This window comes from Watersipora subatra, chromosome 5, assembly GCF_963576615.1.
Source record: "Watersipora subatra chromosome 5, tzWatSuba1.1, whole genome shotgun sequence".
NCBI classification, from domain to species: Eukaryota; Metazoa; Bryozoa; class Gymnolaemata; order Cheilostomatida; family Watersiporidae; genus Watersipora; species Watersipora subatra.
In genome coordinates this window covers 8,210,947-8,355,125 of record NC_088712.1, presented here as the reverse complement: position 1 = coordinate 8,355,125, position 144,179 = coordinate 8,210,947, and the positions used below count along the sequence as shown (strand labels likewise).

At 35.3% G+C, this 144,179-nt stretch overlaps 2 protein-coding genes across 3 annotated transcripts; one reads left to right on the top strand and one right to left on the bottom strand.

The window, feature by feature from the left end:
• Positions 1–45,921: 45,921 nt before the first annotated feature.
• LOC137396602 (leucine-rich repeat-containing protein 73-like) lies at positions 45,922–67,369 on the bottom strand. The gene is made up of 8 exons (XM_068082916.1): positions 67,045–67,369; positions 63,841–64,001; positions 59,755–59,978; positions 58,441–58,598; positions 54,113–54,224; positions 52,384–52,471; positions 49,995–50,128; positions 45,922–46,326 (listed from the first exon to the last, which is right to left on the bottom strand). The coding sequence occupies exons 1-8, from the start codon at positions 67,314–67,316 to the stop codon at positions 45,985–45,987; spliced, it is 1,491 nt and encodes a 496-aa protein (XP_067939017.1). The 5' UTR covers positions 67,317–67,369; the 3' UTR covers positions 45,922–45,984.
• A 300-nt stretch (positions 67,370–67,669) lies between these two features.
• LOC137396191 (G protein-coupled receptor 137Ba-like) lies at positions 67,670–102,269 on the top strand. Of its 2 annotated transcripts, none has more exons than XM_068082352.1 (8): positions 67,670–68,122; positions 70,951–70,997; positions 74,348–74,471; positions 82,514–82,624; positions 96,720–96,863; positions 97,563–97,694; positions 99,029–99,147; positions 101,565–102,269. In XM_068082352.1, the coding sequence occupies exons 1-8, from the start codon at positions 68,018–68,020 to the stop codon at positions 101,710–101,712; spliced, it is 930 nt and encodes a 309-aa protein (XP_067938453.1). In that variant the 5' UTR covers positions 67,670–68,017; the 3' UTR covers positions 101,713–102,269. The 2 variants fall into 2 exon arrangements, with proteins under 2 accessions (XP_067938453.1, XP_067938452.1); XM_068082351.1 differs by having other exon boundaries at positions 67,670–68,485.
• The last annotated feature ends 41,910 nt before the right edge of the window (positions 102,270–144,179 follow it).

Below are 144,179 nucleotides of genomic sequence, written 5' to 3'. Positions count from 1 at the left end.
TGGTCTCAGTAAATTAAATGCTTGCATTAGTAAAACTAAAATTTATTTTTGAAGAAAACTTGATAACTTGTAAAGCTACACAAAACACAGTGATAAAACTTTCCCGTAAGCGTATTACATTTGTAATAATATTTGGATATAATAACCACTAATGGGTGAATGTCAAACATGGCCTTGAGAGCAAGAGCAAGGCTGTACTGATCCATTTGTCACATTAATTTGTCTCTGTGAAGCTCTTCTTCAATCGCTCATGAGAGAACAGAACCTTGGCACGTTTATCACTTGATAATACAAAAAAAATTGTCCTTGGTTAAGAGGCAAATTGTTATATCATCACTAATAGAACAATTATTATATTGGTAATTTAGTAATAATTATTATAACAATTATTATTAGTGTCTATTACATTAATCATTGAAAACATCGTAACTTATTATATTCTCATTTATAAAAGGACAATCTATGTCTTGTCTTTCCGCACTTCAAATTTCAGTAGTTGTTTAAACAACTGCTTAAACCCTTGTAACGTTTTTCGTTTAGTTTTTTTATTTTTATTTTATTATCAAGATTTGTTCCCTCTCCGCCGCGTGTACAACACTTTAATCTGAACAAGATTCGTTTCCTCTCTTCTGCATGTACGACGCTTTATTCTGAACAAGATTTGTTCTCTCTCTGCCGCGTGTACAACACTTTATTCTGAACAAGATTCGTTTCCTCTCTGCTGCATGTACGACACTTTATTCTGAACAAGTTTTGTTCTCTCTCTGCCGCGTGTACAACACTTTATTCTGAACAAGATTTGTTCCCTCTCTGCTACATGTACAGCACTTTTTTCTGAACAAGATTTGTTTCCTCTCTGCTGCATGTGCGGCACTTAATTCTGAACAAAATTTGTTCCCTCTCTGTTCTGCGTGTACAACACTTTATTCTGAATGAGATTTGTACCCTCTCTGCTGCGTGTACAACACTTTATTCTGAACTAGATTTGTTCCCTCTCTGCTGCATGTACAGAATTTTGTTCTGAACAAGATTTGTTCCCTCTCTGCTGCATGTACGGCACTTTATTCTGAACAAGATTTGTTCCCTCTCTGCTGCATGTACGGCACTTTAATCTGAACAAGATTTGTTCCTTTTCTGCTGCATGTACGGCACTTTAATCTGAACAAGATTTGTTCCCTTTCTGCTGCATGTACAGCACTTTAGTCAGAACAAGATTTGTTCCCTTTCTGCTGCATGTACAGCACTTTAGTCAGAACAAGACGTGTTCCCTCTCTGCTGCACGTACGGCACTTTATTCTTAACAATATTTTTTCCCTCTCTGCTGCATGTACGGCACTTTATTCTGAACAAAATATGTTCTATCTCTGCTGTACGTACGGCACTTTATTCTTAACAAGATTTGTTCCCTCTCTGCTGCATGTACAACACTTTATTCTAAACAAGAATTGTTCCCTCTCTGCTGCATGTACGGTACATTAGTTTGCACAAGATTTGCTTTGGAACTAAATATAAAACTGTAACAGTCTACGCATGAGATTTGGGAAAAGAGCAAATGCGGCTGGATGCCCTTCCTAACACCACCAATGGTCTTTCTATGATTCGAACCACATACCTAATGATTATATACCAGCGTACTAACCTCTGAGCCACGGCTGACCCTTGTGTATGCAGAGTTGTATGATGAGTAAAGATGTGTTTCATGTAGTACAACTCATACTCAAGTAGTAATTTGCGCAATTATTATAAAGAACAGAGCATTTTCTAGTTCAAGCCATTTTTGTTAAACATTCAAAACAGTGAATGAGATCTTTCACCCAGATTGCTAGTACGTTATTTGCTTTCTGTGATAACAAAATATATTCTTAAATATGTAGAAAAGTGCTCTACATCTTTTAACTGCCTTACATCAGCAATTTTCTCACTTAAGTAAATAAAACTATAAAGCAAACCAAAGACAAACTTAAAAGACTTACTTAAAGACAAGCTTGCACAAACTTTCAGTAAATTTTCTCACAAAGCATCTGTATTTTTCTATCATTTGTTATTGCTTTTGACGCTTCAGATGACCTGACTGCCAGGATGTTTATAGATTAAATCATCAAACCTTGATTGGGGTTAAAACGCTCAGATAAAGTAAAAGTGCGATTTTGGCATGTATAGTTGCAAAGAAACTGACAGAATATCTAATATCAATTTTAACAAACATAACCACTGGCGATGCCATTGTGCTCGTATTTTTCTGGCCACTTTGTCTGGTTGATCTGAGCCAATCAAGTTTTATCAATTTCAACTTTAAAACACCCTGGCACTCAAATCACCTCAAACATAAAAAACAGTCGCAAATGACACAGAAAAAAAAACAATACTTTCTGAGAAAATCTACTAAAATTTTGTGCAAGCTCCTCTAGAAACCATAAGCACGAAAACTTTCTTAGTAACATGGCTGAAGGTTAGGCCAACAGCCAGGCAGTAACAGGTTTACATAATACATACAACTAGCAAAGACTGACGACCTTCCTAATCAACAAGGGCAGGCTCAACGTGATGAGAAGTGCAGTTGCATCTTGTAGCAGCAAAATAGTCTAGATAGATCTAGATACTGTACTTATGAAGTTAAAACGTGACAATCAGTTGTTATTTTTTTAATTTATAAGTTTTTTACTTTAATCTTTCGCTGCCGCATTAAATTCTGCCCGAGTGATGATTCTCACCGAATTAATTCAAACGGATTTTTGAAAAATCGATATACTGCTAGTATTTAAACAATATCCCGAGGATCATAAAGTATATTGTTTTACTGTAAAATGCATCTTATTCGGGACAAATTTCTCTACAAGTTAAATATAAAATTATTTAGTGAATCACAGTTTCGGAAAATTGGGAATGCTTTCTTTGCGCTGAACAAGCGCTGTGTGTTTCTTTTTGCAATGACGATAGTGATCTGGTTTTCCCGTTTTGAAGAATAATTAGAAATGAAATTGCTGAGCCAAAAGATTTTATATTGGTAGCACCTGATTGGCAACAAGGTTGTTTTTTGCGAACACAATTTGATTGGTTTAGCTAATGGGTGGGCTTCGTAATGAAAAAAAAGTGAAACTCTTTTGACAAGCCGATACACCGGCTTACAGTATGTACTAATATTACCACGAAGGCCGATACATTGGCTGGTAGCGAAAAAGTTAATAGCACTGATAGTCAAGAATTTAAGGAAAATAATTTCTAAATTACTTTTGGAGCAACCAATATTATATTTTGAAGTAGCATTGTCCAAAACAATACACAAGTTTTGATAGAATTTATTTGTTTTAAAACCTAAACAATATCAAATAGAAGTAATTGATTATACATAACACTAAAATTTATTATATAAAACTGCACATCTGAAAATGCTTTGTTATATTTTCTTTATCGAGCATTTTCTTTTCTTATAATCATTTGCTAGTTTTAAATGTGTGATTTATTCATCACAGCAATTTAGCTTTTCATTGAGCTAGCAAACTTGAGACTGGCTTGTTTTTAAACTAACAAATGCAAAGCAAACATGCAATTTTAGTTTTCCAGTGTTGGTACTATTTTTGTAAGCAAAAACCTAATTGTAAGAAACCAATTTAAAAAAAATTTTATTATCATTTTCTGTATTATGTTATATATAACAAGTTAAAAGTTGCGGGCAAAAAGTTAGATGTAGAAAATTTAATTTAAAAAACAAAATAATTCTCTATTAAATTTTAAAACTGTATGTTATTTGTAAACTGCTCTAGGTATCACCACACTCTTAACTTTTGCATCTTTTTTACTAAACTGCAATTTATTGGTGAACCTATCAAAGTTCAATATGTTAAATGCATAAATTAATTGGCATTAGTGTCCAATATTCCTGAAATCTCACTTCAAGCACTGAGATGATAAAAAAATTAATTGTATGATGCCAATACAATATGAAAGACAACCATTATTTCTATTTTGATGTTTTATTTGAAAACAAAGAGAGTTCCAAAATGACAACACTTAAAATTTTTAACATTGAAGCTTTTACACCAGCACGAGCTTACAAGGACTGGATATCTTTATTGCAGTGCAAAGGAGAAATAGTGGAATCTTTTCTAGATGTCTCTGTCAGCAGAGCATCCTCGTACCTTCAGATTAAGCTGGAGATGGGCTAAAACATAGCAGTGCGAAGATACTTAATGAGAAAACATGCCTGCAGGCTTAAACACCTGGACTAAAACCCTAAGTGTGATGATAAACGTGCAGGATTGTCAGATGAAAAAAGATATATGCTTCCTTAAACGTTAACTTAAACCTAGCATTGAACCTTGCTGATCAGTCAAAAAGGAGTTTGAGGCTGCAAGCATCCAAATCTATTGAAAGCCTAATGCTCCAGGATTACCTTGAGTCAAAGCGATCGTAACAGACAATAATAATTTGCATAAGGTTAGCAAATGACAAGGATTATTTTATGTAACTTGTATAAATGGCCGGTGTTGCAGGAGTAATAAAACAATAACCCAATTAATTTGAGTAATTTTAGCTAGTAACTTAAGCTAGTCTAAATTTTTACTATAATAAGAGTCATGTCCATCCATCTGAAACCAGCTCGTACCTATGAGTGTACTTATAGTTTTTACATTGCGTGTCACGATCACTCACACAATCATGATCTTCAAGAGTGCTAGCACTAACCAATTGTTTTGTTTTCAAGCACACATATTTTAACTGGCTTAATAAGTATTTACAATGTTATCCAATATATAATTAGTATAGTAGTATAGTACAGTATACAGCCTGTCTGCAGGGCTGGAGGTTCAGAGTTCAACTCCAATGCAAAACAGATTTTTCATTCCTATAATAACTGTATTGCTATGAGTAAATGCACAAACAACAGAAAAATGTTTAGATATATATATAACATATATATTTATATATAAATATAGATATTTATATATATATATATATATATATATATATATATATATATATATATACATACCTATTATAAAATTGATATACGGTTGTATAAATGTGGATGCCTAAAGCGCTAAACCACCTACATGTAAAGAGACAACTAAAGTTGAAATAAAAATGAAAATGTTGAAATGTTGTTAGCATACTACAAACAAAGTAATCAAAGACGCAAAGCTGTAAAAATATTTAAAAAAGACAGCTGAATCTGGTGATTCAGAAAAATTTGCAGATTTCTAACAAGAGTATCTAGCAATATTTAGACCGTGCTTGTTATTTAAGGTCAAACTCAAAAAAAAAACTTTTGGTACCTACGCAAAATTGTCATAACAAGACACTAACAAATGATCTTTACTCTAAAAATGAATTGCCATTGATTAAAGCTGTCAGGATCTCTCACTTACATTCTTACAAATAATTGCAAGCAATCTATATATATATATTTCTCAAAGTTTGTTTCTCAAATCTGTTTTCTGTTCTCGGTATGTTCAGCTATAGCTATTAAAATTTTGGTTTTCAAATTCCACGTTATGCTGAACTTGAAGTCACAAAGATGGTGAACGCAGATTGATAATTCAACCACGAGACCTTCAGAAGCTCATACTAACCGCTCACTATTTATAAATGACGTATACAAACATCGTTTTCCTTTTCACGCCAGAATAAAGTAATAATTACAACTCTATGACTCTCTTTTAACTCTGTGAAATGTGATGCTTTTCTGTCTTCGCCGTATTAAAGCTAATAGGCTTTCTGCAAAACAATATCAACAATAGAATCTCTCGATATTAGAATTTGGTAATTAAATTTTATTAACTCTATGAAACACGATGCTGTTTTTGCGTTTTTTGAACCTCTATTTCCAGCTTTTCGTAAAGTTCAATTGCTAAATCGCTGTTAAGGTCACTACTTAAGGTTAATACTTAATACTGGACATATGTATTATCTCGAGTAGGAAGGCCTCTATATTCTCTCACTTTCGATCGGACAAATACACTACAATATCTCATTTTTACATATCGTCGTACCAGTATTGTCGTATTCAGAGTTTTGATGGATAGCTGCTGGTGGCACAGTCACCTTTTTTATATATACACACACACACGCATGCACGCACGCACACACACTTCTTACCAAAAATTGTTATTATTAATTCAACATATTCATAATTTTTATTCTATTTTATCAGTTCGTATTATTTGTATCAATATCGAATCATCTCTTATTGTAAAACACACCCAATTTAGCTATTACTTGCTAATTATTTCACTTTTACATCTAAACCCTTCTATAATCGTTTTATCTTATTTTAACTTATTTGACCTGCACTAAACATTTTCCTCATGATATGAAGTTTAAAAGTTGTTTGACAAAGTTTAAAAACCTTTCCAGTTGTATTTAGGTAGAATGGCAAATGTTGTTATATGTTAAATACAAATCAATTTTTTGTCCGAGGAATTTGAAAACTCTGTAAATTGTAATACCTAGGAAAGATTTGCAGAATGAAGTTTCCTAGAATGAAAAGAATTGTGGGAATCTTTGTGATGATCCAAGTTTTTCTTGCTCAAAAACTGGACTGTTGGGCTTGAAGATGGAGTCTGACTTAAATAAGGCGGCCGATCAGTCGAGACAGACCTTTTGTCTGCTTTAGAGACAATTGATCTCCTGGCGCTCGATAATGCTGCCAGTACCTGTCAGTAAGATATAAATGTTGGCTAGACTAAAGTAATTTTCAACCAAAGAACTGTTAAATTCTGGATTGCAAAATGTATGCCCATGGATATATTTTCTCCAGTAGAGCACCTTTGTTTGTTGAAATCCTAACAACAACTGACTGCAATGGTCACACAAAAAGGGCAGGCAATGAGTACATAACAAGCACAAAAAGAAAGGCCTACAAGGTAAGCTAGAGACCAGAAGTCATGACTAAATAAACAACAACTAACTTACTAACATATTGAGTAATTCAACATTTTGCACACATTTTACAGGTATGGGACAATAATGATGTGAGGTCATAGAAAGGTTACAGTACTGTTTTAACACTGGCTAGCAAGAAAGCAAAGCACAACCAAAATCTTAAAACAGAAATAATGCCTTTTGAACAAAGTTGTAATTGCAAACCTTTAATTTACATCATTATGTTCAATATTTCAATATAATCAATGTTTAATGAATGTATTCATACCAACTAACTTTACAACACCCAATGCAGTCACTTTCAGTGGAAACACCAGTTGGTAATCAATTCAAAATTTTAGATCACATAAACCGAGCTTTATTATTTAAATAAAAAACTAATATTCAAGTAAAAAAGTAACAGACCATTATTCAGATCAACCAACCATGTCAAAGCTTTGATTTTAAGAAAAAATTACCTGATTGTTTAATTACAGCTGAGAACTAACGCAGATCATTGAACAGTGACCAGCATTTAACAAGGTTCCAAGCATGTCAATGGTTTGAAGTAATAAAGAGGAGCATAAAAAAACAAAATCTAGAGGGACTGTTACACATTTTTAACATCAGCATTATCAAATGAAAACTTATTGCAAACAGAATTCACTGAGTTTTCGTGCATTGAAACAAAAAATTATATATGAACAATGAAAAAATATTTTGTCGCTGGGTTCTCATAAAGCAACAAAGTACATAGATTTAGTAGATTTCAGTCATGACAGAAGTACTATCTCTCCCGCTAATAAACTTAGTGTATAGTTTCCATAATTTTTTATGTGTTCTGAAGGAGTTGACCCTTGTGCTAGTTCCAAGTCACTGTTAACGGTTTACCTAAATCTACGTTCAACGTAAATACAAACTCTAGAATACAAGTGAACATTTAGCTAGTTAAAATAGTATAAGTTATTTTTAACTTTTCACAAAAATTCAGTTTATAGGCTAGATGAAAGGAGTTGCATAAAAAGCCTGTCTACTATTAGAACATGCTATTTTTGTACCATCACATTCTATTTTTAATTTAGCATTTAAAGTGGTGTCTTGCTTTTTAGAGGCTAATAATTTTGAACTAATATAAACCAAAAAACCTCCTAAAAAACACATTATTCTGCTCCGAGAAATGCTAATCTCTACTGAACACTCAGACTTCACAAGCCCAAAACTGTTAAAGAAAAAAAAATAGAGAGCTCACCATGCTTGATCTGTTTTCTCCTGATAGCGATGCCACTATTTGGGCATTGCTGATTGCTGCTAGCTCACCATCGCTGCCAGACAACGCCGTGTCATCTATTTCCACGTAAGAATATTTTCTTGACTTATGCAGTTGCTCAGCAGACGGCTTAGGTTTGTGATTATGCTCAACCGATTTCGTCGAACTATTTCCAAGTTCACTGGGTAGTTGAGAAAAACTAGAAAGGTGTTCTGGCTTGGTCAGGACAATTGGATTTTCATCAGATTTTTGTAGGTTATTTGTAGTGCTAACAGAATTTACAGCATCATAAGAAAAATTAATAAAATTGTCCAAAGTTTGAGAAGGCTCCGTGAAACTACTCAGCTGTTTGCTTGAATTTTTGAAAACACTTGAAGGCTCTGGAAAATTTTCAGGCTCATCTTGATGTGTGACAAAGTCTAAACCACTAACAGGCTCCTCAGAAGAATAGGAGAAGTTATCATCTAGTTTCGCATTAGAGTTTTCGTTATTTGATACATCTTTGTCGGAAACTTGAAAATCTGCTAGTGATGTGACATCCTCATTAGGAACATCTAAATTTGTAGCAGATCTTGCGATAGAACTCACTTGTTCAGACGTTCTTCTAGGCTCACTTAGATCACCCGTCAAATTCATACTATCCATCAGCAACTCGGAGTTACCTGTGATACTGTCTGCATGTTGTTCAGACGTCAAGTCTTCTTCATGGAGATTATCATTTTCAGAAATTGAGCCAGCATTTTCAGTTGACTCAGTAAGGATAGAAAGATGATTGAAGAGTCTAGGAGAACGTTCAAAAGAAGAGTCAAGGGTTGAGCTGTTCAACGGTGAATGAAGAATTGAAAGGCTGTCACATCTCTTACATCCTGCAATGTATATAATACAGCTACTAGCTTTCTAAAAATATTCAAATCAAGTTACTCCATCTTTGGGAAATGTAATCAAAATGCAAGAATACTCAGATAAAAATATTTTTGGTGAAGTTTTAACAGCTGCATAAAATTTTGATAGAAATTTACCACTACACACTCCATCTAGATAATGGCAAGAGATGTGTGTGTATCAAGCCTGTCATTATAAACTGTGTTTATAAAGGAAGCTTCTGTAACTCCACAAGCGTGACTTTATCAAAGGAGAAAAACTAAAGTTAAGCTTAACCAGCGCTTCGGAAATTCTCTTTGCTCATTCACAAAGAATTGTCTGATTAAACACTAGTTAATACATTTGTTTTAAAAATAAATTGCAAAATACAGAAGTATGTGAGAATAAGTAAACAAAGATAATACTTGTGTGTTTATCAAAAGTGAAAAGAAACGGTGTGTTTGGACAAACCTACAGGACAAGAAAGACGATAAGCATAACTAATTTTTCGGCAAAATGAAATATGCTAATGCAAAAGTAGTCATTTCAGTAAATAAATACATGCATGACATTATTTCTGGATTATGCTGAATCTGATTTCCAAGGGTCCAGAAAGGCAGTGCTATATAGATCAGGTATGTAGTCAAAAAAACCTGAGAGTAAAAAGAAAGATGTTTAACTTTTTCTATGAATATTAATGGTTGGGTGTTACCTCTTTTGCTACCACATTAAATTCTGACCAAATGATTATTCTGCCCAAATCAATTCAAACGGATTTTTGAAAAACCGATATAGCGCTAGCAATAAAGCAATATTCCAAGAAAAAAAAACTGATATTCTTTTATTGTAAAATGCATCTTATTAAAAAATGCTCTACAAGATGAGTATAAGATTGTTTAGTGAATCTTAATATCACAATTTTTCTGATCCTTTCTTTGCTTCGAACGAACGCTGTGTGTTATTTATTGGCATGACAACCATTATCTGGTTTTGCCATTTTGAAAAATAATTGAAAATGGAATTGTTTTCTATTGGTTGCGCGTGATTGGCAACAAGGTTACTTTGTTGGAGAAAAAATTGGATTAGTCTAGCTAATGTGCAAGCTTCATAATAAAAACAAAAGTGAAACCCTCTTGAAAAGCCAATACTTTAGTTTACGGTCTGTAATTATATTACCAAAAATTTACCAAATATTACCAAAAATGTTACGATTGGCTGCACGTACTTGGCAACAAGATTGTTACATTGGAGACAAAATTTGATTAGTTTAGTTAATGTGTGGGCTTCATAATAAAAATAACAGTGAAACCCTATTGACAAGCCAATATGGTCTATACTTTATGATCGCAAAAGCCGATACATCGTTGTTCTTGTAGTAGCGAAAGAGTTAATAGTAACCCATATATGCCCTGTAGTAGTATAGTAAAGTGTTGACGCTAATCCCCTATCAGGTTGCATTACATAAATATTTTGATGCTATCTCCTTAACCTGTTGTACTACGGTAAGGGATTGATGATAACTCATAAACCGGTCATATTATGGAACGTGTTGATGCTAATTTCCTAACCTGTAGTATTATGGTAAAGCGTTGATACTAATCCCTAACCTGTAGTATTATGGTAAAGCGTTGATACTAATCCCTAACCTGTAGTATTATGGTAAAGCGTTGATACTAATCCCTAACCTGTAGTATTATGGTAAAGCGTTGATACTAATCCCTAACCTGTAGTATTATGGTAAAGCGTTGATACTGATTCCTAACCTGTAGTATTATGGTAAAGCGTTGATACTAATCCCTAACCTGTAGTATTATGGTAAAGCGTTGATACTGATTCCTAACCTGTAGTATTATGGTAAAGCGTTGATACTAATCCCTAACCTGTAGTATTATGGTAAAGCGTTGATACTAATCCCTAACCTGTAGTATTATGGTAAAGCGTTGATACTGATTCCTAATCTGTAGTATTATGGTAAAGTGTTGATACTAATCCCTAACCTGTAGTATTATGGTAAAGTGTTGATACTAATCCCTAACCTGTAGTATTATGGTAAAGCGTTGATACTAATCCCTAACCTGTAGTATTATGGTAAAGCGTTGATACTAATCCTTAACCTGTAGTATTATGGTAAAGTGTTGATACTAATCCCTAACCTGTAGTATTATGGTAAAGCGTTGATACTAATCCTTAACCTGTAGTATTATGGTAAAGCGTTGATACTAATCCTTAACCTGTAGTATTATGGTAAAGCGTTGATACTAATCCCTAACATGTAGTATTATGGTAAAGTGTTGATACTAATCCCTAACCTGTAGTATTATGGTAAAGCGTTGATACTAATCCCTAACCTGTAGTATTATGGTAAAGTGTTGATACTAATCCCTAACCTGTAGTAATATGGTAAAGCGTTGATACTAATCCCTAACCTGTAGTATTATGGTAAAGCGTTGATACTGATTCCTAACCTGTAGTATTATGGTAAAGTGTTGATACTAATCCCTAACCTGTAGTATTATGGTAAAGCGTTGATACTGATTCCTAACCTGTAGTATTATGGTAAAGTGTTGATACTAATCCTTAACCTGTAGTATTATGGTAAAGCGTTGATACTAATCCCTAACCTGTAGTATTATGGTAAAGTGTTGATACTAATCCCTAACCTGTAGTATTATGGTAAAGCGTTGATACTAATCCCTAACCTGTAGTATTATGGTAAAGCGTTGATACTAATCCCTAACCTGTAGTATTATGGTAAAGCGTTGATACTAATCCCTAACCTGTAGTATTATGGTAAAGCGTTGATACTGATTCCTAACCTGTAGTATTATGGTAAAGCGTTGATACTAATCCCTAACCTGTAGTATTATGGTAAAGCGTTGATACTAATCCCTAACCTGTAGTATTATGGTAAAGCGTTGATACTGATTCCTAACCTGTAGTATTATGGTAAAGCGTTGATACTAATCCCTAACCTGTAGTATTATGGTAAAGCGTTGATACTGATTCCTAACCTGTAGTATTATGGTAAAGCGTTGATACTAATCCCTAACCTGTAGTATTATGGTAAAGCGTTGATACTGATTCCTAACCTGTAGTATTATGGTAAAGCGTTGATACTAATCCCTAACCTGTAGTATTATGGTAAAGCGTTGATACTAATCCCTAACCTGTAGTATTATGGTAAAGCGTTGATACTAATCCCTAACCTGTAGTATTATGGTAAAGCGTTGATACTGATTCCTAACCTGTAGTATTATGGTAAAGCGTTGATACTAATCCCTAACCTGTAGTATTATGGTAAAGCGTTGATACTGATTCCTAACCTGTAGTATTATGGTAAAGCGTTGATACTAATCCCTAACCTGTAGTATTATGGTAAAGCGTTGATACTAATCCCTAACCTGTAGTATTATGGTAAAGCGTTGATACTGATTCCTAACCTGTAGTATTATGGTAAAGCGTTGATACTAATCCCTAACCTGTAGTATTATGGTAAAGCGTTGATACTGATTCCTAACCTGTAGTATTATGGTAAAGCGTTGATACTGATTCCTAACCTGTAGTATTATGGTAAAGTGTTGATACTGATTCCTAACCTGTAGTATTATGGTAAAGCGTTGATACTAATCCCTAACCTGTAGTATTATAGTAAAGCGTTGATACTAATCCCTAACCTGTAGTATTATGGTAAAGTGTTGATACTAATCCCTAACCTGTAGTATTATGGTAAAGTGTTGATACTGATTCCTAACCTGTAGTATTATGGTAAAGTGTTGATACTAATCCCTAACCTGTAGTATTATGGTAAAGCGTTGATACTAATCCCTAACCTGTAGTATTATGGTAAAGTGTTGATACTGATTCCTAACCTGTAGTATTATGGTAAAGCGTTGATACTGATTCCTAACCTGTAGTATTATGGTAAAGCGTTGATACTAATCCCTAACCTGTAGTATTATGGTAAAGCGTTGATACTAATCCCTAACCTGTAGTATTATGGTAAAGCGTTGATACTAATCCCTAACCTGTAGTATTATGGTAAAGCGTTGATACTGATTCCTAACCTGTAGTATTATGGTAAAGTGTTGATACTAATCCCTAACCTGTAGTATTATGGTAAAGCGTTGATACTAATCCCTAACCTGTAGTATTATGGTAAAGCGTTGATACTAATCCTTAACCTGTAGTATTATGGTAAAGTGTTGATACTAATCCCTAACCTGTAGTATTATGGTAAAGTGTTGATACTAATCCCTAACCTGTAGTATTATGGTAAAGCGTTGATACTAATCCCTAACCTGTAGTATTATGGTAAAGCGTTGATACTAATCCTTAACCTGTAGTATTATGGTAAAGCGTTGATACTAATCCCTAACCTGTAGTATTATGGTAAAGTGTTGATACTAATCCCTAACCTGTAGTAATATGGTAAAGCGTTGATACTAATCCCTAACCTGTAGTATTATGGTAAAGCGTTGATACTGATTCCTAACCTGTAGTATTATGGTAAAGTGTTGATACTAATCCCTAACCTGTAGTATTATGGTAAAGCGTTGATACTGATTCCTAACCTGTAGTATTATGGTAAAGTGTTGATACTAATCCTTAACCTGTAGTATTATGGTAAAGCGTTGATACTAATCCCTAACCTGTAGTATTATGGTAAAGTGTTGATACTAATCCCTAACCTGTAGTATTATGGTAAAGCGTTGATACTAATCCCTAACCTGTAGTATTATGGTAAAGTGTTGATACTAATCCCTAACCTGTAGTATTATGGTAAAGCGTTGATACTATTCTCTAACCTGCTGTACTATGGTAAGGTGTTGATACTAATCCCTAACCTGTAGTATTATGGTAAAGCGTTGATACTAATCCCTAACCTGTAGTATTATGGTAAAGCGTTGATTCTGATTCCTAACCTGTAGTATTATGGTAAAGCGTTGATACTATTCTCTAACCTGCTGTACTATGGTAAGGTGTTGATACTAATCCCTAACCTGTAGTATTATGGTAAAGCGTTGATACTAATCCCTAACCTGTAGTATTATGGTAAAGCGTTGATTCTGATTCCTAACCTGTAGTATTATGGTAAAGTGTTGATACTAATCCCTAACCTGTAGTATTATGGTAAAGCGTTGATACTGATTCCTAACCTGTAGTATTATGGTAAAGTGTTGATACTAATCCTTAACCTGTAGTATTATGGTAAAGCGTTGATACTAATCCCTAACCTGTAGTATTATGGTAAAGTGTTGATACTGATTCCTAACCTGTAGTATTATGGTAAAGCGTTGATACTGATTCCTAACCTGTAGTATTATGGTAAAGCGTTGATACTAATCCCTAACCTGTAGTATTATGGTAAAGTGTTGATACTAATCCCTAACCTGTAGTATTATGGTAAAGCGTTGATACTAATCCCTAACCTGTAGTATTATGGTAAAGCGTTGATACTAATCCCTAACCTGTAGTATTATGGTAAAGCGTTGATACTATTCTCTAACCTGCTGTACTATGGTAAGGTGTTGATACTAATCCCTAACCTGTAGTATTATGGTAAAGCGTTGATACTAATCCCTAACCTGTAGTATTATGGTAAAGCGTTGATTCTGATTCCTAACCTGTAGTATTATGGTAAAGCGTTGATACTATTCTCTAACCTGCTGTACTATGGTAAGGTGTTGATACTAATCCCTAACCTGTAGTATTATGGTAAAGCGTTGATACTAATCCCTAACCTGTAGTATTATGGTAAAGCGTTGATTCTGATTCCTAACCTGTAGTATTATGGTAAAGTGTTGATACTAATCCCTAACCTGTAGTATTATGGTAAAGTGTTGATACTAATCCCTAACCTGTAGTATTATGGTAAAGCGTTGATACTAATCCCTAACCTGTAGTATTATGGTAAAGCGTTGATACTATTCTCTAACCTGCTGTACTATGGTAAGGTGTTGATACTAATCCCTAACCTGTAGTATTATGGTAAAGCGTTGATACTAATCCCTAACCTGTAGTATTATGGTAAAGCGTTGATTCTGATTCCTAACCTGTAGTATTATGGTAAAGCGTTGATACTATTCTCTAACCTGCTGTACTATGGTAAGGTGTTGATACTAATCCCTAACCTGTAGTATTATGGTAAAGCGTTGATACTAATCCCTAACCTGTAGTATTATGGTAAAGCGTTGATTCTGATTCCTAACCTGTAGTATTATGGTAAAGTGTTGATACTAATCCCTAACCTGTAGTATTATGGTAAAGCGTTGATACTGATTCCTAACCTGTAGTATTATGGTAAAGCGTTGATACTAATCCCTAACCTGTAGTATTATGGTAAAGTGTTGATACTAATCCTTAACCTGTAGTATTATGGTAAAGCGTTGATACTAATCCCTAACCTGTAGTATTATGGTAAAGTGTTGATACTGATTCCTAACCTGTAGTATTATGGTAAAGCGTTGATACTGATTCCTAACCTGTAGTATTATGGTAAAGCGTTGATACTAATCCCTAACCTGTAGTATTATGGTAAAGCGTTGATACTAATCCCTAACCTGTAGTATTATGGTAAAGCGTTGATACTGATTCCTAACCTGTAGTATTATGGTAAAGCGTTGATACTAATCCCTAACCTGTAGTATTATGGTAAAGTGTTGATACTAATCCCTAACCTGTAGTATTATGGTAAAGCGTTGATTCTGATTCCTAACCTGTAGTATTATGGTCAAGCGTTGATACTGAATCCTAACCTGTAGTATTATGGTAAAGTGTTGATACTATTCTCTAACCTGCTGTACTATGGTAAGGTGTTGAATTTATTCCACAAATTTGTGGTATTATGGTAATGTAGTAACACTAGTCCCCATTGAATTTTACCTCTAAAGCATATATAAACTTCAACACAGCCCTTTTTTGTAAAACATGCCTTTTTACCATAAAACCAAAACATTTATTAAACGGTTTATTCTTAACTAGAACAAATACTGCATAGCTTTGGTCTATGGCAATGTGTGTAAGTGCTTGCTGTTTGTTTCATGTGCTAAAAAATATTTTACAAACCTATTTTTTCAATTCAACTGAAAAGAAACAAGTTGTACCTGAGGGATCTGTGCGTTTAAAGGTTTTTTTTGTTGCCTTAATATGAGTAGAGGTTGTAAGACCGGAGACATCTTGGTGAGCAGAAGGTGAGGCATTCCACAACGATGTATCACTAGACGTCGGAGAAGGCGTAACCATGTAAACAGTAACTTCAGAGGGAGGAGAGACGAATTTGTGTGGTGGAGACAGATCAACTTTATCAATGAAGAGGTTTGTGTTGTTACGTTTTTTGATGTAAAGATCGATACAGGTAGTAGAAAGCAAAGGTTGAAAATGAAGGTCGATAGGAGAACTATTTGTATAAATCTCCATGTTTAGTCCGTCTCTGCATCTGACTAAAACAGATACAAATAGTAATCCATAGGAAACATTGCAACATCATTCCTAGACGAGTAGGTTGGAGCATATGCTTAGAAGACTTCTTGAACTTGTTGACAGAAAGTAGAGCATGAAAACTAAAAGCATGATAGTAGTCTTAAGACCCATTCAATCCATCAACATCCAGCGTTTAGTTTGTTATCAAAACTTGGTGGGAATTAAACAAAAAGCTAAAGGAAGCCAGCAACCAATTAAGATTAAAGGCTTGTATCTTTTTGGGGTCCCTACATGCATTTCTCTGGACGTTTTTATACCATGTGTGGCAAATAAAAGCTATGCCCATAGCCATAAAGGGGCATAACAACCAGTCACCAGTACAAGGTCAAACGAACACCTTGGCCCCTCCAAGCTGCTCAAGACTTGGATAGGTCTCGCCAAATTGAGGCAAAAAAACTGAGCTGTCGACCCAGCCAGAAGTGCAGGCGGCCGTGAGCCAGTCAAGACAGCCTGCTAGACTGTTTAGACAGCAAAGATAAAAGACCATTAATAAGGCCCACTGAACCGGCAGAGATGAGACAGAGCTGCCACCAAACTACAGATTAAATATTAACCTGCTACTGAGCTGGCAGATAAAAAACTGACCTGCTATAGAGATGTTTTGCAATTCGCTAAGCAACTCTACTTTGAAATGGTAGTTATGGTCACCCTAACTCCCAGATTGACCAATGCAGTCTATGCTCGTGTTAAGTTCCTCCAGACCAGGTCTGGAAAACACCAGAAGACTGCAGCCTAGTCCATAGAAAAGAAGTCAGCTGATAAAGGTGGCAGTAGTCCTGGATCTGACCGTACGACAGCTTGCACTTTTGGTACAGCAGCTGACAAAATACATTAGGTTCGGCAACTGCAGGAGGAGCAACACGACCCAATGAAGTCATGTCAGACAAACGCTTTTACTGTTGAAGCTTTAGGGGGTCAGGAGCACGTCTGGAAGAACTGCCCAAATAAAAAGCAGCCGGACTGAACAAACCATCAAGGGCCACAACAGTAGTGCCAATTATTGATTGCACTGATTGGCCCCAACCATTAAAGCTTTGGCAAAGTGTTCCTGCTAGGCACGCAGAGCTAGGCTGAACGCCAGTGAGGAGTGCTCTAAGAAATGATAAAAAGGTGACGCAGAGATTCTTTGCAATATCAATCAGAATGGGAAGGTGAAACAATGACCATATCTGCCATAGCCACCCACAATGGAAAGGTGACGTAAAGTTCCTTTGCCTTATCTATTGAGAACGAGTAGGTGGCATAGAATCTGCTGTCATAACCACCTAGAAATACTATAGGTCATGGAAATACTAGAGTTTGACTGTATAGACCCTGGCCAGTCCAACCTGCCACCGGATGGGCCTTCCCGACAAGAGGGCAGAGCCTGCTAAGGCTACCACATAACAGGAGCCTCTCAAGTAGAGATTGGCAGAGCACGGGAAAGGCTCATTTCTTGCAATTGTCGGTTCACTCCTTCCTGGCTATCAGGTGTTTCGGCAAAGAGTATATCCTTCCTGGCCTACAGCGATAAGTTCCCAACCTCAGTTGCCGTGACCGACCTGTCAATCTACCCAGGGCCACACTTTTGACCAAGTCGATGCTCGACTGACAGCAGTCTCTTTAGTGGCGTCAATTGTTGTTGGAGGTCGCTTTTGGTCCTTTCTCTCTCAACCATGGGCCTATTGATTGACCACCTCAAAGTGACAGGCGGTATGAGGAGAAAATTGGATATATATTCACCTCTATACATGTACAAACATATTTATACAAATACCTATATATATATATATATATATATATATATATATATATATATATATATATATACATATATACATATATACATATATATATATATATATCTATATATATATATATATATATATATATATATATATATATATATATATATATATATATATATATATATATATATATATATGTATTTATATATGCATATATATATTTTAAAGATAATTATTTAAGTGAAGCTAATAAAGCGGGTTATCACCAGTTTGATGAAAGATTTCATGTCAGGCATTTAAAAATATTTATAAATAGAATGCGACATTAAGGTATTTGAATAGGTTTGCAATGAGTTATTTGATTAATAATTCCAAAATTAACTAGATAAATATGTCAGCAACAACTGCTGAACAATAAAAGGTTTTAAGAAAGTTACTGGTTTAGCATTGTCAATATCCTGAAATATTTAGTAAGCATAGCCTGACTAGAATTGACTTTCAACAGGACGTTTTGTAGCAAATATGCGACCAACTATTTGCTTGCCTCAGAAATGGAAGTTTTTGGAAAGCAAAAAACTTTGCAATGATTTAAAAAATCAGTATCCAGTATGAGGCTGGCAAGCCCACTATGGTAATAATAGATCACCTTCTATGACCTTTTTAATCAGCCTGTCAACTCATTGAACTATGAATGAAACAGAAATGTGGTTTACTATACTAGTCTACAAAAAAACTAAAATAAATGCTACCCTCTTGTCATGCTATGTCGCTTCTTTCCTTGGCGGGTAGCCCCGTCTCCAGATTGACTTTTAATTGCATCCTCTCCAACGAAGAACTTTTTAACCTAAAAAACATGGAAACAACTTTAAAGAATAAAAATCAAGAATCATAAGATGGTTGTGTTGGTGGCATGTCAGTAACATAGATTGGAACACAATACTCACACTACAGTAAGTACACTATGGCTATATGAAACTTCTCGTTTAGTTTAACATATTGTTTTCTACGTGGGCATTTATAAACTACAGTACTGTTGGTATGATAAACCGCGGCTACAAAAATATTTCCGAAAAGTATAGCACAGTTATGACAGTATAACAATGCTTCAAACTAATTTGCTAAACTAATCATGAAACTTTTGTAAGCACCCTGTGAGCACTAGTGTCCTTGTGAGCTGAGCCTTAATTTCCCGTTTCAATTACACTTTTACAATTACTTCTGCAGAAGTGGTTTCAGTAATTTGGAAGTTTTGCACTTGGTTTCATTTGATTCTTCTTAAAAAGGAGATATCTAGACAGTCACACCTAGACAAACGAGCATACTGCATTCTGGAACTAAGCATATATGTCAATTTACTTGTGTCTTAAAGCACTCTTTTTTATATTTAACAATCAAATACAAGTTGATCCGTTACCATACAATAAAAAATGACATAAAACAAGATATTATGGTGGAGAAACATGTTTTTAATTGATATATTCAAGTACCTGTGCTAGCAAAGTGACAAAGATTTATGTAATAGGTAAAATCTGCAATAAAATTTAGCATTGCTATGTACACTACTGTATGTTTTACCGTTAAGACATACATTACACTAGACTAAAATAAAATTTTGGTACACTAGACATTTGTGTTCGGTACACCAAATTTTGGTGATGCGACATAACAGAAACGTTAAATTTGACTTGAACCAAGTGAGCTTACTGAACACACACTTAAAGCAAAGTTTTAATTTTTTACTAAACCTACTTTAATTTTGTAGTCTCTGTTTTGTTATGTTTCGGGTTTGGTATTTTTTTCAACTCACATTTCCTATAACTTTTAGCCAACCTTTTTAAAAAAGATTTTGGAACTGATTTGGAGAGAACCGTTAAGCTGTTTTCAAAACAGCTCTCTTGCATACTCGAACATATGGTAAAAATTGATCACCGGCTTGTATGTTTTTATCCCAAAGATTACTCGTAGCTCAAGGAATAACCTTGCAGGAAATTCTGCTTCAATCTCAATTTTCTCGTATGTTGAGGCACTCGGATGTCGAGGTACGACTGTATTAGTAAATTCTACATTTTCATTGTGTGTGTGCCTGTCTGTTTTTTTATGTTTAACTCTCCATGTTTCTACATGTTTTGGCCTATTTCACCTCAACTTTCCACGCATAAGCTCCACATCTTCCGCCATACTTCTATAACACTTGATCTCATAGGTTTGTGTGAATCCAGAAAACCAACCATCTGATTAATTGCCTACTGACTATTTATAAAGAATGAATCCAGTCATCATCAGACTTACTGTTCTTACAGCTAACCTAGATTTGTCTAGAGCCAAAGTGCAGATGTTCAGAAATAGAGTTTAGGTGTTCAGTACTAGAGGGCAAACATGTAGTAGTACACTGTTCAATGGTACAAGTATAACTGTGATATTGAATTACAGAGTTGCAAAGACATTGAACGAAACAATGCACACAACACGCATTAATTGTAACACAAAGATACGAGTTATTTTTGAGATACAAGCATACGAGCGTACAAGCTGGATATCGATTGCCACTATGTGGTCAAGTATGCAAGGCTGCTTTCAAAAACAGCATCACTCAGTTGCGTAACAAATGTAACTTTTCCATTGTCCTAATCATAGCATTCCAGCAACTGCGAAAAGTGTGGTTAAGCCTAGGAATCACAGTGATCTCTTCTCAGTAACTTTTCATTGCATGGTAACCCATGGAAGCTCAGTAGCAAAGGCAGAAGCATTAGTGATTAAACACGCTCCGGAGTTCTGCTTGCACTTACTCATCACAAGTTTTGTTTTGAGTAACTATTGATAGTGTGCACGCATTCACCAAGGTGCAGAATATCATCGTAAATCTCGTAAGAATTCTGGTATAATGCATACTTGACCGCTATCGCAGATCATTTGGTAACTGTAACTTTGATGAACTGCGATCAACAACAAAACAAATCTGAGCCGGTATAAACGCTGATTTGAAGGTCGATTACTTGATACATGTCTAGACCATTGAAATCCTACACATATCAATAGCAAAGTTTGTTGTCGTCTGTCCTCATTCGGTGGCTGTTCAGCTGAAACAATTAAAATCTACCAATGGAAAAATCCGCACCGTATTGGTTTAGAACTCATAAAGATTGCACCACAAGATTTTAAACACTCCCACCTAACCACAAGGCTAAGCCGTTCTAATAATTATCATCGTTCTTACAATATATTATGCATCCTTTTTTGCGATTGCACATAATAAATGTGCAGTTTTTATTATTAATGAATATTACCATATGCATTTATTATTTTTTGAAAACTTTAACTTTTTGAACCGTAACAGCTGCTAATCTGGTAGGCATTCATATGGTTCTGTTTACAAATGCTGATTCTAAGGTACAGTGAAAACCAATCAAATTAGTTCTTGCACAGGGCGTTAGTACAGAAAATTCACTTCCATTTTTAACAGTTTTCAAATGTCTTTATCGACTTCCTTCGTTACAATAACAAACTTTATTGGCACAATATCACGAAAAATAATTACGACTCATTCGTTGGTAGCACATGGGTTATTGTGATGCAAATGAAAAGTTCTATGATACTAACTATAATTTTCTAGTTTATTTGAAGCCATGAAATGATGATGAACGTTTGCTGGCTGGATATGATGCTACTTTAAATATTTTACAAGTTTTTAAAATTGTACATATTTTTATGGTTTTAGCTCGAATATCTATGAAATACTGTTTTTTTCTGTTGGATGGCATTTGCTGTGGGTTACCAGACTTTTTTACTAGTGTTTTACCAAATATCATTCTATTATGAACAAATTTTGATATATAGTTAATAAAAGTTTAAAACTTTGAATCATTGGACAAATTGTCCAGGGTTACTGACACACATTGACAAGAACAGCCAGAGTTCAAAGGGTTAAAAGCTAATATTTTCAAATCTGCCATTCAACTTTCAAATCTTACTTCCGGTTTTTACCCAAGGTTCAATTGCTAAATCTGTAGAGGCTAAATACTCTTCGTGTGGACATTGTTTTATCTCAAGTAAGAAAAGCTTCTACATTCTCTCTCCGTTCGATCAGACAACGGCTGTTTAATATATCATTTTTACGCTTTTACCAGCATTGAGAGGTACCAGTATCTCATATTCAAAGTTTTGATAGATAGCTTCTACTGCAACAGTAACCTATTTCATACACACACTTCTATGTATTAATCGCTATCATCAACCAAACATACTAGACATTTTATTTTATTTTTTCAGTTTGTATTTTTCTACCATTACCAAATCATTTTTTATTATGATCATAGCAAAGCAGAAATAATTCTATTATTAATCACTAATTATTCTACATTTACAATTAAACACTTTTACAGTTGTTTTATTTTTCCCTAATTTATTTGACTTGCACAAAACATTTTTCTTATGATATGAAGTTGGAAAGTTAGAATGCTAACTGTTTTTTATACGTACATGTAAAATAAAAATAAATTTTCTGTACAAAAACTTCTTTAGTACCCAGGCAACGCCGGACATTCATCTAAACTTGAAACAAACATGGAATACCTTACACTAGTCAGAAATCCCCGATTCTTAGAACTGGAACGATCCGAAGCATCGCGCTTTCTCCGGCTGGCTTCTCTGCTACTACGCTCTTTGCGATCTCTCGACATTGATCTTCCACTCCGACTTGTTGACCTCGCTGTGCTGTTGTTCAGCGTTGCGTTGCGAGTGCTTCTGCAGAAGTCATTGCTTGTTTTACATGGATACACTTATAGAAAGATATGCAAGAGTGTGAGTAGGTTGGAGATAAACAACCTTCATTAAAATTGTGCATTTTTCTCCTAAAATGCAAAGCTTATATGATAAGTTCAGAGCAGTTTATGTTGATGTTTTTCAATGTAGTTTTATCGAACTTGTGCAACCTGTCCTCCAATAAAAATTAGCTGAATTCACAAAGTTAGGAAGGTTAAAAAAGCTAGCACATTTCCTTTTGCACTGAATATCTTTTTGAAGCTGTGCACTTAACTTAATGCATAAAAATTAGAAACTAAATAGAGTGAGCAGTTTTAATATTCCACTTTATAACCCTACAGTACCCCAAGTGATATATTCGTAACAACAGTTTTGTAAAGATCCCTTACTATAAACATCCATTTAGGTCGATTTCATTTGAATTTAAAGTAACTGGTTAAGCACACCAGAACTATCAGCTTGGAAATATGTCAATAAAAAACTAGTGTAATGATATAAAAATACAATATTTATTTTTATATGATAAAATATGAAACGAAACATTGAATGTCCTACTTAGTTTTTACAGTCTGGGCACAAGGGGTTAAAAGAAGTGATGTTTTAAAGGCAGTAAAAAAAAGAAATATTGTCATCATTATAACTGGCAGGTTCGAAATGTTCGTTTAACCTCTATACTCAAACACGTCACAGGGTACTTATTTAGTGAGCATAATTTGGGACATAATGCCCGTCTCAAGTGTACTTAGTGTTATTATAGAAGTAAATGCTGTACATAAATATGTGCAATTGAAAAAAGGTAAGTTGTACCTCATCATCGAAATTATTGCCTACACCCTTTGCTGCGAAGTCACACAGAAATATTGGCCTCCTTGTATTAAGTCTTCAAATTGATTGAAATACAAATCAATTTATTTTTTATCAATCAAATAATATATTTTCTTGGTTAACAGCATCAGTAGGCGCGATGTGAATGTTGTGCGATTGTTGTGTGCTTGTGTGAATGTTGGCTGCAAAAGCACATGGCTAGATCAATGTCTCAGTCTATTTCTGAGCATATCACAAAAATCCCAGTGTCTATTTAAAAACTAATTTCTTGTCAGTAGTTACTTTTCATCTTTGTACCGATTCGAAACTTTCTAAATATTTTGGTGATATCTCATGAACTAGTACTGTAATCAACATAAAACGCTGGATGAGGTATCAACGAAATGACGAATAGAATGTCACAATCCTACTTAACACGAGACTTATCGCAAATAAAGCAAAACTATGTGGCAGTAGCAAAATCAGATTGGAAAATGTCTTCCTAAATCATTTTGGGCCAAGGCTTCCAAATGTTAACATTCCAAGCAAAACTAAACATAGATACCATGAAATTTATGTTTACCTAGGTGTCTTTGGCTGGTTTTCTTTATTCACATTGACCTCTTCATCAAGTCTCACACTCCTACAAAAAATCTACAACAAATAGTATTTTAACAATGCTAAAAAATAACTAGTTTTAAATGACCCTCGGTTTCTTCAGTGAACACAAGAAAAAGAAAACGTCTGCAATTTCTGAATTGGTCACCCTGACAATAGAGCTAGTTAATTATAACTATTTCCGCTATTTCAGTTGTAGTTACACATGAAAAGTGAAGGGTCAGTACACTAATAAAACATGATGCAGTGTAACTCTGTAATACAAATCTTTAATATAAATCTGTAAAACAATTCTTTAATATAATTCTGTAATATAATTCTTTAATACAATTCTGTAATATAATCCTTTAATATTATTATGTTATATAATTCTTTAATATAGTTATGTAATCTAATTCTTTAATATTATTATGTTATATAATTCTTTAATATAGTTATGTAATCTAATTCTTTAATATTATTATGTTATATATTTCTTTAATATAGTTAGGTAATCTAATTCTTAAATTCAATTCTGTAATAAAATAATTTAATACAAATCTGTAATATAATTCTGTAATACAATTCTTTAATATAATTCTGCAATAAGACTCTTTAATACAATTCTGTAATATAATTCTTTAATACAATTCTGTAATATAATTCTTTAATATAATTATGTTATATAATTCTTTAATATAGTTATGTAATCTAATTCTTAAATTCAATTCTGTAATATAATTCTTTAATATAATTCTGTAATATAATACATTAGCTCAAACACCATTAGCTTTTCTAAACTCACTTCTTCCTCTCAAGTGATTCAGTTTTCTCTTTCTCAGTGACAGTCTGTGCAGCCTCTCCACCCGCTTCTTCATCAAATGCCACATTAGCCTCTTTGAGTTGCACACTGGTTCTCGGGGAGCCTACATGATACAAGGTACTGATGTGAGCAGATAATATGACTAGTCTTTTTGAGAACCAAAAAGTGAGACAAGAAATACAACTACACCTTTCCCCAATGCTCTCCATAGAGCTTGCATACTAGCGCTGCATGGTAAAGTGATATAATTCGATGTGACAATATATTTCAGTGGATGATTTTATATTGGGTCAGTTTTCAAATTGATATGAATATCGAAGCCGATATTTTATCGAAATATCGGCTTATTTTATTTGGCAAAACTGGAGTTGTCCATTCTCCTTATTGTAAAAGAGGGGACAATTCCTATTTTCTACCAATATTAACCAATATCTCATATCATTCATGTTAAAGCCTAACATTATATATCGCAAGAAGACAACCCCAATGTTCGATATTTTTCGATATTCGATATATTTAGGGACCAAATAATCAAATGTACATGCAAAGATATCGTGCAGCACTATTGCATACTACTATTTAGAATGAAAAGCTTATTGTGGGATGCAACACCCATGGAGTAGATAATGGGAGATGTACCACTTCAACCCTCAACCTAAATTAAATTGTATAACTGAAGATTTTGCTTTCAGATACGAGACCAATTGTAGATACGAGCATACGAAACGATTCTCGATGTGATTACTATTGGAGGCACATATACAAGAAGTCGCTTTTGAAAACAGCGACTTTGCTCGGCTTTTATCGTTGAAAAAGTTTAAAGTTTTAAAAAGGCAAACTATAAGTAGCTGACCTTTTACGAAAAAAATAATAAAATACTACAAAAGATGCCAAAATTAGTATTAAGGGTGTATTAATGTGATTAAAACCTATTTTCAAGTGTGTGCTTTGTAAGCTAACTTAATTTAAGTTAAATTCAATGTTCATGTTGTCTTATATACTATAATAACAAGTGTAGTATGCTGAACGTGTTGCGGTAAAGTCTTTCACAATCCCGTTTGCCACTACGTCTGTCTCAAAGGTAAAAATCCATAGAGTACTACAGCGAAAAATGTTACATTTTATTGCAGATTAAAACCACTAGACAGGTATTTGTTACTTTTTACTTGTAGGTGGTGACTGATCAATCAGTTAATCAGACCAAAAAAACAATATCCTGTAAAAGCATTATCTTCAAAAGCGAAATCCCGATTTTAGGTGGCTTTCTCAAATGATGGGAGCGGATTAATTTGTTTTTCGCTAGTTTATATAAGAAATATTGCTTCGAGATACAAGATAATTTACATATGAGCTCAGTTTTCGAATGCATTAAGCTCCTATGTCGATATATGACTAATAATAGCAGTTTGAAAGCAAACTCATAACATGTCTTTATTCCTTTGATTATCTACTAACTATATAAGCTGAAGTCATACTAGTAATGATACTAGAGGAAATGTAAATGGCTGGTGCTGGTATCAGCCAAGCACCAAACATTCTACGAATCAAGCTAAAGAAAACTGACTCGAAAAAATATGTTTGTTTATTTGAACGGATGAACAGACGTGACTCTTATTGTAAAAATTTACACTTCATTACAACTTTATCATCATTATTTTCAATTTATATATAATATGAATTATATGTATTAAATTATAACATATATAATATAAATTATATACATTAAATTATAATATATATAATATAAATTATATATGTTAAATTATAATCCCACGACCACAGCGGAAGTGTGGGAGTTTTTATGATAAATGCATGTGCACAAAACTTGCGAAAATTATTCATCAACAATGAGATGAACCCTCGTCAAGAAATTTCTTCAAAAAATTTAAGCATCGGAAGTAAAGTCGTTAAAGTATAATAACGATACAAAACACATTTAAACCTATTTAAATATGTTACCAAGTCTTTGTAAACCTTCGATAATATCTTAAAACTTACCCATCTGATCGGATTATACACAAATAGACAGATTAATTTGAACGAAAATTGCCACAAAAAGCTTGAAAAGCTCGGTTTAATAAAAGTTAAGACCGAAAATTGAAACGCCAATAAAGCCGTGCGACCAATTGTAGAACTATTTAGTAGTGCGTATTTCACGAGTAAACCGTGCTCATTTCACCAGTCTATGGTGTTGTTTACTTGTAATCGAATTTATTCGACGGCTTTTGTAATAAACGTAGACCGTTTGAGGCGTAGACCGATTTACAGGTACGAAATTGTGGTACACCATTTATCAGCCTATGTTTTTTGTCCAATCACCGAAGGTTTCATTATTTAAAACGTTAGCCGAAATTCTTTACAACTTACGTACCATCTAGGGCCGAACTACAACGCCCGTTTATGACGATAACATTTTTTTATTTTGCTGCAGTTTGCAGAAAACTTTCAGATGTGTGAACGCTCATACTTGCTTTCTGTTAAAGATCGCTATCAAAACCATTCTACATTCAACGCAACCACCTTTCAAACTGTGTATAGTATACAGTAGCTTGTCATTTTACTTTTAATTTTGCATTTCAGAGTTATAATAAACATATTTCCTTATTGTTGTTGTTAAATTACATACAATACAGTAGATTAGGCCTATAGCTTTATAACACTTTTATAACAGCTTTCATTTTGCTGCAGTTTGCAGAAAACTTGCAGACGCGTCAAAGCTCATACTTGCATTCTGTTAAAGATCGCTATCAGTACCATTCTACATTCAACACAACCAACTTTCAAACTGTGTATAGTACACAGTAGCTTGCCATTTTATTTCTAATTTCGCATTTCGCATTTCGAGTTCGAAACATCAATGACTTACTTGTTAACAACTTCGCTATAGGGAGCGCATCACTCGATTAGCTATCAATGACCAAATCTTACAACGCAAAAGAGAGGAGACTAGACTGCACGACCTTTAACAGATACTGTATACTTATAATAGATATTACAATATCAATAATTAACCAATTACTCGTATATCTGGTTTCAAACCAAATTTACATCCAAAATAAATTATTAGTTGCACTTTTTTAGAGTCGTGTTCCCTCAAATTTATTTTATATCAACTCAAACAAGTCTCATTTACACTATACTCTATCAATTCCTGCTGAGAACTACTTTTTCAACCAACAGTACCCTTTCTTTTTTCCAATTATCACTTTGGTCGTGGGCTGTATGACAGTGGAATTTCTAGTATATATAATATAAATTACATATATTAAATTATAATATACATAATATAAATTATATATATTAAATTATAATATACATATTATAAAGTATATATATTAAATTGTAATATATATGATATAAATTATATATAATTTATTTTCGTTTACTATATTAAATGTGTTAATTAAAAATGGACAGGTTTTAGTGAAGTATTTGAATCAGTATCAAGTGAACTTTTCATAAATGAATATGAAACTTGAGATTTCTCTAAGATACGTCCATACTAACACTCTCACAGTAGCAAATTCTACAAAATGCAAGTTTCTTTCACGTGCGTGCAAATTGTACAGCATATAATGATGTCTGATACCCGAGTAGCATAGCTGATAAATTATATAAACTATTTAATAGTTTTGACCAGGATGTCAACAGCATGTTTTGAACTGAATACCCAATTTGATGTAATAAAAATAATAATAACCAATCACTGACATCGATTGCAATGTAATACTTCTATGTAATACTTCTATGAAATACTTCTATGTGATACTTCTATGTAATACTTCTATGTAATAGTTCTATGTGATACCTCTATGTAATACTTCTATGTAATACTTCTATGTAATACTCCTATGTAATATTTCTATATAATACTTCTATGTAATACTTCTATGTGATACTTCTATGTAATACTTCTATGTAATACTTCTATGTGATACTTCTATGTAATACTTCTACGTAACGGCATTATAAAACAGATTTCCCTAATTTCTTCATGTATGTTTTTTATCTCCAAAATGCAAACAAATAAATACAACTATATCTGATACATATATCCGTAATAAAGTTAACACTCAAACATGAAGCACGAAAAAGATTTTCATCATTATCTGGTCCGCTTTGACTTAGCTCTTTATATACAATTCGAACCAGTATCTACATTTGCTGTTGTATTTGAAGTTACTCCTAATGCCTGCACATAAGTTAGCCAATGGATTTATTCGCTAACTTAATCTGAATCCTATCTGTGTCCTTATTTATCTTAGCCATGTTACTCTGGCTAACCAGAGGCATGGCACCCACAAAAAGTATCATAGGCTTGTTCTGAGTGTTTGTGACAGAATAAGTAAAACTTATATTGTAAGAGAACTCCATGTTTGAGTCTATTGAGTAAAATAGTCATTGCTATGGCAAACCTCTTCACAATTTTCAATATACGCACATAACCAGAGTAAATTCTTCATGATGCTGAGGTTGGTGAGCTAATCTGCTACCAGAAAACTGCAATGCTTTAGCCATTTTTCCAACACGGATATAGTAATAATTTTTCTGTTTGGAACGATATTATTGCCAATTTACATAAATGTGATTGTCCGTCCTTCATCCATATGTCCAGTTATAGAGATTCCCTTTCAAGAACAAAAACCACTTTGTACTAGAATTTAAAAAACCTTCTCTGCATACAGGCATGTTATTCACTACACCACACAACCTACTTCCATACTATATATTACTTGTGCACACACTTATTAACCCTTTCGTAAGCGATGCGACATTAATGTCCCCCGGAGTTTTGAGCAAAGAGACATTTATGTCGTTTGGGAAATCCCAAAAGCTGTTATTCGTCAGCCGTTTTGTTATTGGCTATTTTTGTTTAGTTCTTCAAATATTCTTTCAGTTTTATATTACTAAACATAATATTATTGTGTTTGCTATAATAGTCAGTCAAACCTAACAAGAGAACAAAGTTCTTATGGTCACTACGGCGATCAACTACCACCGAAACATCTTCTATCGCGAACTACTACTACGCCTAAAACTACTATCGAAACGAAACAATGGCAAGTCAAACGAAACGACCGCGTCGAAAAATTGCTACTAGAACCAACTACGAGGAATATATTGCTGATTATGTGGTTGAAACTGATGAATCTTGTTCTAGTGGAAGCGATATTGATGCCAATGACTTTGATGTAGAGTCAGAAACCGATAGCGATGAATCTGAACGTGCCGACCGTCATGATCCACAACGACGGTGGGGTTATGCAAAGGTGGCTGCTTCAAAAAATATTAAATGTAGTGACTTCTATGTGTGTGAGTTATATGTATTTTAAATTTTATGTAGTTATTCCTGTAAATAAAAAAGTTATGACGTTCTATGTATCCTTATGTACAAATTGCTAGTCGTTTTGCAAATATATTCACTCTGTACACAAAGGTTCAATCAATTAATATACTTGGGAAAGGGTTGAGCTGGTTCAAATACGCATTCTTGAAGCTTTTGCAAAATACTAGTAGTTTTTACTAGCATGCTAGAATATCATGAGGCGTAATGTTACGATTATAAGCATGTCTCTTATTATAGTAAATATTTAGACTAGCTTAAGTTCCTAGCTTAAGCTACTCACATTCATTAGGTAAAAAAACATAGCTAATTCAACTACATTACCTGCCATCATTTATAAGTAGCTTTTTATAGTGCGATGTCAGGTATTCGACAAGTAAAGGAATAAATCTATTAAATAAATAAATCTAGATAATCTATAATATAAATAAATAATCCATATAATAAATATATATCTATATTTCTCAAAGTTTGTCATCTGTTTTCAGTATGTCCAGCTATATCTATTATTAGAATCTTGGAACAAAGAATCTGTACCAAAAAAATTTGATCGCAGACCCTCCCATTCGCCAGTTCAATGCCATACTAATTAGGCCACAGTGATGGATTTGTAAGCCAAACGGCCCAATACCCACGGCTTTGCATACAAAGCAGGGTGATTGCATAACGTCACGCTGGAGAAAATTTTCCATTGGCAATGTGCCAGGCTAATAGCAATAGCACTGCCATTGGCTAATTCAAGTTAGCTAGTTATCTACCACTCTTAAGCCTGGTTTCCATATGACAGTGCAAGGCAGGCAACAAGGCGCACAACGTCGTGCGTAGGCCAGCTGTGATGTGGAAATGTCCACACACGACGATCGCGCGACGTACGTACGCTGATTGCAAGGATCCAACAGAATGGATTCTTGCGACGGGTGTGCGCGATGATGTATCCAACAATACACTGCTCAACCTTTTCAACCTATCCCACAATTCAAACCGAGGGCTGTTTTCCGAAGAAATCGGTCTCCCGTACGAAAAAGTAAGGAAATTACCCACCCTGTCCAATGCAAGCATGGTGCCTACACGCGCTATGGAAACACTGCGTCACAGCTCAAGAAATGTATTGCGCACGATCACTGGGCCACGCACGATCATCGCACTGTCATATGGAAACCAGGCTTTACTAATACATAGAATGAAATTGCGCCATAATAGAGAGCAGGAGCATATATTGACACACAGCAACACATATCGTCTAGTGAATCTCTCCATCACGTTTAGCTAAATTGGTAGAGAATTTGCCTGGCAAACGGGAGGAATTGAGATCAAATCTTCCGATATACAGATTTTTCATTCCAAGATTTTATTAGCTAAAACTGGACATACCAAACTACACAAGTGCACGCAGACAAACTCTCACATATATCTATTTCTCAAAGTATGTCCATCTGTCATCTGTCAGCGTTGAAGAAAATTTGATCTCGGACACACCGCTTGACAGTCCGACACCAAACTCATTAGGCCAACAAGGTTTATAGACTAGCTAAGCCATATACAGTGAAACACGGATAATCCAAAACTTCAAGGGACCGAGCAAAAGTGTTCGAGTTATTAGAGCGTTCAAGTTATCAGGACAGTCACAAGTGCATGTATTTATCAGTAGATACATGTACATATACAAACTATACATAAATCAAAAGCATAGATTGCTTGTTGCAAGTTAAAGGGTCTCTCGTATGAAGTTTTAAATATTTTTAATCAGAAAGTATAGATATTTTACTATCACTTTAGATTTGTTTGTTGCTTTAGGTGATGTGACTGCCAGGACGTTCTCAGATTAAAATTGGCAAAACTTGATCGCGGTTAAAATGCTCAGAAAAAATACATACGTATTTTTCTACCGAGCGTTTTAACCAAGATCAATTTTGCAGTAAGTCAGTTATTACAAAACTGCTTTACTATTAAAAACCCATTATCAGTTTTGCCGATATTACTTTAAAGTTATCCAAATTTTACCTCGCTTTTGGAGGGCTTATCGCTAAGCGGATGTTTGGTAAAATTTGATTTTTGCAAACCTTTAGAAAAGTCGTTAATGAAAATATTTGCCGATGTTGGTAATAACGAGGCCTAAGAACTACTAAAAGTCGATGTTTATCTCTATGGCTCGGAATAAAGCGATATTCTAAAGTGATAGTAACAACCGTCTCGGTAGCCGTTTGGCAAAAAACTGTTCGAGTTAACGGAGTTTCGGTCGAGTTATCTAAAGCCATTTATCATTGCGTGGGAACGGACCAAGCAAATCCATTCGATTCAACCATGTGTTCGATATATCCGAGGGCGATTTATCCGAGTTTCACTGTATGTCACAATATTGGAGCAAATACCCAATGGCTTTGCATAAAACGCAGGGTTATAGCATAACTTCACGAGAAGCTGGTGGCTCACATTATTAAGCGTACTCAAATTTTCCATTGGCAATGTGCCAGGCTAATAGCGAGCAACACTTTTTGCTTCTCATTGTTTATAAGACAAAACACTTTTCTCATGATATGTAGTTAGAAAGTTAGAATGGCAAATGTTGTTATATTTAAATACAAATCAATTTTCTGTCCAAAGACGTTTATATTACCCAGGCAACGCTGGGTGGTACAGCTAGTACGTATACATAAATGACAACCGCAGGTGACATCGAAGTAACTGTACAATAAGATAAGTCCATAATAAATCTGTTGGTAACTCTGTACAATACCAACGTACCTGTCTGTGGGAAGGAAGCTCGTTTCTGCTCTTCAAAGGTCATTTTTCGTTCAGATGTCGGGTAAGAAGCTCTTTTGTTTATGTTTTCTATTTTAGACAAAGTAGACATTCGTTTGACAGAGTCGGGACGCAAGTCACTAACATCGTGTTCAGTTATTTCTGTACTTGGACGGTGACCCTGCCAGACCACATAATTGCTCAAAATGAAATTGGCCAGTTTTTGATAAAAGAGGAGGAGATATATAGAGGGAGGGTTGATTACTCAAATTAGAAAACTTTCTGTTACAATCGCGTGCTCAAAAGAGCTGGAATTAGTTCGAAAACTCTACCAGCATTGTCATATTACTTGTAGAATATACTATTGTTGGGTTTTTGTTATTAGGTTTCTATAATACTTTGGCTATACACATGTATACTTTCCACTATTAAGCAAATTGGTCCAAATTTAACAAACTAGATGTATTCTTCAAACTGGCCTTTAAGAATTAAACTTTCGTCAGACTGTATCATAGACTCCTAAGTCTACATAAAGCATTGATCATAAAACAACAGCATGCTTCTGTGTGGCTAATTGGATATAGTTTAAGAACTTTTTCCTGAGCAAGGAAACACTTTAATGTCACAATAACCATTTAGCAAACAGCAACAAGGAGGCGTATCAATTCAAACAGCTAACTTTGGCTGATGAGCCAAATACTGAGGACGGAGTGTTTTAAACTGAACTGACGGGGTCGGCGCTTTAAAAATCTGTGATTCATGTGCTGGTTAAACAAATTTAGTCTGCGGAACTGGGTGTCTGCTACTCTCTATTTATCCACGGAGAGCTACTTTAACTTTTTCGCTGGCAAATCAATTTTTTTACTAAAGCAAATAAATATTCGACAAAGCCTAATCTTGGACAAAAGTGCATACAAATTGTCATCACCTTTGAACCACAGCCTATAAAAATAGTTTGATACCAAATAATCCACAAAATTTTTGACACCTGCTGATGCCATAAAAATGTCACAAATGTCTTGCGAAATGAGAGCATTGCTGAGTTATCAATTTTATTATACCTTATGGCATCATTATTACCACTAAGAATAGAATAACCCCTCTCAGAAGTACTCTTGTACAGTAGATAATCAGAAGAATTCTGCTGATTCTACCATTAGCAACCTTTTTGAAGCTGTCATGTGTCTGACACAGCTGGTCATTTCAAAGAAGCAATTGCCACAAAAATAAAACTTTTGCAAAGCGACACTACACTCAGGTTGGGTTACAAACATCTTTTCTATTGGCTCAATGCATGCAAATAATAGTGGGCTTTCATTTAAATATAGATACAATTGGCCAATTACCTAACTATTCACTGATCAGAAACATCTTGTTCGAAGCTTGCATGCAGCTCTAGGCCAAACGCAAATGCTTTTCCGAGTTGCACTACACAGCTCATGGCATATACAGAGTTAAAATATTGACAAAGCAAGAAGATAGCCACTTCAATTACCTACTGTTTTGAGGGCCCCTGTCAACCGTCTCGGAAGAGCTGAAGGTCTTGAACCGTTGGGCGGCAGTGGGATGAGAGATGTCCTTGGCGATTCACCGCTACTCCCACCACCAGGCGAACGAGGAGTGTCAGAGCTCCGCTGGGTAGTCGAGCGACGATAAGAGTCGTAACCTTCCTGATCATAGGTATCTTCTGATGTGCTCATCCGCTCGGTCGCCCTGTTAGCGTAGCGCGATGGGCCCCGACCGCACCAGGGTCCTCGGCTACATCGGTCTTTTTTCGCGCGTATCGGCTCTGACTCTTCATCACTCCACATGTCAGCATTAGCCAGACCTGAACGATAAACAATGGGTGCCATTGTAATTGCTGTGGCTAGCTATAAGTCCAGATCCCTCAGTGTCCAAAATAGAATCATTTAGACCTGATCTATTTGAGAGACGTTATGTACAAAAATAACATTCCCACTAGATGTATAAGATGTATGTAGCCCATGAAATTTTAAATGAAACAAAATATTTGTGAAAACATCAAAAAGGTTCTAGTAACTGTGAAAGATTTTGGTCACTCTAACATTTGGCAATAGATTCTAAAGGTATGCTTAGACCAGGCCAATTTTTCAGAGTTGTGTTTCCTCCGTGAGAGTTGGGGTTGGAATGGCTTCTAGCGTGTTTACAATTTGAAATAGATTGTTGCAAGAGTTTACACCAAGCTAACTTCGACTATACAAAATTTGACACCATTTCTAGCCAGTGAAATACAACATCGGGATCCTTCCTTATTGACCGCTTATTGGCATGAACACAAAATAGAGTCGCTCCGTAACTACAGGCTACGGACATGTATGTGCCATAATAATAAATGTTAGTTACTAATTATTTTTTATTATAAGCCATCTTGGTGTAAATTCATTTTAACTGAGAATTCAGATCTGACCCTTCTATGCAAACCGCTTAAAAAGTAGTACAGAATTTTACAGAAATAAAATCCATATTAATCAAAGCCCAACACTATAGCCTGTTATCCTCAAACAAACAATCATCAGCGCAATTGAAAGGATTACTCCAAAACATTTTTAAGTGATGCATTAAAAAATATAAATAGGCATAACAAGAATTTTCACAAACATTGGCAAGTATCAACGAACATACCAGTCTCTGACAACTTTTTAGTAACAACAGTAATAATGTTAGGAAAGATAATAAAGTCAGCAATCTTGTAATTCACCCATCAGCACCTGTACAACTGGGTGATACTAGTGACCTCTTTACAGTCACTATGTTTTCATGACACAAATGACCTGCAAATTTGAGCCAATCCACAAGTTAACCGCATCATGGAAACGACACAAACCTGAAAGCTAAGCGAGTTTTGCGATTTACAAACTTTTATCGAATCCATCATGCTTGCGAATGATGGAAATGGCACCTACGAATCATGCGCATTAAAATATCGCTGGCTATTCCATTATAAACATTTTCATGCTTCAGTCATTGTTTATTTCATTTGAGCAGTCTCAATGCGCCAATGTTCCTAATGGTTGCTGTTAAGCTTAGCGTGACAAGACTGTACAGCTATTTATAGAGTCATTAATTAGGTTAAAATTTGACCTAAGGGGTCATGAGCTGGCGTTAAATGAGCATCATGCATATGTTTATTGAAACGCTTGTCCGCGAAGTAACTCAAATTGGGCACAGACCCAAATGGGTATCATGGAGTCATGAAATCATAGTGAGTATCAAACTCACCAAATGAGCCTCTGTGTTTCAAGGTCTTTTTCTTCCCATAGAACCCTCGACTTCTGCTCCTACTCTTGCTGTGTAGCTGGCAGCTCTGTTCCTTTGTCAGAGGGAGGTATTCAGTATGGTGTCTCACGGGCGTCTTTTTTGACTTTCGACAACTGAAAAAGATAAGGCTATAGTCACAATTAGAGAAGGAAAGTCTTCCTTTGTGCTAGAACTAGCCATCCACGACAAGGATGATTTTTTTCAATTTTTGCTAATCATAGCGTTAAAAAAATAGCTGAAATCTGTTGGTGACTTGAAATTCCAAGTTGTCAGATAGTTGACACTCAAAAAAGGATTGTTTCTGATGAGCAGGAAAACATTTAGTTTAGAAACACTAGTTTCTTTACTCTTGCCAATTGAACATGATCACCTAAAACTTTAGTGTGTTTGGCTACAATCTAAAATTTTTTACATTTTCCAACCTCCGGCCTTTATATTATTTCAACTTCTGAACTCTCGTTACTGCTCTAAAATCGCTATTTTAATCAAATTAATTCAAACGGGTTTGTGGAAATTCAACATACTGCTAGTACTTATGCGATATCTCCAGAATCAATGCAGATAATTTTTTTTACAGTAAAATGCATCTTATTCAGAACATAATTTGCTAACAGATAAGTATAAGATTGTTTAGTGAATGCGACTTTCACAAGTTAAAAGCTTAAATGAACTAAGTTCATTCAAGTTAGATTCAGCGTTTATGTTACGCGTCTGTCTCGAAGGTAAAACTCTCCGTGTAGTACATTGTTATGTTATATTATCTTGGGCCCGCAGATCAAAACCACAAAATGCACTAATGCCATTGTAGGTACCTATGGTGACTAAGGTTATCATAGTATTTTGGCACTATTTTTATTGATGAGGATTTATACCAATAGCATACGATATTAGCCTACATTCCAATTTTCCATGCCAATACTGAAACAAGCTGAAATCATATAATTGTACATCAAATAATGTTTGATTGTAACCGTAGGGCAAAATACTATATTTAGCCATTACTTGATAATGATTTCACAATTAGATTTAAACACCTTTACATTTTTTTTCATTCTACTTTTTTTTACAACATCGGATTGTACAGCTAGTTTACATATAAACATGTGCAAGTTAAACAAAAACTCTGAAGGTAAAGGCAAGATGAGCAGCAAGTAGGGAACTTCTGAAGAGATTATACAGAAACAGCGTGAAAATTAAGTAAAATTTTGAAAAATTTTCATAATAAAGATTTACATTGAAATATTGCAGTGATGTAAAATGTAACCTTTTATTGGAATGAAACTTATCGAAATCCATTGTCTGAGACACCCTACAGTGAACTGCTTTTACCTGCTTTTTCACCATATATTTATTACTTGCACTATGTTTCCATGACGAGCATGATTCATAAATTTGAGCCAATTCGCAAGTAAGCCGTAACATGGAAACGACATAAATCCACAAGCTAAGCGAGTTTTGCGATTCACAAACTTTATCACACCAATCATGCTTGCGAATAATGGAAACAGCACTTCCAAACGATGCACATTGAAATACCGCGCCAGCAACTCAATTTTGAACATTTTCAATACTTCCGTCATCTTTTCTCGATCGAGTTTTACATATTTCCATCGCTAATAAGTGCGTCGCTAATAATTAACTCATAGCGTACAATTCCATAGATTTTGTCAACAAGGAGTCGGAGTCATCCACACCATGCGAATGTCAATAGAAACACTTAATTCACAAGGTAACGCAACTCACGCACATTTCCAAATCCGCTTGATGTTAGTCACGTGCCTCATTAAAACATAGTGATTGACTTTGTTGCTATCAACTTAATTTCTTTACTGGGACATGGTTATGTATTCAGGCAAACCTAATAAACGTAGTTAACCACACGGTCTACAAATATTTTAACAGCAAATTATTCAGCACAAAATCTTACATCAGCTGATGCCATGAAAAATACTACAAATGCATTGCAGAGTGAGAACAAACACTTTTTGAAAAGGCTGTGAGCGTGTCTAAGTCAATCGATTTATCAATATTATTACAGCTTACCGCATTATTATTACTGATACAAAACACTCTCAGGAGTACTATTGTTCTAAAAAATCACAGTCAATAGAATTTATTCGAAAATTCATGAAAAATTTGTCGATGTAATTCGTCGGACAACTGGCCACTGCTAAAAAAACTGTGATAAAAATAAATTTTTGCAAAATGAAACCAATGGGTTGCAAACATATTTTATTGGCTCAACGCAAGCAAATAATCGTTCCCCTTTCCTTAAGTACGAATACGAAAGGTAGTTTATTAGCTACTCACCAATCAGAAAAGTTTGCACAAAACAAAAGCCGCATCCTGCAGCAGTTAGCCGTACAGAAACGCGTTGCTGAGCCAACTATACGTGGCTCGTGGTAGCGAAAGAGTGAAGAATAATTTTAGAATATCAGTCATATTTTTACTGTATCTGCACAGCTATTCATAGCAAACCCAGCCATGGAAGGGCATCAATTGTACAATTTGGTAGACAATTTTAGTAAACCAAGAGAATATTTGAATATTCCTATCAGAGATGATAACTCTATCATGTTACATAGGCTCTGGCGCAAGTGGCCTGGACATCTAGCAAATGTATATGCAAGAGATGATAACTCTATTACATTACATAAGCTCTGGAGCAACTGGGCTGGACATCTAGCAAATTTATATGCAAGAGATGATAACTCTATCATGTTACGTAGGCTCTGGAGCAACTGGCCTGGACATCTAGCAAATGTATATGCAATAGATGATAACTCTAGATTATACAATACCATCCGTTGATCGGATCGATACAAGGGAGTACTCACTTTGATCGAGGTTTTCGCTCACACTTGATGACATCATCAGGAGCTTCACACTCCTGACTTCGACTCCTAAGCTTCAACTTGACAGTGCTGCCCTTGCAGTCACCTTTGAGCTGAATAGACTCGACACCTTCACAGCACACTTGCTCACCGGCATCACAGTTAGTAGTGGAGGTGTTAGTACAGCAAGGACTGGGTGAGAAGAGAGAAGAAAAGTGAAGAAAAAAATAGAGAGTTGAGATGAATTGCTAGAGGCTAAGGAGCTAAGGCTAAGGAGCCAGTCAGAGTCTTAATATCTGCTAAGTTTTCATACAGTGATAGTCTGATAGTGATAGTCTAAGTTAACAGTCATACAGTTTATCCATGTCATACAGTGATAGCGACACCTGGGTGCACCTGCGAACATTGCTCCTCAGTCGCTGAAGTGCTACGTTAGGCTGACATGCAGATCAGGTTTCCGTAGAGCGATAGTTGTGTGACGCCAACCATCGATGTACAAGATACAATGTGCCTTTACTCTTTCACTGCGCTAAATTCGTTATTCTGACAAAATTAATTCGAACGGACTTTCGAAAAATCGATATACCGCTAGTATTTAAGTCATACTTCGAAAATCAATACATATATTGTTTTACTGCAAAATGCATATTATCCAGAACAAAGTCCTTTACAAGATAAGTATAAAATTGTTTAGTGAATTTCACTTTCACAAAACTTCTGACGCTTCCTTTGCATTGAACAAACGCGGTGAATTTATAACTGCCATGACGATAACGATCTGGTTTTCACATTTTGAAAAACAATTAGAAACGGAAATTCTGAGCCAAAATGTTTTCGACTAGTTGCATGTGATTGGCCACAGGTTTGCTTTTTTGGAAAACAATCTAATTGGTTTAGCTAATGTGTAGACTTCGTAATAAAAAGAAAAGTGAAATCCTATTGATAAGCCGATACATCGGCTTACGGTAGCGAAAGAGTTAAAAATACAATGTCACAATTCTATCTTTAAGAAGTCAAAACAAACAAACAGGTAAAACAAACCATGGACGGTCAGAAGAACAAATGGGTCGCGGTCACAGAAACCATGGTTAAGTCGCAAATCACGAAGTTGAGTTATCCGACTTGAAAGTTGCACTAACTGAATTTATAATATTGGTAACGTTTTTTGTAACACATGCCTCTGGACCAATCAAAAAGTGATCGTTCTGAATCCTAAGTCAGTTTAGCCAATAGAAGTCTTTAACACTCGGAAAAACCCCCTTAAAACCGTTGCTATGCCAAACAAGAAGTACTGAAAAATGGCGTCCGATAAATATAATCGTTTCTTTTTTGCCGATTTTAAAGATAACTTTGACATTTTGGACACATATATGAATACTTTGGTATTCCAACTGCTGTCAAGGGCAGTGAAAGTAAAGGGAATTACGATGCTATTTTCTTAACGATTCTTTAAGATTATTACAATATTTAATTGTAAGAATAATTATTCAATTTTATAAGAATATTATCATATTTAATTATAAGAATAATTATTCGAATTTACAAGATCAAAGCATGTAGTGACCGATGGTGTGCAATACGTTTCTGTTGTTATTTTTCTAAAGATTTTGTTGATGATTTGGCTGTGCCCAATATCGCGATACAGCTAAGCCGTTTTTAAAATCTGCAAAATTAAGTAATACATTTTCTAATAAATATACAGTTATTTCTATGACAACCAGCTAAAATCTGTTTAGATTTTTAAATTCAGCATAATTTTTTGATAAAAATAGAGAAATCTAGATAAAGATCACAACTTCTTGATATTGGTTGCTATGACGTTTTGAAATGTAAACAAAATTGTGCATTGGTTTTCGTTTCTCAAACTTTAACGCCAGTTTTCTCGGAACTGTTTTTGCACTAATGGTAAACATGCATTCAGTTTTTTAACTATAAAATCTGCTGTAATTAAGCTATAATCAAAATTTTTTTGCAAAGTAACTGTGAGAATTTTCTCCTTCTGGTAGTTTAGATAACTCTGAATCTTATAATTTCGACTTAACCATGGTTTCTGTGATCATGACACAAATTGTTATTAAGGCGTTATTCGTTATGTTAAATCATCTAGTTATGACAAAAAACATACCGCGCTGCTCATGTATTCACATTTCAACAAGAAAATTCCTGCTTATGAAGCAACAAAAAAGCAAGACCTATTCTTAGGCACAAGTGCTACGTCATTGGTGGCTAAGGCCATTCCACGGCACAAAAATGGCGCATTACATGAATGCTTCCCTTCCAAACGGGGACCCTGGATAGTGACAAAAAAGAGCCGCACGGCTGTTATCATGTTGGCAACACTATACGGAGGTGTGCCATTACACTATCACTGTACGGAAACTTAGTAATTGCCAAATGTCAAGGTCAAAGCGAGCTGTCACACTATCTAAAGAACAATATAAGCTATTTGGTCATCAGACAATTTCTTAGCAGTGATAATGAACAAGGTTCCGCTATAACATGGCTTTTTTCTTCCTAATTAATGACCATCGTTAATTGAATGAATTAGCTCTTGTTTATATTGTTATTAATTAACTATTACTCTTATTAATGTTAGTAAATTACCTAATATGGCTGAATGTTGAAAAAAAACTTCAGGCTTCCAAAATTATGACTCCTTAATTTTTATTTACGGCATGGCTAATATTTACTTCAAATTATTTATTTTTATAATTAAAGAAAAATTATAAAAACCAAAAATTATTTGTTTTTAGATCATAAGTGTTTGGAATATTTAATAAAAAAAAATTTAATCTCTGTTTCAGTTTATAGTCTCAACATGAGTAAATTAAAAGTGTCAGTCAATTATTTCATAGTTTATTCGCTGTCCTCAGCCTCTAGTCAATCAAGATTACCAAGGAGTTGCTTACTCATTGTTGTTTTACAACTAAAGGCCTAGTCTCTTTTCTCACTCACTGTTATGTAATCAAATAAACATTACTATGTTAATAATGACAAAAACCTGAGATACTATCCATGGCGCTCAGCAAGCAGACCAACCCTTTTAACAAATGCCTTGCAACCATCCTTAAAAATCTTGAGCTTTTGTTCTGAGCACAAGTAGATCTCGAAAGATTATAGCATTGGAAGCTGGCATAAACGATAGCAATGTTTATTCATTGTTTGAAAAGCAAAGCTTGTGAATAGCGAACGATATGCATTGAGAAACAAGCATGCCTAGGTGACCGAGGTTACCAATTGTATCGACTCACTGGCACCTGCTGGCATCAGAAACTAGTTAATCATGAAATACAGGAAGTTGAAGGTCAGATGCCGAAAATAAAAAAGTCAAGTTTTTTATCTACACTCATGCCGGCAGCTAGAGAAGCGATGTTCTATATAATCAAATAATATTAATTAAATTCATGTCACACAATTCTTTCATAATGTAATCATATTTATCCGAGTTGAATAGTTTTAATGAAATCTAAACCATGTCAAATATCAGTTCTGTTAGTAGAAAACTGGGCAAAACTAAACACATATCTTATCGCTGAAAACAGTTGCAAATAGAGGTGGAACGAGACAGGTTTTTTAAGCTCGAGACGAGACTCGAGACACTGTCTTGTAAAAATTCGAGACTCGAGACACGAGACAGTAAAATAATGAGTATTTGGCGATGATTTCACTACACAAGTACTAGCTACTTGGTATATATAAAATTAATAAAACTCTTTTTAAATTGAATTTTCACCTGGTGTAAACGATTTAAATACAACATTTTAATAGTGATATGCATGTAGTTTTTGTAAACAAATGTGACACAAACAGCTCTAAAATACCGAAGTTATATATTCTAAGAATTTTGAGCTTGATTGATCATAATTATTATAAACATATTGCTTTGTACATGTATATTTTTACCATCTATTGAATAGTTCTTACTTTTTAATGTAATGTGTAATGAAACCGATAGCCGTCGCTCTACAAAGAAATACCGCAACTAAAAGAACACACGATAACACTTTCATTCTTATCGTTTCATTAATGTTAAGTTTTGTTTGTGTATTAGCTGTAGTATGTGAATTATATTTAAATTGTACTCATGAAATTATATTAATTACTGTATACATGCACATGTATATTCTTATATTGAGCTAACAAAACGTCATTGTTAACCGAACACGGACTATGGTCGACACGACCTTTCGTTCGTTTCTCCGTGTCCGGGCAAGTTTTACCCGCGATTGGTAGTATATACGTAAAAGAGGCCCGAATTTTATGAAGGGCAGTTGGTGTTTAGACACGATACGATAAAATACAGACATTTTACCCGCAAAAGTCTTATTTATTAAATTGGATTATCCGAAGAGTAATTAGATACGACCCGGTATCTGTTTTAAGGACACAGAACCGAACTAAAAAATAACAGGGCCGTTGTCCGGACTACATGATTAGACTCAGTGGCCAACATAATCAGTAGCAACAGGTAGTAACGGACCGGGTAAAACTTTAAAGGCAGTTGCCCGCAATCCATTACAATATATGGAGTTGTTGCTACCGCAAGAAGACATGTTTTAACAACCGTGCGCAGGCGCTTTAGTTCTATTTCCTGTCTCGAGTTTGGCAATAGTTAAGTCGAGACGAGACCGATACGAGACAGGTCGATACTCGAGACGTCTCGTGTCTCGTTCCACCTCTAGTTGCAAATAGTCCTGAATTGGCTGACATGTTGCGGTTTTGCATGATTTGTACTATTTTTTATCTTATGAAAATTCTGCATTGCATTAAAAATAAAAACTGAAAAAGTCGCTGACCCAACTTTCTCGTTTTATTTTTCAATTAGTACATTAAAAAACTAGTAATGCGACATGAAGACTGCCTAGTTAGAGATCGGAATGGAAAGACCAGAGAAGGATGCTTGGACAGTGAGGGCCAGATTGAGTAGGGAGGGGGGCTCCATTGAGTAACCATAAAATTATTTTATACAAAACAAACACACAACCGACATGAATGAAATCATTGTATAAAAGAATTGAAAAGATGGGAGTATAAACAAATTTATTATACACTGGAAGCATAACCAACACATTGGCATACAAGATTAATTTACAAAAAGTGGTAAAAGAATGTGAGATGACAAACCAAACAATCAAAACCAGGAAAAACAAAAAACAATTTTCCAAAGAGGTAATGACTGCAGACGTTTCAATAGATATAGCCTAAACAACTGGACAAAATGATTGGTATGATTGTACGAGTTAATTGGTTAAAATTGAAGTTTCATGCAACTATTACCTCGAGACAGAAAAATTAGGCATTCAATGTACGAGATTCATACAACCTCAGACAAACATTAGCATGAGATCTTCGTGAAAACAAGCAGTTGTATTGGCAGCTCGAGCTAAGCAGTACCTAATCTACTTCCTTACAAAATATAAGGTTGTACTGCATCTGGAGAGACTTGGTACCAAATCAAAGGCTGGTTCACACTACATCGCTCCGTGTCGGCGAAGTCTTCTCGCCGATTATATGCCGATTATATGCACAGTAAACCAATGGCATTCTCGAGTCAATGTGGAATGCTAGGAAAAATTTCATCTGTCACACTTTCCCAATATTTCGTCGAGCATCTATGAGAACCTGTGCAATGTGCACCACTTCAGTATTGGTGATTCGCCGTCGGGGATTGCTTGATCTATAGTTTCTCTCATGACAGTTGCTGCGGGACTAGTGTCATCATTTCCATGAAAGTATTGTGTGAAAAAGCACTACGTTGGAGACTACTCGCTGATGCAAACGCGGATGGGTTTGTGATCATATAAACATTGTTATCGCAGACAATCACGAAAACATCACAAGATTACCACCAACATACCGCGATATAGTGTGAACCAACCTTTATTAACAGCAAAGGTATTCTGGCATAAATTATTTGTAACAGTAAATTACTATAAAATTCATAACGGTAATTATTTATGGTAACTATGTGATGGAGGCTTAAATTGCGATGATGTCAGCGAAGACAGAGTGATACATATAAAAACCTTTAGTGTTACATTTAGCAATCAGCAATGTAGGCAGAACACTTATGCTCTGAAAAAATAAAAAGGAATAATATGATGAAAATGAGTACGATAAAGAAATAATAATATAGAAAACCTATGAATAAAGTTATACCTAACTTGTGTAAAGCCTCGAAAGCAAGGCCAAGACAGTCAATAATTGGTATTGGATGGATCTCTTTATGGACGGAAATTAATTGGTCCGACATTCAAAGGCAAAAAGCCACCAGGACTGAGTATTTGTTAATAATACAGAAATTTAATAATAAAAACTATTAATTTCAATTTTTAAAAGTTTAATTGAACAAAAACTCACAAATTGCGTTTCTAATGTGGGTTTGAATAGAGGAACTTAAGAAAATCCTTTTCGACACTAAATATTTCTTAGTTACTAAAATAAAATAGATGGCGTCTCTGCTCAGCAGTACGTTTAAAACTGAAGGCCCCACCGGCACTGTTAACTTTTATGAAAAGCAGAAGCCTCAGAGCAGTTAGCTAGCCATAATGTTGGCACTTTTTATGACTAGAGGTTACATAGAAAACTCTGGCCTCATGCCAACCCTAGTACTAAGAAAAGACGTATTTCGAAGTTTTTCTCCGACCAAAAACTGCTTCTGCCCGGCTCTTATACTCATCCATGTCGCTATGTGAATCGCCTTCATCCGGCCCTACAACTGAGTTAGATACATGACTAGGAGTCAAAAGGTCAGTCTCGTTGCCAAGACTATCATCAGAGTCAGCTATAAGCGTCTGATACTCTCTCTCCATATCTGGGTCATCAAACATACGCGGAGAAGTCATTGGGAAATCAAACCTTATCTCTTCATCCTTATACTGACATGTCTCGTCTGACTCGTCCCTCTCCTTGATGTCTTCACTACTTGAGTCTGATGCTTCTCTAACGCAGATCTACAAAGAAGAGAGGCTTTGCTAAGAGTCTTTGAACTACTTGTTCAACCACCAAGCATCACATTATAATGACTAGAATCAAATCGTTCAAATCGACAATTAGCTGTGCGATGGACCCCAATGATGGGCTGCTATGACGTCGTTTTGCGATGAGCGGCCAACATAATCGTTGCTAGCGACGATGCCATGGACTTTCAACTTGCTGAACTTTGACACCGATCGTGGCAACTATAAGCATCTTGATTGGCTGTTTGTTGATCGCATTGCACCAAATTTCAACAGTTGTGAAAAATAATGTAAATTCATATTCGCAAACGTGGCGAGGACTACGCTCGTGATGAACTACGTGATCAGATAATGAAACGATAACAAAAGGACTCGCGTTATCACCAATGCAATTTTGTAATTCCTAATTGTTTGTTGGTTAGCAATCACCTAGAGCTAACCGCTCATAATGTCTACACCTTATCATCAGTGATGACACCAAAACAGCTAATCGGTAAGGTCCATCACACAGCTAATGTGGAACTGAGCGATAGTGTGCAAAGCCCTTTAACCTAGCTTAAAGAGAAGCCCCCGTAAATCCTTATGCTCAAGCCGCGCGGCATGTCGTTGGGCGCGGCTTCTTGTTCAAGGTCATAGGCCGCGGCTAAAGCCAAGTTTTTAAAACTTACGTGAGGCTTAGGGCGGCTTCTCGATAAATGTGGTCTCTGCTCAGTTCCACACTATAACCATAGAATCGCAGCCATGATACACTTTTATGTACGGGATTTTGGCGACCTACTCGTTTATTTTCAAGGTCATGTTTATGGAATACTATAGACTAACGAAGACTTTATCGCTAATGTTTAACTCACCACAGTCATAGGTCATTAAAACCGTTTCTTTCCTGACCGCATCTTTCCATAAACGTGAAGCCTCTAACAGCGCAATAAAAATCTAGCTGAGACATGGCAAGTAAGTTCTTGATGCAAGGGTTTAGGAATTTTAATTTGAACTTGGAAGTACATAAAAGAAAATTCTTTTCACGTGTACTGATGTAGCCTGTTTTCTTATTCAAGAGGACGGGGTATAGCGAAACTCTTTCTCGACACTCTCGCTCCTGAAGTGGTCAAGGACGACAAAACCTCAGTCATTAGCCGTGGTCTGTGGGCATACGCGGCTTGTTGGAGGATTATATTTTCTTTCGTGAGTCATCTGGTTTTGAGCACAAGCCGCGTGGCTTGAGCATGAGGACTTACGGTACTCACAACTTTAATATATTTTATTAGAGGGTATCAACATTTTTCTATCATTTGCGATTGTTTTTGATGTTTGAGATGATCCGACTGCAAAGATGTTCCAAGATTAAAACCGACCAAACTAGAAGGCCCAGATTCAAGCGAAAGTGTGATTATGCTGTCTATAGTTGCAAAGAGATCGCCAGATAAGAGACGCGTAACGCTGCAATTTGATCGCAATACCTGATATCAAAAACAAGAGAGACAGGCAGCCGTAATACTAGGGACGTCATTTCGGCACATTTTCTCCCTGGGCGTTTTAACCACGATCAAATCTTGTAAAATTTAATATTGAAATGTCTTGGCAGTCAGATTACCTCAAACATCAACAACAATCATAAATGTTAGAAAAACACCAATACTTTGTAATAAATTCTACTAGAATTACTTATAAGTACACCCTTAAATCTAGCTGGGAACATCCATTAAACTGTTTCAAAAAATCTTTCATCAGATGATGACTCGCAGCTTTGCTGATGAATGCTTTCAAACTAGTCTTACTTCTTCCTGAAAACTATGAACAACAACCAATGACACATTTGTGCATTAAATGTTTGTTCGTTTTCTGTTAATCAAAACCAACTCTTCTGAATGTTAGGATATCTCTAGCCAGTAGTAAACAAACTTGTTTTCATATAAAATCATACAAAATGTATTTATTTTATTCCTGAAGTGCAAGAATAACCGCTTATGTGATCAAGACTTGTGAGTAATCGCTGTCGATGCATTTAACATAAACTTTAGAAACGACAGACTAGTTGGTTTAGGGCAGAGTTGGTGAGCAGAAACTATTCACACATCCTAGATTGGTAATTGAAATTAATGGACTCGCTGAAAGGCTATCCTCCATTTTTTCGTGACGTAATTTTATCGTTGTCGGCCATCTTTATAGACAATTTTATCGTTAAAAACACGAAGCTTTTGCAATAAATGTTTGAAAACGATACTTCTGTTTGCAATTTTTTTATTATAGTATCAAAACAACACCAAAAAAGTACTATTAAGTAAAAGAAAAACGATCGCTTTCTACAAATATGGCGGATTTTTCATGAATGAGCGCATGTGCAAACGGCTTGATGACGTAAAAAAAAAACGATGGATATGAGTGCAAACACATGTCAGCTAGCATTACAACGGCAAGCAGAAATTTTAGCCCTTCTAAAACAACCAATAAATTTGTCTGCAGTAAGTGTAACCACAATTTTAATAAAAAAAAAACTAAAACTACACTATACGACGTACCATAAATTCTGGCGTATAGGTCAACCAGGGGTATAAGACGAGGTCTGAATTTTGGTTTAAAATTACGGGTTTTGACATGCATCTGTTGTATAAGTCGACAGCCTTCACTGACTAAAATCGTTTGATCGCTAATAGTTCAAGATGTGTCAGAAGCGGGTGACGGGTAGCTGAGAAAACGGCATTAAAAAACGACATCAGCAAAAGCGACTATACATTGTATAACATTCCTTACTGTACAACATTCCTGGTTATAAACACTCCTGACTATACGACACTCCTGACTATATATACAACACACTGATCTGACACTATACAACACTCCTAACTATGCAACACCCAATTCACTGTTGATTGCTGCATGTGAGGACACAAACTCAGCAATACAACACAGCCTGAAGCCACTGACTTGCACATGAGAAACGAAAATTATTGCTAAATATACTAGTGAAAGTGTACGGGAAGCCGATAAGTTCATGAGTGGTGCTGTGAGACTACTCTATGACCAGCAAATGTGACATGAAAACTAATAGATAGCCTAATGGAGCACATAATCTAAGCACCAACAACTCCTTCATCTAATTCATTCTCGTTGTAAAAATTAACCGTGGTGAGACTTTAATTAATGCAAATACCGTACTTTTCAAACTATAAACCGCACCCCTATATAAGCCGCATCTGCTTTATTTTCCAACAAACGAAAATAAAACAATACATAGGCCGCACCTTTGTATAGGCCGCAGAACTCAGGAGGGTGCCTTTTAACATGGCAGCAACTTTGCTGTTTAAAATGGAACAGTGCCTAACGGCCCCGTTTCGTATTAACAACATTTTTTAACCTAGTGCCTAAAGGAACAGTACCGTTAGGCATTGTTTCGTATTTTCTTTCACCGCTAAAGGCGCACTAACCGGAGATTCCGGTCAATGCGCGTGAAAGAGAAAGTCACAGAATAGTCGCACCCTTGTATAAGCCGCATAGCTCAAATCATCAGAAAAAAGTAGCGGCTAATAGTCCGAAAAGTGCGATAACTATCTATGAAAAATATGTTCATAACTCTATGACTCCATTCATAACTTTATGACCATGCTCATCACCTTGCTGCTCTCTAGTTCTTTCTTCAACATCTTTATACTCTCTGAGAGAAATACCTTAAACTTAGCCAGGGTCTCCTCCAGATCTGACACTTCTTTGCCTGAGACCGACTTGGAAGGCTTCATACTAGAGCAAGGATCTGAGGTATCCGACTTGCAGACAGGCTCACGTTTCAGAGGCTTGCAACAGTCTATGTGAGGAGTAATAGAAAAGTTGCAAAACGTCAAGTACAAAACAATGTACAATAATTGGTGAAGATTATTCATCCAATAAATTTTTAGCCCCTAATCTAGCACTTAAACCTAATAAACTTTACCTAGGTACATACTAGGGAGGCACACAATGCACTGTACCTGTTCATATTTACAAGTTATCCCCACTACGAAGAGACAACCACAAATAAACAATGTGCACTTGTTTATATATGTACATGTACATGTTCGCACAGAACACTCAGAGCCAATTCACTACATCTGATGACACCTAGAAGTTGTCCTCACTATGAGGAGACGATCGCTGATAAACAAGGTGTTTTGGCGATAGCCTTGATAGTTCTACATCCATATTAGTAGCGAATCATCCAAATCTTTGAAACAACAAATGAATCCTTAAGCAGAAACATACGTAAAATCAGCATATAATTGTAACGAGTCTATTTAGAAAGAGTTTGAACAAATGATTACAATAATATATTGAGGTCGACCAATGACCATTGAGGCTTTGCGTCTATCTATCCAATTGAGCAAACAAATGAATAGTTACGTTGATGACTTGAGACATCACTACAAACGCTGATACACCGATGCTTCGCCATGTACACTAGATATGTTATTAAGAACACCCTATTCTAGTTAATTACTGTATGCCAGTAAAGGCTGCTTCACACTATATCGCCGTACCTCAGTGTTGATGCCACAATACTTCGGTGATTGATAATGATAGCAATGTTCACACTATCAGATACCCAGCCGCGCTTGCATCAACAAATACTCCATGACATATTATTCTTATTTTTCATTTTTTTAATTTCACAAAGAAACCTCTTTGTTTTCCAAATGACTGAAATCAAATACGAGTCTCGCATCACTGGTCATAAACGGAAATGAACAAATCAGCCACCGCGAATTACCATCCCAGAAATGCTTTATATTTGAGAGAGGGTCGTCGATGCTCGGCCAAATATCAGGAAAGTTTGGGAGCTGCAAACTTTCCCGACATGTCCGCGTTGCTTCGTCGATGCCATCGGTTTATGGTTCACATAATCGACAATGAACGTCAAAAGGAAAACCCGGAAATACAGCGATATAGTGTGAACCAGACTTAAACCCACTTTTAAGACTTCTGTAATTTTCTATCCGATAAGCGCATGTGTAGATTTTCAACTCAAATCGTTGCACTACTTTCACAACAACAACCGATGAACACAGTGACAGCAATTGCCCTTAATGATGAACTTACACAAAATTTTAGCAAGTTTTATCAGAAAGTATCAAAATTTTTTTATCATTTGTGATTGTCTTTGACGTTTGAGGTGGTCTGATTGCCAGGATGTTTCAAGATTAAAATCGACAAAACTTGATCGCGGTTAAAACACTCAAATTCAAAGAGCGACTATGACGTCGGTAGCCGCAAAGAGACTGACTGATGCGTAACGCTGCAACTCGAATGTAATAGCCGATACCGACTACAGCAGCAACTATAACAACTAGTGACATCATTTCACAGGTATTTTGTTTTTGAGCATTTTAACCTTGACCAAGTTTGCCAATTTTTTTCTTAAAACATCTTGGCAGGCAGATCATCTCAAACATGAAAAGCAATCAAAAATTATAGAAAAATACAGATACTTTCTGATAAATTCTACTAACATTATGTGTAAGTTCATATTTAATGCATGCAAAAGCACATTCATGATTTTCTAATCATCAAATGTGTTTCAGAGGCCAGTTATCCTAAAGCAGACAGGGTTTAGGAACAAAATATTCTTATCGACCTGGTGAAAGGCACCAAGTGTGTGAAATTTAGGCAAAATTGGCTAAAATCAGCAGAGTTCAACCACAGAGTTCAACCACAGAATTCAACCACAGAGTTCAACCACAGAGTTCAACCACAGAGTTCAACCACAGAGTTCAACCACAGAGTAAGGTTGTGATCGACAAATCTCACAAAATGGGATAGAGATAGCACTTATTCCTTATCGGCGGGCTTATCATTGTATGTAACTTACACAATTAGGAGTACACAAGCTATTGGCAATATTAATCTATTATAAAACGGTAATTATGTGAACCAACAACATACTGGATTTAGTGGTGACGCATTACGGAGCTAGTGTCGATGACCTCAGTGCACATAACTTGGGATGCTGGAGTAACTTGAGCAACAATTTCTACCAACACATTTTATCTGAATGTGATAATGCCGATAGACATCTTAGAAGCTCACCTTTGGATTTGCGCCGCCTTGTTGTTTTTTTCATGCTAACTGAGCACTTGGAGCGAGTAGACGAATCCAAATCAGCAGAACTCTTGCTCTACAACAGAATTGTGTGAACAAACTCTCAAAACATGCTGCATGGTCGGGTGGTCCAAGTAGCAATCTTTCTAGTTCATGTCAAAAATGAGCTCAAGCTATCCATTGCACGTGAAGGATATGGTCCTTTTTGTGTATAGTTTGAATAGGACCGCCACCAGGATTACAAATGTCAAGCTTTAATCCACAGACGAAACCCAATAGAGTTATCAAGTTCTAGCATGATTAGTTCTATTCGAAAAAATTCCCAAGTCAAAGCAGGTGATGACGGGACTTCCTAGGTCCTTTTACCAACCAATAAAAACTTCTGTTTTTTTAAAGTCTGTTTGTTACCTCAACCTGAGTATGTGACCTTTATGTGACCTTGCAGTTTATCGCAGAGCACTTTCAAAGTCTCTATTCATGTAATGAAAAGATACATGTACACCTGACTAAATTTTGAAAATATATCTATTATTGTAACATTGATCCACCAAACTTGTGATTTGTTTGCCCCTGAAGGGATCGGTATAAAACCGCTCAATTTCCAGATTTATCTACTCACGGTTTCCGATGACCAGAGTTGTTCGGGTTGTCAGCCTTTTGTATACCTTACCAACGTATTACAAATATTCGTAGAAAATAGCAAAACAGTTCTAAATCTGGCAAAATCAAAGGTTCATGTTCACTGCCCTAACGTGTCTCTATAGACTATGGTAATGACAACCAGGTCCAGGAGGAAATCGTGGTTGTTGAAGCAACTGATGAAACATAAAAATAATCAAATCCTAGCTAGCCTGTAACGACAAAAATTAGAAAAAGCTGCAACCAGTAATACTGCTTTCATTTTTTTTGAAATTTCACATCCTAAAGAAAGATTCTGCCTTGTAATATAAAACCAACTTTATACATGTTGAAGTGAACATAAAAGACAATGGTCAAATAAAGGGAGCTTTCGATAAAAAGTGGAAAAGTAGAATAGCTAGCGAACAAAAATAATATAACACCAGATGTAGAGAATAATCCAACAGGATCATACTTGCCAAAAAGTTGAGAAAAAAAGCGGGAGATTGACGGTAAATGTAGTAGTTAAATCTGAAGCCTAGATTTCTTTGTGAAGTCTTTTTTCTTCATTGGTACCTACATAGGAGGCCCTTCTACGATTTTATTCAATGTTCAGGTACTCTACTATCAATTTGAGGTCATGGTCGTTTGCCAATGATATGTCACAGCTCCATGTATAATCTTTGTTTATTGATGAAAAACTGTAGAGCAAATCGTTAGACATCAATGTTGCTAAATCTAAATAGCCCAGGTTTTATGGCAAGCATACGGTTTAATAGCGATCTGTTTCATTGTTGCTAACTTTGTATGATGATGCAAGCTCACAACTAGCAAACAATGGGGAAACGACAAGTAAAAAAGTTAAACACTACTTTTATTGAATATGCTGGAGAAAAACGGGAGATTTTGTAAAAAAGGGAGACTGGCTTAAAAAACTGGAGGGTCCTGGCCACATCGGGAGACTTGGCAAGTATGAGCAGGTGTGGGATAAATGAGTTCAGATAGAAAGGATTTGAGATTAAAGAAAATATGGAGGGTTCACTGGACAAATTAAACGATCAAACATAATTATACAAGATAGATGAAGATTTTTGTGTACCTTATGATGCCTTTTTCGAGGTTTATTCTTGCACACAAACTCATCTTCTGAACTACAGCATTGAACTGGTTTCTTACGGCTTTTGGGTCGTCGTGATCGACATTCCTTGAGCCTGCAACATGAGGAATAACACCAGCTCCTCTCAAAACACATGAACAGAAACAACTCATGACGAGACAACTCTTGAAGATTGCTTCACTTCTTTAGTCATGTGACACGCTAGTTACCAGTTTCATTGAGTTTAAATCATATCATGTAGCACCTGTTACCACTTGTGATAGCATAACCGATGATGGTGAGCTTTTTGGCCAATTACTACCCAGCAACTGAGCTCAAATGGATATGTACCGCTTGTCACGCTAAATCAACAAGAGTTTGCTAGATGCTCAAAGGCAACTAGGATTAGTCGCAGACATGGGTAAATGTGTAAGAAACTAGTGTTAGTTATGAAAAAACAAATGTCGAGCCTGACTCTTCAAGAGTCATATATACCTAATGAGACATGCGCTTGACGGATATGATGCTACTGTAAAGATTTTTACAATTTTTTAAAATCGTACAAATTTTTACGGTTTTCACTTGAAGAACTGTGAAACACATTTTTCTGTATTTGATGACATTTGCTGTGTGTTGCCAGACTTATTTTACTAGTGCTTTACCAAATATTATTGTACTATGAGCACATATAGATATATTTAAGAAACGATAAAAACGTTGGATCGGTGGACAAATTGCACAGGGTTACTGACACACATCGACAAGAACAGCCAGGGTTCAAAAGATCAAATGAGGGCTACTAGCAGTTTATATTTAACCACAACATATTATTATTCACCTGTTAATAATGAACAGTAAGTTGATTTAATTTTCACATTTTGCAAAGTTTTTCGGTAACTGCCAGTAGTTTTAAAGCTGCTGACAGCAGTGACATCTATTATTTGTTTGTGCTGACCAACGAGACATGCATAAGGAGGTACAAGCAAAACAAACTTAACCCATACTTTATAAATGGGTTGACCTCCTGTCAACAAAACCTAAATTAAGAAGCAGGGAATAGCCTGAGAGCCTGCCATATTATTTAGTTTCGCGATTGATTTGTAACTGCAAACATATTGTAGTCTAACCAGCACTGCTACAATCTGCAGAGGAAAACAGATATGTCATGCTACCTAATTCTTATGAAATCATATCAGGTGTATTCATGTTTTAGCCAGACCTCTACCTGGCTAATAGCCAGTTACAGCAAGCTACAGTTGAATGCCTGGCTATACATTGTAAGGATATGTGTCTCTTGCTTCAGCAACACGTTTTTAATGTGTTGGTTGAAAATGAACTTCAACCAACGTGTTGGTCTATGTTAGTAGACATAAAGCTGATGCAACTGAAATTGGGTGAATTAGTTGATTATAAACATCTCAATTCAATTTCATTTATTTGAAACTCTAAGCTGCATTTAATGTTGGCTTTTAAAAGATGATCACAATAGGCTTCTTACAGCTATTTATGAATTGGGAAAGACATTTTTTGTAGTATCTTAGTAAAGTCCTTTGGCAATTAACTATGTTAAAAATATTTTTGTCATAGTTTAATCAATGACATGAACTTTGAAATTGGATGTTTTTCGTTGCGAGCTTGGACCATTTATTTTTACAAAATATAGCAATACGGCTAGTTGCACAACTGGTTGTGAAAATGTCAAGCAAATGTTTGAATATGCGGTAGACGCTCTTATAACACAAACTCTACATAACGTGAGAAATTTGTGAAACATTCTTGCTGCCCACTGCATAAAAAAGTTCCTGTCACGAAAAGTGTCAAGTCAGTGCAAGTTCTCAAATTCGATTTGAATAATGAAAACATTTTATTTGGCCTTAAAATATTGCTTTATCTCCGTGACACTTAGGAAAAAACCGACGTGCGTATAGCATTTTTTCTACATATGCAAGTTCCGTGATGGTCTAGTTTGCAGTGATAGATCATCAGACATGTCAAAAAACACAGAGAATGAAAAAACACAAAGGGTAAGTAGCTGCGCGATTGTTTAAAAATGCTATAAGGCGATTGATTCGTCCAGGCGTTTCAGCATCGATCTACCAATCAGAATGTCACTAGTTGGAGTATAGTCGAAAACTTTAATTATTACTTTGACCCCTGGAGACAGATAGATGACAGACATGTAGACACTGCTCTTATGGTAAGTATATTTTAGTTTTCCATGATTGTAAATGTGTAAAATATTTGCTATTGATTTTCCTTTGCAGAATATACCTTGCGTTGAGAAAAAAATCGTAAATGGACATCAAAGTTGTGCACTCCCTTCAACTTATCACAATGAAACGAGTAAAAGTGATAAGAAAAATGAGAAACGTCGATACAAACCAATAACGCTGCAATTACGCTAGAGCCTATAGATAAAGATAGTAAGTCCAGCTTTTTTACTTTTTGTAGGACCAAAGGGGAGAGTTTAGAATGATCTTAGAACGGATTAGGCAAATTACGTGTATTTTACTGTTCATACAACGTAAAATCTCTATAACGCAAACTTTCCTGGAACAGACTATTAATGTTGTAGGAGCGTCCACTGTACTAAGAAATGCAGCAAAGGGGCCATTGGCTTCAAACGAAGAAGGACAATTCTCATTGGTCAATCTACCCGGTCAATCTATCCTTCAGCATGAAATTATTTAATGGATTTAATGATTTGCGAATTAGCGTAGTCAATTCCATGAATCATTAAAATCTGCTAACAATTAGTTTCATTTTTAACACAAAAGAGAATAAATACTACCTCAAATTAAAAACCACTCGCTAGGCAGAGTTAGTAAATGTAGTTGAGTTTCAAACTCTTTTAAAATCATCGCCAGGGTTTTGAGTTAAGCCATTGCCAATGCATCACATTTCTTTACAAAATTATTCAAGGCTGTTACAAGTTATTCGGAATTCGGCATGGCGTCGTTATCACAAAAATCTCAATTCTTTACGTTGAAAAAACTCATAACTTACCACAAGTCTTTGGTTTACCAAAGGCCTCCAAATACATGAATATTCATGAAAACCTTTGAATGCAGCCAGAAATTTATAGCTTAGCATGATCGACATGAATTTTCCAGCTAAACAGAAACCTAAACACGTGGTATAAGCATGTGAAGGCTTTACTCTATTGCTAGCTGAATTCACGGATTAATTTATTCGCGAATGTGTTCAGTCGCGAATAATTTAGCGCACGAATATGCATGAAAAGACAATTCCCACGAAATTTAACCCCACGAATAGTTTCATCATGTAAGGTATTAGTCAACATGGCACATAGTTTATTAGCATTGTTATGTGTAGCTACAGCAAACACCTACGATGCACTTCATCGCCTCCTGTAGTCACACCTTCATCCTGATAGCCCTCAAGACAATCGCGCTGTGAGCCGTTCAGAATACACAGATAAGATAGTTGCTTGGAACAAGAGTACATTGACACATATCATTAAACCTTGGCAAAACTGTCTAGGTTTAGACTAAGGCGGTGAGGGAAAAAGTATTTGCACTAAAAACGGGAACTTTTTTAGCAATTGGTGGCAATTCCAACATGGTCAGCTTCAACATGTGTTGCTGACTTCAACAACTTTCGCTGACCATAACTAGACATTTGAAAGCTGATGCTTCCCGCACTAACCTACCTTGTTTTAAGAAAAACGACACCATTGTATCGCAGTTCATGCCCTTGACCTCGCATTCCATTGCCAAGGACAAAGCAAAATTATGCCACACTTATGACTTTAGTGAAAAGAAAAAGGTTTTACGAGGGCACCGTGTTACATCATTAGATACATATTTCATCCAATAGAACTTGCAAAGGATAAAATTACAAGACTCATCGATCATCTACATACATAAATCTCAAAGTTTGTCTGTATATCTGTTCGACTTCCCGGCTATAGCGACTGAAATCTACCAATGAAAAGTCCATATTGAAGAAGATTTGATCTTGGAATCTCCTGTCAACAAGGTAAAAAGCTGGTCCAATAAGCTACACGAAATACAGCGGATTCACTAGACGACATGAGTCAATATCTACAGGTTAAATCACGAACCGCAACTCTGCGTTACAGGCCACACCACCAATGCTTGATCTCACAGCTCTTATTAGCTCACTCAAAATAGCAAATGGCAACTACATTACCTGCCACCGCTTATAAGCTGTTTTAACACCCGTGCAACGCCGGACATTCACCTAGTTAGGTATAAATTCTGAGCTCAAAAAGCACAGCTAATGCCTGACATGTAGACCAATAAAGAGCTCTAAATAAAACGCTGTTATGAGCGGACTAAACATACTTCATGTCACACTCCCCCTCATCAGAAGAAGACGCCTCACTCTCAGACTCTCCCAAGGCTATGCGAATAGCATACTTTGTCTCATCACAAATCTCATTCTCTTCCAGCAGGACGTGACTGAGGGTTGTGGGATAGCGCTGGAGCAGATGGAGCAGCAGCTGGAAAAGGAAGAAGTGAATGTGGTGTCAGCCAATCAACACAAGATGCTCGTGAATCTATCATACAGCCTTACAACAGATGGGCATAAATACTACACGCCTATGACAACTCATAAAAAATTTGATCTACATAGAACGATATAAGCCTGAGATCTGTTAGCCGGCATTGATGAGGCTATAAACAACTTTCAAAAGAACAACAGACGCTAAAGGCAATATTAATTAACAACAAGAAGCACATATATAGCTTTTAAAAGCATTGTATTACATATATTTATTGATAAGACAACCCTACATAATAAGAATGGTCTTATCAATAAAATCAAAAAGTTTCATAAACAACATAGAGCTATCCTTAGGAATTGCAGGCTTGTCTGTCATCAGAATAAACCAACTGTATTATTCTTACATAAATCTTATCGTTCAACTGAGATTTTAGACAGATAATGAACGATGTGTGGGCATTTACCAAACAACTGTAAACCTACAGAATGAAAATTTAACCGTTACACCCCTCATGGATGGGCCAGATGTAATTCAACTGCTCTGGTATGCACCGAATATCTCATGGACATCGAGAGTTATCTAACAACCTCTTTTCTCGCATGACATGCGAGTGTCATCATGCGAGTGTCATGACATGCGAGTTGACATTGTAACTCAATGTCCCATCCATAATGATACAAAGGCACTGCTATTCAATGTCAGCTAACCATTTGAACAAAAAACTCCTAATTAGCTACAATAACTTAGTGTCCGTTTAGTTTACACCTGAACAGGGCCTCAAAGGGTGGCACCGAATATGTAACTGAAAGAAAAATCCGTACTTCTCTATGATTATAGGTAGTTTTGTCACTATCTAAATGACATTTTTGTGTACAATTCTATCTGATAGCACCAATATTAGAGCACCATAGTCTCCAAAATTTCACAAAACTATGAATGTTACATGATTAAAAATAGAAAACAAGTTACAATGCTTCAAGTAAATTTTTGTTGAAATAGTCCAATTTCCTTGACTAGTCATGTAATGCCACGAACCTAAAATTTAAAACCATGACTAGACCAGAGACTAAATGGCTGGCATGAGCTTTAACACTCCTTGCAAAAAATAGCACGCAGAGTCCATTGTAATCTATAAAACTGATAAGCATACCCTGCCGACACTCTCGGACAAATCACACGCCTCCATGTCAAGGACGTTGAGAGATTTGTGACCGGCAGCACAAACGACGAGCATCTTGCCTGCAGTCTCACCGATGCCGTTAAAGTCGATGTAGAGAGAACGGAGCGTAGAGCAGGCTGACACAGCTACAGAGAACTTTTCCCAGGCCCGCGGAGTGATTCGAGGATTACCGCTCAGTACAAGCTCCTGCAAACCTGCAAGTGAGAAATAGCGTTACTGCAACCACTACTAAAAATGCGGCATAGCCAAGGTTTCCTCTAGATCTGACACTTCCTTGCATGAGATGGACTTGAAAGGCTTCATACTAGAGCAAGGATTTGAAATATCCGACTTGCAGACAGGCTCACATCTCAGAGGCTTGCAACAGTCTATGTGAGGAGTAATAGAAGCGTTGCAACATGTCAAGTACAAGACGAGGTATAACAATTGGAGGAAAATATACAATGACTTGCATAATCTAGCAACTGAAACTTAACAAACTTTATATTTGCACATAGTAACACAGGAAGCACACAAATTCTCTGACCTTGTTCATATTTAGAAGTTATCCTCACTACGAGGAAACAACTACTAATAAACACCCTTGTTACTTATGTAAATATTTAAACAGGTAGCCAACAAATGCACTTCATATGTTCATATTCAGAAGTTATCCTCACTATGAGGAGACAACCATTAATAGACATACACCCGTGTTACTTATGTAAATATTTGCTTAGAAAGCTCACAAATGCACTGCTCTTATTTATACTAAGAAGTTGTCCTCACTATGAGGTGACAACCACTAATAAACATGCACCCATGCCTGGCATGTTTGCACGTTTCTTAGTGCTATTGTTTCCATCGCTGGCAGCTCAGTCAATGCGCTGAATCTGATCCTGCCTATAAATTTTTCTCACTCTACGAAGACACAGTCACTATCAAAATGAGAAAGATCTTGTATCCCTATAGGTAGCAAATAATCAGAATCATAGAAAACTAACAAATGACTCCCATAGATAGTGGCTTATGCAAAACCAGTCTATATAGGCAACTATAACCGAAAAATTAACAAAGACCATTTCCATAGTGGCATTAGCCTATCTTGACACACTGTTGTTTTTTGCGGAGTTGTCCCCTGGCGAGCAAAGCGAGCAAAACAACAGCTTGTCACAATACGCACTGTACCTGATGCATCAGCAAAAGTGAAAGAGTTGTTCTCTTCCATCTATGCGGCTTAGCTGCGATGTTATGTCAGTCGCCCCATTGGTAACCATAACGAATTTAGCCCAAAAATTTATGTAGAAATAAATAAGATCGTAGCGTTTAACCAGAGACCAGTCTCTGGTTAAACGCTACGATCTTATTTTTTTGTTTCCATTCTCTGCGAGACCAATCTCTGCGGTAAACTTTAGTAGAACTTAGGCAACAACAGTAACTAAACATGTCATTATTTGTGCGCTCAGCCAGTTTTATATCAGGGGGTTTATATCATTGGTATCAGTCAGTTTTACTTGTTCTTATTGATTTTATTTTTAATCAATTTTATTCTTAAGTTTTACTAAAGTTTACCGCAGAGAGTGATCTCTGATTGAACGTTTTTATTTTATTTTTTATACATAAATTTTTCGGCTAAATCCGTTTTGGTTACCAATGGAGCGACCGATATAACATCGTAGCCAAACCACATAGACGGAAGAAAACAACTCCCTTTCAGTGCAGCTGATGCATCAGGTGCAGTGCGTATTGTGACAAGCTGTTGTTTTGCTCGCTCCGCTCGACGGGGGACAACTACGCGAAAACAACAGTTTGTCAGGACAGGTTACAGTGACATACATTAGAATGATAAGCACTGATTGAAGTAAAATGTTCTAAAACATGGCATCCCTGTGAGAAGTGAATACTAAAGACTAGCCTCTAAGTACTCCCTGACCCATGTCAAGGCTGATCAAAGAGGAAACAGGAAGTGCCTCACCCATGATCACATACTTTACAACCACGAGACTAATATGGTTTATCAATAATGCAGTAGCTACACGCGTTAGTTCTGCATTTCTAGTGCTACGTATTCTGTGAATTGTATAATTTACTAGCATTAAGCCCTACGATGCCCACGATTATATTCATTTTCAGCACAAATTGTTTCTCAACAAAAATCTATAAACGTATTCATTGAGGACAGTCGTCTTTAATGCATGCCAGGATGGATTCATAAGTTTCAAATCCCATAGAATGCGAAAACAAAAAGTTTTAAAGTTGACTTGAAACAAAATTCATATTACAATAATTTGGTATCAAAAGATTCACCATGCCTTACTCTGCTGTGTGGTAGGTGCAAATTATATGGAAACGCGATTACAAGCTCTTAAAAGCTAAAAAAACGAACAGTTAATCCGCAGCCATCATGAAAACACCGTAGATTGGAATCCCTTTCCAGAACGGCTCAAATGGGACATAGTTGAACATGATGGCTTCTGTTCACACTTTCATACAACCTCATTCGTCGAAATATTTTCACAAATATACTTCAAGCATTCAATAAAACCATGTCTATTGTCCTTACACATCAATTTCATTGTCATAGTAATGCTGTTACTTTGAGCACTGATATCTCAAAACCTACCGTAAAAATTTGTTTAATTTCTTAACCTTAGCTCGAAAGTGTACATATCATTCTCTGATAAACATAAGGAGCCTGTTGGTCGCCCGTGATAGTTGAAAAATGTTGCAGAAATTGTTCGCGCCATTTGGCAGGAAGTATGGGACACATGATGAAATTAATATTCGATGATTAGACCAGGCTGAAATGAAACTGTAAAGTAGCCAGCATCTATATTTGATAAGGGCTTTTTGGTAGAACCCGATGTATTTGTTATAAACTAGTGCGACGAGACGTTTTATATTGACTTTTTTATCGGCCTTTAGTTTCACGTGATAACATCACGTGTCAGAACAATAACTAAGTTAAGTTGAGTACGTCATCGAAATAAAGGAATTCCAACCTACAGTGTTTTCTAAATGGCTGCGATTAACTGTTCGTTTTTGAGCTTTTAAGAGCTTGTAATCACATTTCCACATATTTTGCACCTACAACCTAGCAGAATAAGACATAGTGAATCTTTTGATACCAAATAACTGTAATTGAATTTTGTTGCAAGTCAACCTTTAAGATTGCCGAGTGAGCTTAGCAGTGCTTGAAGTGGACCCATGAAATAAGCCATAGTGAGTCTGCTCTTATAAAACTTTTCCATTATGGAACATCACGGAACATTACGGAACATAACGGAACATTACGAAACATTACGGAACATCACGGAACATTACGGAACATTATGGAACATTACGGAACATCACGGAACATTACGGAAAATCACGGAACATTACGGAAAATCACGGAACATTACGGAACATCACTCTTATGACTTTACAATTTGTTCTTCAACTTTGGAATGCAGGTAAGCAGCAAAAGTGGTGGAATGTCGGTCCACCATGCTGAATGTAACGAGTTCAAGACTCGTACAAAAACTTTTTTTATAAATTACTTTATTACCGCCTACATAATTTTTTTACTGCGACGGTTTCACGTTTACAATACTAAGGTTTTGTGATATAGTAGATTAGTAGCAACAAGCCAGGCACAAATAACAAGTAGGCAATCAGCGGATAGCTACAAAAAATCAACTGAACGTTTGTGGTTCAGATTTAAAATGGCGAGAAGATGGTGTCAGTAATACCTTATAAACTGAACTGCTACCATGAACACCACCTTTTTACACAAAGCGTGACTGATCAAAGTGAGGTGTGTTTAGGCATGTGCCAGATAACCTACTTGCTACCAGATATTTCCTAGACTTTCCCCTCACATGGCATGGTCAGGGACTTGCGCCCACCAGATTCACTTCTGAGACAAGTAATAAATGTTCAGCTGCAGTCCATCTGATTTTTTAAAATTATTAGTCAGACAGGAATGGAGAATTTTTTAAATCAATTGTCCGATCAATATTTTGGTGAAATATGCCCAATTATTAGCAACCTTAGCAACACGACTGCCTTATCACCAAAAATCCAGGGACTCACCAGGCTTGTCACCTTCGGGTGGAAGTAGTTCACATATGTTTTTGAGGCCTTTATCTCCGATATCGCAGTCACCAACATCCAGACAAGAAAGTTGAGGATGAAGTATAAGTGGGCGGACTAACTTGCAAACGCCTTCGGAGAAAAAATGGTTACCGTGCAACCTGTAAAGGCAGTGAGTTAGTCAATTCATAATACAAGATCAAACCGTTTCAGCTTGCGGATAGTTGAAACGTATGTACAAACTTGATGTGCTAAAATAGCAAAAATTAAAAAAAAAACTACAGTAATACCTAACATTTCGTAGTTACCGTAAAACCTCTATTTTAACTCCATCTCAATTTGAACGCCACCTCTATTTGAACGCCACCTCTATTTGACCGCCCCTCTATTTGACCGCCACCTCTATTTGACCGCCACCTCTATTTGACCGCCACCTCTATTTGACTGCCACCTCTATTTGACCGCCACCTCTATTTGACCGCCACCTCTATTTGACCGCCGCTATGGGAAAAGAGTTGCGAAATAGAGCGCCACCCTTTAATTGAGCGGGACCTACATTTGACCGTCACCATAGAGAGAGGGTTGAAAAATAGAGCACCATGGCATTCAATTGGAGGTTTTACGGTACTTGGCACCTATGAGTGAAAATCCTCAAAATAGAGACTAATGAATTCATATCCAACCGAGTCACAGTTTCATTAAATGTACACATTTAACTCTTTTTGTAGAGATAAGCGCATGACACTGGATTGAATGCAAACGAAATGACATGATAACTCAATTTCAACAACTACAGCTTGAACCATGCTAAGCATGCAGCTGGTAGCAATTTACCTACAGTTTGCTTTGTACAGTAGCGATGGTACTTGAGGAAAAGTCACATGTGAAGATTCACTGAAAGAGAAATGTAACGGACCGGCGTATTTAGCCTTTTTCTGTCCCGCTTTTAAAATCATGGCTCTAGGGTACACTCCACGCCCCAATGGTTACTACTATCATGAATTAACTCGCTATCAAATAAATTTTTACTGAAACAATTAAATATTATGTAAAAATAAATATTTGACATTGGCACATATAAGTTGTCCTAACAGTTGACCAAATTATTTAGCACAAAACTTTGCATCATATGATGCCATAAAAAGCTACAAATGTGCTGCAGAATGAGTTTGGATACCTTGTTTGCTATTCATATTACCGTAGTTGACAAATTGAGCATGTTCTGAGTCAGACGATTTATTGCTATTACTATATTGATTATGACATTATTTTTATGGTTAAAGATAAATAAACACTGTCATTAATACTATTGCTCAATAGATCTTCATCAGAAGTCCATTGGTCTATGACTTGTGAAACCTAGGTAGCTTAAATGCATATGATCATCCTGAAAAAGAAATAGCTTTGAAAACTATTTTTTCCAAAGCGAAATGAAAGTCAGTGTGAGATGCAAACACATTTTCCATTGGCTCAACGCAAATGGATGATTGTCTCCTTTCGATTAAGCGGAGACAACAGGCTAATTATATAACTGCTCAACAATCAGAAAGGTTTGGTACTAAGCCTACATAACCCGTTCTACTTCAACAACATATTGCTTTAATAGGTACACAAGTCCTATTACGATTGATAGGGTCAGCTTACATGCAAATTCTTATGGATTCTTTGATTTACTGTGTTTTTTTAGAGTCGGCTTATACGCGAAATAGACCTATATACCTATCATACGCTACATGATTAACTGCTTTAAAAAATGCTGAGCCCAATGATATCAATGTCGCACTATCTGTGGGAATGTCCAAAATATAGGCGACATAAATGTGGTTATACCTATCAAAGGGTTAACATTATACTGTAACTTACAGCAGTAGAACAATATCGTATGTTCTTATGTAGTCCGGTCAAACTGTGATTAGCAAGCATTACGCAATCACAAAAATGTTTAATCAAGACTTGTGAAAATGCATATACATATATATATGTATATATATATATATACATATATATATATGTGTATATATAAATATATACATATCTATCACTATATTAGATTTCCAGCATAGATAGCTAATATTTTTGCAGGAGACATCAAGCAACATTTAGCACATGAAATATCCCAGTGCTAAACACAGGCGATGACACTAGAACCATCAAAGCGAGATTAGAAAATTTCTACGATCAAAAATATTTTCAAGCAATAGGCACCTGATTGTCAAGTTGTTGTGTTCTCTTTCTGAAAACCAACAGCAATTTTTCAACACAATTGTAACCTATGCATACATTTAACAAAAAGCTTTCATCAACATGTTAATTATTTATTTTGTCTAACTTTGTGCTCAATTAAAAACTATTGAATTAAACCAAATATAAATGTTTAATCCTCAACAAGAGACCGATTAATAAGTATATTGAGTTTACAAAATAAGACAGAGAAATGTGCTCTGCGACTCTAGGCAAAGATTGCTTGCTGATTGCAGAAAGCAACCATCGTTCCTTAATTCAAAAACTTGTATACTTATGAACAAAGGGTAAACATTGACATCAATATACGTGTTTATACTCAATGTTGGGGTAATTCACAAATTTGAATTTAATTCATACCTATAGGCCTATATGATTACAAGAATTATAGTCCAAACCTCGATGGGTTTGAAGCTTGACGAGTTTGTATATCGACAAAGGTTGGTCCGATCTCGAAGTTGTTTTTTCTTCTCTCCCTATTTCCCATGAAAACCTTTGTTATGATACGAGTGGAGTATAGCATTGACATGTGATGCAGCATCCGTAAATAAATTATCTCACAGTAGTTGCGGTAATTTAGCAATAATCTATGACGTATGAGTGGTCTCAATTTTATTTATACATGCTCTCCAGAGTATATAATAGAGCAATGAACAATACGTAACTTGGCACCAGACTTTGTCGATATTCAGACCAACCTTTGTCTAGATTCGGACCAACCTCTCTCGAGATTGGGACTTGTCGATGTTGGGACTGTATCACGATTACAAGCTGAGATTCGAATCAAATGCTACTTAGCTCTGGGAATTTTGAAAACTTGGACAAAGCATGAAATGCCATTTCAAGTATATTGCGATTCTTAGATATTACATTTTCTGTTTAATGTTGTTCACACAGAGATTACATGTCATCAACCACGGTAGTAATTATGGTGTAACTAATCATTACACCAACCACACTTACAGCAGTGCAGTCAGTGATCTGTTCATATTGAGAGCAGCAGCCAGCATTTCAACTCTGTCATCACATTGAATTCCACACAAATTCAAATTTAAATGCAAAATGGATTGACAATATGCTAACGAATCGGTGATTTTCTTAAAGTTTTTTGTCGATATCCCACATTCTCTTAACGATAGCATCTTTATTTTGTGAGCATCCAGTGCTTCGCAAAAATCTTTAGTTTCTGCCGTTCCAACTCTTTCGCCACATATTTGAACGGCCCCGAAATACATAACTAGCTAATAAACGGATCAACCACTTGTCGAATAACTGAAGACCAGCAGTAAACTTCACATCAGCGAGGGCGCAGCCATCTTAACTATGACCGTGACCTTTCATTGTTTACGCACCGAAGAAGTGGGCGGAGATTATCTGGCCATCACGAATAAGTCGAACAAAAAGTCAGCTGATTTCTATTAAAGCCCGAGATTCTTTCGTTTCAGCTTCATAGACACATCAACTCCAATATTTCAATAAACCTAAATTCAAATTAGTCTGTTATGCGCTACTCTATGGTGTGGTGATTCCGCCTTCATAGCTCATCAATGCTCAAAGTTGCTTCTCGCAACATTTGCTACTTGTGGTCTACCAGGCCGAGCTCGGTTCATTTGTTGAAATGTTCTAACGCGATAATTCGAGAGCATTCTAATTTAGGTTGAAGATTCTGCACATCTTGCTCAATTATTAGTAATTTTTCGTTCGGATACTCGCTCGTGATCTTGTTGCCATATTTCGCACAACACAGGCAACTTTCCGATACGATCATTTTAGTACCAACGTTCGAATGATATTTGTTTAAATATTTCAGACTATTCTCGTAGTTAAGTTTACTGTTACATGCAGCAAATGATATCGAGTATGTTTTGAACATTGAAACACCTGATAATCGCTGTGAATATCAAGTTTGATTATTAAATGTAGCCTCGCTGACGCTATGGTCATTGTGGATTCACGCAACGCTGTGTTGCTTAGCGTCACATGGACAAATTTGGCAGTATGCTCTGATGTAACAACTGTGAATGGGCTCTTTAATAAGCAGGTGACTTTGTCAAGTAGTAATGAAATAACACAACCCACCCTTTTACCAAGCATTCCATTCGTTCCTCACATGGCACTGACGGCTACGGCAACTGCAGTATTTTCTTTAGTATTCATGGCTGTGTATGTGCAACTCTGGATGATTCTCTATTATGGACACAAGCGACGAAGCTACCAGACAGTCTTTTTATTCCTGTGTTTGATCTGGTCAGCATTACGATTGACACTATTCACGTTCTATTTTAACGATGAGACAATAGCTGTGGCCAACGACTTCGATCCTTTCCTATATTGGCTGTTATACTCGTTTCCTGTCGTATTGCAGTTTATGACACTAGTGGTTCTAGTCACCTTTTTTTCTCAGGTAAGTGTGCCATTTCCATCCAGTTTGATGACATTTTTCTTTTAATTGTGGACACTTGGTCCCGATTCCTTACATAAACATTCAAGTTTGCCCTGACAACATTTTAAAATTGTTTTTGGAATATAATTTTGACAAACAATTTCTGGAAACTGTCATGCAATGGCTAGATTACCTTTCAGCATTTTCTAGGTAATGAAATGTTATATGGGGCGCAATGTGGTATGAAAAAGAACACACCCTGTATTTTTAACGCCATTTTTGCTCTTACAAATTTCCATTTAAATTTCCATGAAGCAATTTTTCCATACCAAATACCATCCAGCTTAGTGTTTATAGATCTTTCTATTTTTAAAGCATAGTTACTCAACATAGCAGTTTCTTAACTAGTCCGTAATTATTTTAAGAATGCATTGGTTGGTGACTTTCTAAGATCAGTAGGGTGCCCAATCAGCATCATTGTATGGATGCAAAGACAAGAAACAGCTTTATTTTGTATGCTGTGATGAATGTAGAACAATTGAAATAGTAGTCCGTGAACTCTAGATCAGATGGTGTGGCACCATTAATCTGCAACCTTGAACCAAATTAATATTGTGCGATTTCTGTCAATTGAACATAGTGACACAGCGAAGGCTTATTACAGTGCGCCCTTGAATTATGATGACCCTGTTATGCAATTTTTTTGCCCCACGGGGCAGAACATGATTTTTCACCCTTTTCTATTCCGAATATTTTTTGGTATTTTTTTATATATATACGGTAGGCCTACCATAGAAAGTTTATCTCGAAACTCAAATTTGGCTGTCGGTGCGCTGATTGTGTCAAATAACAAATATGTCGATTCGCTGAAATCCCTCTAACAATGAATGGAAGAGATATGACGCTCGCTCAGTTCAGCATTTGTTATTGTGAAAACGAAACCATAAACAAATGAGGGATAAAATTTTAATCGATCAGAAGTTCCAGTTCAATTTGCTTACTTCGGACAATTAAAAAGTCGCTTCATAGATTTTCACACATCGTCTGGCGCGCTGGTTCCGATCAACCGCAAAATGTGAAGAATTACTGTAATTATAAATTGTCAATAAGAAGTCTGATCTATTAGGTGTAGACGATTACATGTTGTTTTAAATGCAGTGCATTAAAAGTCTCCTTAGTAACACATATACCTAAAACATTTCTTGTGAAGGAGATGGAGCCATCATAACCTTGCAAAGGCGTTACTACGCTCCTTACAAATAACTCGGACGTTAATGGGTTGGCAGTTTGAAGATTTATGTGTGGCATGCCTTTTAAAGGAAAGTAATGGTATATAATATGTATATATATCTGTGAGAATATATATACATTTATATACAGTCAGACACAGATAACTCAAACTTGATGGGACCGAGGGAAATGTTCGAGTTATCAGAGCGTTCAAGTTATTAGAGCACTGTCATAAGTCCATGTATTTATTAGTAGATACATGTACATATACAAACTATAATATAAGTCAAAAGCATGAATGGCTTGTTTCAAATTAAATGCTTCTAATGTAAAGTTTAAAAATTTTTATCAGAAATTGTAGAAATTTTTCTACCACTTGAGATTTGTTTGTTGTTTTATGTGATGTGACTGCCAGGACTTTTTTAGATTAAAATGGGCAAAACTTGATCGCTGTTGAAATGCTCCGAAGAAAAGACATATTTTTCTTTTGAGCGTGTTAACCCCCGTTTTAACCAAGATCAATTTTGCTGATTTTTCTTGGAGTTTATGCAAAGGTTACCTTGCTTTTCATAGCCTTCGAAGGACCATCGCTAAGCGGATGATTGGTAAAAATCAAATTTCACCAAAACTCTAGAAAAGTCGTTGACGAAAATGTTTTGCCGATGATGGTAATAACGACGCCTACGAACTACTAAAAGTTGGGATTTATCTCTATGGCTTGGAATAGAGCCACATTCTAAAGCGATAACAACCGTCTCGGTTTTGCCCAACAGCCGTTGGGCAAAAAACTATTCCAGTTAACGAAGTTGAGGCCGAGTTATCTAAAGCAACTTATCATTGCGTGGAAACGGACCAAACAAAACCGTTTGGGTGAACCATGTGTTCGAGCTATCTTAGGGCGAGTTATCCATGTTTGACTATATATATATATATATATATATATATATATATATATAGTTTTCAAGGTGGTAAAGTGGTTCATTCGTAATATTTTCATTTAGAAATGGCTTGATTAAGTATTGCTTTCCAACCATAGATATAGTAAACTCTACTCTAGGGTTTACTATATCTATGTTCCCAACTAACATATATCCCTTTTCTTAGAACTGAAGCTCACATTGTTGGAATATATCTGTATAGAGCCAAACTGTTATGTGACTTGCGGTAATCTCTTTCCGCTATCTCAAATCTGACACTGGCTTAGTCCTTGACACGCCAACTCTCTTATCAGCCTTGAGGCATGTTATGTTTTGTAGGTGGTCATCAAGGCACGTTATCCTCCAGTCAGAGCTCGTCTCTACAAGTAAGTGAAGAAACCAGTAGAGAACTTTTGATGCAGCTCCTTGCTGTTACTGAATCAGGCCAAATCTGTGATAGTAATGGTCAAATCTTGCTCAGTTTTTTGAGGATATGAAAAATCATTCTTGTTCCTCTTTGGTCTCCCTTTTGCATGTTACCGGAAAACAATCTATTAGCCTTACTAGCGTTTTCACTTGCGAAATAATTAGGTTTTGGCATAGATTTGCATTCCAAACTCATATGTAATTTGCAGGTCTCCGTCTGATTCATGTTTGTCCTTAGACTAGGTTCCTAAGACTAGCTCTTAGGAACTTAGTCTCAGGCAACTTACTTGTCGCAACCACTTCTTCACATTTTCGGTCACCTAGCAGCATATTGTTTTTTCTTGGGATTGTGGTTAGCAACTTATTCAAACTTCACCTCCACAGTGTAAATGTAAGCCATTTATAAATATTTGATGTTAACAATGAAATTATCAGTCTGTGAATTCAAGGGAGATAAACCCTAAAACAAGTATGGTGTAGTTGAACATGGTAAGAATATTATTGACTATGAAGACTATGTATTTCATATCTAACTTTATCTAACGTTTATCTACGAAACTATTTTAAAAATGTTGAAGAAAGCAAAATTTGATTTTAACTTACAGCTTTTATAAAAGGCCCGAAATATGATTTTTCTCTAGACCATTACAACGTTTTGTACATATTTGTATTACAAATTTATTGCACAATGTTAAAATGTATAGTTTTCTTCACCAAGACACAAAGGAATTGACACGGGCCATAATTTATTGCAAATAGAAAAGCGTGAATCACAATTTATTTGGTTTATGAAGTTGTTTGAAATTAGTTTGTGGAGTTTTTTCACTAAGCATAAATTTTCCACCATCATATAAGATATATATTTATATATACAGTGAAACTCGGATAACTCAAACTTCAAGGGACCGAGCAAAAGTGTTCGAATTATCAGAGCGTTCAAGTTATCAGAGCACTGTCACAAGTCCATGTACAGTGAAACATGGATAACTCGCCCTCGGATATAGCGAACACATGGCTAACTCGACTGGATTTGCTTGGTCCGTTCCCACGCAATGATAAATGGCTCTATATAACACGAACTCAACACTGTTATAACGGACTGTTTTTTGCCCAACGGCTACCGAAACGGTTGCTATCGCTTTAGAAAATCACTTTATTCCAAGCCATAGAGGTAAACCTCAACTTTTCGTAATTCATAAGCGTCGTTATTACCTCCATCGGCAAAATATTTTTGTCAACGACTGTTCTAAAGGTTTGGTGAAATTTGATTTATACTGCTATACGATGAATAGCACGGACTAGCCGGGTCACGGGCGCAAGGATTTTCGCCACGCACATACAAAACAAAAACAGCATGTTGTTTTTGTTTTGTATTTGCGTGGCGAAAATCCTTGAGTGCGTGACCCGGCTAGCCCGTGATGAATAGTTTTCCGACGTTGATTCCGTGTTGAATCAACGTCGGAATGTTGAATGTTTAAAACGTCTTAAAAATTGTTGTAATTAAACGTATACGTTGTCTGAGCTACAAAAAACTATTCATCGTTTGACCTAAACACAGAATACGTGTGTACATACAATAAGTATCCATTCAAAAAGCGTGAGTGATATACAATGTACCGTAAAACCTCGTAAAACTTTTAATTGAACTGCCTCGGAGTATTGCTCTTAACGAATCCCAGGTAAAGTAAGGGAATCTTTGCATAAACTTTAAGAAAAATCGGCAAAATTGATCGTGGGTAAAACGCTCAAAAGAAAAAGATGTCTTTTCTTTTGAGCATTTCAGCAACGATCAAGTTTTGCCAATGTCAATCTAAAAACGTCCTGGCAATAACATCACCTCAAACAACAAACCAATCTCAAGTGATAGAAAAATCTCTATAATTTTTGATAAAAACGTTTTAAACTTTACATTAGAAGCATTTAATTTGAAACAAGCCATTTGTGCTTTTGATTTATATTATAGTTTGTATATGTTCATGTATCTACTAATAAATAAGTAAATACATGGACTTGTGACAGTGCTCTGATAACTTGAACACTCTGATAATTCGAACACTTTTGCTCGGTCCCTTGAAGTTTGAGTTATCCGAGTTTCACTGTATTTACTTACTTATTAGTAGATACATGTACATATACAAACTATAATATATATCAAAAGCACAAATGGCTTGTTTCAAATTAAATGCTTCTAATGTAAAGGTTAATACGATTTTATCAAAAAGTATAGATATTTTTCTATCACTTGAGATTGGTTTGTTGTTTGAGGTGATGTTATTGCCAGGACGTTTTTAGATTGACATTGGCAAAACTTGATCGTTGCTGAAATGCTCAAAAGAAAAGACATCTTTTTCTTTTGAGCGTTTTACCCACGATCAATTTTGCCGATTTTTCTTAAAGTTTATGCAAAGATTCCCTTACTTTACCTGGGATTCGTTAAGAGCAATACTCCGAGGCAGTTCAATTAAAAGTTTTACGAGGTTTTACGGTACATTGTATATCACTCACGCTTTTTGAATGGATACTTATTGTATGTACACACGTATTCTGTGTTTAGGTCAAACGATGAATAGTTTTTTGTAGCTCAGACAACGTATACGTTTAATTACAACAATTTTTAAGACGTTTTAAACATTCAACATTCCGACGTTGATTCAACACGGAATCAATGTCGGAAAACTATTCATCACGGGCTAGCCGGGTCACGCACTCAAGGATTTTCGCCACGCAAATACAAAACAAAAACAACATGCTGTTTTTGTTTTGCATGTGCGTGGCGAAAATCCTTCCGCGCGTGACCCGGCTAACCTGCGCTATTCATCATATAGCAGTATAAATCAAATTTCACCAAACCTTTAGAAAAGTCGTTGACAAAAATATTTTGCCGATGGAGGTAATAAAGACGCTTATGAATTACGAAAAGTTAAGGATTACTTCAATGGCTTGGAATAAAGTGATTTTCTAAAGCGATAGCAACCGTTTCGGTAGCCGTTGGGCAAAAAACAGTTCGAATTAACAGTGCTGAGTTCGAGTTATATAGAGCCATTTATCATTGCGTGGGAACGGACCAAGCAAATCCATTTGAGTTAACCATGTGTTCGCTATATTCGAGGGCGAGTTATCCATGTTTCACTGTATATATATATCTTATGTATTTATATATACAAAATATAAACATAAATCATAAGGTGGCCTAGAAACACAAATTTTTGCCCTGAACCAATGGAAAGTAAGTATTGACCCACTACTGTTGATACAAATATTTTGTAAAATAGTTTGTCATTCTCTAAACCCTTTTCATGTGTTATCATAGATGGAGAATCAGGGTGGCCTGCGCAGCTTCTGTCGCTGTTTTTACCATCGTCAATATTACATGTGGCCTAATAGCACAGTCTTTCATACGTAACCCAGGAGCTATTTCCTTCAACGCTGTCGTGGTAAGTCTGAAACTACAATCACCTGTTATCAGTTGTCATGGTTTACATGTCGGAAAATGTAAACTAATGTTCTGAGCATGTTTGCCTATTAATACTAGTTATCATGGCCAACTAGTAGGGTGATTTATGAGGAAAGAGGAAGTTGACAACATAAGTTGCTTTGTTGAAGGCACCTAATCATTTTACTGGTCTGGTCAGTCGCTGTACATTAGTTAGTTTTCATTACGTTGTATAGTTAATAAAGTTAGAGTCATCAACCAGCTTCGCATCAACGATAGAAATTTGATTGGTATAATCGTAGGTATCAAATTTTTAGCAGATGATTCTGTGATGAAAATTTCTTCTCGTGGAGTGAAAACAGCTTTGAATAACCAATCTGATTGCGTTGATAAACCGAACAATTTTGCGAACCAATACATATGGAAGCCAATTTTTAGACAGGCAAGACCGGCATCAATTACTGCTCTTGACCTTGACATACTGTTTGTAATACCACTACACTTGTTGCTTCAATGTTTATCAACGCAAAAGGAGCAATGGGGATTTAATAAGGTCTTAAAAGGGTCGTCGAAAGACTACCTGACGGATGTTTCAACGTTTTACAAAGATCCGTGTATTAGAGAGTAGGCCAATCTTTCATCGTCTATTGTGGGTAATAAACTTCCATTAACCTTTTCACCTATTCCAACCAATAGCACACCTGTACTAATTTAAAGCTTACAATGTGCACTTTCAATATTGCAAGAGAATTATGATATAGCAAATTACTTTTAAACAAATCGCTAAAAAAGTTCCTCTCAAAAATTTTAGGATTTAGCAAAGGGGATAAAAGCTTTTCCCCGAATAATTCGGGGATTTGGCTGCATAGGGTAATTAATAGTTTAGTGGTAATAGATCAAGGGCAATTCTTTTATCAGTATAAAATATACCAACAATGACTTCCTCTTTCGTTCCTGTTTGCGCCTGCAAAAGCTCAGATCATTGAGAAAAAGCTTGTTTGGTCATTAGAAGCATCGTTCATTCAATAAACAAACATGCCCATAATGGCGCCGATATAGGTAGGTCGTAGACTTGGTTGCGAGGCTAGCGATTCAAACCCGATTCAAAGCGATTTATTTCGCTTCATATATATCCAATATGAGTTAATATGGGTTAGTACCATTCCTCATGAAGTCACCTTCATACATGACTCATGTGATATTTAGAGCTAAGTTTTATTAGACTAGGGTTTTTTAATAAAAAAACAGAAAAATGACACCTATCTTCTTGTTTTATTCGTTTAGTTCTGATCCGGACTTGCGGCTTCAAACTGGCTGTGCAATCCCATTCATAACCGTTTCTGTTTGTACATCCAATCCTTTGTTTTTTCGTGACGTAATTTTATCGTTGTCGGCCATCTTTATAGACAATTTTATCGTCAAAAACACGGAGTTTTTGCAATAAATGTTTGAAAATGATGCTTTTGTTTGCAATTTTTTCATTATAGTATCAAAACAACACCAAAAAATACTATTAAATAAAATGAAAACGATCGTTTTCTACAAATCTGGCGGCTTTTTCATGAACGAGCGCATGTGCAAACGGCTTGATGGCGTCAAAAAAAACGATGGATTGTATATGGGCTCAGAAAGATCTGACTCATACTGTTAATTTAGTATATAAACTGCTACTGCTATGCAGTTTAGTTTTCTCTTCAATAATTTTCATAAGATTTCTAAATATTACATCCGTGCTGTGAATCTGGACTTTTACATTCACCGCCTTTCTGTTATTCGAATACGGTAAAACAAATTGGATATTTGGATTGTATTTGAAAATCTTGGATTTATTCAAACTCTTTAAAGATTTTCATTAAGACAAGAGGCTTTATATATGGGATGAATCATGAGAGCGGTTCCTATCGGTCATATATCTGGCGTCAACCCTATAAGTAGTTGTAAGTTTTGTTTTAATGAATTGCATACATTATCTGCCTAAAGCTATCGCTGTGTTTGTGTTTCTCTCTTCCTTCAGATTTTTTGTGCCTTTTCGGTACTTAAGGAAAATCATTTACATAAAATCAGTATGTTTAATATTTATATAGATTAATATATTAAAATAATATATTAATATTTCATATTAATATATTTATTAAACGAAATACAATTTATTCCTAATTGAAATGTATATGCTTTAACATGTGACTGTTCCAACATCTAGTCAGTATATATCAGCAGGACAAAGTATTGTAAAACCTCTAATTGAACGTAACCTTTACGTAAAAGCCACTAAGGAGAAGGGTTGATAATCGAGCCCCATTGTGTTCAAATAGAGGTTTTACAGTATTTTCCTATTTTGTGAGAGCATAATTGTCAAAAAAATTCCCCATTTGTGAAACTGTCATAATTTAACATTTACCGATGGTTGCTTTCTATTTGCTGATAGTAAGGAAATTCTAAACCATCCAGCGAGTTGGCTTGTGTAAATTGGTCGTTCGAGCAAGGGTTGGACTTTTTCTGGTGATTTTTGAATTTATCTGTGGTAACAATAGGAAGAAGTGGTAAATGGTATTTTTATATGTCTAATATGACAAATTTCAAAGTTTGACGGAATTATGAGTTTGTGTCGTTTATAAACCATTCAGGAAATTTAACTGTAAACACTGAACCAGTTGATGAACTTTTGTTCCTTCTATCAACTTGCTAACTCTATCAATCTTGTTAACTGGTTTCACAACTTGATATATCCAAAATACCCACACTCATACTGACCTCGGAAACTTAGCTGATCTCATCAACCTAAATAACAGAGATTGGATTTATTGTTACAATTAGCCTGTATTTTGCTAAAATATTTCACTCAATTCAAATATTGGTTGGAAAGAATTTTACTGAAAAGAAGATTCCTAAAATTTAACGCTCACAGAATGTCTAGCATTTATCCGTAACAAATGGATAATCATTTGATAGTGCTAGTTGTTAATATGAGAAAATAACTTCAAAGTATAATATCCATAATTAGATTTCTCATTATTCAACTACAAACACACAACTTGGCTATAAAGGTTTTTGGGAAGTAGATGAGGCCATGTGACCATTTACTTGAAATTGTGTCTTGCTACATTCATGCTGGACTCATATATTGAGGCTGAACTCGACTTATAAATTGTTTGACTATTGTTACTATGGCTAATGGAAGACCATCAGATAGTGTTTGGAGCAAGCTTTGCAAAGTTATTGCGCAATCAAAGTAGCTTATGCCAGTATAAATCCTTCGTTTTTTTTGTGACGTCATTCTATCGTTGTCCGCCATCTTTATGAACACATTTTTATCGTTAAAGACACGAAGCTTCTGCAATTAATTATTGCAAACAATGCTTTTGTTTGCAAATCTTTTATTTTTTTTGGTAAAACAACACCAAAAAATACTATTAATCAAGAAAATGACGATCGTTTTCTACAAAGATGGCGGCTTTTTCGTGGACGAGCGCATGTGCAAACAGGGTGATGGCATCAAAAAAACGATGGATTATTAGGGTTCATCTCATAAACTCTTCGTTTTTGCAAGAAAATAAGTATATAATAATAATAATAATTGTAATTCTATGGTTTGTTAAAATGCTTTCAGTGCTCTTAGTTTTAATGTAAATAGTTTAGTTAGGCCATGGAGAGACAGCAGAAAGCAAAGTAGTTTGAATTTTGAATAATTGAATGAAGTGCAGAGAGTAAAAACTGTAGTTTTCCCACCGGTACTCACCATCCTGGGAAAACCTTGCAACCGTGGTTCGACCATCGACTTGTAAATGACTCAACATTTTTCTCACATTCTATAAACCATCAAATCATTACTTTTAGCCACTAACCACCTTCTTCAATTGATATTTCAGTAATTCATGTCCATGTGCGAGTGGGTGTAAAAGTTTTTGAATTGTTAAGGTTTGTCTTTTATAGTCGTCCACATTTTCAACTAGCAATGCAAGATGTGAGGACGGTGGAGTTGGCAATAGCGTAATGGCTTAGCACACGAGTGGTTTACCAGCTATGTGACCTTTAACCTTTTCTGAGGCTGAACTCTGACGATTATAAGTCGGTTATTCCAACTTCTTGTTAGCTTCAAACAATTCTGTAACATTGGTTTTGGTAAAGGCTGGTTCACACTATATCGCCATATTTCAGCGGTGATGCCACATTACTTTTGTGATCATCGATGATGACGAGGTTCACGATATCACAAAACCATCTGCGTTTGCATCAGGAAATATTATGTGACCGTGTTTTCAGTTATGGTTTTAATTTTTCACGAAGAAACCTCTGTTTTCGCGTGCTGGAATCAAAACTAGTCCCACAGCGACTATCATAAACTATGAATAAGTCACGCTATTTACCACCGCAAATTACCATCACCGAAATGGTTCACATTTGAAAGGCAGTCGTCGATGCTCCTCGAAGTATCAGGAAAGTTTGACAGCTGCAAACTTTACCGGCGGGTACGCGATGCTTCGTCGATGTCACCAGTTCAAGGTTCACTTAATCAACGATTAACGCCGAAAGAAAAACGCTGACTAACTACGATATAGTGTGAACGGGCCATTAGTGTCAGGAAGTCGTCTAATATTTCGAGCTGACTTGTTTGTCGGACATACAGAAAACATTCAGTTGGGCCACATACGGCTAGTAGCTGGTAGTAGCTAGTAGTTGGTTTCTCTCCTCGAATGTCTTATTGTTCTCGTGCATATAGATAAGTTTATCCGCTATCTTCATATTCTCTACATGCAGTCACAATGGCATCATGTTACTGTCATTTCAAACTGTAATGGTTCTTCTTAAACATCGTATCACACAAACATGCATCAGTAGTAGCCTTAGTTCCTATTGTTTCCTTACCAACGGGCGGTAGTAATAAAACCTCTCCTTCAATATTGAATGCTAAATAGAAAATCTCTCTCTATATGCATTAGGAAGGTTCGCTTGGGCTCAATGAATTTAACAATAATTATGGATTTGGCTTCATACAATTTGAAAGTTGCTTTTGTATATAATCTAGAAAAGGCATGATTCAGAACAACAGCTTTTAGGAATGAAGTGTGTGTGCCATTTAGAGTGATCAGTTTGTCCGACATGTTTAGTACATCATGACATCTGCGAGTTGTGGGGCTCTAATAAAAAAGAAGGCAAATAGCCTTCAGTGTCTTGCTATGTATCAGGCTATCTGCTTTATAAGCAGTATTTTGCGGTGTCAAATTTTCACTAGTATATATATTTAGTAAATGAGTTAGTAGGGGCTTCTACTCTGAACAGATGGATTCATAAAATACAATAGACTTTTAGGGCAACCTTTGGAAGTCATTTACTGTCGCATCTTTACAATACTAGACACCATCTTTACAATATTAGATACCATCTTTACAATATTAGAGACCATCTTTACAATATTAGAGACCATCTTTACAATATTAGAGACCATCTCTACAATATTAGAGACCATCGTTACAATACTAGATACCTTCTTTACAATACTAGATACCATATTTACAATACTAGAGACCATCTTTACAATACTAGATACCATATTTACAATACTAGAGACCATCTTTACAATACTAGATACCATATTTACAATACTAGAGACCATCTTTACAATACTAGATACCATCTTTACAATACTAGATACCATATTTACAATACTAGAGACCATCTTTACAATACTAGATACCATCTTTACAATACTAGATACCATATTTACAATACTAGATACCATCTTTACCTTACTAGATACCATCTTTACAATACTAGATACCGTATTTACAATATTAGATATATCATCTTTACAATACTAGATACCATATTTACAATATTAGATACCATCTTTACAATACTAGATACCATATTTACAATCCTAGATACCATATTTACAATACTAGATACCATCTTTACAATACTAGATACCGTATTTACAATCCTAGATACCATCTTTACAATACTAGATACCATCTTTACCTTACTAGATACCATCTTCACAATACTAGATACCGTATTTACAATATTAGATATATCATCTTCACAATACTAGATACCATATTTACAATATTAGATACCATCTTTACAATACTAGATACCATATTTACAATCCTAGATACCATATTTACAATACTAGATACCATCTTTACAATATTAGATACCATATTTACAATCCTAGATACCATCTTTACAATACTAGATACCATATTTACAATACTATATACCATATTTATAATACTAGATACCATATTTACAATCCTAGATACCATCTTTACAATACTAGATACCATCTTTACCTTACTAGATACCATCTTTACAATACTAGATACCGTATTTACAATATTAGATATATCATCTTTACAATACTAGATACCATATTTACAATATTAGATACCATCTTTACAATACTAGATACCATATTTACAATACTAGATACAATATTTACAATATTAGACACCATCTTTACAATACTAGAGACCATATGTACCATACTAGATACCATATGTACTATACTGGATACCATATTTACAATCCTAGATACCATCTTTACAATACTAGATACCATATTTACAATACTAGATACCGTATTTACAATATTAGATATATCATCTTTACAATACTAGAGACCATATGTACCATACTAGATACCATATGTACCATACTAGATACCATCTTTACAATACTAGATACCATATTTACAATCCTAGATACCATATTTACAATACTAGATACCATCTTTACAATATTAGACACCATCTTTGCCATACTAAATCGATAGAATAGATCGGCATATATATGTTGTTCAGTACCAATATTAGTTTGATCTTCTACAAATTATATCATACTAAACAAATCTAAAAATTGTAATTTTTATTCCAACGGCAAACCATGAGGTCCATCTTTAAAGTAAATAAAGTATTTTTTTATTTTAGTTTTACGTAATATAAACCAATAAACTTATATCTAATAATGTCAGTTCATTAATCGTAAGCATTTCCCTCTGTTTCTTAACTCAGTTTCTCATAAGATAAAGATCATCTGGAGGAGTTCCGTGTGTTATATTTCATTACAGTGAATATATAGTTCTGTTAGAAAATGGAAGACACAAATATGTATCCTTCTAGTAAAGCCTGATTCCCATATCGATTGCGAGACACTGGCGGTAACTTGCGCAGCTAAACACTTGCGACGCTAGGCTCCGGCGGTTTCTGCTGCAATGAAGCGGCATCGCTAATAATCGCATAAAAATGTTGGCTCGTCATGCCGTTTTGATAATGCTGACCTTCATCTGTACAGTGCATTTCGGGAAGGTTTTGCCTACGGCTTTTCGTGAAATTTGAACAGCCCTAAGTTCTTGCGTTGACCGCCGGCGGTCAATGCAAGAGTCACCTACCGGCGGTACTCAGCGCGTAGGTTCATTTTTCACCGCTGATAGCCTGCGGTGCTGTCGCCGGTGTTGGCCGCGTATATGGGAACCAGGCTTTAAGCAAGCAAGCCTTGCCCCACCAAAGGACTAGTAGACCAAACTTACCACAGAGATAAGACAAGACATCACTTTCTTATCTCCTTTTTCCAAATGCTTATCAATGTTGAAAGCTTAAAGCGCCTATCTTTATATAGCCAGAGTTCTTAGTCAATGATAAAGAGTAACTATTAACGTCCCCAGGTATCCATAGTTTCTCATCAGGTTACCCATTTGGATATTTGCCAATCAACATTTGGTCAAGTCGCTTGCAGTGATAAACAAGTATTGTCATTTGTCTCCTGTCTTGTTGCTCCTACAACTTCATTGTGTTTCATCTAAGATACTCTAAGATTGTGCCAATTTTAGCAATCAGAACCTAACCTAGTTTCTTAGCAAGGTTGAAAATATTTATCTGCATGCAACAAGTATGGGCTTTAGTGTTTGATGTTATTGTGCGCTGGCCTACTTGATGTTTTTCTAATCGATTGCATTCTGTTTTGCTAAAAGCAATCACTGCTCTCCTCAGGTGGCTGTAAGGTAGTGAGTAAACAATTTCATGGGACTTTTAATCTCTGTTCTAGGTAAGAGTTTCCATCAATGGCTTTCTTTTCTTGGCACATGGAGTTATGCTCTCCTATTGGATTTTCTCACTCAACCGAGTTGCCAATGCCAGAGATATTCTTGAGTCACGGGTTGGTTCATTACATATGCATCAGGCATGCTTAGTGTATACGTCATAGTCATGTTATACCTAGGACTAGTTTCACAAAAATGTTCCGATGTTTTACCGGTTATATCGATCGTAAGGCAGCGATTTAAACACTCCCATTTGTCGGTGTTTGTTCATGTTATGTCCATGTGTGCATGCACATGAATAACTCTCATGTGAAAGTGGTTTAAACAGGAAACAGCATTCATGCGTAAAACATAGAAAAATTTACCCTTTAGGCTACACTTTGTTAGCTGTTTGCATCGATTCTGGAGTATTCTCTATTCATCGTACCATTGTTTAGCTTTGTTGGACTTTTTCATTAATGAGAAAAGCTTTTACGCTAGGCGGCAGGCTATACATGTCTTCCAACGATATACGGGCTGTGTTTTAAGGCTTTCCAGACTTTGTCTTTCTAACATGCGTTAACTACAGTCAAACCCATAATGATGTTAATTGGCTGCAATGCTGCTTCCTATGTTAGGATAATCTTCTGGGAAAAAATATTCTTACAAGACCATATTGTATTTTGTTTGAATCATTTTAAAGACCAAAAGTAGCAACAAGTATTTCCACGTAGAGGAACCTAGGCTAGGAGCTTCGTTATTGGTCAATCCCTCAGTCCCATAATGTTAAAGATCGTGAACAAAGATAAGAATGACATCGTAATCTTGAATGCTAACTTTAATATAAATAATAGTTCATTATTTATAAGTTTATTTTAAGTATTCAATTTGATAAGGCATACAATGGAATCAGCAACTCTTGTGTGAATAGTGAAAAGGTTGCGGGAGGTTGGGTGATAACCACCGCTTTGCGGCGCAGAGATTGGCTGATGGATGAATTATTTAGTCTAATAGTTCATCATTAATGCTGAGTGCTGGTCCTTATCTACATTTCATCTCTACCCCCCAAAGACTAGGGTATCAACTGGCCTTAGCGAATGCATACATCCCCCTCCGTACTTATGTCATAATCGACAGATGAGTGACTTTAAAATTCTGCTTATGTGCTAGCGGAAATGCAACAAGTCCTTTCATCATACATATTCTGTCTCCTGATGCTAGTTCCCTGTAAAATTGGTATTATAAAGAAACGGATTTAAAATAATAGGCACGAGAGCGCAACTCCTAAAAAGCAAATGGGATCATTTTAAATGCGGACACAAGTAAAATATAGTAGTAATGTGTAATATAATGCAAGTGTACCTGGCAATAGGGAGATCACCCTTAACTATAAGGGAATTGCTATGTTTCCAGCGTATCAGGCGGATTTGGATTTGTGTGTAAGTTGTGTTACCTTGCGAATTAAGTGTTTCATGGACATTCACATGATTCGGGTTTACTCTGGCGCCTTGATAAAAAAGTAAGGATTGTTAGCTGTGAGTTTATAATTTGCAACGCAGTTAGCGACGTACAGTTAGCGACGAAAGCACGTGTAACTCAATCGAAAAAGGACGATGGAAGTATTTAATTTGTTTAAAAGTTAATATAGCTAGCGCAGTATTTTAATGCGCATCATTTGCAAGTGCTGTTTCCATGATCCGCAAGCATGATGGATTCGATAGTATTGCGCATCACAAAACTCGCTTAGCTTGCGGATTTATGTCATTTCCATGATGCGGTTAACTTGCAGATTGGCTCAGATTTATGAATCATACGCGTCATGGAAACATACCGTATCTGTTCATCTGACTTTAGTCTGGTGTCCCACAATTCCCTATTAATTTGCTTCCTTTATTCCTTGTTTAGTACATCTTTCCTTGTTTGAAGAAAACATAAAATTTATCTTTTGTGTTTTCCTGACATATAACAAAGGGTAGCAAACCAACTATGTTATTCATATCCGTCACTACGATACTACGGTTCTTATCATTTGACAAAGCTATCTTTTGTAAAGATAATAGCGGGTCAAGGTCATTGTTCCTACACTGTGTATCTTGTTACATGTATGTGTCATGTTTACACTCACTATAACTAGTAGCATCAACTTATTCGTTATCTATGAGTATGTCATGCGCCACATATTGTTATAAATCATGGAGCGTTCCATTGAGCTGTCAATGGATAATTTAATGTTAGCTAGCCCTGCAAACCTTGCTCCGTCTGTTTAAGTATATACTAGGTGAATGCCCAGGCGTTGTCCGGGTAATAAAAAAATATTTGCATGGAAAACCTATTTTTATTTAACGTATACATTTTTACCATTCCAAATTTTAAACTTATCATGAGAAAATAAATTAAGCGAAAAAATAAACAATAAGTTCATATAAGTGTTTGTGTAAAAAAGGTTACTGTTGCAGCAGAAGCTATCTGTCTAAACATTGAAAATGACGATTCTGGTATCTCTCGATACTGGTATAAATGTAAAAATGAGATGTTAGACTGTCTTTGTCTGGTACTTTGTTTGACCGAATAGAACAAGAACTTCGAAGCAGTTCCCACTTCAGAGAATACAAGTGCCCGGGTGAAAAGCATTCAGCTTTTACAGATTTACCACAATCGGAAATATAAGTGTAACAGCACATTTGAAATTGAAACGCCAGTTTGAAAATTACAAATTAAAAAAGTAGGTGATGGTAAAAAATTAGCTTCTAAAAATATTTGAAAAAATTAACAAACACAAAAAATAACAAACGCAAAAAGTGATTTAATTAATAATAAAATGAGCACATTTAGCACAATCCCAAAAAAGATATACACGGTATGGTGAGAAATGATGGGAATGATCAGAACAGCCTAGCCTTGTGGATATGTGTGTTTGTTAGTAGATTTGCGATATGAATGTCGAGAGTTCAAATACAGCATTGTTATAACTTTATTGCTATAACTTTGTCGTTATAACTGTACAGCCAAACGACAAACATTGAGGTATAGATATATATATTGTACTGAATATGAAATCTTATATTGGAACTAATGCTAGTTTAGTGACCATAGACAACTACTGTATGTTGACCTCATCATTTTCATTTCACTGACAAATCTTTACTATGATAACAACGATGTCCGTCCGTCAAATCCGTCAAATTGCTGGCTGTTCGGAAAAAAAGATTGCGTCTCCCAGGATTCAAACTCAGACACTTGGCTTAACTCCATGCACATTTCCATCCGCGCTGCTCCACCACCTTGCTGTATTCCCAACTAATTGTGCAGTTAGTAATTACTCATGATGATCACACCATAACACTCATGATACGCATAATAGACAACTGGGTAATAGACACATACAGCTGCCAGATGCTTGTACTTTTCATCGTTGGATGTTTTTGAATTCAGATTTATTTGGCATTTTGTTGTTAAGATTTCATTCTTAAGAAACAAATTCTATTTTTCTCCGTAGCTCACATCCTTAGCCTTAATCTCACACCCGTTTTGGTTGCGCAAAAAACTCGAAGTCATTTTTAGTTTATGCCAAAGAGAAGCACATCTACAAGCCCGTACCACTTCCTGTGCCATTCATTCAGAATCAATAGTTTTCCTTAAATCAGAACTATTAACCACTGAATTCTTTGGTTGTTGTGGTATTAACTCATCCAGTCCAATGCATCGTTAGGGATCTTCAAGTGTGTTTTATTATCTGTACAATTACTGGTAAATGTGGCAGAGTGGTAGAGAAGGGCAGAGGGTGGCATGCATGGCTGCTAAATTGTCTGACTTCTGGTCAATTTTCAGTGTCTCAATATTTTATCCAAATTTTTTTATACGGAATTCCAAAAGGTTTCTGCATGTTTGGTCAAATTATCCATTCATTATGGCACCATTAGGTTACACCTTTCTTTAAGTAGTTGTGCTCTCTCAAATGAGCTGATGTGGCAATAAGCAAACATTGTGTTTCCATGATGCGCATCACGCATATCTTTCAGATTTGGAGTTGTGCACAAGATGCGTTATCGTGCAAATTAAGTGTTTTTATGAACATTCGCATTTCGCATGACGCATATTGACCGCAGCGCCTTGTTGAAAAAAAGTAAGAATCGTATGCTATAAGTTAATAATTGATGACGCATGTGTTAGCGACACAAACGCGTGAAACTCGATCGAGAAAGGACAACAGAAGTATTGAAACTCTAAAATTGAATAGCTGGCGCGGTATTTTAAAGCACATCATTCGCAAGTGCTGTTTCCATTATTCGCAAGCATGATGGATTCGATAAAGTTTTGTGAATCGCAAAACTCGCTTAGCGTGTGGATTTATGCCGTTTGTATGATGCGGTTAACTTGCAGATGGGCTCAAATTTGTGAATCATACGCATCATGAAAACATACTGTATGAGTAGTCCACTCGTGCTCTCTTGGATATAGCTGCCTCGACTACCTGCCTAGCAATATGTCATGATCATGATTCAATTATTGTCGTATACATACTTTTTATGAAATTCTGTGACTTCTGCAAAATACTAAAACCACAGGCTAAGTAAGAGGTAGCAAAAAGCTACTACTAGCACTTGCAATGAAGGCTCTTTAATGCAAATCCCAAGTCTCAACATCGATAACGCTTTTGTTCTTTAAATTTCTACATATAGCTTTTCTTGGATTTATAATATCATATGTACATGTATATTTTCAGTATACATTTTTATAACTTTCTCCTTTTCATAAAATGTTAGTTTCAGTAATCTTGGATTCGCTAGACATTGAATCAGAAACTTTGATTAGTTTGGGATTTTGTTTCAAAATGTATTGACAATAGGCAAACCAATCACGACTTAGCAGCAATATGAAGCACATGTGATGCATGCCCAAGGGTTTGCCACTACCGAATTTGCTTGATCTCATTAGCGCCCTGCAACCATGATATGTCTTTGTGTGGCCTTGAAGAGTCAACGCTCTGTACAATATACTACTTATAGACCTTTGGTAGCGTAAGCATAGCTAAGCATGGGGAGTGACTACAATGCATTACAAATAAAAAGATGGCATACATGCCTGGTACACCACTAAATTGTCACTCCCTTGTGCCTCCAATTATGGTATTCTTGCAGCATTCGCAGTTCATGCAGTGTGCTATCCATTTGGGTAGTACGCATAAAGGCTGGCTCAGACTATATCGCCGTATGTCGACGTTGATGCCACAATACTTTGGTGATCGTCGATGATAAACATGTTCACACTATCACTAACTGATCCGTGTTTGCTTCAGCGAATACTCCGTGACGTAGTGTTATCTTTTTCCTTTTTATGTTCCGAGAAGAAAACTCATTGTTTGTGTGCTCGAATCAAATACTAGGCCCGCAGCAACTATCATAACCGAAATTAAATAAATCACGTGATCCGCTACCCGAATTAATATCACCGAAATAATTCACATTGAACAGGCTGCTGTCAATGCTCGACGAAAAATCGAGAAAATTTGTCGGCTGCAAACCTTCCCGATGTATCCACATTGCTTCACTGATGCCATCGGTTCCTGGTTCGCATAATCAACAATGAACGCTGAAAGCACAACTCCAACATATGGCAATATAGTGTGAACCAGCCTCAAGCTGTTCACTGACTCATGATTGGTCAATTGGTTTTCATGCAATCTTTGTGATGCATAAAATGCTAGATGCCATCGCAGTGCCATTCGGAGAAACATTTCTTAATGCGCCAGGTATGCAGGCTGCCATCTCTAGAAAAAATCATAAATGTTGTATTTACAGTTGATCTTACAATATGAGATGACTTTGTTGGTCCTCGCATGCTATTCATCATTTTTGGTCACTGTTTAAATACTCGATTGTCATTCGTTGAATAAAGTAGTTATATTAGCATCGTTATGTCGGTACCATAGGAAACACTTTCAAGTATATCGATCATTAATGTAACCTTCATGGTAAGAATAACTCCGTCGTTTACCCAGCTCACTTAGTGAACTTTGTAGTTGAACTTACACTATTGAATGATGCAATTGAAAAGAATATCAGTACAAAGCTAAAATAACAAGCTTAAGTTTGGTTTAATTTTGTTTTTGTATAGCTACCCACTCCAAAAATATAATAGTTTTATTGAAATGCCTTCTTTGAACGCGAAGATTCAAGCGAAAGTGCAATTATTACATCTATAGTTGCACTTTGGCAGAGACCGACAAAATAGGGGCACGTGATGCTGTAACTTGAATAAAATAGTTGATATCGGTAACGAGAGAGAGACGGCAGCCGCGCATCTAGTAATAACATTTTTACAAGTATTTTTCATTTGAGCGCTTTTTCTGTGATCAAGTTTTGCCAATTTTAATCTTGAAGTGTCGTAGCAGTCTAATCACTTTGAGCATCATAACCGAATGCAAATGATACTTTCTGAGAACATCTTACTAAAGTTTTGTGTAAGTTTATCATTAACAGTGGCCTGTGTCGCAGACGGTTGGCCACTAATTGTCAGAGATTTGCTAGTTAGCGTGACCTAGCATTATTTCTAATAACAATTGTGAAGGTCATTGTACCGTACAGGATGAAAATATCCGATGGATATAAAAATTCGCGATTTCGCGAGCAGTCAACTCCGCGAATTATTAAATTCCGTGAATAATTAGTTCTATTTTTTATCACAAGGGAGAATAACTACTGCATCAAATTGAAAACTAGTCGCTAGGCTAGTTTTTAATATAACTACTAAACGTAGGTGAGTTCCAAAACATTTTTAAAATCATTGCCTAGGCTTTGAGCTAACACCATTGCCAATGCATCACATTTATTTACAAAATTATTCAAGGTTGTCACAAGATAGGCAGAATGGCGTCATAGCGAAAATAGCCACTAGGCAGAAGTACTAAACGTAGCCGAGTTCCAAAACTTCTTTAAAATCATTGCCGGGGTTCCGAGTTTTATTGCCATTGCAACAAACTTTACAAAATTATTCAAGGTTTTTACAAGTAGTTCGGCATGGCTTCATCATCGCAAAAAAGCTCTCCTAGTCTTTATACATTGAAATCAACTCCATCAATCTCGAATACCGAAGTTGAGGACGATCATGATTCTGATCTGGACATTATGGTATGTATTTGATGTGCTGTGCAGATACGTTTTTCCATTATTAACTGCATTAGTTAATTCTTTTGCTTAAAAACTGATCGCTTTCATTAAATACTTCAGCTATTGTTTTTGTACTTCCTTGACACTTGTTAAGATTTTTTTCTTTTTTGTGTTTACTGCAGATTGAGAATAAAACAACCTACTCCGATTACGAAAACTAGAGACAAGTAGTAATATTCATCAAGGCAGGAATATTGGCAGAGAAGCAACCAGTCAACCTAGACCCCTTCATTGACAACAACTCCTTGATATCGCTGCAGCAAACATGATTAAATCATATATTTTATTTCATGTATAGATATATTATAATTTATTACAAACTTGAGTGTACAAATAAAATTTTACAAACGATGAATGGAGTAAATATAAACAGTTTAGTCTATATTGCGGTTGTCTAGAGCAAAAAAATTAAACTGAGACTCTTGATAAGTGAATACTAGCGTGTAATGGCGCTCTCCGACTAGTTATTTTGGTAATAGCATATCTACATCGCTGTTACTGTCTTGGGTAGATGTTAAAGACGATTCTTTTGCTACTACATGGCTAGTAAGGAAGTTATCATCAGAACTCTCCTCGTAGCTTACTATTGCAAAGTTCTGCCGGCTGGCCAAAGATTTGTGCTCGTAAAGGCGTTTTTGCTCTTTTTTTTAAATCAGATATATTCTCCTCGTAAGTAGTAAGTAGCTGCAGTCACTTCTATCTGAATTTCCAGACTTCCCTGAATGATTCGTGATCTTCTAAAAATGACATACACCACCCTTGCAATCATTGTTCTTCCGTGTATGATGAAAAATCTCTCTCTCACACTAAAACAAATAATGAATTGGTAGGGATGGAAAACATGAATATTGCGTTTTACCGAAGAACCAAAGTAAGATTCAACTAATTAAGTAAATGTGAAAAACTCATTACTTACCACAAATTGTTGGTTCATCAAAGGCCTCCAAATCTGTGAATATTCGTGAAAACTTCTGAACGCAACAAAGAATTTATAGCTTAGTACGATCCACCCGTAGTTGTAAGCTAAACAGAAAACGGAACGCGCAATGCGCGCAGCCGCGCATGCGTAAGGTTAACTCTATTGCTAGACGTAATAGAGTTAACTTTTCCTAGAGAGTGGCAATTTTCAGCCGCGAATAAATTCATCCGCGAATATGCATGAAAAGACAATTTCCGCGAAATATAACTCCGCGAATAAATTCATCCTGTACGGTATTCATTAGGCTCCTAAGGATTGCTTTTGTCATCGGAAAAAAATATTTGCGATCTCATTCACGTTTGCCATGAAGAACTTTTTTTAGCTTTCCATTGGAAGAAATCAAAGCTTGGAAATACTTTAAGAGATTACTGAAAGTATGACTCATCTTTGAATCACATGTTCCTGTTCAGTTTGTTTCTATGAGCTGGATTTAGAGTTGTGCGCTCGTTGACTTACCCTGCAATTTGTTTTAATGGACATTTGCATGAGGCGGTTAACGCTGGTGTTTGATTGAAAGATAAGAATTACTACACAGGAGGTCATACCGACACATTCGGAACTGTTCAAATTGAAATAAGAATGAAGATGCGGGGAAAATGATTAAATTTGAATAGCCAGCGCGGTGTTTTCTTTTGCATTATTTGTAATTGCTGCTACCGTCTTTCTCTAACATGAAACATTTGATAAAAAAATTTACGAGTAACAAAACTCACTTTACTTGAAAGATTTTCTGTTTCCATCTTGAGTATGAAACCATAGGGAATGTTCTAGTCTGCTTGTTTCCTGAAAAAGTCACACTTTATGAATATAAGAGTATATTTATAAATAAGTTGGAACAACTGAAAATTAACATTTAAATAGCATTTCACAATTTTTACTGTTTTACTTAACACGTAGCCATATCATATATAATAATATAGTTATATATATATTTATAATTGTATATCATATTTATTATTATATATCATATTTTTATTATATATGATTATTAATATTTGGTTAATACAATAATAATTTATATTATATATATATATATAATTAAATATATACTCATGCTACAGACAATACGGTTTCGGCTATTGAAGCCTCGTCAGTGCGGCTCAGAGCAGGCAAGGGAGACAAATCCTATTGCCAATGAGAGTTGACTTCCTGCCATGAAACAACTAAGTTGCCTCGCAGACTTTAAGAAAGTCAATGTGCTGACACCAGAGTGCTCAAATCACATAAGTGATGAGCTTTGCACTATGGCTAATAGTGCTGGACCTCTCACAGAAAGCTCAACCAAACCGAAGTAAGGGAGCATATCCTCATATTATAATTATATATATATATATATTCTTATTATTATTATTAACGTATCATATATGTATTATATGATAATTATTATCAATTATCAATGGTTTTCATGCTCCCTACAAGTATGCATACCTCTCATAATAGCAAGAGAGCTGTTGTAGTCTTTGTCATGATCAGGGAGCATAGCGTTGTATGCCTGCTTGGGCAGAAAGACCTGTTTACAGTACGTTCTGTTCTCTAGGCAGCGTTGTATGCCTGCTTGGGCAGAAAGACCTGTTTACAGTACGTTCTGTTCTCTAGGCAGCTTTGTATGCCCGCTTGGGCAGAAAGACTTGTTTACAGTACGTTCTGTTCTCTAGGCAGCGTTGTTAAAATTGGCTTATGGCTTAATTAAAGTTTGGCGTACGTCAAATTTTAAATGGTTTTATCATAAAGCATAGATATCTTTCTATCATTTGAGATTTCGTTTGTTTGAGGTGGTCTGCCTACCAGCATGTTTCCAAAATAAAATCAATAAAACCTGATCGCAGTTAAAATGCCCAAGAAAAAAGCCGTGCCCAGACCTCCCCAAAGATCAAGTCAATAGCCATGCATATTGTGTATAAGTGATAAATATGCTGTCTTGTTGGCGTTGGGTACTCATATGTTTACACAGCATTTAGAGAAAAACAATGGGACAAATGCTAACCAACCTATTTTTAAATCATCTACAACATCCATAGCAATGTACCTGAGGCTGTATTTGAAGTTTTGTTCCATTAATCATTAGCAAATACAAAATATATCATATGTCAATGAAGACACATAGCACTGCAATTTGGTTGCAATAGCTGATGTCATAATGAACAGAATAAATGGCAAGTCACACTTGTGTGAAGTCATTTTCTTTTGAGCGTTTTAACTGTGATCAAGTATTTTGATTTTAATCTTGAAACATTCTGGCAGTCAGATCACCTAAAGCAACATACAAACTCTCAAATGGTAGAAAAATATATATACATTCTGATGAAACATTTTGAATTTGAAGCGAGTAACCTTTTAAAGGCATTCGTCTACATCTCAAAATCGTGTATTTCTCAGTCTATCGTGTCTCCTTCGGAAATCCAGCATAGATTTAAAATCTTGGATAAATATTACGTACCGAAGAGGACTCGATCTTTCGTATCAAGTCGTTCAACAGTCTGACGCTTTGACCACGAGACTACGGAAGTCGAACTGCTGGCCAGCCAATATAAGGCGTTATATTTTATAGTTAGAGCAAAACCTAACTGCTAAGGGTTATAGCATAACGTCACGAGAAGCTGTTCGCTCACATTGCTAATAGCACAACTCTCGCTACTTCTCATTGTTTATAAGACAAAAAACTTTTCTCATGATATGTAGTTTGAAAGTTAGAATGGCAAATGTTGTTATATGTTAAATACAAATCAATTTTCTGTCCAAATGGTCTTCTATTACACGGGCAATGCCGAGTGGCACAGCTAGTTTGTTTATATTTAATGTTTGTAGAGTACTATACTGGTAGGGCGTGATAACGGTAGGGTAAGACAACTGCCTGCTTGCAGTATAACAAACATGTTGATTGCATGCTCAAAGAATGTTCTTGTTAAATATATCTTCTTTCCCTAATTATAAGAGTAGCATTATAAGGCATTTGCATATCATCAGAAGCGGTACATGCGGTGACAAATCTCTAAATTTATGAATTTTCAGGTATTAAAAATTGCTCAGCACTTGTCAACCCTATCAATTTTTGATGTTTATACCATTATTTTAAAAAGAGAGAAAATTCCTAAACGCACTCAGTTATCCATTTCAGATATTTTTGTATTACAACTCATTCTAGCTCAGTTTTAAGTTGAGGCTAGTTTTTAGCATTGGAAGTTGTTGACCATGTTCCCATCTCACTTCCTGCCTATCATAGCTTACCTTCCATAGCCTGTCTTTTATAGCATGCCTTCTATGTCTGCCTTCCATGTCTGCCTTCCATAGCCTACTTTTCATAGTCGGTGTTCTATACTCTGCCCTTTATACCCTGCCTTTCATAGCCTGCCTTTCATAGCATGATTTCCATAGCCTACCTTCCATAGCCTACCTTCCATAGCCTACCTTCCATAGCCTACCTTCCATAGCCTATCTTCCATAGCCTACCTTCCATAGCCTACCTTCCATAGCCTACCTTCCATAGCCTACCTTCCATAGCCTATCTTCCATAGCCTACCTTCCATAGCCTACCTTCCATAGCCTACCTTCCATAGCCTATCTTCCATAGCCTACCTTCCATAGCCTACCTTCCATAGCCTACCTTCCATAGCCTACCTTCCATAGCCTATCTTCCATAGCCTACCTTCCATAGCCTACCTTCCATAGCCTACCTTCCATAGCCTACCTTCCATAGCCTATCTTCCATAGCCTACCTTCCATAGCCTACCTTCCATAGCCTACCTTCCATAGCCTACCTTCCATAACCTACCTTCCATAACCTACATTTCATGGTCTGTGTTCTATACTCTGTCCTTTATACCCTGCCTTTCATAGCCTGCCGTCGATAGCTTGCCTTGCATATCATGCATTTTATAGCCTACCTTTTATAGCCTGTCTTCTATAGCATGCCTTCCACAGCCCGCCTTCCACATCCCGCCTTCCACAGCCCGCCTTCCACAGCCCACCTTCCACAGCCTGCCTTCTATAGCTTGCCTTGCATATCCTGCTCTTCATAGCCTACCTTCCATAGCCTGTCTATTATAGCATGCCTTCCATAGCCTGCCTTCCATGGCCTGCATTTCATAGCCTACCTTTCATAGCCTGCTTTTCATAGCCTGTCTTCCATAGCCTACTTTCTATATCAAGCCTTTCAAGGCATAGATTCCATAGACTGCTTTCTATAGCCTGCCTTCCATAGACTGACATCCATACTCTATGTTCAGTGTCCTCTCATGTTTCCGTAAATGGTTCTTACGAGTATTCTTCGGGAAATGAAACTATTTCAAAACATAATGGTTTCATTCATCGAAGGGATGCCGATTTTATTGTTTGACTAATGTGTACAATTAGGAGTCTTTTGATGTTGAGCAGTAATCCCTCTTACAATTTATGATATATACCTATAGAATTTTACATAAGAATTTAAATATTATCCATCTCATGGTTATTTGATCAATAAATAACTAAATTGGCCGCGTTATCTTGAGTGATTTGAGTTGTCTTGTCACACTGAATTGTATGATTGCAGCATCGATCTAGCATGAATAAGCTATTGGTATGACAACTCCTGATGATAATAAAAGTTTGAACTTATAAAATGTAATATAGCCGGCATCTACTTTGTGAATGCTCAAGGTTTGTGTCCTACATGTACATATGTGCATCCTCGCATGCGCATTTTGTGTGTGCATGCATATGGACATGCGCATTCCGAGTGTGCATGCATATGGTTGGTTGCATGATTGTGTTGTCACATAGGACTGCTCATGTTGTATATAGGAATTAAATAAAGAAATTTTCAACCTGTCTACCAAAGGGATGGGACATATTGTGATCTCCCATCATTTACGCATGTTGCACTTCATAGCTCTAGAACTGCTATTTTGAAAGCACTAAATTTATATTATCTGAAAGCCAAGAAAGTACTGCATTAAAGAATTCAAAGAATTTTATAATTGGAGAAAATGTGCATGTGTAGTTGGCATCACATAACTCTAAATGTCAAGTTATTATTTATGGACACACCCATATATAGAAGTCGAGTGAATTAATAGTAGATTATGACATAGCGTGTCGGGAGGTAGGATATTGATTTTAGATTATAACTAGTATCCTGTCAGTCTAGTGTGCTGTGAGAGATCATCAAGTGTTTTATGATTCAGGTTATTTATTATTGCTAGATGAATTCCCGGCGTTGTTCGGGTAATAAAATAGTCTTTGCATAGAAAATTTGATTATTGTTTGTCCAAGTTTCTTTACTCAATGAATTTGAGTAACTTAAACTAGTAAGTTGAGAATTATTATAACTTGAGCTAATGTTAGGATAAAGATTGCGTCATCCTTTTTCAGTCTGGTAAATGAATCGTGTACATTTTAACCAATCGGCATGAAATATTGGCAGGTGTAACAAGTATGATGTATTAATCTATTGTATAGCAATGTGACCGTGAGGCCTATTGATTTAGTATGCATGTCTGCAGACCTGTACGTTCAGAGGTCAAAGCCGTACGAAGTGCATTTCTTTGTTTTCAAAACTTTATCGCTACATTGCTATAACTGTACAAGCTACGACCAGCCTTAACAGTAGGAAGCGCAGCACTTGGGATCCTTTTATTTGCGCAACACTTTCAATGCCGAGCTGTTGGGTAGAGCTGTATTTCATGTCTGGTGTACTCAGTAGTTGGGTACAGCTGATACTGTTATGCTGGATATGCTAGACAACTTGTCAGGAAGATAGAGCATCAACATTGAGGTCATTCAGACTGTACCCCTGTTACACTTTGTAGCCGAGTTTACATGTACACTATATGCCACATTGTCAAGAAATCTGTTTTGGAGTTATCTTCCCTTTTTTTCATGACAGTTATTCTCATGAACTACTGTGAGATGCATTTCATTTTTGTGACCTTTAATAAGCAACCTTCTTGCACAGATTATCCTGCAGTGTTACCATAGTATCAAGCTTTCTTTGAATCATTAGGTTCTTATGCTAAGACTACGATGAATGCATTGTTGTGAACTTACCTATAAATGTTGGTTAACATTCTAGTACATTCTGGTATGCTGAATAATGTGTATGTGTTGCAGGGAACCAACCTTTGGCAGTCATGGGCTACATGTATATTCATTGTCTTCATATTTGCTTCTCGTACTCTCTACAATGTCATAGCTTTGGCTCTTCCCAAACTCATCCCCAACTTTGGCTATGGCTGGCTCAATGTAACTGACCAGGTAGGCTCCCAGGCTATGTCTGATATTTTTAAAATTGTAATAAATATTTTGTATATAATTTTATTCGAATAATTCCCATAGTTAGCCTCAAAATTTAGTTTTTTCTTTTGTCGCACTTCTAAAAAAACGGCATATAGGTCTGTCCAGGGTATCATACGCATAAACACATACAATATATTGTTTTCCTTTTCTCTTCGAAAATCAAACATGGCTGTGGAAAGAAGCAAAAAAGATGTTGTTGATTGGCATTGAAATTAACATCCCTTATCATAAAATTACCATAACCTTGAACCCTAAAGAAAGTGTAAGCTACAAAAAAGAAGGGAAAACTTGTAGACTCAAACCAGTAAACCACAGCTACTGTGAAGTCATTAAATTAAGTAAAATTCTTTTTCAAATGGGATCACTTTGGGATGATCTTAGAATGGATTAGCCAAGTTGCACGCATTTTACTGTTTGTATAATGTAAATGCCATGTAACATAAATGATCTCGGAATAGATTATTTGCATCGAAGGAGCGTCTACTGTGTTAATTACTGACTAGTTAGACAACATTCGTAGAACTATACTCTTTATCATTCATATGCGACATATGCAGGCTGATTTGGTAGACCTGGACACTGGCTATACTTATGTTGTATTTTCCAGGCTGATTTGGTAGACCTCGACACTGGATACACTTATGTTGTATTTTCCAGGCTGATTTGGTCGACCTTGACACTGGATACACGTATGCTGTATACTTCGCTGCGCTCTTTCTTTGGGAAATTCTGCCAACCATCATCGTCATTGTATTTTTCAGAGTTCAGAAGCCATCAAGCATACAGGAGGTAAGAAGGCTGGCAGGATCAGCCAATCATACAGTCTGCATTGGACTATTTTTAGCTCAAATTGTGCTAACCTCAAAAATGAGAAGTCAGCGTTGGTGTCTAACTACTCTATGCCACGCTAGCATAAGTCGTTGATTTATGAGTCGTGTTTTTACAAGAATCGTTATTGCTTCTAGTTTGCACTAAAGGCATTTAGTATGTTTAGGAAATGCAAATCAACGCTATGTGCTTTTTATTTTGTAAGCCATTAATTAATTATCTTCAACTTTTTAAACTTGCCACATAAAACAACTTGAGTTAGACCAACTCAATTGGTTGAACAGAGCGATATTATCGTATAGTTTTTTAACGCGATTTCATTCAACCTTAACCTCGAAAATATTTTGATGAAAAAGGTTGAATGAAAGTGTAAACAGAAGTGCATCGCTTTGAACTACGGGAAATTTGAGCTGTTTTGAGAGGGATTCCAACCTACTGCGTTGTCGTTATGGCCGCAATTAACTGTTCTTTTTTGAGCTTTCAAGAGCTTGTACTCACATTTCCATATATTTTGCACCTACAACACAGCAGAGTAAGACATGTTGAATCTTTTGATCCCAAATAACTGTAATGTGATTTTGTTGCAAGTCGACCTTTAAGTTTATCGAAGTTTTCAACTCTTCCTGGTGAGCTTGATAGCGAAATTTACATACATTTTGGTTTAGGCAATGTCAAAAAATCATTCTGTAAATTTGCTTGTTACGAAACTAGATTTGTGTTGAGATATTTCATTTTTATGGTAAACTTTAAACAAAGTTAGTTGTAGTAATTTTCTGAATGCACGCGGCCACCGGAAGTGAAGCTTCATATAAAACAATGTTTACACGATTGGCTATAATTTTGTATGTTCCACTCAGACACATGTACTAGCTTACTCAACTTAGTCATTGGCAATGTGCTAGGCTAATGGCGTGGCATACAATTACATTACCTGTCGCTGTTTATAAGCTGTTTTTAATACCCCTGCACTGCTGTGCATTTGATTAGTCTTTACTATAATAAGAGCTGTATCCATTCGTCTGCTCAAAGTCAGACAAAAAGCGTTAGGAAGAAAGATTGCAATAGTCAGGAATCGAACTCGAGTATTCAGATTATCATCCAACAACGCTACCCTCTGTGCCACTCAACAGCCTTGTAACAGCCAAGAATAATTGTGCACATAGTTATTACACATATCTGATGGCGCTCAGGACTGCCAACTTAAGGGGCAATAATAGATGTTTGATATTTGTAGTAAAATAAATTCATTTAGTTTTTAGTATTTAGTAAATAAATATGTATGCTATTGCTTATAGAACAGCTTTGATGACCTGAGCTATCAACAGCATTATTTCTTTGACAATCCCCGTCGTTATGACAGCGAAGAGGACCTCAGCACTAAATATGGTTCACAATCATCTATCAGCAGCTCAAAGTGAGTAGCTCGTCGTCTTGTAAATTAGTTGTGTTTTGGAGGCTATTATGTCCTGAGTATTCCTAGTTGTCTTCTCCTTTACATATTAGTACTGATGGCACAGTAGAATGCATTACACAGCAAGTACAGTCATACTTCGACTTACAAGCTTAATGCGTTCCGAGACTGAGCTCGTATGTCAATTTACTCGCATGTTGGTGCAATTTATTTATATATAGAACAATTAAAAATAGATTGATTGGTTTCTTTACCCTAAAAAATGCAAATAAAACACTCAAAACAAGATATTGTAACAGAAAAAACATGTTGGTTATTGTCCTAATATACCACATGCTTTCAAAAAGCAACAAATAAAAAATAATGCAAGGAAATTTGATTAATTAAAATGTAAAATTAACTACATACAGTAGCGGCTAACGCTAGCATTTGCCAGGGAGGGAGATATAAGTGTTATCCTTCATTACAACAGTTGAATTTGATAACTTTGGATTTTATCAAAGTCTTGAAAAACAAACTTGAAAGCAAACCTAAAAGCAAACTTTCATTTTTAACTTGATGTAATTAAAATTTCTTCGGCGTTCATAGTTGGAAGTTTCTCGCTGGTTAGCCAATTTTTCCTTATTTTCGCTTTCACGAGTAGCCGGCCGTTTTAACATAAACCTATCTGAGGACGTTTGCCTTTGTCGCCCTTTCAACGTGTTGCGATTAGGACGAACACTGGTGTCGTCACAAAGGAGTAATGCACGACCACTAGCCAACTTGTCCAAAAGTCTATTTTTATAGATAGCACCGGCCTTTTCACATAGGCCTTTTCGCTATTTAACCACCGGCCTTTTCGCCTTTATTGAAACATCGTTTCAGTTACGCTGTCACCGGCCAATTGTTTATCTTTTATCCAATGCCTGAGCAGTCTCTCCATCAGCGGTCGTGAAGATCGCTGCGTTGTTTAGAAACTATAGTTAGTCCTTTTGCAAACTAAATGCCCCGAATATAACCCTTCGGTTTGATAATTGTAGATGTATTTCTGTCATATTGCTGAGCTAGATCAATCACGCATACACATTTCGCATATTTTACAATAATTTTCCGTTTAATATCAATTGTTATCATTTGCTTTTTCTTTCCATTATCTTTCATTTTACTGGCAAACTTTCGGTCTACGCACCGTACTTTTAATTCACATAATTCTGCACTGAAAATTGTGCACAAAAAACACGGTACAAAAGTATAACCTGTGTAGTTGAAAAATACAGAGTGATGCTGTTCTCATAAAACACCTCCGGCATACTTGGCAACTGACTCACGTGCTCGTATCTCAAACATTGCTCGTATGTTACTGCTAATACTTGCTTGAAAGTTGGCTCGTATCTCAAGTTTCTCGCCCGTTGGAGCACTCGTAAGTTGAAGTATTACTGTAGTAGGTAATGGTAGTTCAGAGAGCTGTTGCATTGAACTTGCTTTTGAAGTTGGAAGAGAAACCCTTTTAGTTAGGATCAGAATTTATAAGTTTAGCAAAATTCAGTTTTATCTAGCTTTAATGGGACTACTTGTGCTTGTTACTTCGCATTTCAGTTTTTGCGGCTTCTGTGCTATGCCGGAAAAATTATTTAAAAATTTAGAATTAAAGAAAATAAATAAATGATTAAAATAAATAAATCTTTTTCACCCATTTGCACAGTAAGATGTCTTCACAGGTATCATTGTGATAGCAGTCGCCGCAGTTCGTTGTTTTCTGTTATGTTTTATGAATTGTAAACGTGCAAAGTTGTCGTGTCACCTTGCATCGCGCCTCTTAAAGACTCTCAATCCTCGAAATCATCTAATGAACTTGAGAAAAAAAAGGAAAATCCTAACAAACAATGAAAACTTGATTTTATCAAGTACGAATTTCTTAGTATCTATTTTGTAGGTTTTCACTTTTAGTGTAGTGTATCGGTCCTGATTACTGTACTTTTCGGGCTATTAGCCGCTACCTTTTCTGATGATTTGAGCCATGCGGCTTATATAAGGGTGCTGCTATTCTTTGGCTTTTTCTTTCACCGCTAGGGCGCATTAACCAGAATCTCCGGTTAGTGCATTTCTAACAGTGAAAGAAAATACGAAACAATGCCTAACGGTACTGTTCTGTTAGACACTAGGTTAAAAGGTGTCGGTTAATACGAAACAGTGCCATTAGACACTGTTCTGTTTGAAACTGGAAAGTTGCTGCCGCGTTAAAAAGCACCGTTCTGAGTTCCGCGGTCTATACAAAGGTGCGGCCTATGTATTGTTTTATTATCGTTTTTTGGAAAATAAAGCAGATGCAGCTTATATGGGGGTGCGGTTTATCGTCCGAAAAGTACGGTATACGCCCAATATGACGGGTGACCGCACCTTACCTTCTCCACTCAATTCTCCATTATTTATCCCTTTTACAGTAGACAATACAGCGGTGCTATCAATTCTCCTACCGCCTCCGGGGAGGCATCTCCTAGCCCCCGAACGGACCAATCTTATGATCCTGGGCGCACAAGACAGTCTTCGGTATCAAGGCCTTACACAGAGCCAGCTTATGATGGTACCTGATACACGGTCACGGGAAAAAGAAAATTATAACCCACAATCCGTCTGCAGACAACTCCTTGCTGATATTCTTAAACTTTTTTATAGGAAAGTATTCAGTTGGCGTAATATATTGGTACAAGACCTAACCAATCACTCTCTTAACTTTACTAAAACAATTGCTGTTCATATTATTTTTAAGACTACTCTTTGGAATAATATATCTTCATGAAGCATTGTTCCTTTTGCTGATCGGTAATTAGAGAGAAGACAACTTGTATTCCGGTGATGATATTCATAGTAGAGCTGTTTGTTGGTAAATGCATTGCTTGCCAATCACTATTTCCATGCCAGTACACCATCGACGTCTTCTCTTTCTTGCTTTTCTAATCTTTGCAAATATCACAATCACTTGTCTATGGCATTGCAAGTATAGAGTCAAAGAAAGTCTTGCTAGATAAAGCTGACTCATTTGGTACATGGCTGTACCTAAATATTCACCCACTGTCATTTATCAAAGCCACCCGTAAAAGCTACCACCTTTTTATACGTTTTACGCAAGTAATAAAGGAAATATCTTATCTGGAGTCTTTTGACGTTTGCATCACCAGTGCTTATAGTTTGAATATTTAAACATCTTTAGAGTTATTTAAAATGTTCTGAAGTTGTTATATTTGCATATGGTTACTGAGAGTCAAACGTGTAAAGAACACTAAGCAAGGAGTATGAATTCAGATATCAGCATAACAATTTTAGTTACTATCTCAACGGACTTATGTCTGAAAAGTGATTCAATTAGCCATAGTTTTCTTTCAAAGAAACACTTGTCTAGCGTGCGAATTCATCAGCATCTCTTGTCCTAGCATTAGTAAATACTTTTGTTACATTTGTTGCGCGTCAGTATGATTGTGAGGTGTTCTTCAATTTTCTTTTATAGCAAGGCAACATTAACAGTTACAATGAGATCTGTGAGTCTGTAAACAGGTAGAATGTATGCACTGTATGTCAAGTAGGGTTGTTAACTACAAGTCTAAAGGCAGTCTGTCGGAAATATATCTCTTTTTAATCTTTTGGCTGGGAAAACGACCAAAATGTCGTGTATCGGTTGCGTGGGGAAACGACATTTATGTCGCTTTTGATAGACGCTTATAAAGCTGTTGCCTAGTAACGTTAAACAAAGGATTTGAACGCTAGTAAGTTTTAAATATCATCAACAAGATATTAGTCGGTGATTTACAATATGAAATGATTATTTGAGAGGCGTTGCTAGGTGCTAAAAGCTAAAGAAATCGCGCCTCTGAAAAGAACAAAAGTTGGAAAAACCAGTCAACATCGGCTCAACTTTCAAAACTGCAAAATAAAAGATTATTAGATCCTGCGATCATTAGTGATTTTTTGTCTGATCAGAATAAAAATAATTCTGATTAAAAATAATTCAGATGATAGAAGTGCTGTAAACCTTTTGGACTTTTAATATACTTGGAATATACAGAGAAAAACGATCGTTATAGTAGCTCGCACGGCTACGTTATAGCGTTTGACTCTACCGAAAGAAATGCTTCTAAGCATTTCATACAGGAACAATTGCACATGGTTGTATTTTTGTAGTAGTAGATATGTAGATGAATGTTTATGTACAAAAGATTTTGTTCATAGAAATAAATTTAAGATTTGAGCTATGCGTATTCATAAAATATCGATTTTATTGAATTTTGAAAAATAAATCACATCGACTTTCGGGTGTTTTTGCCGGGCTTTTATCCAGCCAAAGGGTTAAGCGCTACCTGTATCCTCATCAGTTTTTCTGTAGAAACTCTAATGTTATTTCAGTGCGAGGTCTGCTGCACTTTAGCATGGGACCTACCTCTCAGAAACACTTTAGCATGAAACCTAGCTCTCAGCCGCAGTTTAGCATGAGATCTACATCTCAACAACACATTAGCATAAAACCTACCTCCCAGTGGCATTTTGTCATGAGACCTACCTCCCAGCAGCACATTAGCATGAGACCTACCTCCCAGCAGCGCATTAGCATGGGACCTACCTCCCGGCAGCACTTAAGCATGATACTACCTCTGTATTTTCCCTCTTTCACAGACATACAGACATTTTGGTACATTTATTCTCTATATAACATAACTAGAGTAAATATATAAAATATTGTAAATATCTTACATATAATAACATATATGACATAAGAATGTAATATATACATGCATAAGTGTTATGCATGTACTGTAAAAATATTACATATACAATCAAACATGGATAACTCGAACTTCACGGGACCGAGCAAAAGTGTTCGAATTATCAGAGCGTTCAAGTTATCAGAGCACTGTCACAAGTCCATGTATTTACTTATTTATTAGTAGATACATGTACATATGCAAACTATAATATAAATCAAAGGCACAAATGGCTTGTTTCAAATTAAACGCTTCTAATGTAAAGTTTAAAACGTTTTTATCAAAAAGTATAGAGATTTTTCTATCACTTGAGATTGGTTTGTTTGAGGTGATGTTATTGCCAGGACGTTTTTTAGATTGACATTGACAAAACTTGATCGTTGTTGAAATGCTCAAAAGAAAAGACATCTTTTTCTTTTGAGCGTTTTACCCACAATCAATTTTGCCGATTTTTCTTGAAGTTTATGCAAAGATTACCTTACTTTAACTAGGATTCGTTAAGAGCAACACTCCGAGGCAGTTCAATTAAAAGTTTTACGGTACATTGTATATCACTCATGCTTTTTGAATGGATACTTATTGAATGTACATACGTATTCTGTGTTTAGGTCAAACGATGAATAGTTTTTTTAGCTAAGACAACGTATACGTTTAATTACAACCATTTTTAAAACGTTTTACACATTCAACATTCTGACGTTGATTCAACACGGAATCAACGTCGGAAAACTATTCGTCACGGGCTAGCCGGGTCACGCACTCAAGGATTTTCGCCACGCACATACAAAACAACATGCTGTTTTTGTTTTGTATGTGCGTGGCGAAAATCCTTGTGCGTGTGACCCGGCAAGCCCGTGCTATTCATCGTATAGCAGTATAAATCAAATTTGACCAAACCTTTAGAAAAGTCGTTGAATAAAATATTTTGCCGATGGAGGTAATAACAACGCTTATGAATTACGAAAAGATGAGGCTTACCTCTATGGCTTTGAATAAAGTGATTTTCTAAAGCGATAACCGTTTCGGTAGCCGTTGGGCAAAAAAAACAGTTCGAATTAACAGTGTTGAGTTCGAGTTATCTATAGCAATTTATCATTACGTGGGAACGGACCAAAGAAACCGTTCGAATTAACCATGTGTTCGAGCTATCCGTGGACGAGTTATCCATGTTTGACTGTATATGTTTAAGTACTATTAATCAGCAGTAACTATTTCAAGTCGTAGAAGAATTGAATTGTATGACATATGTTTGCTTTCGTTTATATGACCAGGTCACCTGTTTGATGGGTGGGTCACGCAGTATGCTTGAGGGATGAGTGCGGGTAACACGATAGACCTCTGGCTGCACCGGTGTAGGTTACTTATGATGTTAGATTTCAGGCCAAAGTAGCACCGAAGCATCAAAATTTCTTTATCTTTTTTGGAAAAGTAGGCTTTAAAACAGATTGCCGTGCACATCACGTACGCAGATTTCAGCTGATTGGATGCATTGCTGGTCAGTTTGACTATTGACTACAAATGGATGATCTTTGAACTCATGAACGCCTCCCCTTTATCCCCTGACAACACAATTAATTTGGAGGCCAGCGAGCATTCCGATTGGATGAGGACTCTATTGTGTGCCGTGAGCTGAGAATTTGAGTAGGGGGAAAGTATCATCAGCTAAAGCAAGCAAAAGGTGTCTGTGTTGAGAAACACGTACGGAACAAACATAATGTAGAACTTGAAATAGTCAAGAATTTGTAAGCTGCTGTGTTTTCTTTTACTAACTTTTAACAACAACTGCTCTTAGATAAATCCAATCGGTGTAGTTTCGTGAATTCTTGCTCAAATTTACTTTGAAATGGGCGGCTATGTCTGCAAGTTGAAACTAATTTTCTTAGTTTTGTCGAGTTCTGGAACTCATATAAATCTAAATATTCAGTCAATTTATGTTAAACTAATTTGTCTGACAGCCCGATGTGTAAAGAAATCCAGCGTCAATACGCTAAATATATTCTGATATCATTTCAACGAAAAAGGCCTCATTTTTTATACATGCTATGGAGTACCTACCATACCTGTGGCATATTTTAAAGGCTCTGTTGGCAGTTTTTACAACCTTTTACATGTATTAGACATTGCTTGTTGGCAAAGCTTGCATTTCGGGCACACATTTGTGGAGCTGGCCCGAGTCAATCGTCCTTGTTGTAATAACTCTATGCCGTTTCCTTTTGGATGGGCCATTATACATCTTGTCAATCATGCTTTCTGCAGACAATGAAGCTGGTTTTTTGTCCGCTTTGGTGAGGCATCTTAGTTGAACCTTGTGTGAGCTTCAGAATTTTGAGAATTCAGGCGAACATACCCATTGGCTACAGTGCACTGAATGATTTCCCCATGGATGAGTCAGGCGATGAGTATTTTAGTGCCCTGGGCATCTGCAGATGTGCGCTGAGCCTGTTTGCGCCCTGGGCATTTGCAGGTTTGCGCCTACAGTAGCTTGTCTTTGCCCTGGGCATTTGTGGTTTGAGCAGAGAAATACCGTAAAAACCCTATTTGAACGGCACCTGTAATTGAAATACCACTTCTATTTGACAACCGCTTTGACATTCTTTGACCTTTACAAATTCTAATAGATTGTGATCAATAGAAGTTTCCACAACCTGGTACTAATAATGACTAATATTGTTATAATAATTATAAAAATACTTACAATAACTTTACTAATACTTATAAAGTTACATCAATAACAAATCTTCAGTCGTTTCTTTAGCGGTTGCCATGGTGTTAATAGCGTGTGCCAGAATAGATCGATCGTTACAATCACCAGAACTATACTCTGATTCAAAGTTACAAAGGTCTTAATCCAATCCTTTGTATTAAGATTTCTTCATTATGTGGTTTACAATCTGTCATGAAGGCTTCAGATTGTTTTGATGAACAATGATAATGCTCTTTAGAAACACGGTATGAAGTCCATTTTCTCTGCGCAAGCTGTGGTTTTTTTTAAACTTTTAAACTCTTTATTAGTAACTCTTGGTTCAACTTGGTCCGATACTTTGACATAAATGAAAAACGGTTTAACAAAACATGCTGCAGCTAAAGGGATGACAGTAGATGTCATAGATGATATATATGTCAGTAAATAATATTTAAAATAACATGGGAAAAGTGTTTTGTGTAATTCAACTAAATTAAGGGAAAAATAAAACAACTGTAAAGATGTTCAAATGGAACTGGTAAAAAATTAGCAAGTAATGGCAAACTAAAGTTTGTTTTGCTACGATTGCAAAAAAATGATTTGGTGTACAATTACATGATTCTAATTCATTTCAGTGTTATCATCGTAATGTCGTACAAACTGACATAAAAACCCACACTGATTATCTAATGCAAACAGCTCATGGTAAAATATATATATCTATGTATTTATACATATATATCTATACTAGCTGTACCTCCCGGCGTTGTGCGGGTATCAAAGATCAGCTTATAAGCAATAAGAAGTGATGAGAGTTGCCTACCACTTGCTATTAGCCTGGTACAATGCCAATGGAAAATAGTGTTAAAAATCAACTTATAAAAAATGATAAGTAATGAAAGTCGCTTGTCACTTGCTATTAGCCTGGCACAAGGCCAATGGAAAATTTCAGCAAGCTTGCTAATAAGCGCTAGTCTTCTAATGATGGTACGCCATGAAGTTGCTTCAGCATTGTATAGCTACGCTATTCTATTAATAGCTATAGCCGGAATGCGTACACGCATACGACATACTTTGATAAATATATATATATAGATACATGTATATGTAGCCGAATGTCTGCCATTACTTGAGTAATAATTACCTAAGGAATTTTAGTAACTCACCTGGAATGTTAGATCTTCACTAAAACAATACTCGCATTTTGGGCCACCTCAACAATCAATAACGTAACGATCAACGTAATGGTCAACAGTGTTAGATCTAGCTATTTTAAGATCTATAGCCGGAATGACACACAGATATATCCACACAAATACTTTTAGAAATATATATACAGATGTATATATTCATATATATATATACTGTCTATATATACGTATATTTATATATAACGGGCTAAGTTCGTTTCATTAATTTTGAACCAGTAGTCTTATATCACTGTCCTGGTTCAGCTACAGGCAGAATAGACTTTCTTGACATGCAAATGTCCCACATGGTATAGTTTTTGCACTCATCATAGAAGTCATTAATGTTATAAAAGCAACATTTTTGTTCAGAGGCGGCAAAAAAGCAAGCAGCTGCTGGGGATCAAATTTAGGACTGTGCGATCACTAGTCGATGCTTCTACCAACTTTGCAAAAGAGCTACCATAGAAGGTGTAGTGGTATCAAATGACTACAACATACACAGCAAAAAGAAAAATGTGGAGAAATATCTCTCACTTGGAGAAGAGCTTGAAAAATGGTTGTATATAATAACAACTGCAATACCCGTAGTAATTGGAGTATTATGTGTGGTAACGCCTGCAAATTAAATGTTTCTTGCTTAATTACTGGCAAAAATACAACACACTATTGGAACTAGTAAAATCTTGAGGGAACTGCTCAAGAGCTCAAGTTTCTGGTAGGAGATTCAACCTTCGGTAGATATTATCATCCTATGTGGTTCAACATGGGTCCAGAAACGATTGATACTTAAATGTCTATAGCATGTATAAATACTATAGTGGTATGTTTAAATATTTAAATTTATATATTTGTACTCTAATGTATCTATACATCTATATAAAAGAATAAATATATTTCTCAAAGTTGGTATGCTTTTTTGTCCAGCTATAGCTATTAAAATCTTGGAATAAAGAATCGGTATCGCAGAAGACTTAATCTCTGACCCACCCGGTCGAAAGTTCAATCCATTACCAATTAAGCCACACAAGCTTGATCGATTCATTATATTATATTATATTTGTTATATAGGTGCAATTATGCTACCGATCTCCGTTATGACACAACGAGATGACGCAACTTCATGGAAAGCGGTAGCGTAATTTTATGCGTGCTCAATCGTGAGAGCAAGTAGTTTGCTCTCATCAGTAAGCTTACTCAAATTAGCCATTGGCAATGTGCTAGGCTATTAGCCAGTGGCAGGCAAATACATTACCTCTCATTGTGTATAAGCTGTTTTTAATACCCGTGCAACGCCAAGCATTTTGCTAGTAATTACTATAGACTATTTGTTACTAAAGAAAAGTTGCTGAATCAGTGCATTGCGACCTTGAAAGATTTTACCTCAGCAAGATATTTGCAACTCTAATCTATTTCTGTTTAAAGAGAACAAGATTAGTTCATGTTGACACAAGAATATTTAAACAGCCACAACGCTTCTAGTTTGGTAATAATAAGTGATAACTCACACGCCTGTCTCAGTTTTCATAAACACTTCCAAATTTGGCCATAGCTATGGTGATTCTCAAGTCTAATTGGACATGGAATATGGCGTGATGAAAAGTTGGTCAGCCATGTAGCCTATGTACCTAAATATTTCATGCATAAATTGCTGACGATACTCGTTTTTGCCTTGTCATAGCAAATAGGTATAAATTGGTGAGTTCTGAAGCTATAAATAATCCAATGGTGAAGAGCTAATACAACTCGTTGTCCAAAATTTAGTTAAAGATAAAACTTAGATAAAAATAACCAATATTCTAAATAGCGGATGAATAAACATCGGTAGTTGAACCCCTAAGGCTACAGATGGGTGGTGCTTGCTGGCTAACCGTATAAAACTTAATAGTTCAACATGTCTGTCATTTCATGCTGCTCACTTTCATCATGGCACGTTTCTCTTTCCTACTGGCGCTTTTAGTTTTAATACCAGCAACAATTGCTGACAATGTTGGTCCAGCCAATCAAGCGCAGGAATCGTTCGTTTATCGACAGCATATCTTTGCCATCCACCGCCTTCTACAAAATGAATGTCCTGACCTGCTTAGGTCGAAGCGACAAGTTGCTGATGATACAGCAATGTCTTTAGAGGTCACGAAGGTCGTTTATGACAATCTAATGGAGACTCTAAGGAAATGTCGTCTAAGAGAGTCACAGAAAGGTGCAGAGAAAAAGCCTTTTAAAGTTTCATCAAGTGTACCTAAAGATAATGGAAGCTTATGATACAGTGATTATGAACCAAATTTTGTTAAAGCCAGTTTAAATTTTGGTTTCATTTAGTAAGTTTGCTGTATTGTTTGTCTCTAATGTTGGAAGCTTAAGTAGCACCATGCCTGAGTGATTATTATACATACTGAATGCATTGGCTACGTTGTACATAACTGTTGGCTGCGTCGACTGCATCGACTACGTTGGCTGTTTTACATGAGATATAACTCATATAAAACATATTACTGTTCATGAGCAAACTCAATTTACTTTCGGAAAAGCAACTAGTGTACGAGCAGACTGCTAGTCAACATAAGCATTTTATCATGACAAAATCACTTCAAAAAATTATGGAAATCTATTAGAAAAAAATCTAGACAATGTAATAGTCTTTTGTTTTTGCTCATGTTGAAATGCTTTGAATTAATCATATATTATTATAAAAAACATATTAAAAAAGATAATAAGTGCTATTTTAGCGTGCTGAGGACTAAGTTTCCATTTATTCTCAAAAACACCTACAATTTTGAAAAATATTTAAATTAAGAAATAATGGCAGAATGTCCTAAATATAATCTCTTACACTCTTACACTGTGTTATAAAAAATGATAGAACAGAAAATTAATTCGGAATATATTATACTATTAGTTTTCTACTACATGCTATAAATTACTAATACTCTGGTAGTCTAGTTTGTTGAGAGAGGTCATTAGGTGTGTCAATAGAGCACAGAGAATAACTGTGTGCACAAATATTCTGCGATGCTTAAAGACTGATCAATAGCACAAGTGTCTGGCTGTGAAGCCAAATATTACAAGTTCAAAGTCAGCGATGTGCAATCCTTTTCTAAATTAAGGTCAATGCTTCATACAGGTGGATGGGCTCTTAGCATAGGAAAAACTAAAAAAGAGTTTTATGGCAAATAATATGTGAATGAAATATATAATAGCTCAGATAGACTCGCCTGACCTTTTTTATCCTCAAAATTTTGTAGCGCATGTTATTCTTAGGATAACATTTTTTACTAATTTATACAAAATTTCAGTAGATTTTATAAAGACGTATCGGTATTTTTCTATCATTTGCGAATGTTTTCATGTCTGAGGTGATCTGGCTGCCAGGATCTCTCAAGATTACAATCCACGAAACTTGATCGCGGTTGAAACGCTCAAATCACAAGCTCAGATCTGAAAATGCAATGATGACATCTATATCTGTAAATAGATTTACAAAATAGAGGTGTGTAACAGTGCAAGTTGAGTGTATTTGCGGAAAACAACTATAACTACTAGTGACATCATTTCTCTGGTATTTCTCTTTGGAGCTTTTAAACTGCAATCAGGTTTTGTCTAATTTAATCTTGAATCATCCTGGCAATCAGATCACCTCAAACATCACAAACAACCGCATATGATAGATAACGTTTCATACTTTCTCATAAAGTATACTAAAATTTGTGGTATGTTCATTTTTGAAAGCAATGTCATCATAGACAGTGTTGAATGATCAGAAGATATTATAATGTATGGCAGCACAACTTTTTATTTTTTAGATTGTCAGGAGTTTTATGAAAGTGGAGAGCAGGTCTCTGGTGTATTCACTATTGACCCTGTTCCTCAAGAAATGCTGCCATTTCCTGTCTGGTGTGACTTTTTTGATGGCCATGGCTGGACTGTCTTTCAAAAGAGGTTTGATGGTTCATTAGACTTTTACCTCAGCTGGGAAGATTATCAGTCAGGATTTGGGAATGTGTCTAAGGAGTATTGGCTAGGTAAGTTGGGCTGAGCTCATTAAAGGATATGTGGGATATTATTTAAACACATAATGTACACGGTAATAGGTATGTGAGCTTTGCTCTGGAGATGTGTAAACCAAGCTAGGAATAAAGGCTATTTTGCATCAATATTTCCTAGGATTTATAGCTGCTGGCAGTTTTTTATTAAATTGTAAAAAAAAAGCATTATGCATATAGGCTATCCCAATGACAGGTACCGATTTATTTAAAGAAAAATTGTGCAAAATCTTTTTGATATTAACAGCATTTTAAAACAAAATCATAAAATTTTAAATTAATAGAAGCTAAATAATGAAAATTTTTGGCAGTTTTTCCAGGAAATCGGTTAAAAAAATACAGTAGTATCATTATTTACAAAGTTATCTTGCTCTAGAAATCTTTTGACAACTTGGATTTTTGTCAATAGAGACATTTGTTGCATGATTGGTTACCCAATTTGTTCTGAACTCGATTAAAAACTATAAACACACTCTTGTACATGTACATACATGCAGTAATAATGAAGGAAAACCTAAAACACGTGTGTATGTTTATAATTGCTGTAGAATTGGCCATAGTTGATGCATACGCACAAACAAAAGCAATAAATTAATAAAATATGGTAAGCTGTTCAATCAATGATCAATAGGTTTAGTCAACAGGTGTCCAGAGACAACTATGATGAATGAGTGATGATATGAAACCAATATTTTTAAATTTATACTTTTGTGAAGTACAGCATTGCTAGAAATATATTTTGTGTTAAAGCACTTTAGATGCTATGATTTGGATGCAAAATTTTAGCCATCTATGTCCTTTTTGAGCCAAAATAGATTTTTGGGTATACTGACACCTTAACTTATTGTAAAAGTACTGTATTCATGAACAATAAATCAAGAGAAATTGACAAGTAAAATTTAAAAACTTTTTGATACAAAACAAGAATACTGCATTTATTGTACAGTCTTTAAACTGAAAAAACTAAGTCTATTTGTTCCTGCCGGAAGATCAAAAGGAGGGATTTTAGAAATTTATTGGAATGGATTAAGCAATTTACTTATATTTTATTGTTCTAATGACGTGAATTCCCTAAAACGTAAATGCCTTCTGGAATAAATTATTTATGTTGTAGGAGCGTCTACTGTATTTAATTTTTTATAGCATTTTTAGCTCCATTGATTTTCATCATCCATCCACTACCGGAAAGAATCGTTAGTTGAAAAATTTTTGTACTTGCTTGTAATACAAAGAAATGCACTTTCAAAGAAATATTGGCCAATTTAATAACATCACATAAAGCAAAAGTACATCTATAGTGTGTTTATGTTCTGCAGGACTTGACAAGATTCATCTTCTGACCAGATCAAACCAACTACTGAACATCTACGGAAAGGATTCTGACGGCCCTACCAAGTCTGGTACTTGGCAAAGATTTTCTATCAGTAATAAGACAGCCAACTACACCCTGACTGTAAGTCTTACATATTTTAAGACAACTCTTAAGTTTTCTTATAAAAAAATTAAATTTTGACAAAAATGTAAAATATATAAATATGGATTCTCGATCCATTTGGCTTTATAATAAACTTGCACTAAAATTTAGTAGATTTTATCAAAAATTATAATTTAATTTTAATTTAATCAAAAGTATGGGTATAATTTCTATCATTAGCAATTTTTTTGATGTTTGAAATGGTCTGAAGGTCACGATGTTTCAAGATTAACATCAGCAAAACTTGGAAAAGTGCAATTATTATGATGTCTATAGTGGCAAAGAGACTGACTGAATAGACACACCTAACGCTGCAATTTGAACACAATAGCTGGTATCAACTATAGCAACGACAGCAACTCATGATGTCATTTTGCATGAATTTTTTCTGAGCGTTTTAACTAAGATGAAGTTTAGTCGATTTTTATATTGAAAGATTTTGGGAGTCAAAACACTTCAAACATAATAAACAATCACAAATAGTAGGAAAATTCAAATACCTTTTGATAAAACCTAGTAGAGTATTGTGCAGGTTTATTTTTAAGTTTTTTAAAATTTCCACTCGGCATTGTTGAGAATAATTTTTCAAAATTTCTTACATAATAATTCTTTAAATATTCATTCCCTTGATAAAATTAGAATGTTTTTATTGCGGCTAAATTTTATGCCTCTATTACAATATCATATTTTTAAATTTATCCTTTTTGCAAGTGAGTTTTTGAGGCTGCTTCAGGCTAACGGGGTGAGTTGATTCATTATTAAGTAGCATTTTTTAAAATAATTCATTTCGAATAATTAATTTATTTACATTTATTTTGTTTCTACACTGCGGTATGTCACATAATTTCCAAATGAAGTTGTACAAGAAAAATGTTAATTTGATTTTTTTCACATAATGTATGTACTAGCTGTACAACCCGGCGTTGCCCAGTTAATAGAGAAGTCTTTAGGCAGAAACTTTATTGGCATTTAACATATAACAACATTTGCCATTCTAATTTTCTAACTATATATCATGAGAAAAGCGTTAATTGAAATAATATAATAGAAAATAAAAACAACTGCAAAGGTTTTCAAATTTTGTCAAACAACTGTAACTTTCAAACTTCATATCATGAGGAAAATGTTTTGCGTAGGTCAAATAAATTGAAAAAACAAAACAACCATAAAGGGGTTTAGACGTGAATGTGAAATAATTAGCAAGTAATAGCTATATTTGGTCTGGTTTTCTACGATTACAATAAAGCATGATTTGGTAATAATACAATTTAAACAAACTGAGAAAACCAAATAAAGATCCTGAACATGTTGAATTAATAACAGTGAATATTCATGTCAGACACATTACTCCGACAAAGTTTTACTAAGAATTTTTGGTGATTTTTATTGAACAATGGTACTAGTGAAAGTGATTATTATATCTTTATCAGTAATAATAATGTGGTAATATGTAATACTAACTGTACTACCCGACGTTACCCGAGGAATAAACAAGTTTTTGAACAGAAAATTATTTTTATCTAAAGAATAGAGAAAGCATAATATTATTATGCTTTATTAGTTATCTTGGGGTGTTGACTGATGTTCTACACAAAGAATTAAGGAGATTGACCCACTAGAAGCTGAGATATAGGCAGCCAAACATAGGTCTACCTAATAAAGAATCAGAGGAAAACCCTTCGAAAATCCTGAGAACTGTGACGTATGAAATCGACTTAATGATCATGTGCCGGAGTTGCGCACCCTTACCGCCGTTACGTATAATGATTGTTTTGGCTACGAGATGTGAAACACTTTTCGCGATAGTAAATACTTTACTTACTATCTCTGGTTTCTCAGAAAAATCAAGCAAACATTGTGTGGTAAAGGCATTTGCCCACAACCCCTCGCCATGATTTTTCAAAACAGAAGAGCAGATTTTGAATATTGTGCTTCAAAATTTAACTCGATCTCCACGAATATGCTCCGAAGATCCTCTGTTCAACGAACGGCGCGTGTATAGTCTATATGCGACATCCGCGATATGCAGTTTGTTTAGATTAAGAAATAGGAATGTGGCTTTTTGTTCATTCATCATTTTTCTACTGTGTATCTACTGCAGCATTCAGTTGATTTTCATGATTATCGTCACTATTAACAGACTGTAAGTTCACTACAGCCATAATCTTAAAAAAAATAACTTGACCGTGCTGCTCTTGCTGTAAGAAAAGAAAACGATAACTTTTGATTTGATTTTTCTTATGATTTATTATCTTATCTATGATTATTTTTTATGATTAATATAATAATCATAATGCATATTATACAAAATAATAATATAACTGCATATAGAATAAATGATGCAACTAATATAATTTGTAGAAAATTCCAAATGATAACCGAGATTGATTTAATTGATTCCATTTATTAGCTATAGTTAAAAAAAATCTGAACAGCGCTAAAGATGAGTCTGAATACTGAAGCTAAGTGGGAGAACAACAAAACTGAGCTGAACTAGCAAGATAGCGAAATGTTGCGAAATAACTAGATGCGTGTAATCATTTTATGCTAAAACTAATCTACATGTCAGAGGGACTGGTTCGGAATTCTCAGAGCAATGATTGTTAGGCCCAATTTGATTGTTCTATACTTCCAGGGATTAAACCAATTAAAACGCATGATTGTTATAGGAGAGCGCATTAGTTGGCTTAATTGACCAATGGCACACAAGTCGATTTCATACGTCATATATTGTTGATTACCAAAACACTTATGTTTTTGGTAGACCTATGTTTAGCTGGCTATATCTCAGCTTCTGGTTGGTCAATCTCCTTAATTCTTTTTTTAGAACATCAGTCAACACCTCAAGATGAATAATAAAGCATAATAATATTATGCTTTCTCTATTCTTTAACATATAGAACACTTGCCATTCTAACTTTCAAACTACATATCCTGAGAAAAGTGTTCTAAGTAGCTGAAATAAATTCTGAGAGAGAATATAAATTACGGTGAAGTTTTAAAAATTGGTCAAACAACTATAACTTTCAAACTTTATATAAAGAAGAGAATATTTTGTGTATTTGTCAAATAAATAAATCAAAAATTAAAAAACTTTTAAAGGGTTTAGAGGTAAATGTGAAATAATCTGTAAGCTATATTAAGTATTTTTTATCACGATAACAATAAAAGATCATTCAGTAATGATACAATTAGTACGAACTGAGCAAACAAAACCAAAGTCCTGAATATTTTGGATAATAATAACAATTCTTGCATTGAAGTGCGTGTGTATAAAAAAGGTTACTGTTCCACCAGAAGCTATCTATCAAGACCTTGAATACGACGATACTTCTACCTCTCAATACGTGTGCAAATGTAAAAATGAAATGGCGTACTGTCTTTGTCTGACTAAATGCAGACAGAATGTCGAGGCTCTTCCTACGGAGATAATCCAGTCAAACGCGGATAACTCAAACTTCACGGAATCGAGCAAAAGTGTTCGAGTTATCAAAGCGCTCAAGCTACTGTCACTAGCACGTATTTATCGGTAGATACGTGTACATATACAAATTATATATAAATCAAATCTTAGATTGTTTGTTGGAAGGTAAAGGGCCTCTCATGTAAAGTATTAAAAAATTTATCAGAGAGTATAGATATTTTTCTATCACTTGAGATCTGTTTGTTGTACGTGACTGCCAGGGCGTTTTCAGATTAAAATCGGCAAAACTTGATTGCGGTTAAAAAGTTCAGATAAAAGAGATCTTTTTCTTTTGAGCGTTTTAATCAAGATCAATTTTGCCGATTGTACTTTGAGTTTATTTAAAGGTTTCCATGATTTTCTTTGTTTTCGAGGGCCTTCGCAAAGCGGATGTTTGGTAAAACTTGACCTTTTACAGACCTTTAGAAAAGTTGTTATTGAAAATATTTTGCCAATGGTAGTAATAATGGTGCCTAAGAGCCACTAAAAGTAGATGTTTATCTCTATGGCTTTTAATAAAGTGATATTCTAAAGTGATAACAATCGTCTCGATAGCCGTTGGGCAAAAATCTGTTCGAGTTAATGATGCTACGTTCGAGTTATTTGAAGCAATTTGTCATTGCGTGGGAACGAACCGAACTAATCCGTTTGAGCGAACAATGTGTTCAAGCAATCCCTAGGGGATTTATTCGTGTTTGACTGTATTATTCTCCGTGTAAAAGGAATTGGCCTTGATCCCAGATATAGTAACTGAACCTCACAAAAAATGTTTCTTAACAGAGGCATCGTAACGTGGGGTGCATTGCTAAAATAAAAATGTTAAAAAAATATAAAAATAAAGAATAAAAAAATGTTTTTTTCACAACAGTGATTAATATGCCATTGCAGCTCAGTGGTAGAAGTTCCAGATAAGAAACTGGTCAATGCATTCATTGTGAGTTCAAATCTATAAGAATTTGTAATTTGAATTTCAAGATTTTAATAGCTATAGCTGGAGGGAGACACATACTTTGAGAAACATATATATAGATGATGATGCTTTAGTAAGCATTTTTCCTTGCAAGGCTTAAACCACAATCAGAGAACAAAAAATACTAACTTTAGCGCAAAGAACTACAATAAAAAAGGGACTTTCGTATTGAGTGAAAGTTATTTCAGTTTTATGACTGCGAACAGTTGGTAGTTTATGGTGAACATAAACATTTAACCCGAATATTTACCATGATAACCTTCTAAATTATCATTTTTTCGAAAGTCACCATATCCGATGTTATTAATGGATGTAAATGCAATGGACCAATCATAGGCAGCCTTACAAGATGACTCCCTCAGCAATAATAATGTTGTCACTATACCCACTATGCGTAATTGAGCAAAAACACAAGAATGTTGCTCCATCTGTAAATGGGTGAAGACAGAAAATATTTGGATGAGGCAGGAATAGGTGACAACATGAATAGTTAAAATGGTAAACAAAGCAATGTTGTAAGCATGTGTTTGATCAACTATTTAGAGCTACTACCTATTTACACATTGAAGCAATATTTGTTAGGTCGACGATGCAGACTACAATGGAACATTACCCAGCTTAGGGCTCTCTAACCATAATGGCATGGCATTCTCTACTAAAGACAAAGACAATGATGTCTACGCCAGCAACTGCGCAGTAAAGTATCATGGTAAGCAGAAGCTTTTAAAATTTATAACTATTTATACACTGTTCATACTGAATAGTGAACACAATAAAATGTGATTGCGTGCAACTGGTGGTGTAAAGAATGTGATTACATACAGCCGGTGGTGTAAAGTATGTGATTACATACAACCGGTGGTGTTAAGTATGTGATTACATACAACTGGTAGTGTAAAGTATATGATTACATGCAGCTGGTGGTGTAAAGTATATGATTACAGACAACTGGTGGTGTTAAGTACGTGATTTCATACAGCTGGTAGTGTAAAGTATATGATTACAGACAACTGGTTGTGTAAAGTATGTGATTACATGCAACTGGTGGTGTAAAGTATATGATTACAGACAACTGGTGGTGTTAAGACTGTGACTACATACAACTGATAGTGTAAAGTATGTGATTACATAAAGCTTGTAGTGTAAAGTATGTGATTACATATAGCTGGTAGTGTAAAGTATGTGATTACATACAGCTAGGGGTGTAAAGTATATGACTACATACAACTGGTGGTGTTGAGACTGTGACTACATACAACTGGTAGTGTAAAGTATGTGATTACATACAGCTGGTGGTGTAAAGTATATGACTACATGCAACTGGTGGTGTTAAGACTGTGACTGCATACAACTAGTAGTGTAAAGTATGTGATTACATACAGCTGGTAGTGTAAAGTATATGACTACATACAACTGGTAGTGTAAAGTATATGATTACATACAACTGGTGGTGTAAAGTATGTGATTACATAACATTGGTTGTGTAAAGTATGCGATTACATACAACTGGTGGTGTAAAGTATATGATCACAGACAACTGGTGGTGTAAAGTATATGATTACAGACAACTGGTGGTGTAAAGTATATGATTACAGACAACTGGTAGTGTAAAGTATGTGATATATGGAAAACTCTTCATAGCCATCAACTACCAGCCTTTTAATAAAAACTTTTAGAGCACTCTTTCAAACTATTTTAATTAGAGATCAGAATTGTGATAAGCAAATAAATGCTATGATTATTTCATAATTGGACTATAACTACATGACACAAAATAATACATTGTACATATACATACAATACAATACATATATTGCAGACCTCTATTTTGAATAATTGATGTCGTACCCGGTAATAACTTATGTTTTATACTGGTCAAATGAACATTCTTACATAACTTTGCATCTAGTGTATTAGTCTTTGAAAATGAAATGTTCCCTGAGAACATACGGAGCTATTAATTTCAAGAGCGCCTCAAGTTATAAGTTCTATCTCTGAGTTGCTGATGTAATACCAACCCATAGGTCGGAGTGTGTTTTTTTCTTGTCATACAGCTTTTAACAAACTCATTAAAAATTTATTTAATACAAAAATTTCATAATTTCAAATTATAGAATTTTTTTAAAAAGTTTATGCAAATAATGTTTTGCTACATACCTTACTTGAAATTGCTCCAAACAATTTAAAGCACAATTATAAAATATTTTGTATCAACTGCTTGCTCTTTTTTTATGAGAATAACAACAAGCACTTATACCAATAAACCATCAAATTTGTGTCTCTAAACTTGTTTAAGAATAATTCAAATATGTTTTGGAAAGCTCAAAATGTTTTTCCTTCTAATAAAATTTTGACTTTTGTTGAGGTAATTACCTCAGCTTAGATTAGTCTGATAATTAAGCATAAAATTTGTAAAATTTGGTCGATCAACTACCTAATTGTACTATAACATGTCTTGCAGGTGCTTGGTGTAGTGTAACATGTCTTGCAGGTGCTTGGTGGTACAACGACTGTTACATGTCTAACCTTAATGGGAAGTATGGTACAAATGACGTTCAAGGAATACGATGGATTGAATTCTCACTCGAGTTAACAGAGACAGTTATGAGAGTCAGTAGAAACTAGAATTATTAAGTAAATATAAACTCTTTTATGTAATAATTCTATTTAGTATTATTACATTTGATACACAAATTGTGTAGTTTTAGCATAAAATCTAAAATAATTGCTATTTTACTCTTTTGATATTTTGCTTCCTGGAACTTCAATTTTCTTTTATAATTTTATACTTTTGCAAAACATAGCATTGTTAAAGTTACTATTGGCAATACAGTTTTTGAGATAGTATAATTATTAATAAATTATAGTTATAATTATAATAATAACAAGAACTCAATTAATAATCATAATAATTTAATTATTATCAACATATGAGTGTAAGATTAGTCACTTGAAGAGGTCAGCAGAATCAGTTGATATGACCAGATGTATAAAATTATGAACTCATCAAATGAATTTCAACTGGTAGCCAGTACAAATAATTTACTCACATACAAATGAGTTGATGAGCATTCTTGTAAAGCCACTGGCAATTTACGGTAGTTGTCTTCCTTCTTTTTTTTAAAATTTCATTGAAAATTACTACGTGACAGCAAGAAATAAAAGAAAAAGGTGCAATGAAGACCCACATGAGCGGTAGCATAGCTAGCCATGTTGGCGGTTCTTCGGTTAGCAATTGGTTAATTTATTTAATTTAATTTAGATGAAATTTAGATGAAAACATACGCGATGACAATTCGAGTGAATCAAGGTGTTGCTTGAGACTTGATTTAATTAAGATTACTTGTTTGTCAGAAGTTAGCTGACTAAAATTTTATACCACTAGCACCTAGCAACATGACCAGCTTATGACCCAATGCAGAGGAAGGTAAAATTGGTAAAGCTATCAAGAAAGGGCTGTGTTATATGTGATCAATAGATTGGATGAGTAGATGTAATCAATTGATGGAAGGCTAAGTGAGAAATACGAAATCTGTGAAATGTAGAAAAGTGTACACGATAGGTTTGTAGGTTTTTAGATAATGAAATAGATAAAATTCCTGCTGTTCTTAACATCTGCTTATTCAGCTTTAGAACAGGAGATATCATGCGTCACCATGACTAAATGTAATTGGTCTACAACACATCATCCTATTTTATGGTCTCACCAGGAAAGAGCCTGGCTGCATCTGATATGGTATAAAAGCAAACTGCGTGGCTGTTAAATCAGAAAGGCACGTAATTTATTCTTTTACAGCAGCTTGTTTTTTGTAAATGGCCATTATGAGTGACCATGCCAATTTACAATCTATGATGAGCCGTCAACACCTGTATCATCATAAACGTCAACTGGTGCCGATTGAAGCGATAAACATGGTCTGGTGTGGGTTTATGACCTATTCCTTGCCCCCTTTTCTAATTGCTACATAGTGAATCAAAACTCTTTTTTGAATAAATGGTCAAACCATAGTTTTTACTTGCAATACATTTCAGAAGGTCAATAAAAATGTGACTTTTTTAAATTGAAAACTATTTTTCAATTACATTTAAAGAAACAAAACTTAATCTATATTTATATTTTATATTTATGCATTTTTCTAGAGATAGATTTGTTCTCTACATAAATCAGAGAAAATATATATCATATATACATGTATCTTACATTTAATAACATATATGACGTAAAAATATAACATATACATGTCTAAGTATTATACATGTATATGTTAATACACGTATAATACTTGTCATGTATACGTGTAATACATGTATCTGTATTATACCTGTACTATATAAAAATATAGTGTATATATATACATATATATATACATAGTTGCATATATATATATATATATATATATATATATATATATATATATATATATATATATGTTGAAGAACCATCAATCGATATATGTAGCTATTTCAGGTCGAGAAATAATTAATATTATGACATCTGTACCAGCTTGCTTCCTTTCATATGACCCAGGTCACCTGTTCGATGGGTGGGTAACACGGTCGACCTCTGGCTGCGCCCGTGTAGGTTACATATGACATTAGATCTTATGCCAAAGTAGCACCGAAGCATCAACATTTCTTTACCTTTCTTGGGAAAGTTGACTTTAAAACAGATTGCCGTGCGCATCACGTACGCAGGTTAAAGCTGATTGGATACATTGCTGGTCAGTATTGACTACATGACTGAAGTAATAATCGTATCCAGGAGCCTGATCAGAATGTTCGATTTTAAAACTTAGGTGCGCCTCCTATCTATCCACGCTCATAGATAGATAGCCTAGCAGCCAAATTAATACAAAGGGCAACTTTGAAAAGCTGTTTTTATAAAACTAAAAGGTTTGGCTGCGTCAAGAGGCTTATACATATATATATATATATATATATATATATATATATATATATATATATATATATGTATATAGATATATATATATATATATATATATATTAACTAAAATATTAGTGTATTTAAGAATACTAAAATACTAGTGTAATTCTAAAATACTAGTGTATTTGAGAATATATATGTATATCTATATATATACATATATATATACATGTATATTCTCGGTATTCCCGATTATGTATATAGTATCGGGCTGAGTTCATTTCATCAATTTTGAAACAATAGCTCTTTTATCACTGCCCTCCCCTGGTTCAGCTACAGGCAGCATAGACGTTCTTGGCAGGAAATTGTCCCACATTGTAGGCTATAGTTTTTGCACTCATCATATAAATCATAAATGTTATAAAAGCAACATTCTTGTTCAGAGACAGCTAAAAAGCAAGCAGCTGGTAGGAATCAAACTTATAGGACTGCACGGTCACTAGTAGATACTCTTACAAACTTTGCAAAAGAGCTACCGTAATAGGTATAGTGGTATCTAATGGCTACAACAGAGCTAAAAATAAGGAAAATGTGGAGAAATATCTCTCACTTGAAGAGGAGCTTGAAAAATACTAGCTTATGAAAACTGCTACAACTCCCATATTCATTAAAGTATTTGGTGTGATCACCTCTACGAATCAAAGGTTTGTTGCCAGAATGTCGGCAAAAATACAACGCACTATTGGAGCTAGTAGTAAAATATTGAGGAAACTGCTCGAACGCTCAAATTTCTGGTAGGAGACCCAAATTTGGATAGATTTTATCGCTCTATTTAGTTTAACAGGGGTGCAGAAACAATTAATACATTAATGTTTATAGCATGTATAAATACTATAATAGTAGTATGCTTGAAAATTTAAACTTAGGCGTTTATATATTTGTACTCAATTGTATAATTACTATAGATTAGTTGTTACTAGAAAAATGTTTCTTAATCAGGGCATTGTGACTTTGAAAGGTTTTACATCAGCAAGATATTTGCAACTCTGATCTATTTCTGTTTAAAGATAGCAAGATTAGTTTATGTTGAAACAATAATTATTTAAACAGCCACAATGCTTTTAGGTTGGTGCTGATAAGTGATAACACCCACCTGTCTCAGTTCTCATAAGCATTTCCAAATTTGGTCACAGCTATGGTGATTCTCAAGTCTCATTGGACATGGAACATGGCATGATAAAAAGTTTGTTGCCCATGTAGCCTACGTACCTAAATATTTCATGCATAAATTATTTACAATATCGGTCTTTGACTTTTCATAGCAAGTAGGTATAAATTGGTGAATTCTGAAGCTATAAAGAATTCCTTGGTAAACAGCCAATTCAAGCCTTTTTCCAAAGTCGAATTAAGGATAAAATTCAAATAGAAGTGACCAATATTCTAACTAGCACTCACATAAACATTGGTAGTTGAATCACCAAGGCTACGAATGGGTAGTGCTTGCTTGCTAACCGTATAAAACTCAATAGTCCAACATGTCTGGCATTTCATGCTGCGCGCTTTCATCATGGCACATTTCTCTTTCCCACTGGCGCTTTTATTTTTAATATCAGCAACAAACACTGACATTATTGGTCCAGCTGATCAAGCGCAAGAATTATTCGTTTACCGTCAGCAAGTCTTTGTCATCCACCGCTTTCTACAAAATGAATGTCCTGATCTTGTCAGGTCAAAGCGACAAGTTTCTGATGATACAGCGATGTCTTTAGAGGTGATGAAGACCGTTTATGACAATCTAATGGAAACTCTAAAAAAATGTCGTCTAAGAGAATCACAGAAGGGTACAGAGAAAAAGCCTATCGAGGTTTCATCGAGCGTACCAAAAGGTAATGGAAGCTTATGATACAGTGGTTATGAACCAAATTTTGTTAAAGCCAGTTTAAATTTTGATTTCATTTAGTAAGTTTACTGTATTGATTGTTTGCAATGTTGTAAGCTCAAGTAGTACCATGCTTGAGTGATTATTATACATGACCATTAACTGTTGACCATCGATCATCGACTGTTGATTGTTGTCTGTTTGACTATATTGACTGCTTTTATTATAGTAAAGACTAGTCAAATGCTCCGCGTTGCACGGGTATTAAAAAGCAGCTTATAAACAGTAGCAGGTAATGTAGTTGCAATTAGCTGATTTGAATAAGCTAGTATACGTATTGCTCACATAATAAAAGCTGTGAGAGCGCGCATGCTTTATTGAGGTTGTGCATAACGCAGAGTCGCTATGCCTACTTCAACTCAGATAATGAATCATATCGACCAATGAATTCATTGCATCTGGTTTAGTTTCACGAGTTAGCTTGGTGCCTTGTAAACGAAAGGTTTTGAGATCAAATGTTCGGATTCTTTAATCACTATGTTTCCATGACTCGCATAATCCGTATGATTCACATAATTCGTATGATCCGCAAGTTGAGTTACTTTGCAATGGAGTGTTTCAATGAACACCTGGCGATGTGGATTTAACACCAGTACTTGACCCCATAGGTCAAGTATTAGCCTAATTAATGACTCTATAAATAGCTGAGCAGTCTTGCCACGCTTAGCTTAGCAGCGATCGTTCGGAACGTTGGCGCATTGAGACTGCTGAAATCGAAATAAAAACGACTGAAGCGTGAAAATGTTTTTAATGTAATAGCCAACGATAATCTAATGCGCATCAATGCGCAAGAACAGTTTCCATGATTCGCAAGCACGATGGATTCGATAAAGTTTTGCGGATCGCAAAACTCGCTTAGCTTGCGAATTTATGCGGATAGCTTGCGGATTTATGCCGTTTCCATGACGCGGATAACTTGCGGATTGGCTCTAGTTTGCGAATTATGCAGGTCATGGAAACGCAGTGATTGCTAGATTTCGATAGTCATAAATGAAGAGACGACCGACAAACTTTGAGATGCATACTGATCAAGATTATATGCCTATATTCTGTTTCATTTGGGAATAAAATGACTAAAGACTTGTAGAATGGCCTAACAATCAATTTTGACTGATTTTGACAATTTTTAGCAGAATTTTATGTACCAGCGGGCAATTCTAAATTTGCTGAGATTCTTTTCAAGCCCCAGTTACTTTAGACATATGCAGTCAGCTAAACTTTTCTAAATGAATAAAAGTTCAGCCCATCTTACAGCAAAACCAGTAATTTGTCAGCAAATAAGAAAATTTGTTAACGAATATCAGCAAATAGGAGCTTATATCGACAATTTATATGGGCGAGCACATTGCACACAGAAACTATGTGCTGTTTCAGCTTGCAGAAGGCTAAGTTCTCATTTATTTTCAAAGGTACATACAATGTTCAACAATACTTAAATTAACAACTAATAGCAGTGTACCATACAAAAAATCTGTTACACTAGCTACGTATTATAAAACATAAAAAAATAATTATTTGGGAATATATTGCACTATCAGTCTTCCACTACCTGTTATAGATTACTAATACTTTGGTAGTCTACTGTGTTGAGAGAGGTTATAAGGTGTGCCAATAAAACACAGAGAATAACTGTGTGCACAAATATTCTGAGATCCTTGAAGGCGGGTGAATAGCACAAGTGTCAAGCTGTGAAGCCAAATTTTACCAGTTCAAAGTCAGCTATATGCAATATTTTTCCAATTTTAGGTCAATGCTTTATACAGACGGTTGGGCTCTTGCCTTGGTAAAGATTTAAAGACAGGTTTTATGACTAATAATATAAAAATGGAATATATAATAGCTCAGGTAGACTCGCCTGACCTCTTTTATCATCAAATTTTTATATAGCAAGTCGTTTTTAGGATATAAATAAAAGTTACTTAACACAAAATATTAGTACATTTCATCAGAGGGTATCGACTGGTATTTTTCTATCATGTGCAAATGTTTTCATTTTTGAGGTGATCTGGTTGCTAGAAAGTCTCAAGAACAAAATACTAAAAACTTGATGGCGGTTAAAACGCTCAGATCAAATGAAAGTGCAATAATGACGTCTATAACTGTGAGCGTACTGATAATACAGAGGTGTGTGTCAGTGCAACTTGAGCGTATTTGCTTATAACAACTATAACTACTAATGACATCACTTCCCTCATATTTCTCTTTTGAGCTCTTAAACCGCAATCAGGTTTTTTCAAATTTAATCTTGAAACATCCTGGCAATCAGATTATCTGAAACATCACAAACAATCGCAATTGATACAAAAATACCGATACTTTTTTATAAAATATACTAAAGTTTTGTGTATTTTCATCTTAAAAAACCATGTTATCAGAGACAGTGTTAAATCATCAGAAGATATTTTAATGTACTGCAGCACAGCTTCATATTTTTTAGATTGCCAACAGCTTTATGAAAGCGGAGAGCGGGTCTCTGGTGTATATTCTATTGACCCTCTTCCTCAAAAAATGCAGCCATTTCCTGTCTGGTGTGACTTTTTTGATGGCCATGGCTGGACTGTCTTTCAAAAGAGGTTTGATGGTTCATTAGACTTTTACCGCAGTTGGGCAGATTATCAGTCAGGATTTGGAAATGTGTCTAAGGAGTATTGGCTGGGTAAGTTGGGTTGAGCTTATTAAAGGAATTGTGGGATATCATTTAAACACGTAATGTACATGGTAATAGGGAGGTTGATTGACAGACAATAATACATATTGTAAAGCTGTAATTTCGTTTTACTTTATTGTAGAGATATATACATATTTTGTAACACTTTTCCTTTGAGGAATAGACAAAGCTGTCTAAATGTAAATTACCAATAAAGATGTGCACTCTTCTTAACTTAGTGTAAAAGTAGTGCATTCATGAACAATAAATCGAACGAAATGGATAAGAAAATAAAAAACTTTTTGATACAAAACAATAATAGTGCTTTTACTGTACAGTCTTTAAACTAAAAAAGTCAAGTTTATTTTTTCCTTTTGAAAGAGCCAAAGGAGTGATTTTAGGAAGTTCTTAGTACGGATTAAGCAATTTACATGTATTTTACTGTACGTTTAACGTAAATTCCTAAAACTTGATTTTCTCTGAAACAGATCGTTTATTTTGTAGGAGCATCTACTGTATTTAATGTTGGTAGCATTTTTAGCTCATTTGATTCTCATTACCCAGCCATAAACAGAGAGAGAGCGATTAGTTGAAAAGTTTTTGTACTTGTTTGTAATACAAAGAAATGTATTTCCAAAGAAATATTTGTCAACTTGATAACATCACATGAAGCAAAAGTGCAACTATAGTGTGTTTATGTTATGCAGGACTTGATAAAATTCATGTTCTGACCAGATCAAACCAACTGCTGAACATCTGAGCAAAGGATTCTAAGGGCCCTACCGAGTCTGGTACTTGGCAAACATTTTTTATCAGTAATGAGACAGCCAACTACACCCTGACTGTAAGTCTTACATGTTTTAAGACAATTCTCAAGTTTTCTTATGAAAAAAGTAACTTTTGATAAAAATATGAAATATAAATATGGATTCTCGATTCATTTGGGTTAATAATGAACTTGCACAGATGTTTAGAAAATTTTATCAAAAAATAATGGTATTTTTTATCATCTTTGATTTTTTTTATGTTTGAGGGTGTTTGATTGCCAAGATGTTTCAAGTTTAACATGAGCAAAACTTGCAAAAGTGCAATTATTATGATGTCTATAGTTGCAAAGAGACTGACAGAATAGAGACGCGTAATGCTGCAACTTGAACACAATAGCTGATATCGACTATAGCAACGACAAAAACTAGTGATGTCATTTTGCACGTACTTTTTCTGAGCGTTTCGACCACGATGAAGTTTGGCCGATTTTTTTATTGAACCATCTTGGGAGTCAGACCAGCTCAAACATAATAAACAATCACAAATAGCAGAACAATACAGATACCTTTTGATACAAGCTAGTAAAGTATTGTACAGGTTTATCTTTAAGCTTTTGTAACTTTCACTCGGCATTCTTTAGGACTATTTTTCAAAATTTCTTTGCATAATAATTCTTTAAATATTTATTTCCTTGCTAAAATAAGAATGTTTTTTATTGCGGCTAAATTTTATGCCTCTATTACAATATTATATTTTTAAACTTATCTCTTTTGAAAGTGAATTTTTTAGGCTACTTCAGGCTACCGGGGTGAGTTAATTCCTTATTTGATAGCTTTTTTTCTTAAATAATTCATGTTAATTTATTTATTTGCTTGTCTTATGTCGCTATAGTACAGTACATCACAGTATTTGTGAATGAGGTCGTGCTAGAATCAATGTTAGTTTGATTCGTTTCACATTATGTGTGATGTTTTTGGAAGCATTTTTCTTTCAAAGTCCTACACTAAAATCAGGGAACAAAAAGTACCAACTTTAGAACAAACAACTACAATAAAAAAAGACTTTTGTATCACATGAAAGGTGTTCCGGTTTAATGACAGCAAACAATTTGGAGTTTTTGGTGATCATAAACGTTTCAACCGAATATTTACCATCATGATAACCTTCCAAGTTACCATTTTTTGAGAGCCACCATACCAGATGTTACTATTGGGTGTAAATACAAACAAATAAAAGCCACTGACCAATCATAGTCAGCCATACAAAATGACTCCTTTCGCAACGATAGTTTTGTGGCTTTATGCGCAAAATGACAAAATTTTGCTCCTCTGTAAAAGTGTTAAAACAGAAATTATTTTGATGAGGTAAAAAAAGCTGACAAAATTTGTTGGTGAAATGGTAAACAAGCATTTTCAGCATGTGTTTGATCAGCTATTTAGAGCTACTACCTATTTAAACATTGAAGCAATATTTGTTAGGTTGACGATGCAGGCTACAATGGAACATTACCCAGCTATTCTTTCTCTAACCATAATGGTATGGAATTCTCTACTAAAGACAAAGACAATGATGTCTCCCTCAGCAACTGCGCAGTACTGTGTCATGGTGAGCATAAGCTTGTAAAATTTATAGCTTTCTCCACTGAGTATATACTGCATAGTGAACACAATACAATGTGATTACATGCAACTGATGGTGTAAAGCATGTGATTATGTACAGCTAGATATGTGGAGTAGGGGTATGTGATTACATACAGTTGTTAGTGTAAAGTATGAGATTACATACAACTGGTTATGCAGTGTGTGATTACATACAACTGGGTATGCAAAGAGTGTGATTACATACAACTGGTAGTTTAAAGACTAAGATTAGCTACAGTTTTCAGTGCAAAGAATGTTATTTATGGAGAAATCATCATAGCCATTGACTCCTACCTTTTAGCAAAAGCTTTGAGAGCAATCTTTCAAATTCTTTCAAGTAGGGGTCAGAATTTTAACAGGCAAATAAATGCTATGCTAATTTCATAAATAGACTATGACTACATGACATAACATAATAATCTGTTGCAGACCTCTGTTGTGAATAATTGATGTTGTACCTGGTAATTAAATATGTTTCATACTACTCTTTGAAAATTAAAGATTCACTGAGAACATAAAGAGCTATTAATTTCTACGGTGCCCAAGTTATAAGTAATATCCCTGATATGCTGATGTAATACTAATCCATAGGTTGGAGATTGTTCTTTGCTTGTAATGCATCTTTGAAAAACTCCTTAAAATTTACTCAACTCAAAAACTTCTTAATTTCAAATTTTAGAAATTAAAAAAATGATGCAATTATTGTTTTGTTACTTTTTAAAAATTATTCTAAAAAGTTTAAAGCACAATTAAAAATAGTTTACGTCAAGTTTTCCCCCTTTTTATAATAATTACAACAAGCGCCTATATCAATAATCCATCAAATTTGTGTTTTTAATAGGTTAAGAATTATTCAAATATGTTTTGGAAAACTCAAAATGTTTTCCCTGTGATAAAATTTAGATTTTTGTCGGGGTAATTGCCACACCCGAGATCAGTCTGATAATTATGCGTAAAATTTGTCCAACTAACTACCTAATTGTATTGTAACATGTCTTGCAGGTGCTTGGTGGTACGAAGACTGTTACTGGTCCAACCTTAATGGGAGGTATAATGCGAGTCGCGGTGAAGAAATACGATGGAATCGATTCTCAGATGAGTTAACAGAGACTGTTATGAGAGTCAGTAGAAACTAGAATGATTAAGTAAATATAAACGCTTTTGTGTAATAATTCTATTCAGTATCATTACATTTGATACACGAATTGTGTAATTTTAGCATAAAAATCTAAAAAATTGCTATTTTGCCCTTTTGGTATTTTTGTTTATTTCTATTTTGATTTTTTTTTATAATTTGTACTTTTCTGAAAGATAACATTGTTAAAGTTACCATTTGGACTAAATTTTTTGAGATATGTATGATTAATAAATGATAGTTATAATTATAGTAATAACAAGAATTCGATTAGTAGACATAATAATTTAATTATCATCAACGCATTTAGTGTAAGATGAGTCACTTGCAAAGATCAGCAGAACCAGCAGATATGACCAGATGTATAAAACCATGAATCAATCAAATCACTATAAACTGGTAGCCAGTACAAATAATTTACTCACATACAAATAAGTTGATGCGTATTCTTTTAAAGCTACTGATGATTTACGAGAGTTATCTTCCTTTTGTTTGTTTCATTTCGTTGAAAATTAGTACGTACCAGTGAAAAATAGAAAAACGAATCTGGAATGAGGCCCCAGATGAACAGTAGCACAGTTAGTCCTGGCTCTGGTGTCTGGTTAGCAATTAGTTAATTTATTTAGATGAAAAACATACGTGTATACAATGACTATTTGAGTAAATTTTGCTTGAGACTTAGTTTGATTAAAATTACCTGTTTGTGAAAGATTTGCTGACTAAAAGTCCCATACGGTCAATACCTAACAACATGACCCCCTATGGTTTGATGCAGAGAAAGGTAGAAGTGGTAAAGCTATCAAGAAAGGACGTGTTTTATATGTAATCAATAGACTAGTGTTTTTAAAAGTATGGAAGGCTAAGAGAGAAATACAAAAGTTGTAAAATGTTAAAAAGGGTTCACGGTAGAGTTCCAGATTTTTTAAATAATGAAATGGATAGAATTGTTGCTGAATTCTAAAACTGAATCTGTTTTATTTAGTCTTAGAACAGGAGACATCATGAGTCACCATGACTACATGTAATAAGGTCTATGGCGTATCATCCACTTTTATGGTCTCCCCGAATGAGCCTGACTGCTTCTGATATGGTATAAAAGCAAACTGTGTGGCTGTTAAACCAGAATAACACACAATTTGTTCTTTTACAGCAGCTTGTTCTCTGTAAATGACTTTTATGTGTGACAATGCGGATTTACAATCTATGATCAGTCGTCAACACTTGTATCATCAACATCGTCAACTGGTGCCTATTGAAGCGATAAACATTGTCTGGTGTGGGTTTTTGACCTATTCCTTGCTCCCTTTTCTAATTGCTACATAGTGAATCGAAACTCATTTTTGAATGAACGGTCAAACCAAAGTTTTTACTTGTAATACATTCTAGAAGCTCATATAAAATGTGACTTTTTCAAAATTGAAAATTATTTTTCAATTATAATTAAAGAAACAAAATTAATTCTGTTTCAAGTTTAGAAAACTTGTACAGTTTTAAATTTGAATTAAATTTTCATTAGAAGTTTTATTAAGTTTTTAACTATAAAAGAAATGCTTACCTAACAAGCAAATTCGTCACCTCTCTTAACCTAGCATTAATAAATGCTATTGTTATACTTGGTGCACCTTCAGTATACTTGTGAGGTGTTCTATTATCTATTCTAGCAAAGCACCAATAAAAGTTACAATGAGGTCTGCATGTCTGTTAACAGGTAGAATGTATGCATTGTTTGCAGAGTAGGGTTGTTAACTACAAGTCTAAAGGCAATCTGTATAGGAAAAATCTCTTATTTCAAGTGCTACCTGTATCCTCATCAGTTTTTCTGTAGAAGTTTTGGTGTTACTTTAGCGCAAGGTTTGTTGCACTTTAGCGTGAGATCTATCTCCCAGCATTCCTTTAGCATAGGATCTACCTCCCAGCAGCACTTTAGCATGGTACTTACCTTCCAGCAGCACTTAAGCGTGGAACCTACCTCCCAGCAGCACTTTAGCGTGGGGCCTACCTCCCAGCAGCACATTTAGCATGGTACCTACCTCCTAGCAGCACATTAGCATGGGACCTAACTCCCAGCAGCGCTTTAGCGTGGGGCCTACCTCCCAGCAGCACATTTAGCATGGTACCTACCTCCTAGCAGCACATTAGCATGGGACCTAACTCCCAGTAGCACATTAGCGTGGGACCTACCTCCCAGCAGCACATTAACGTGATTGATACTTACCTCTGCATTATCCCTCCTTCAAAGAAATACAGACATTTTCATAAATTTATTATTTACATAAATTAAATAGAGTAAATATATAATATATATCATGTATATTTTATATATAATAACATAAATGACATAAGAATATAATGTATACATGTATAAAATTATACATGCACTATATAAGAAATATTGCATATATATTTTGAAGTACCATTAATGAATGGTAATTATTTAACAGTTAACTATGGTAACAGTTTTAAACTTAAAGTTTTAATTAAAGTTTTAATAAGTTTTTAATTAAAAAAGAAATGCTTACTTAGCATGCAAATTCATCAGCCTCTCTTGTCTGAGTATTAAAAAATACTATTGTTACACTTTGTGCACCATCAGTATGATTGTGAGGTGTTCTTCTATTTTCTATTCTAGCAAGACACCATTGAAAGTTACAATGAGGTTTGCATGTCGGTTAACTGTTAGAATGTATGCATTGTAAGTAGAGTAGGGCTTTTGACGACAAGTCTAAAGGCGGTCTTTCTAAAAATATATAAGCAATATCTCTCATTTCAAGTGCTACCTACATCATCATCAGTTTTTCTGTAGAAGCTTAGGTGTTATTTTAACACCAAAGTGACACCAAAGCTGTTACTTTGGTGTTACTTTGGCGTAACACCAAAGTAACACAAAATATCTGTTGGTGTTGCAAGATGTAACATGTGTTGGTGTGCGACATCTGTTGCACTTTAGGGAGAGATCTACCTCCCAAAAACACTTTAGTGTGTGACCCAAATCCCAGAAAGACTTTAGTATGAGGCCTAGCTCTCAGGCAGCAGTTTAGCGTGAGATCTACCTCCAAGCAGCACTTTAGCCTTAAACTTACCTCTGTATTATCCCTCATTCACAGACATACCGACAGTTTTATAAATTTATTCTCTATATAAATTAAATAAAGTAAATATATAATATACATCGTATAAACTTCATATATAATAACATATATGACACAAGAATATAACGCACACATGTATAAGTATTATACATGCACTATATAAAAATATTGCATGTATATTTTGAAGTATCATCAATGGATGGTAACTATTTCAGGACGAGGAAGAATTAAATTTATGAGATCTGTTTGATTCTTTTTATATGACCAGGTCACCTGTTTGATAGGTAGGTCACGCAGTATGCTTGCGAGACGAGTGCGGGTAACACGGTAGACCTCTGGCTGCACCCGTGTAGGTTACATATGACGTTAGATCTCACGCCAAAGTATCACCAAAGCATCAACATTTCTTTATCTTTCTTGGGAATGTAGAGTTTAAAACAGATTGCCGCGTACATCACGTACGCAGGTTAAAGCTGATTGGATACATCGCTGGTCAGTTTTGACTACATGACTGAATTAGCAATGTAGCCAGGGGCCTTATCGGAATGTATGATCTTTGATCTCATGAACACCTCCTTTTATCCATGCTCCTAGAAATAGCAACAACAATCAGGTTACAGGACATATGTCAACTTATGACTCATGCAGGTTAATAAGTAGAGTGAACAGTATTACTGGCCTTGTCGCATTGGGGAAGGATGTCACTAAAGCCTGGTTTCCATATGACAGCGTAAGGCGCGCAACAAGGCACACGACGTCACGCGTAGGCCGGCTGTGATATGGAAACGTCAACGCACAATGATCGTGCAACGTGCGTATGCTGATCGCCAAGATCTAACCAAATGGATCCTTGTGACGGGTGCGCACGATGATGCATCTCACAATACACCACTCGACCTTTTCAACCTATCCCGCAATTCAAACGGAGGGCTGTTTTCCAAAGAAATCGGTCTCTCCTACAAAAAAGTAAGGAAATTACCCACCCTGTCCAATGCAAGCATGGCGCCTATGCACGATATGGAAACATTGCATCGCAGCCCAAGAAATGTGTTGCGTACAATGACCAGGCTGCGATGCCATATAGAAACCAGGCTTTACTGGCAGGCATGGCGTCACCGTGCTCATTGTGTATTATCAATCTCAACAATAATTATATTAGAGTTCATTGCCAGTTATATTAGAGATCATCGCCTATGAAATGACCTCTGCTTTGGATATGGTATATGTACAAAAGAGGCCTTCGTAACAGAAAATTACACAGAAAGTCTAAGTTTCAATCACAGTATCCGAAGGGGTGATACCTACACTGACTAAAAAGTCGTCAATTTCTGACACCTGTATCCGGTGTGGTGTGCTTCTAGTTGGAATAAATTTGGTACGTTGAAAGCTTATTCAAGTCGTACTAGCACGTTAGACTGCTAAATGATAGACATGGCATATCCGAAAACAATAGTTTGCACATTATAATACTGAGCAAGATAATATTTCTATTAATATCTCCAGATTTGTCCTTGTCTGTCTGTTAGTCTTCGTAAACGCTATGCGTTTCTACATTTTAGGCAAATTTTATCCAAACTTCACACTCATATGCTCTGTGCCTTCTGCCCATCCCTAAAATATTTTGGGCTTAAAAAAACTGTCTATGCTTGAGAACTGCCATCCGATTGAAAACCCAAAAAGGCACCTTCAAGTACATTGACGCAGTTGCCGTCTGGCAGCGTTGCATTGAGAGCATTTCCTTTATTATGCTTAAAGAATAGAGAAAGCATAATATTTTATATATTTTTTATATTTTATATATCCGCCCCTGATTATCAAACTTGTAGTTTTTGCTTGTTCTTCCCATCATTGAATAGCTAACAGACCACATTCTAAGCCATTACAAAGGGTACTATAATTTTTGACTACGTCTACCACGGGCAATGTCTACAATTGATGAGATTTTATCCCCTGATAACACGATTAATTCGGAGGCCAGCGAGCATTCTGATTGGATAAGGACTCTATTGTGCGTAGAAAGCAGGGAAGTTAAATAGGAGAGCGTTGTCATATTGTGAAGCAAACACAAAGCATCTGTGTAGTGAAAGCCGTATCAAACAAACATGATTTAGAATTTCGAATATTCAAGAAGTTGTAAGGTGCTGTATTTTCTGTGTTTCCCTTTACCAACTTTTAACAACAACCACTTTCTGATAAACACAACCAGAGTGGTCTGGTGAACTTTTGCGCAAATAACTTAAACTCATTTGCAACCATCGCGAGTTATCTTGCCTTGAAAATTTAACCGCTCCATTTACAGTTATTCCTAACATATAAAAGAAAATGTTTGGCTAGTTTAGAAGAGAAGTTTTCAGCCAATCTGAAAAACTTATGAATATGCTTCAACGATATCTTTGGCAAAAGTTATAACTAAAATACTAGACCTATATCGAGGTCTACCTAAACCGGAAATAATCGTTGTGACTGAAAATTTTATGATTCGCGATCAATTGTGTTCAACTCAAAAAGTAAATACACAGATTTAGAAGTAGTAACACAGTGAAAGACTGCATAAATCAAATTAAAACCCTATTTTGAATGTTTCAGATTTTTTATTAATTTTTAGCTTTGCCAATTTGAAGCGTTATGCTTTAATAAAAATGCCTTTTTTAGGCAGTCAGCCGTAGTCAGACTAAAGTTATAATTCACTTTCGATAGGATCATGTTGATTCTTAGAGCTGTTTATGAAGTCTGAAAAGTCAAGAGCGGAGTTACTGAAGATATTTTTATTATTTCGATCATGTTGATGACAGTTTATTTGAGTTGATTGGCATTTAGATTTACTATGTTTTGGTTTGAAGGAGGATACTCGCAAGGAAAAGTTTGAAATTGAAGTTTCATGATTTTTACATTCATGACTAACCGTTATCTATAAAAATATTATTTATAACTTTGTATTTTATGTAGCCAAAGAATAATTTTACCTAAACTACTTAGATTTTTAAAGTTTTTATTGTGAAATTCTAACTTTGTCTCAGGGAGTACAGGTGTTTCAAAATCAGAAAATTCTAAAACAACCTTCTTTGAGACACCTGTCTACATGTAAGTAATATGAAGTCTTTATCTGAATTTTATACCATTTGAAAGAGGAGACTTGACCAATTATTTTGAAAATTGAACGAGTAACTTATCTCCATTCAGTTTCTTGTAGTAGTAAGTTAAATTATAGAACTTCTTTCTGAGAATTGACTGGTATTTGAGGTAGAGCGCATGAAAGTTAGTCGGTTGCGAAGGAATTAAAATGACTAGTAATGTTTGTAAGTTGAAACAAATCTTTTAGTTTGTTAATTTTTGAAACTCATATAAATCTGAAAACTCTGGAAATGTATGTTCCACTAGTTTGTTTGACAACAGCACGATGCGTAAAGAAACACAATACTAATCATGCTATCCGTTGATCGTTATGGGATGCTTTCAATGCTTCCAATACAATCGTGTTCGAAGCTTGTCATCCGAAAAACAATTTAGCAAATTGCATAAGAATCTAAACGCATGCTTCAGGCTATTTGGCTAAAAATCGCGGCATCACCAAGCCCGATTCTAAGAGTGTATATCATAATGTTGTAAAATAAGTACATTCTAATAGCATTTCCATGACCAAGGCCTTCTTTTTCTTATACAAGATATGTAGCTCCTACTATTCCTGTGGCATATTTAGAAGTTCGGTTGGCAGTTTTTACTACCCTATAGATGTATTGGAGATTGCTTGTTGTCAAAGCTTGCACTTCAGGCACACATTTGTGAAACTGGCCTGGGTCAACTGTCCTTTTTGTGGCAGCTCTATACCGTTCCTGTTGGATGGGCCTATTATACGGCTTTTCTTGTCAATCATGATTTCTGTAGACCATGAAGCAGCATCTTTAGTCCATTTTGGTGCTGCATCTCAGTTGGGTCTTGTGTGAGCTTCAAGCATTGTTCGTGTGTGAACGCTTGTCTAGTTTCGAGAAGTCGGGCGAACATACCCATTGGCTACGGTGCACTGAATGATTTCCCCATGGATGAGTTAGACCATGAGTTTGTCAGTGTGCTCTGGGCATTTGCAGTGTGCATTTGCTGAGCCTGTTGCTGCCCTGGGCATTTGCAGATGCACGCTTACAGTAGCTTATTGTTGCCCTGGGACATTTGTGGTTTGAGCAGAGAGGTATTGTAAAAACTCTATTTGCACGCCCCCTGTAATTGAACACCACTTCCATTTGACAACCACTTTGACATTCTTTGATCTTCACAAACTCATAGCAGGAAATGATAAATAGAAGATTCTACAAACTTGTACTAATAATGACTAAACATGTTATAATAATCATAACAACACTTTTACTAATACTAATAGTAATAGTAATACTGTTACATCAATAACAAATCTTTTGTTGTTTATGTAGTGTGCCTGAAAAGATCGATCGTTACAATAACCAGAATTATATTCTGATACAAAAATACAAAAGTGTAATTTCAATCTACTGTATTAGAATTTTTCATAATGTGGTTTAAAATCTGTCATGAAGAATTTACAGTGTTTTGATGAGCAATGATAATTGGAAACGCTTTTCGGAAACACTGTATGAAGTCCATTTGTTCTGCAAAAGCTTTATGGTCTTTTTCTTTAAAGGTTTACTTGCAACAAAATTCATATTACAGTTATTTGGTATGAAAAGATTCACCATGTTTTACTCTACTGTGCTGTAGGTGCAAAATATGTGAAAATGTGATTACAAGCTCTTAAAACTCAAAAACGAACAATTAATCGTAGCCATTACTAAACGCCGTAGGTTGGAATCCCTTTACTTTGACGACGTACTCAACTCGACGTAGCTACGGTTTTGTCACGTAATGTTATTAGCTGAACTGAAAGGGCAATTAAAGGCTCAATATAAAACGCCTCGTAGCACTAGTTTATGACAAACACATCGGATTCTACCGAAAAGCCCTTATCAAATATAGATGCTCGCTACTTGACAGTTTCGTTTCAGTTTGGTCTAATCATCTAGTCGAAATCTGATCATGTGACCCATACTTCCTGCCAAATGGCGCGAACAATTTCTGCAGCATTTTTCTATTATCACAAGTGACCAACAGGCTTATCATGTTATCAGAGGATAATCTGCACTCCTTCGAGCTAAGGTTACAAAATTAAACTAATTAAACTCAAGCTAGGTTTTGAGATATCAGTGCTCAAAGTGACAGCATTACTATGACGATGAAATTGCCACGTAAGGACAATAAACATGGTTTTATTGAATGCATGAAGTATAGTTGAATAATTTGACGAATGAGATTGCATAAACGTGTAAAAAGAAGCACATCGTGTTCACTACGTCCCATTTGAGCAATTTTGGAGAGTGATTCCAACCTACGATGTTTTTGTGATGGCTACCATTAACTGTTTGTTTTTGATCTTTTAAGAGCTTGTAATTACATTTTCATACATTTTGCACTTAGAGCACAGCAGAGGAAGACATGGTGAACCTTTTGATTCCAAATAACTGTGGAAGGTGAATGTAAATGCGAAAGGTAAATATGAATTTTGTTGCAAGTAAACCTTTAAAACTTTAAAACTATTTTAGAGTAACTCCTTGTTTAACTTGGTCTGATACATAAATGAAAAACAGTTTAACAAAAATGCTGCAGCTGAGGACGTGTCAGTCGATGTTTCCGCCCAAAGAGACTGCAAAATAAAAGTAAAATAAGCCTCGCTGCACTAGAAAAAGGGTTAATTTATCCTTTTAAATTGTGATCAACTAATCCAAAAATTCAATGTCATCTTCTAATTGAACAGCCTCTCTAATAAAATAGCGTTATGGAAGAAAGGTTGAAAAATACAGTGTGAGATAGAGTTTGTCAGCTACATTTAAGGAAATACTCATAGTTTATTTTAGTATTCTTAGTTAGCAATAGCTGTTATGCACGTTATGCCTATATTTAGCCATTTATTTTCTCATGTTGAAACTTATGTAATCATATAATTTTCCTTGTGTTTAAAATAAGACCTCACCACAACTTAGCAGTCGCCATCACGAGTTTGATCAGACCAACTTATATAACCCTTGTTATTATCATAGACCAACCGTATAAAAGGCTGGCATTTTTCTGAGATGGCAGAGTAGCGACTTTGGCTGCGACTATGACTGTTATATGCAAATATACACTAAAGCACTCTACTCTCATGCGTTACTGTTTCTGAGCCTGTGAAAGGGGAATTAGCCAGTGTGCCGTTAGAGACCGAGCAGCGTCATTTACAAGAAAACACTTAATATTTCGAGCACGTTCTTGTAGCAATTATTCAGATTCTACCAAATATTGCAATTCTACTTCTGTGGCTTCTTCCAACAAAGCATCTTGATGACCTCATTCACGGCACAAGTATAAATACCATGCTTGCATTGGTTAGTTGGTCTGTCCAGCTTCTTATGCATCTGATTACAGTGATGCAAAGCCCCACCACTCAAATGAGCTGCTTGCAATAATAGGTCAAAAACAAGAATGTCGTCTTTGACTTGATCAGGATATATATTTCGATGCCAAAGATTATGAAACTTATGGAATGCAAGGGTTTGCAAAGTTCCTGCAGGTTCATCATCCACCAGTGTTTTGTCAATGCATCAAAGTTAGTATCTGCATTTCACAGCTATTCTCCTACTGTCATAAGTGTAATAAAAACAAAATTCTGTGGATTATGACTCACACAGATTATTGAATTGAAGGTTAAAGTCTTTCTTTTTTTTAAGTGGTGGTATCTATAGATAGCTTGCAAAAGAAAGTGCTCAACTCCAAGCTTGGCAGTCTAATGAATGTTTGAGTATGATCTACTCCTGAGCTGTAGTTATTTGTTATTATCCATACTAGCTTCTTCTGATATTACAGAAAGCGCAAATAAAATTCAAAAATTATTCACTCAAGTTGCTCATGAAGCTATATCGCTACCTTATCTTTTCCAGTTGAGTGAGATATTTTTTGCTTCATGGATCTTTGCAGATGTTGGCAAGAAACCAGCTTGTACGACTTGCCTACCCTTGTCTATGAATTTGGCTGGTTTTATTCAGTGACACCTAATTACTGACAAAAGCTGGGAAAATAACCCTTCTTGTTAAAAATTAATTAGCCTATTTCAACATTATAGTTAAATATATATATATATATATATATATATATATATATATATATATATATATATATATATATATATATAAAATTGGGTAAAAATGAAAGTTAAAGTTAAGTTTAAAACAACTTTATTACTAATAGTTTCATATTGCCATGCAATAATCATCAGATGATTATTGCATGGCAATATGAAACTATTAGTAATAAAGTTGTTTTAAACTTAACTTTAACTTTCATTTTTACCCAATTTTACATCGCTCTATTTTAATATTGAGCACTTTCATGCAAGAGACTGTTCATACTGCATCTACTGTATATATATATATATATATATATACCATTGAAAAAGCAGCATTGTCCGAGTTGAAAAAGGACTGTGCAGAAAAAACTTATTTTTATTTAACAGAACAACAGTTACCATACTAACTCTTAAGCTTCATACTATGAGAAAAGTTTTTTGTGCAGTTCAGCTAAATTAGGGAAAATATAACAGCTGTTAATTAAGGTGTTAAAATATAAAATAATTAGCAAATAATGACTAACTCGAGTTTGTTTCGCCACGATTGCAATGAAAAATGATTTAGTATACAATTACATGATTTTAATTCGTTTCTATGTTACCATCCGAAAAATGTCGTACAGATTGGCAAAGATAACCATAGTAACTATGTTATACAAACAGGGTGTAATTGAATATAAATGTATATAAATGAATATATATTTATACATATGTAAATATATTTGTATATGTATATGTATATGTATATGTGCATATGTATATATATTTATATATTCATGCATATATATATATATATTTATGTAAATTTCAAAGTCTGTGTGTATACAGTTCAGTTTTTCTAGCTATATTTATGAAAATATGATAATAAATATTCAGTATCGCAGATGATTTCATGTCGAATCTTCCTATTCACCAGGCAAAGGACTTATCATTTTGGCTACACGATATTGATGGATTCATTAGGCGATATGTCGCTATGTAGGTAAAAATATGCTACCGCTCTCCGTTACAGCGCAACTTAATTCTTGCTCTGTTGTGAGAACAATTAGTTAGCTCTTATTAGTAAGCTGACCCAAATTAGCCGTTGGCAATGTCTCAGGCTAATGCCAACTGGCAGGCAACTACATTAACTCTCATTGTTTAAAAACTGATTTTTAATACCCGTACAATGCCAGGCATTCCACTAACATATAATTATATATATATGTATATATATATTTATGTATATGTATATAAATTATATATATATATTACATATATATATATATATATATACATTATTATAAATATATATATATGTATATATATGTAATATATATACGCATATGTATAATATATATATACATATATATGTGTATATATATAATATATATACTTATATATATGTGTATAATATATATTACATATACGTATATATATTATATATACATATATATATGTGTATAGATATATACATATGTATATATATACATATACATTATATATATTATATATACACACATACATGTATATGTGTATATATATTATATATACATATATATATATATATATATATATATATATCGGGCTAAGTCCGTCTATTAATTTTGAATCAGTGGCCTTTTCATCACTGCTCTGCCTTGGTTCAGCTACAGGCAGCATAGACCTTCTTGACAGGCAAATATGCTAACCCATGTAGTAGGGGGGGGGGGCCTATATTATTTGCACTTATCATAGAGGTCATAAACAACATCAAAGCAATGGTTTTTTCAGGGACAGCCATAAAAGCAAGCAGCTTGCGGGTATCAAACTTAGGACTGCACGATCACCAGTCGATGCTCCTACCAACTTTGCAAAAAAACCTACCATAATAGGTATGGTAGTATCCAATGGCTGCAACTGCAGCTCTTTTAGTCATTGGAGTATTCCATGTGATAACCCTAAAGATCAAATGTTTGTTGGCCAAATACCAGCAAAAATACACAAACTATTTGAAACGGGTAAAATCTTGAAGAAACAGCTCGAACGCTCAAGTCTCTGGTAAGAGGCTCAAATTTGGGTACACATTATCACCCTATTTGATTTAACAGAGGTGCAGAAACAATGTATACATCAGTCTATATCATGTTTAAATACTATAATAATAGTATGCTTGAATATTTAAGTTTATATTTTTATATCTTTTGTACTCTATTGTATAATTAATATACATTACTTGTTACCAGAGAAAAGTTTCTAAATCAGTACATTGCTACCTTAAAAGGTTTTACATCAGCAAAATATTCGCAACTCTAATCTATTTCTGTTTAAAGAAAGCAAGATTAGGTTGTGTTGACCCAAGGAATATTTAAACAGCCACAACGCTTTTAGCTTGGTAATAATAAGTGATAACACCCATCTGTGTCAGTTCTCATAGGTATCTCTATATTTGGCCACAGCTTTGGTGATTCTCAAGCCTCATTGGACATGGAATATGGCGTGATGAAAAGTTTTTTGCCCATGTAGCCTACGTACCTTGCTTACAATAAATTGCTCACGATACCAGTCTTTGCTTTGTAATAGCAAGTACATGTGGATATAAATTTGGCAATTCTGAAATTACAAAGAGTTCCATGGTAAAAAGCTAATACATGTCTTTGTCCAAAAGTTGAATTAAAAATAAAACCCAAATAGAAATGACCAATATTCTAGCTAGCAGTTGATTAAACATCGGTTGTTGAATCACTAAGGCTACAAATGGGTGGAGCTTTCTTGCTAACCGTATAAAACTCAATAGTTTAACATGTCTGGCATTTCATGCTGCGCGCTTTCATCATGGCACATTTCTCTTTCCTACTGGTGCTTTTATTTTTAATATCAGCAACAAATTCCGACATTATTGGTCCAGCCAATCAAGCGCAAGAATTGTTCGTTTACCGACAGCAAGTCTTTGTCATCCATCGCTTTCTGCAAAATGAATGTCCTGACCTGCTCAGGTCAAAGCGACAAGTTTCTGATGATACAGCAATGTCTTTAGAAGTCATGAAGACCGTTTATGACAATCTAATGGTAACTTTAAGAAAATGTCGTCTCAGAGAATCACAGAAGGGTGTAACAAAAAAGCCTATTAAAGTTTCAACAAGTCGACCGAAAAGTAATGGAAGCTCATGATAAAGTAGTTAAGAACCAAATTTAGTTTAAACAGTTTAAATTTTGATTTCATTTAGTAAGTTTGCTATATTGATTGTTTTTAATGTTGTAAGCTTAAGT

Coding starts and splice junctions, on each gene's coding strand:
- LOC137396602 (XM_068082916.1), bottom strand. CDS start 67,316: ATGTATTTCGGGGCCGTTCAAATATGTGGCGAAAGAGTTGGAACGGCA. Junction 54,225..58,440: donor GAGGGGGAGTGTGACATGAA/GTATGTTTAGTC, acceptor CTCATGTTGCAG/GCTCAAGGAATGTCGATCAC. Junction 52,472..54,112: donor CTCGAAAAAGGCATCATAAG/GTACACAAAAAT, acceptor ATTCTGTTGTAG/AGCAAGAGTTCTGCTGATTT.
- LOC137396191 (XM_068082351.1), top strand. CDS start 68,018: ATGGTCATTGTGGATTCACGCAACGCTGTGTTGCTTAGCGTCACATGG. Junction 70,998..74,347: donor GTCAGAGCTCGTCTCTACAA/GTAAGTGAAGAA, acceptor GTGTTATCATAG/ATGGAGAATCAGGGTGGCCT. Junction 74,472..82,513: donor TTTCCTTCAACGCTGTCGTG/GTAAGTCTGAAA, acceptor TCTCTGTTCTAG/GTAAGAGTTTCCATCAATGG.